Source organism: Dama dama, chromosome 7, assembly GCF_033118175.1.
Source record: "Dama dama isolate Ldn47 chromosome 7, ASM3311817v1, whole genome shotgun sequence".
Classification (NCBI taxonomy): domain Eukaryota; kingdom Metazoa; phylum Chordata; class Mammalia; order Artiodactyla; family Cervidae; genus Dama; species Dama dama.
Window position 1 is genome coordinate 41,064,209 of NC_083687.1, and position 144,179 is coordinate 41,208,387.

The 144,179-nt window shown below is 41.1% G+C and overlaps 1 protein-coding gene and 1 non-coding gene across 3 annotated transcripts; both read right to left on the bottom strand.

Annotated features, from left to right (window-relative positions):
- Positions 1-36,457: 36,457 nt before the first annotated feature.
- Positions 36,458-109,937, bottom strand: RNF144B (ring finger protein 144B). 2 transcript variants are annotated; one of them, XM_061147531.1, is made up of 8 exons: positions 109,361-109,937; positions 97,284-97,487; positions 69,919-70,023; positions 59,044-59,104; positions 47,496-47,700; positions 45,289-45,433; positions 41,148-41,237; positions 36,458-39,981 (listed from the first exon to the last, which is right to left on the bottom strand). In XM_061147531.1, the coding sequence occupies exons 2-8, from the start codon at positions 97,449-97,451 to the stop codon at positions 39,841-39,843; spliced, it is 915 nt and encodes a 304-aa protein (XP_061003514.1). In that variant the 5' UTR covers positions 97,452-97,487; positions 109,361-109,937; the 3' UTR covers positions 36,458-39,840. The 2 variants fall into 2 exon arrangements, with proteins under 2 accessions (XP_061003514.1, XP_061003515.1); XM_061147532.1 differs by lacking the exon at positions 109,361-109,937 and adding an exon at positions 93,266-93,353 and having other exon boundaries at positions 97,284-97,420.
- A 10,555-nt stretch (positions 109,938-120,492) lies between these two features.
- TRNAA-UGC (transfer RNA alanine (anticodon UGC)) lies at positions 120,493-120,564 on the bottom strand. Its single transcript has one exon. It is a non-coding gene; the product is annotated as a tRNA-Ala (tRNA).
- Positions 120,565-144,179: the final 23,615 nt, after the last annotated feature.

Below are 144,179 nucleotides of genomic sequence, written 5' to 3' on the forward strand. Positions count from 1 at the left end.
AAACTCCAATACTTTGGCCACCTGATGCGAAGATCTGACTCATTTGAAAAGACCCTGATGCTGGGAAAGATTGAAGGTGGGAGGAGTAGGGGAGGACAGAGGATGAGATAGTTGGATGGCATCACCAACTCAATGGACATGAGTTTGAGTAAAATCTGGGAGTTGGTGATGGACAGGGAGGCCTGGTGTGCTGCAGCCCATGGGGTTGCAAAGAGTCGGACAAGACTGAGCAACTGAATTGAACTGAACTGAACTGAACAACAAAATGAAAAAAAAACAGAAGTTTCATTAGTTCTCATATTTCTTTGAGTGGAAGACTGCCTCTTTTGTATGACCATTTTGAATCTTACTAGAAATCCAAAATAATTATTTTCAGCTTTTCTTTACAATAGAAACATCACCCAAGGGTTAAGAAGGCTTTGCACACCTGTATCTTACCCCAAGAAATGGTAGGATGCAGAGGAATGTTGTGAAAGGCCATTCATTTATTGTCCTGGGATGTTTGCCACCCTTCAGCTTAGGAGTCATTTTTGGCAGTAGGGCAAACACACTAACTTGTTCTCAAACATTCTTTCATGAAAGGTGAACTTCTCTAGGCTAGAGACAAGGGCGGCTTGGGCTAAATAAATGACTGTGGACTTGAGAAAGGTGCATGGATTGTAGAACCATTTAGGATGTTAAAAATAGGAGGACTTATTTCACGTTGCAATTCAGAAGTAATCCTGCAGCCCTTGGGAAGCACAGAGAATCTACCAAAATAGTAACAACTGGACCATGGCTGTAGCTTTTGTGAAAGTAATAGGGAGAAGAAGAGGAGAAAAAGAGAAGGGGGAAGGGGTGAGGAAGGAAAGAAAGAGCGTGCAGGGGTGAGGAGAACAGTAAAAGGGGGAAGAGGGCAGAGGAGGAGAGAAGGGAGAGGGAGGGAAGGAGGAGGGGCATCTTCAAACCAAAACAGCACTGCTAGACGTGCTTTCTCCCTGCATACAGAAACCAAAAAATGCTTTAAGATGACAAAATATCATTAAAAAAAAAAAGGAAAGAAAGAAAAATTGATGGCACCCACTAACTCAATATAACTCTTCTCCAGTGTTGGGAAGCTGGACTACTTGGGTAATCCAGAATATTACAGCAAAATTCCTTGGGTCCATTGCTGAAGGCAAGCCAAGTTAAGGACATCTATTGGCACGCCCACAACCAAGGAATTCTTTCTTTTCCTTCCAAGAAAAGAGATAAAGAGAACCAAGAAGTCAAAGGCAGACAGCAGAAGAAAGAAAAAAAGCTAGTTGACAGTTTGTAGGACAAATCCCAGAAGGTTTTCCTACCCATTTTCCAATTTAAGTGCCCTTGGTTAACAGAGTAAAACATGAACAGAAACGTCCACCAAGCAAAACATTCAGTAGAGCCCTAAGGAAGCTGGGACAGAAGTGGTACCCATCACTAAGCTTTCAGGTCTCACGAAGGCAACGGACATGATTGAGAAGTTTCAGTACATGCTATATTATCATGGGAATTTTACTAAGATTTTTTTAATAGTCAAAGCAAATGCTTTATAACATCTAAGGACCAGCGGGCTGAAATTGCCTTTGGCAATGTTTCCCAAATATTTAAAGTGTGAGAACTTCCTAAACATCAAAATACACTTTTGCACATCTCCCATGAGTAAGAGTTCTGGTCTGGATGTCCATTTATTTAAAAATATTTGACACACTTTAAGAGAATGTTGCCAAATGCATAGATGGTACTCCATAAATATTACCGAATGAATGAAAACTAACAGCACACATACACAATTTTTCATCTGCAGACAGTGCTTGTGGGGGTTGGCTCTTGATCTCCAGATGAGGCCATTTTCCTCGGAGTGGAAATTAAAGGCCACCTTTGCCCATTTGTCTGTGTGTTAGAGCAAAACCGAAGCTATTACTCAAGGAGGGTCTTGATCGTGCCTCGTCTCCACCCAATTACAAATGGAAACTGGGGAGCTTTCCATGTGGCATGTATCCTACTGGGCTCCTCAACTTACACAAACTGCCAAACGTACTCCCTGCTTAGCTGGTAAGTGCATTGGTCTGCACTTGCCCAGTGACATGACTTACCTGTGCTTCAGCAATTACTGAAAGGATAATGCTGAAATCACTGACACTGAATTTTATCCAAACCTACTTGAGAGATTTAATTTATAAAGGATTGTCAGGCCGTCTCTATTTTCCTATAGATATGAGATTTATGCTCAGATCGTTGATCTCATATGTAAAACCTGAAACAGTCAAACTTATAGAAGCATGGAGTAGAATGGTAGTTGCCAGGAGTTGGGAGCAGGGTGGGGGTGGGTTGGAAATGGGGAGATGTTGGTCAAAGTGCACAAAGTTTCAGTAATGTGAGATGAATAACATCCGAGATCCAACATATAGCATGGTGACTAAACTTCACAATATCCTGTATAGTTGAAATTTGCTAAAGTTAACAATACCATATTATATAGTTGAAATTTGCTAAGACAATAGATTTTATGTATTCTCACCACAAATACCCACCCCCCCCAAAAAAAAAGAGAAAGAGAAAAAGATGAAGAAAATGATAACTATGTGATGTGATGGATATAATAATTAGCTTGATTGTGAGGATCATTTCACAATGTATACATATATCAAAACATCAAGTTGTTCCCCTTAAATATATATAATTCCTATTTGTCGATTATACCTTGATAAAACTTTTTAAGAAAATCTATGCTCATATCAATGTATTTTGTCAAAATGCAATTTACCTAATCTGGACACAGTTGTCTGCTTCCTTCCCACCAAAGAACTGCTTTCACCATACCGCATTTTACATTTACCCCATTGACTCACAGTATGGAAAGAAAAAAGTTATACATTAACTTTGAGGACATTGTTCACTGCAGAAAATAGGGTTCTCTCTATCAGGGCCAAGGGAGCAGTTAATCTCAGTACCAGGAAAAGTTTTACCTCTAAGCAATGACTTTTTTTTCCTTAAAGATAGACTAGTAAAATTATTATGAGTGATGGTTTTTTCCTACTATGGCCAGAAAACACACAGCCAATTATGTGACTTATCTCCAGGAGTTTCGAAGAACTAATAGCACACATTTTGTGTACTTACCTGTCCCTAGTTTTTCCTGTATTTTTACTAATCTTCATTAGCCCAAATTTTCAAGGGTGTTAAGCACTAGAAGTGACATAACTGGTGACTAGCTGAGTCATAGCTGAGAACAAGTCTCTACGTAGAGAACATCCTAAGCGCTCACTTGGCCTTGTAGCCAGCTACTTCCATGAGATGCCTCCTGAAAGGGACCAGTTTAGCACAAGCAGCACTGACATCCCCACCTCCACATTCAACGCTGCTCCTCCTCCTGGTCCATAAAACAGGAAGACTGCAAGGAAGCTGGAGATCACCTTTAGAGAAAACTCAATACTTAGGTTTTTTAAAAAAAAAAAAAAAAAAAAACTACTTCCTCCTCTATTTAAAAAAAATAGAAAAAAGGAAGGGCATGGTTAACCCAGGCCCAAGGCAAGGGAAGAGCTTGCGGTACCAAGAAAAAGCCCTTAAGTAGAGGATTCTCAGAGAGCATGAGTGCCAGGAAGAACGTGAATGACAAGGAAGAGTCTAGATTTCTGCGAGAAGGATGGGGGTGGAATGATAAAGGAAGAGAGCTTGAACAGAATGTGAAATTTAAAAATGAACAAGAGTGAGTCACCTAAATGTGATTGTTTTACCAGCCAAAGAGCAGTGGTTCAAATATTTAAATGACTCTGTCTGGTAATAGGATTGGGGTGATTTTTTTTTCCTTTGTGTTTGCCTGAATCATCCAAATTTTTATAACACATTTGTGATACATTATAGTAAAAAAAAGAGTTCATTTTGAAAAAAGTAAACTCTTTAACATTAATATCTTCAGATGACATCACAAAATCATACAATCCCTTGAGTCAGCCAGAACTTCAGCAGCTACTAACAAGTTATTACACAAGTAATGAAGTGAACTTGCATTACCAGATAATAAGACATGTGTTAACACTACAATAACATAATGTGGTACACATGGAAGAATTGATAGTGGAACCAAATACTCTAGAAATGGAATCTAATACATACCTATCTAAAAAAGGACTTGGTATATGATAAAGATGGCATCACTAATCATGGGGTAAAAGAAAGTATTGTTTTATAAGTGGTGATAAAAATAGCAAGTTAACTATTTTAGGAGGAAATCAAATCAGTACCTCCCAATGTACAAAATACACATTTTGGATGGACTAAAATGCTAAGTGTAAAAACTATATTCAGGAGACCTATTAGAAACACATGTGAATTTATGATCTAAGATTTAGAACAGCTTTCTAGGCAAAATACTAAAGGAAGAAAATAAACCCGAGAGAGAGACCAATTTTCTTATGAACAATGGTTTACCTCTCCGGTTACTTAGATCTTAATTTTTGCTCCCTTTCTTTCACAGGGATCTATGGATGTTGGGGTTCTGGATGCTTTTCTTTCTCATATTTTAGTTATATTTTAAGGTTTATACAGTGACCATATAATCCTTTCATAATAAATATTTTAATATTTAAGGAAAAGGCTAATTAAAAAGATCTTAGAAGTACTCTAAACCCTGTTAAGTATCACATGTCTGATGAGAGCTGAATACAAAGAGGAAAGTTGTGCATGAACAATGACATGGCTCTACAGAAAGATTTCAGAAGAAACCATGCTAGTCTAGAGAAAAGGGAATGAAGGAGAGCTTAGAGAATAATTAATTTTTTGTGAAATGCTCTCAATTCAGCTTTGATATCATCTACCACAAATCTTTGCCTGCTTCTAATAAGCAGGGGGTAGGTGTTATTCCACGCACCAGAGAAAATCAAAGCAGCCTTTTGCAGCTTAGACCAAAAAAAAAGATCCAGGGTATAGGGGACGTTAGTCAAGCAGCTGCGGTCTTTATTATCCATGCACCGTTTTGAGGGGCCTTGAGGGATGGCAAGGACAGTGTGACCTTGACAGCAGCAACAGGCAGGTTCTAGAAGCAGGCAACAGCACACGGCTGCTCCACAGCTCTGGGCTGTACTGGAAACCTTTGTTAAGCTCTTGGAATAGTATCACCCTTTGGAGACATCGCTGCCTTTTTTTTTTTTTTTTTTTTAACGCTTTCACTAGCCCAGTGTTGCTCACAGACACAGCACCAACTCAAAGACTCTACATCAATTCGCCTCTGAAGAGAGTTCTGGCTCCAAGAGTTGCCACAGACCTCAGACATATCAAAGGAAAAAGAGACACCCTACAGGAAGGGAAACATGTGCCTCCCACCTCTGCATCCCCCCAACCCCGATATACCGAGTTTCAGATTCTGAACCACTCAAGATGGCTGGGATCGCCCTACCTCACTCCCACTCCACACCAATCTTATCCATCAGAATGTTCACAAAGTTCACCAGACCAAATGGCAGAGTATCTGCTTCATTAATGGCTGATAACTAATCTTTAAAAACACAAAAGAGGAGCACATCTCTAAGGGCAAATCTAGACTTCCGTCTTGCATCTTCTCTTTGAAATGCAAGTTCACCCTCTTACACCCTGTCAGGTTCTGGCGAAGAAGCTGGACCCGATGGTGAATTTACTGAAGCAGGTCCTGTTCACTGTGCTTACCTCGTGGGGAAAGCCAGTCAGTGCTGATCCCTTTTGCCCATCTTGCAGAATTATAAGACAGGCAGCAAAAGAGTGAAGTCAGATTCTCATTTTGGAGGCATAATAACTCTACTCATTGGGCTGTACATGATGCTAGACTTACACTCCCAAATCAGCTATTCATCTTCCTTTCAGAAAGCTGAGCAAAGGGTGGTCAGAGAAACAAGAAATGTTATTCCAGGACGGCCTAAAACTAAGATGGCCTTCGGAGGCCTGGCAGAATTGAGCATCCTGAGACTTCAAGATATTGGTTTACTGCAAAGCTCAAAGAATACATTTTCAGCCAATGTTAATAGTGAACATCAAGGTGAGGTAATGCTAGCAAAGGGAGAATTCTCAGATCTGCACAATTTCTGATAGGAGAGACGCTCAGGCTGGTGACAACCGTATTCTGTCCAAGGAGAGATCCTGCCAGGCAGCATGGAGACCTAGCACTCTTCTAAATAATTGCCTTCAATTCAGTTCAGTTGCTCAGTCGTGTCCGACTCTTTGCAACCCCATGAACCGCAGCACATCAGGCCTCCCTATCTATCACCAACTCCTGGAGTTTATTCAAACTCATGTGCATTTAGTCAGTGATGCCATCCAACCATCTCATCCTCTGTCATCCCCTTCTCCTCCTGCCTTCAATCTTTCCCAGCATCAGGGTCTTTTCAAATGAGTCAGCTCTTCGCATCAGGTGGCCAAAGTATTGGAGTTTCAGCTTCCACATGAGTCCTTCCAGTGAACACTCAGGGCTGATTTCCTTTAGGGTGGACTGGTTGGATCTCCCTGCAGTCCAAGGGACTCTCAAGAGTCTTCTCCAACACCACAGTTAAAAAACATCAATTCTGCAAAAGCTAATGAGTTACCACGTGATCTGGCTCTACCATCCAGCTCTCAGTGCATTCATTCACAACCCCATTGGCACCATCCTGCTTTACTGTCCAAGAGAGTAAATAAGTAGATGGGCAGTCACGTAACAATTGTGACATGACCAGGCCACATGTTTGCCCAAACAGGTTTCTAAGAAAAACTGAGCATAGCAAACCTATCCTCTTTTATATTATCCCCTTTTTTATTTATTTTTAAGTGGAGAATAACTGCTTTACAATGTGGCATTGGATTCTGCTCTACAACAGTGTGGATCAGCCACAAGTACACGTAAGCCTCCTGCCTTTTGGACCTCCCTCCCACCCCCATCCCCACCCCATCCCACCCCTCTAGGTTGTCACAGAGCACTGGATTGAGCTCCCTGTGTTACACAGCATTTTACAGATGAATTTAAGGCAGACGGTGGTGACATCACTAGCCAACATCACACCTAATGTGTTGTAGGGCCAAAATCTGAACCCAAGCGATCTAGCTCCAGAATTCATACCCAACCATGCAGTGCCATGTTGCAAAACTGCCTATGTATGTTCCTAAGGAAATATACCCTCCTCAGACCAAAACAAAGAGTGACCTTTGCTCTGGCTGAAAAAAAGATTAGCCTCCACTCAGATAGTTACCCAAAGCCACAGACTTAGAATTCATAACAGGCTGAGCCATCAACTTGTCCAATCCCCAGTTCAAAGCATTAATCCTTTCTAGAAACCTCCTGATAGATCTTATTTCTTCTAGCACTGTTGCAAATATCAAAACCAATAAAAGGCAGTATTATTAAATACTTACTTGGCACAAGAGTCTCCTGAAAGCTTTGTGTAAGGTATCACATTTAGTCCCCATCAGACAAGAAGCACAGAATCACCATTTTCAGATAAACAAATTTAAGTGTGAAAGGCTCTCAAGTCCTTAGCTTGGAAGGTCCCTTTCCTTCAGATAGCTGAGTCATTGTAGGAAACAGGAGGAAGAGAGAAAAAGGAGTTGGCTCAGTTGACTGGCTGTGAGAAATGACCAGAGGTTCTTGAACCTATACAGAGCCACAGTCCCTTTTCTTAAATCTTTGAGGCAGACATGCTTTAGAATTGAGAATTTTTTGGAGCTTAGAAAGCCAATATGGTGAATTACTAAGACCTCCAAAAGGATCTGGGGACTTACCCCATAATCTAATGTATTAGTATTTTATCAAATATTATCAAAGCAAAACACAAATGTTCACTCTAAGTGGGATAAACATAACGATAATAAATAATGTCATAAACAACTTCCAGACGGGTTTTTTTGCCAGTGAATTTTGACACCAAACTTACAGTAAAGTACTTACTTTTCAGAGTTTTGAGAATTAGAATTTTGGATAGGGACCGTGGACCTGATCAACCTTTCAGCTTCAACCCCAAGAGAAAATAAGTGGTACTCTCCCATCCCTTCCCACTCTCCCTTGATCTGTGTTTCGTTTACTTTCTAACCCTGAGGGAGACCACCTTTCATGTTCCTTTCAAACTTCTTCCAGCCACATAATAATGACAGTATTTTGGAAGGAGTTGGCCTGAACTGGTTTCTTTCCCTTACCTACATCCTTAGTTTTCCCCACCTCATCCACGCAGAACATACTTGGAAGTTCATAAACTTCAGGGTGGGTCACAGTCACCTGAGGGACTTATTAAAACAGAGTCCCACATGCAGAGGACTTATTCAGTAGGTCTGGGGTGAAGCTTGAGAACTGCATTTCCAACAAGTTCCCAAGTGCGTCATGTAGATGGTGCTGGTCCTAGACCACGCTTTAAGGACCCACTGCTTTACTCAATGCAGCTTTCTCATACCACACTGAAGTGAAAAAATAAAATCAAAAAACACTCAAACTCATCTTTTATTTTCATAAAGATTATCTCCTAAATGACCCCAATGTAAATTTGATGACTCACAGCTGCCTGCCTGTCTGACACAGAGAGACAGAAAGACAGCTGGATATTTGTGAATGGCTTGGTTGCCATGGGATTTGGGATGGGGTGTCATCCTGAAAAACCAGGCGAGGCTCTTTACTGGTCTAGGCATCAAAATAGCAATGCTAAAGGGGACTAGGAAGCCGGGTTAGATTTCGATTTTAAAGAAAAGTCCTTAAAAAAAAAAAGTCCTGAATTGAAATTCCTTCCCCAAACCACTGTACCATGTTGCTATGTGAAAAGAACAACTTTGCAAATGATCTTCAAAAGTCATTAAACATGAAAAATACTATTTTCCTGTGAGCATACATAACTGTCAGTCAACATGGAAACTAACAGACATAGATTTACTTCCTTTGAGAATCACGAAAGTTGTACATACTCTCACGAGCTGATTTCTTAATTCCTCTACTTATAGGCCACTTGCTAACTTCAAGACATCTCTTTTTCACACCCACACATTTTTTTCAACTCTATTCTTCAAGCATCTTTATTTTCTAGATCTTTCCCACTAAGACCAGAAAAATCTTTGTTCTTTTTACTCTGTTTTAATTCTGAGCGGAAAAAAATGGCCAGCTTTGAGAAGTAAAATCTAGTACAGATCTTCTATACAAACACAAGAAAACTACCCGTTAGGTAGACTTAGGTACAAGAATCAGTGCCACCAACATCCCAGTACAAAAGTATTTTTCTTCTTCATGTTTCTCTAACACCACACTTACTCAAACATCTTAACAATAACTAAAAATATATTTCTAATGAATCTATCATCTCCTTTATCATGCTGACTATTCTAGCTGTATTCATTTTACTTGCTTCAGTTACAAATTTTATTATTTAACCTATCTCATGGCTTTAATAGCTTTTGGAGGGTTGATCTGAAAGATTATTCATGATTTATACTTTTTAAATAAAGGGACATGCATTTTTGCCCCAAATATCTACAAGCTAATCCATTTTTTGTTCAAGGACTAAATGAATTTCTGTAATACTTTAAACATGGAACACATATCTAATAAGAGAGACCCTTAACGAACGTATCTCGGCCAGCTCATAAATTATCAAGTTGAACTGTGTGATTATTTACTTTGTAAAAAGATTCTTTGCTTTTCAAAAGAACTAACCAATTCCCTTTAAACAAGCACATTTTGACTCACATACATTTTCATGCACGTAGCAATTGCTAGAAACAAATGTAAAAAGAAAGTAAAAATGAAAGGTAAGTATCATCACTCTTTAGACCACTCTGCATCCTTCGATTGACTCCCACTTCCTGACAGAAAGGCTCAAAGCCGGTACCTTTCCATGTGAATGTTAGATTGAACATCAGCAGACACAGCTGCACACCCCACCACGGCTCAACAGTAAGTAGCCAGGTGAAATCGAGGGCTGCAGATGTTTAGTGATGCCTTATACATAGGGTCACCAAGAGCAAGAATCAAAATGTCTAAAGAGAAAAAAAAAAAAAAAATCTAAAGAACAAACTACAGTTGACTCAGAACATGCAAGAGAGTTAGAAGCACCAACGCTCTGCACAGCAGAAAACATGAGTATGAGTTGACCCTCTGCACACTCAGTTCCTCTGGTACCATGGTTCTGCATCTGCAGGTGCAACCAACCTGGATCCTATAGTACCGTAGTATTTACAGTCAAAAAAAGTGGACCTGCATGGTTCAAGCCAGTGTTCAAGGGTCAGATATATTTTTTCCAAGCATCTATTCTGAAGCTCACCCTTAAGAGGCAAGAGTTGTGTCTCAGAAAGCTCTGCCTCAGTGGAAACCATTCTATAATTAAGGCCCAAGCATGCTCTATCCCTCAAGTAGGGCCCCTGACTCTAATGCTAATTCTAGTTTTAGGGATGGGGCTTAAAAGTGAATTTCTTACATTCTCTCTGTTTTATGCCTTAAATGCTCTTTTCTTTTCATATACTTTAACTATCCTTTAAAATAAAAATTCAACAGCTGTTTCTAGAAAAGAATCAAGTTGATATTTGCCTCAAAGTTATAGGCCTCCCACACTTAGGATACCAGTGGGTGTGTGTTAGTTGTTCAGTCATGTCTGACTCTGCGACCCCATGGACTGTTGCCGGCCAGGCTCCTCTGTGCATGGAATTCTCCAGGCAAGAATACTATAGAGGGTAGCCATTTTCTTCTCCAGGGGAATCTTCCCAACTGAGGGATCAAACCCAAGTCTCCTGCATTGCAGGCAGATTCTTTATGGTCTGATCCACCAGGCAAGCCCACTCAGGCTACTTGCCTATGTACAAATAAGTGAAGGATCCCATAATTCACTAATTATCTGAGAATACCTCTAGCAATCAGGGTGCATATCTTACTCATCCAGACGCTACTGTGATGAAATCATATATTCACTGGTACCTACTATGTGGCCAGTGTTTGCTAGGCTGGTGGTATAGACATAACCAACTTGATCCTTACCCTCAAGGGATCCAGCGTCTATTAACAGGGTCTCTTTCTTGGGGTAAGTTATTGTTCTTTCTCTGTAGCCCTTTTGATATGCAACAATCCCTGGGTAAAATGAATACTGTAACATGTCATGAATTTGTTCATCAGCTCTTCCCTCCCAATCCCAAAGAAGTACCTCTGGAAGAAGGCAGGTTTTAAATAAAACAATTCTCTCAAACCTCTGGAAATAAACACAATGACCCGCAGAGCCCAGCTGAAGAGAAAGTCAACTCTGGCACCTCAAAGACTCACTTTGCTGCCACCAGTGTCCTTTCATGACCGAGTCACTCCTCTGCCTTTCCTCCAGGGAGACACTAGATGGCACCAGAAAACTGTACAAGCATCCTTGGCTTATGACGTCTCCTTCCTCATCAAAGCGTCTGGGCGTTTCATACACAGTGCCTCAAATTTGCCCTCCTAGCTATCACTTTCCTCAGAGAGGAGCTAAAGAAACAAAAATTCACTGATATTCTAAACAAACAAGCACCTGAACACTCCGATTTAGCTGCGAGGGGTCAGCCATGTGGCTTCAAGGCAGCTTCACGATTTTCCCAGCAACTCCCAAGAGTTTTCACTTCTTCAAATACTAATTAGGTCCAGAATCTCATCTAGCTCCCGGAGAGGAATGTGTGAGAACCAGCCGGCATAATGGATTTGAAAGGCTTTTGCAGACTGTGACGGGTTATCTGTTAATTGCCGCTTGCATGCATATCCCCCTGAGATCAGAGCTGGTCCTGAGGCAATGCAAGCAGTGGAGGGAGAAGGAGTTTCTCGGCAGAAGGCATGAGGAGCTCTGCCCAGGAATGCAGTGTTTCCATTGAGCTTGGCCAACATACTCAACAGCACACAGCAAGGGAACAGAAGTTTTATTCAGTTTCTAGACACCAGAGATTTGTTCTCCTTGCTCTCTGGTTAAAGCATCACCCCTGAACTCAATTGCAGTCTCAGGCAGAAGCCTCCGCAAACTCATTCCCTATCGTCTCGGCAAACTCCAAGTGAACCTGAGTCCTAAAACAAAATGGTGAAGTAAGTAAAGTCTCTAAAGTCTTCCTCCTCCTCCATACCCTGATTTAATTTCTCCTTCACGGATAATCCTATACCATCACTTTTACCCAGGTTGTCCTTGTCAGGTTGGAAAATGAACAGAAAAAAAGGAACAAATAGCTTAACGTGTTACCCATTCCAGACATATCTATATTTTATATGAGGACGATAACCAAAAACACAGAGTTTCATCTAAAGGAATAAATCTCTAATGGTTGAATGTGAGGCATTGTGGAGAGATTTTGTTACCATCTCTTCATACCAGAGAAGTCATCTCTCACAGCTTTTAACAGAAGACCCAGCCAGCTTTTTCTCCTTCTGCCCTCTACCCTCCAACTTTTTCTCTCTGGTCTATGCAACTGATTACACTCTCTGCTTTCCTTTCCTCTATACCCCTTAGCAATCACACTTTTAACTTTAGAGGAGCTTTCTTTCTGACACTAACCTCAATGTTGACATTCTGCCTCCTTCAGCAAACATGCTCAACAGAAATCAAGCTAATTACCATGTAAGTACTATAACTCTTTATACTAATTTATAATTAAAAAGCATTCCCATCTGACAGATAAAGGGAGAAAAATGAGATATAGTAAATGAGGTCACAGTGTTGCAGGAAAGGGGACCCGTTCCAGGGCTCAAAACTGGGCTCTCGTCTAAGACTCGGAAATGAACTGTCCGAGGAGACACATCTGCTGACAAAGCAAGAGATTTTATTGGGAAACGGCACCTGGTGGAGAGCAGTAGGTGAAGGGAACCCAGGAGAACAGCTCTGTCACATGGCTTGCAGTCTCGGGGTTTTATGGTGATGGGATTAGTTTCCAGGTTGTCTTTAGCCTCAGAGTCCTTCCTGATACACAGCTTGTTCAGTCAAGATGGCTGCCAGAGAGAAGGATTCTGGGAGGTGGTCAGACATGTGGCGTCTCCTTTTGACCTTTCCTGAACTCTTCCAGTTGGTGGAGGCTTATTAGTTCCTTGTTCCTTACCAGAAGCTCCTGTCCTAAAACAGCTCATGCAAATGGTTACTATGGTGGCTGGCCAAGGTGGGCGGATCCAGTCAGTGTGCTTCCCCTGACAACAGGACTAACTGGCAGCAGGATTCAGAACCAAATGCTGACCTCTGGCTCCCAGCAACCCAAGAATTGTTCTGAAAAGTATGGAAGAAGAACCTGAGGGCCAGAATGACACTGCCATGGAAATGCCCTAAGGCCCCACACCCTCACCTGCAGGCCCTCATTCTTCCCATGGGAACCAAAGGCAAATCATATCTACAGCCAGTCCTGGTGGCCTCACTATCACTGGGGGGTGGGGCCTCACCAAAGACAAAAGTGCTGGCTCCCAGTCCCCTTACACACTTCAGGACAAATCCCACCCTGAGCCCATCGGGGCCCAGAGTACCAGACTCAACCTGGGACCTTAGATACCTTGAAAGACCATGAGATGGGGGAAGAAAGAAGACTTCTAGAAAGCAACAGATTGGGGCAGTAAAACCAAGTTCTTGGTTCAAGAGTTCTTAGACCCCGCTGAGGGCAGTTCATGTAAAAGGCATCCCACGATGTCGTGAAAGACATCCTCCTTTCACCGCCACATACTCTTTGGGTTTTCACTGACACCCCCTACTATGATTTAACCATACGCCCGCCAACACCCTTTCCTCCCATGAGGCCATTCCCACTCGGGCTTCCTCTTTGGCCCACAACAGAGCTGCCATACTGGGTCCTGGGCCAGCCTGTCGGGACACCACACAGCGAAGCCTTTGTAAGAGCTGGCACTCCGTCTCCCGCGCTGGGGAGAGTCCAAGGCCTGGGAAGAGATCCTCTGCCCTAAAACAGGAATGAAGCACTGAACACCTTCCAGTCCTGAGTGTTTCCACACAGAGGAGGAGGTTTTCAACGGGAGTAAGAATCAGAGAGAGTTACTAAGAAGGGCCAGCCATTTCTGAGGGTGCAGTCCTGTCAGTGGCCCCTCTTAAAACTCTCTTCCACATCCACGGGAAATGCATTCATCTGAGTGCTGGGAAATGCCCTCCTCCTTCCTCTTGTCTCTAGGGCAACTCGCTCCCCAAATTCCCCTCCCCTACTGTATCACACACCTAAAGAAAACTTCCAAACAAGTCATCCAAAGGCAGAAAAAGAAAAAAAAAGACCTGAAGCTTATTCAATTAAGAACATATCCAGGGACTTCCCTGGTGGTCCAGCGGCTAAGAGGTCACACTCCCAATGTAGGAGATCCAAGCTTGATCACCACACGCTGCCACTAAAATTTCCTTATGTGGCAGCTAAGACCCAGCACAGCCAAATAAATAAATATTTTTTTTAAAGAACAGACCAGAGCCCTGTCAGCACAGAGCTGAGGCTGTGGTTGCTGTTACTCAGGGACAACTGTGCTTTAGTGATCTTTTTCCATGAGTCCTATCACTGCCCTGGCATAGCTTTGCTTCCAAAGGCCCAGATAGATGCCTTTGAAATGTATATGTGTATGTACATTTACATACATACCTGTGTATACAGGTGTACACATATTTACATACCTGTGTATACAGGTATACATACATTGATGTATACTTCTGCGTACACATGCGCAGATACTCACATAGAGCCCGCCCTTGCAATCCTCCTGGAGCTTGGCGCCAGGACACACAGATACCAGACTTCATGAATACACAAGTCCCTTACTTAAAGGTTCCTGCCTCACCAGTTTCCACCTCCTCAGTTTCCCTCTCCGCGGGTTCCGGGTTCCTCCTGCCACTGACTGGAAATTAACACGCAATCCTTCAAGTGTGTGACTTGAAAAGAAAATACAAAGGAAAAGAAAATAACAATGCCCTATACTTCCGTAAAACTTTCTACCTTTATCAAAAACTTTTGCATCTATTACTGTCTTGCTTCATTCCTAATTTGTGAGGTAGGCTGCCTGCCTGCGTGTTTAGTCATGTCGGTCTCTTTGTGGCACCATGGACTGAAGCCCACCAGGCTCCTCTGTCCATGGGATTCTCCAGGCAAGAATACTGGAGTGGGTTGTCATGCCCTCCTCCAGGGGATCTTCTCAACCCAGGGCTCAGAACCAGTGTATCCTGCACCTCATGCATTGCATCTTTACCTACTGCGCCACCCCCTGAGGTAGATTGGTGGTGGTTTAGTCACTCAGTCGTGTCTGACTCTTTGCGACCCCGTGAACTGTAGCCTGCCAGGCTCCTCTGTCCACAGCATTTTCCAGGAAGGAACACTGGAGTGGGGGTTGCCATTGCCTTCTCTACTGAGATAGATTGGGCAGATGTTATTAGGAACCCTATTTCACAGATAAGGAGATTAAATTTCAAATACAGTGTGCTGGTTTGAGTCATAACTAGGATCCAGGTTGAATGACATCCATGTCGCCTTGTACCAAACAGCTACCACTTAGTAACTGTGCAGTTAAATATGGTGCAGTTTGGGATACAAATGTTCCATTTTTTTTTAGTGTTCAATGCTTTTATAAATCCATTTTAAGAATTATTGTTGCTGATAATAACCCCTGCAGATCACTTTTTTATCTGTATAATTAAAATCAGAGTAGAAATGAGCAAATATTTCAATACTACCTATCTAAAAAGAACCATCCTATCTATGACTCTCAACCCTACCTGAATATTAGGAATCAACTGAGGATATTTTTAAAATAGCAAAGCCTGTGCTTTAGTGTATGACATAGCTCATGGGATGTCTTGAAGCCCACGTTGAATCAACACCACAAACCAGGTCAAATGAATCTCAAGGGTTGCAGGTTACTGAGCAGAGCTTTCCAGATAAACAGACCTCTGTTGTCTCCACATTCCTATGTCTAATTTCCAACACAGAGGTCCCTTCACAGACCAGGAGGCAGGTCTGGGTTCTCTCACTGAATCTGACCATTTGGCTTTTCTGTAGCATGCTGTTCAGTACTGCATTATCCACCCTGGTGGATTTTAAACATTTTTTGTTTTGTGTCTTAGATTTCTCTTCTCCCCAAAGATCAGTTATAAGCACCTAAAGTGCAGAGACTACATCTCATTTGGTTTCAGCCTCCACAAAGCCCTGCACAATACTTCATATATAATAAGGAATCAATACATATTGGATTTATTGGTCAAATAAAGAGCAACATTTTTTAATTAATTTATTTTAATTGGAGGATAATTACTCTACAGTATTGTGATGGTTTTTGCCATACATCAACATGAATTAGCCACGGGTACATATGTGTCCCCCCCATCCTGAACACCCCTCCCACTTCCCTCCCCACCCTGTCCCTCTGGGCTGTCCCAGAGCACTGGCTTTGGGGGCCCTGTCTCAGGTACTGGTTACCTGTTTTTCATATGGTAATATACATGTTTCAATGCTATTCTCTGACATAGTCCAAAAGTCTGTCTTTACATCTGTGTAAGAGCAACAATTTTTGTGGCCAGATGAAGAGCAATAATTTGTTACAGGCTTGGCCTGTGTCAAGAAAAGGCCTGTCATCCTTTACAGACAGGATAAAGCACTTTGCCCTTACTCAGCATCACACCTAATAGCAACGATTGCTCATATTTGTCTGGCACTGCACAGCATGCACAGTGCCTTCAGAAAGATTTATTTGTACAGGTTTCTTCCTCCCAAACTGGCAAACATGATCCTCAGATCAGAGCCTCTCCTGTCAGAGTGAATGGAATCATAAAATCCACCTCATTAAGTATCACCTCTCTCTCTCCAATCCTCTCAGGCAAAGTTTCCAAGATTAAAGTAAAAGTGTGCTGGGACTTCCCTGGTGGCCCAGTGACTGAGACTCTGTGCTCCCAATGCAGGGGACCCAGGTTCAATCCCTGGCCAGGGAATGGATTCCACATACCACAACTACGAGTTTGCATGCCACAACTTAAAAAAAGATCATGCGTGCTGCAGCTTCAAAGATCCCACATGCCACAGCTAAAACCCAACACAGCCAAATAAATAAATGTTTATAAAATAAAGAAAGAAAGTAAAAGTGTGATGTTTTAACAGTTCTATATACTCAGAGGTAGGAGACATCAAAGAGAATCTCTATGCGTGACCTGGACATGGAAAGTTATTTTAAAAAGCAAACATGATCAGCTCCCTCACATTCAAAACTCCCTCTTGATTGAAGGCTGAGATTGACGAGTCCTCCATTCCTAGGAAGGCTGGAGAAGCAGAAGCCTGGGGCGTAACCCTACAAGGAGTAGAAGGCTCTTGGAGACAGGTAAATAGTTTTACCTATTTCTGTTACGAACCAGACAACCTTCAGGGCAAGAGTAAATCATAAAAGGATAACATCGTATTTTTAGCTAGAGGGGGATATGCAAACCAGGTAAGAGGTTGTCAAAATTCCTAAGTCCAAAGTTTAGCATTTTAAAAAATTAAACTAATAGAAAAGATTATTTCAATAGAAAACAGAGCATCTCACAGTCAGAAAGTAAGAACTGCTTCATAAAACTTCTGAAATTTTATGTGTAAAACTGTACTGGGTCTTCTTGTCAAGTATATTTCTTACTGTAGTATTAGACCAAAAACAAAAAAGTTTGAAAGTTTGGTCCTAGCTGTAGGAAGTTTGCTGGTGGAGTAGTACTGTTTGCATGCTCTTTTTTCCTGGTATTAGTCCAATAAAAGAATAGTACTCTTTGTTTTCTGATTGAGCAGTACTTGCCCTGGGAGCAGCCTGGGCAGGGTGGTGTAAGCCCTGAATTCTGGCCCATGAATCATGGCTGCTTCACTGCCCAATAGATAGGCCTTAGGCAAGTTACTTAACTTCTCAGTCTTTCTTCATCACTCGACAGTGATGGATAGTGATTGTTAGTCACTCAGTCATGTCTGACTCTGTGATCCCATGGACTGTAGCCTGTCAGGCTCCTATGTCCATGGAATTCTCCAGGCAAGAATACTGGAGTGGGTTGCCATTCCCCTCTCCAGGGGAACTTTCCAAACCAGGGATCGAACCCGGGACTCCTACATTGTAGACAGATTCTTTACCATCTGAGCCACCAGGGAAGTTACTCATCATCCTATAGGGATACCTGCTGATATTTCACTCAAGAGACTGAAAAAGTAATGAATATTTTGCCTGCAAGGTACCTCCCCAAGTACCTACAAAGATATTCAGTACATGTGACTTCCTACGTGCCCTGTCCACACCTCCCACCCCACACCACCTCTCCTGTAGGGCATTGGGGATCACCTCTGCATTTTCCCACTTTTCCTAGGAGGGCCTCTGTCGACCCTGAAAAATGCCACCTAACACTCCAACTGAGTCATCTTCAGAAGCAGTCACTGACTCAAAGGGAGGCAAATGTATAAGAACATCCAATTCACTCAAGTGTTTGGAAACATGTGTTTCAGAGAATATATGAAACAAGACCTCCAGAAGGACTGCTATTTGTCTTGGCTTGCATGGAGTAGAGGCATAAGAGAAATGCTTTGTTAGATGAATAGCTTCAGTGCCTTCAGGGGCTCTGAAAAAAATCATTTTCATATTGTAAGCCATAAAAACAACTTCCGTATCTCCTCCATCTGACTTCACATTCCTCTTAATCAGGTGGTTTCCACAACGCCTAGGAAGGACTCTCAATAAATATTAACTCAGGAAAAACAGACCAGGAAAAACTACTCATCTCCTTTTCTGGCTTAGGCATTTAACTCCGAAAGGTCAGAGGCCTTTGTATTTCATCCATTCATTTGGAAACTCTCCCAGTGAGAATCCACCGATGATTAACCTGTCTCAGACTCTCAGTCAGGTGTTCACTTTCTCTAACTGTGAGAGATTAACTGTCCCAAAAGTCCAACACCCTGAGGGAAGCAAGTTCATCACAGGCGGCCTCCTACGGCGTCACCCATCCCGAGAGAGTTTTCCTATTTTCCAGCTACATGTCCTTTCAGAAACTTCCAGTTCCTCCTCAGCAAACAACACTGTCTCTTCTCATAGTCACAGGCTCCCCGATGGCTCAAGGGATAAAGAACCTGCCTTCTAATACAGGAGACACAGGAGACACGGGTTCGATCCCTGGGTCAGGAAGATCCCCTGGAGGAGGAAATGGCAACCCAACTCCAGTAGTATTCTTGCCTAAAAAAATTCCATGGACAGAGGAGCCTTCTTGTCCGCAGTGCACAGGGTCACAGAGAGTCAGACGCGACTGAGCGACTAAGCAAGCAAGCACAAAGTCACCATCTTTCCCTCGCTCTTCTCTCCCCATGTCAGTTCCTTCCTGAAACCTCCCAAGGTCTCTTGTCAGAATACTTCTAGACTAGTCTGTGCACGGTCTGCTATCTGGTTTATGTCTTCCCCAGATCCTTACTACATCGGGATGTGCATTACAATTACCTGAGAAGACGCCTGCCCTCCTTCATGGATAGTTATCACCCCTCCCAGGAGCTCCACTCACGTAACTCAAGCCCAGACTCATCACATACATTCAGTGTGTTGCAGGAAGGGGAACCCCTTCCAGGGCCCGCAACTGGGCTCTTGTCTAACACTCGGAAATGAATTATCCGAGGAGACATGTGCTGACAAAGCAAGAGGTTTTCTTGGGAAAGGGCTCAGGAAAGGGCTCCCGGCCAAAGATCAGTAGGGTAAGGGAACCCGGGAGAACTGCTCTTAGCTGGCCGTCTCGGGTTTTGTGGTGATGGGCTGTTTCCGGGTTGTCTTTAGCCAATCATTCTGACTCAGAGTCCTTCCTGGTGGCGCACGCCTTGTTCAGCCAAGATGGATGCCAGTGAGGAGGATTCTGGGAGGTGGTCAGACTTGTGGTGTCTCTTTTTGACCTTTCCCAAACTCTTCCTGTTGGTGGTGTTTATCAGTTTACTATGTTTATTAGTTCCGTGTCCCTTACCAGGACCTCCCGTCCTAAGACAACTCATGCAAATGTTTACTATGGTGCCTGGCCAGGGTGGGCGGTCTCAGTCGCTGTGCTTCCCCTGACAAATGCAGGCTGTTGAACTGGCTTGACGATATCTCTGTCACCACTTCAGTTGTTCATTGTGGCCTAAAACCAAGTCCCTGAGACTTCTTTCTTCTCCATAGTATCAGAAGAGAGTATTTGAAACAGGAGAGAAACACAAGGGCCAGAGAGGAAAGGAAGCTAGAAAGCAAAAAAAGCAGCTTCCTTCTGTGGCATTCATAGCTATATTCCTGGCTCTCTCTCTCTGCCCCAGCCCCACTCACACTACTTCTTCAACTGTGATTGAGAGACTGGTTTTACCTGAAAAGCAGCTCACTCAAACTGGAGTTTTCAAAGGCCTCCTGGGTCACTAATAAGAACGACACTGCATTTCAATTTAGAATCCTTTTTTTACCATAATCTCTAAGCATTGTCTAACTTAAGCCCCAGTCTTGATTAAATTAGGTATTCAGTTTGCCTCCCACCCACATTCCTAACATTCAGGTCTTTTGCAGGCAGGCTGAGCTAAGAGACCCTGAGGAAGGGGAGGGTATCCTATGGAACTGTGGCTGCCTGCACAGATTTCTCCCTGTTTCCACCCTGCCTCTGGTCACTCACAGGCTGGCCCTGCAGCTGCTGCTGTCATCAATGTAAGGCATGATGTTGCCGGGGAAGCAACGCTGGGAACCTTTTTGCAGGGTCTGGAACGTCGTTTCTGACAGATGTTCCCACGGTCAGAACAATGACAAGGCTCCTTTCAGCTCGCTTTTTTCCCTTGCACGTTTGGAGAGTCCTTTGTGGGGCCAGGCTGAGTCACAGATGCATACAGGGCTTAGGACCGCCCCCCTCCCAGCCCTCCCCACCAGGATGCCTAAGGCATTTGCATGTAGTGAATCCTCTTGCCCGGCTCTTTACAAAAGCCAAAGAAAGGCTTTTTTTTTTTTTTTCCTATTCAGAGCCAGGTGGCTTTGACGGTTAGAATTTGTTCCATTAGCAAGAGCAGCCCGAGGAGATTAGACGGACAGGCCAGTTTCCCTCCACAAAGATTCCACCATGCATGTTTGTAGAGGCTGAGTAGCCCAGCAAAAGTGGCTGAGCTGAATTCACTTTAGCCAGCACTCTGCACTTCTCAAAGGAGGTAGAAACAGAGGCTTTAAACTAGTTGCAGGTCTTCCCAGAGAGCCCACCCTGACTTGCACAGCTGTCTGGGGGTTGTCACCTCTGTTAGGGCTCGTCTCAACCAATATATCTGAAAAAATACACAAGACAGCCCAGCCCACCACATGCTGCTAAGTCGCTTCAGTCGTGTCCGACTCTGTGCGACCCCATAGATAGCAGCCCACCAGGCTCCTCCATCCCTGGGATTCTCCAGTCAAGAATACTGGAGTGGGTTGCCATTTCCTTCTCCACATACTTGTCCTCAAAAACAAAGGCACAAGGATATGTTTATTCATGTCTGTCGAAGTTTTTGGCCCCACCATGGGCCCAACTATTGAAATAGAAGCCCAGAAGTCATTCTGGTTGCTTCACTTTTCCTTATATCTAGTGTTATCTCTATCTAAATGGCTCTCTTCCTTTTCCTCTCTTCTCCATCCTGTTGCTGGTAAGCTATAAGGCAATCCACTCCAGTGTTCTTGCCTGGGAAATCCCATGGAGAGAGGAGCCTGGCAGACTACAGTCCATAGGGTCACAGAGAGTTGGACATGACTGAGCGAATGAGCTTATGTACAAAATATGCAGCTGATAGTATTAGGTTCGTTGCTTTCCTTCCTGCCTCTCTGTGAACCTCCTTCCACAAAAGTGTCAGAATAATTTTTCTAATGTTTAAGTCCAATTCCATCACTCCCTTGCTCAAAATTCTTCAGCAATACCCGTCCATCACGGAGATAGAAGCTGACTCAGGTGGCTTCAGGTTTTCATTCTTCCCTACCTGTTCATCCAAACTTATATCCCAACACCTCCCTAGACTCCAGTGATTCTAGATGGATTTGGACTCAGCATCCCTGACAGGCTCTTGCAGATCTCCAGAGATGCTCTTTTCTCTAGAATGCATCTACTTTCTGGTGTGTTCCCAGCTCTCAAGATCACCTAATATTCTACTAACTCATCTAATTCTATTCTGCTCCCCATGACCAGACTAGGACTCATGTCAGTTCATTCTTATCTGTGTTGTTTCCTTAATTGGTCAAGATTAGCAGAAGTGTGAAAAGTCTATTTTGCCCACGCCTCTGTCCCCAAACAAGAAAACCCTAAGGGATATCCCACGGGGTAGAATCTAAGAGTGAACATTATCAGGTGGCGGGTAGAACAGAGGCAAAGAAAAACTAGGTCCTTGGTAACTTGTGTGACTGAGTCAAGCCTGTTTGGAGCCTACTTCATATCGGGACTTTCGAAGTTCATCAGCCTATAAATTCCCCACAAATAAATCAGTATTGTTTAAGGCTGTTTGAATTGGGTCTTCCATCTTTTACAATGCAGAGAATCCTATCTGGTACAGCAGAAATGAATAGTATTCTCTTTGAAAGAAGCAGCTTTCCTTAGAATAAATGATAAAATAATATGAAACAAAGGGAGTTCAGTAAATGCAGCATTGAATAGAGTCAAGAAGCTTGAATTCTAAATTTAAAAATTGCAGAGAATTCCCTGACGGTCCAGTGGTTAAGACTCAGTGCTTTCACTGTCATGGGCCTGGTTTAACACTCCCTGCCAAAATAAACTTTAATCCCAATAGCTTAAAATGTGTGTGTTGGGGAGGGAGCCTAGGACCCCCTAATTTTCCATGCCTTATTCTTCTATCTATAAATTGAGTCCATTCCTACCAACTCCTTCCTTAATTAAAAGCACAATTGATAGTAATAAAGCCTCAGAAGATGTTTTAGTCTGTTCTGGCTGCTATAATAAAATACCATATATTGGGTGACTTATAAACAACAGAAATTTATTTCTCATCTTTCCTGAGGCTGGAGGTCCTCTATCAGGGTGCCAATAATACAATTCTGATGAAAGCGCTCTTCCAGGTTGCAGACTGCAGGCTTCTAGCTGTATCCTCACACGGTGGAAGGTCAAGCTAACTCTCTGAGGTCCCTTTTATAAGGGCATTAATATTTTCTTGAGTTCAAAAATCACTGCAGATGATGACTGCAGCCATGAAATTAAAAGACCCTTGCTTCTTGTAAGAAAAGCTATGACAAACCTAGACAGCATATTAAAAAGCAGAAACATCACTTTGCTGACACAGGTCTGTATAGCCAAAGCTATGCTTTTTCCAATAGTCATATATGGATGTGAGAGTTGGACCATAAAGAAGGCTGAGTGGTGAAGAATTGATGCTTTTGAACTGTGGTGTTGGAGAAGACTCTTGTGAGTCCCTTGGACAGCAAGGAGATCAAACCAGTCAGTCCTAAAGGAAATTAATCCTGAATATACATTGGAAAGACTGATGCTGAAGCTCCAGTACTTTGGCCACCTGAGGCAAAGAGCTGACTCATTAGAAAAGATCCTGTTGCTGAGAAAGATTGAAGGCAAAAGGAGAAGGGGCAACAGAGGATGAGATGGTTGGATGGTATCATTGACTCAATGGACATGAGTTTGAGAAAACTCCAGGAGATAATGAAAGACAGGGAAGCCTGGTGTGCTGCAGTCCATGGGGTCGCAAAGAGTCAGAAACAACTGAGCGACTGAACAACAACAATCCCATTCCTGAGGACGCCACCCTCATGACCTAATCACCTCCCAAATACCATCACAGTGGGCACTGTTTCGACTATATGAATTTCAACACATGAGTTCAGACCACCGTGAAAGAGTTCTTCTGTTCCTTCATATATGCATTTAGTCATCAAAAAAATTGTTATTGAGTACTTACTGTTTGCTTGGAAGTAGGTATTACACACATAGGAAAACCTGGAACGTCCTCTAGGCTAGGGTTTGGCAAACTACAACTCACAGGTCACATCCGGCCCCGCTTGCTGTTTTTGTAAATAAAGTTTTATTGGAACACAACTGCACCCATGTATTTACATAATGTCTATGGCTACTTTCACAATACAACAGCATACTTGAAAAGTTGCCATGGAGACCATATGGCCTGCAAAGCCTAAAATATTTACTATCTGGCACTTGACAGAAGTGTGCCAATCTCTGACTGAGGCTATTCACCACAGCCAAAAGTTCTGGTTACAATAAACCTCTCTTTTCTGAAGAGCCATAGTGAAGTATTCTCCACCAACTTCTGTGTAACACAGTCCTGAATATGAAATTATACTTCTTCCCAAAAAAATGGGGGGAAAAGAAAAAAAATGTTTTTAAACATACATTCAGTTGAATGCATTTGGAGTTTCCAGAATTAACTGGTACCGCAAATGAGATACAGACCCTGTGAATCATCATTAGGATCCTCCTTGAGAGATGGGCAAAAACCATCCCAGCTGGTGTCAATGAAAAACCAGCGCAGACAATGTGACTCATTAACACAGAAGAGAGGCTGGTTTTCTCCTCCTCCATCCTTTCCCCTGGGTGTAGTTTACTTCTCAGAACAATCATCTGATTTCAAGAAACTACAACCCAGGACTAGAAAAGAAAAGTAACCCCCAGTCCATTTCTAAGTGTGAATGCCTGCATGCTAAGTGGCTCAGTCATGTCCAACTCTCTTGCAACCCCACGGACCATAGCCTGCCAGGCTCCTCTGTCCATGGGATTCTCCAGCAAGAATACTGGAGTGGGTTGCCATGCCCTCCTCCAGGGGATCCTCCCGACCCAGGGATTGAACCCACATCTCTTATGTCTCCGGCATCGATAGGCAGGTTCTTTACCAGTACCACCACCTGGGAAACTCCTTAAGAATGAACACCAAAGCTGAAATCTAGAAACAAGGTCCCTAGTTTAATTCTTTTTATATTGGTCCATGATGACCCAAAGGTAAGCTTCTAGCCTAAATATCCCCATTTTCATTATGCATTAGAGGCTTTTCCTAAGTTCTTTTCATATGCTAGAGGGATTACCCCCTTAATCAGCTCACATTATCATATGCTGGAATAGAAATGGCACAGACTATTGACTCCAACAGTTACCTGTGTGAGTTTGTTTTGACATTTAAAATGTATGGAGTATAGAAGAATGAACTCCTCTTCTCTGAACCGTGATGGCCTCAGGAGTATGCAGAGACCAACTCCTATTTTCTAGAGTTGTTAGAGAATACTTGTGTGGTCACACATGAAAATATCTAAAGCGGCTGTAGGCACAGAGCTGTTTTCCAATGAAGGTGGCTTGCTTTCCCCTTCCTTTCAATTTTCTATACCCAAGAAAATAAAAAGCATACCCTAATCTAAACACAGAATCACATCCTCCTATATTGAGTCTTTCCTGTGCTAAAGGCAAAACCAAAGTTAAAAGCGAAGTGATAGAAGGAGATTTAATTGTGTTCTGGGAATTCCCCTCACCCCAACAACCCCACTATTACCTCCTCTCCCAAGCCCAAAATTAAAGATGAGAATAGGTTTCTATTTCTAAATGAATGGAATGCTGAGGCATCAATCAGTAGTAACCACTAATGGAAACTTGGCCACAAGTACCCACTCCAAGGCTGTCTGACACATTGGGACCTAATTGGCAGGCCGCTTTAGAGCAGCCAAAAAACATAGTGTCAACATCACAGATCAACGTAGAGACAAACTTGTTACTGGCCATGGGGCTTAGACTGCCAAAATTAGATAGGCAGGTCTGTGGGTTTTGTTTCGGGACAGGTAAATGCGCATTAACTTATTTAGAGAAAAACCTCTAGAAGACCCTGATTTAGCTTATTTGGACCCCAGACACGGAGGTACAAGAAAAAGCATTCAGAAGAGCCAGCCACTTGGGTGGTCAGAAGGAGAGACCAGCTTATGTTCAGTATGCCACCATGTATGCTGGAAATTAATTAATATTCTCTTCTGGGCTTCCATGTAATGAGTGACTTAGGCTTTTCAGCAAGAGTATGCCTCAGTGTCAAGCTCAGAAATGTCAACTACACCTAAAAATACTCTTAAATCCATCATTTGTAGGAGAAAACAAAATTTCTCCTTTTACTGAAAATCAGCAAAAAGAATTCCAGCATCAGGCTTCCCTGGTGACTCAGTGGTAGAGAATCTGCCTGCCAATGCAGGAGATGCAGGTTTGACTCCTAGGTAGAAAGATCCCCTCGAGAAGAAAATGGCAACCCACTTCAATATTCTTGCCTGGAAAATTCCATGGACAGAGAAAACCTGGCAGGCTACAGTCCATGGGGTCGCAAAGAGTCAGTCACAACTTAGCAACTAAAGAATTCCAGCATTATGCAGAAATACCTATCCACCAGAATGTAAACAATATTATTAAATGTTCCCATTTAACACTGTTAATCTTTTTAGTGTCACAACCTCTTAAAAATTATGTAAACCTCTTTCCAGGAAAAAATACATACACGACACAATTTTACATACAATTTCAGTACCGACAGACTTCGTGAGGACTTCTCAGGAGCCTCTTGAGTTATATACTTTCTAGATTAAAGATTAACCTATTAAATCTATTAAACAGAAAAATAAAACATTTACTAAATGATAGTTTACCACTATAGGTCTGTCATTACTTCTAATTTACGACAATCATAGCAAATTGCTTATTCCTACAAGAACCTCCAGCTCCCCAATCTAAGATTGCATGTTCAGTCATCTCTGACTCTTTGTGACCCATGGACTATAACTGGCCAGGCTCCTCTGTCCATGGAATTTCCCAGGCAAGAATACTGGCATGGGTGGCCATTTCCTCCTCCAGGGGATCTTCCCAACCCAGGGACTGAAGCCAGGTCTCCTGTGTTGCAGGCAGATTCTTTACCAAGCTATGTTATACAGAAGACCTAGTTAGTCTCTGATCATTATATGCAGCTATCCCTTTTTTTTTCCCCCTCTATAATACTGGGTATTGATTAACAAAAGCCATGCTGGCCAGAATTCTGTGTTCCTCCTCTCTCCTTCCAAGTGTCTGTGTTCAGCTGTAATTAGCAGGTATCGTGTCCAATGTACAGACAGCAAATTATTTCCATGGGCAAAGGGCAAAAAACTATTCTGAAAAGAATGGGTTAGTCATCCTTTGTAAAATAGAATCACTGAGGTAAGTGGTATTGCTACAAGCTTTAGTTCTTCGCATACAATAAATACTGAAGTATATAATGTAAGATTACATCAGTTTATCTTATTAGCAGACTGAGTGGCAGCTAAGAAAGGGGAAAGACACACCTCACTGCACTTTCAGAGGGAATTCCTTTCCAAGTAAATGAAAACAACATGGTCAATTAACTTCCTCAAAGGACTTTCAGAACTCAGTCCCATTTCCGGTCTTTGTCAAGCTGGTTGTGTATTTCAGTGATCGGAGCTTTCTCTAAAAAATGGAAAAGGGAATTGGGTTGAAAGCATTTCTTAAAACACTAATGAATTCATTAAGGTAAGAAACTCCTGTGCCCTCTACTTTCTCATGAATGACCTAAAGTTACAAAACCAAGTAGAAATATATCTCCCACACAATTGTTGTGCATTCAGCCTGGCTCTTTCATCATGCGCTGTGAGTAATTTTATTTATTCTCTGCTTTGTTCCAAAAAGGCCTTAAGGGTAAGTCCTATGAGTAAGCCTCACATTAACATAACCTTTTCTAAACTGACTCTAGGTAAAAACTGATACCATTTTGTACAGAGGCTTGAAGATTCAATACAGTAATCACATTCAAGGGAGAAAATGATAGTATAATACTTTTTAAAAGCATTTATTCTGTAGGTGATATAACCATCAAAATGCTACTGAATTATATATATATATATATATATATATATATATATATATAACAAAATGCTATTGAATTATATATTTAACATCTTTCTCATTTTCTTTTTATTTATTTATTTTTTATTCCTTTCTCTGCAGACACTTCTCTGGACCAGGTCATTAAATCAGTCACGTCTGACTCTTTTCGGACTAACCCACCAGGCTCCTCGGGTGAGTTGCTTTCTTCATCGTGCCATCCTTCTCAAACAGGCTAGGGGTACCCCAGGGGTACGCTGAGAGGTCCTGGAGGAAACAAGATAAAGGTTTTTTTTTTTAAGAAGAGACTTTCACTTAGATTTTTTTTTTTTCACTTAGATTTTTTAAGAAGAGACTTTCACTTAGATAATTTACGATGTCATCTTCAAAATGAAATCAAAATAATATGGAGCGGATTATTAGACTGTAGCCCACCAGGCTCCTCTGTCCATGGAATTCTCCAGGCAAGGGTGGGTAGCCATTCCCTTCTCCAGGGGATCTTCCCGACTCAGGGATCGAGCCCAAGTCTCCTGCATTGTAGGAAGATTCTTTACCAGCTGAGCCACCATGGAAGCCCATCCTCCTAACTGGTGATGCTATTTCTAGCTTTCTCTCTTATAATTCAACCAACACAGGACTGTCAGACGAACCTGCTAAAGTGTACCTTTGCACGTATCATCCCTCAAGCTCAGAACTGTTACTCAGCTCCCTGCTGAAATAAGAACCCACCAACTCCTGAGCCTGGAACCCAAAGTCCTTTTCTCTTCGTCATTTTCTGGTTCTCTGTTCCACAAGTGCATTATTTCCATTTAATCAGGCTAGTTATCACTCCCCAAGCCGCCTTGCTCCCATCATGTCCCCTCTCTGTAAATACCCTTGTCTCCTCCTTTGCAATCACAATCCTGACAACCTTTCACAGCCCGGATCCAGGACTGTCTGTATAAAGCCCTAACCAGAAAGTTTCAACAATGTCTGTCCTCCCCTACATGCTCCTCACACATATGTCCGCCTCTCACCTGGCATTTATCAGGCATGAGCTGATATAGTCATTCATCTTTTGATAGCCTGACGTGTTCTTTCTCCTAATCTGAGTCACTTTAAGCAACTGATGGTCGCACTGGTTTGTGCAAAGGATGCGTGTTTTGTAATGAGAATGATAGCCTAATAGCCTTGCTTTCTTCAAGGCCTGCCATCCTTCTCAAACAGGCTGAGGTGTACCCCAGGGGTACCCTGAGAGGTCCTGGAGGAAGCAAGGTAAAGGTTTTTTTTTTTAAGAAGAGACTTTCACTTAGGCTTTTTAAGAAGAGACTTTTGCTTAGATAATTTACGATGTCATCTTCAAAACAAAATCAAAATAATATGGAGCAGATTTCGATATGAATGGTAAAGATAAAATTAAAAAGTGACACAGGAGACGTCAAAAAGTTTCTAGTCCTCAGGGGTTCGCTTTGGACAATGATTTCTGGTCATTCTTTTCCTTCTGGGGTGAGTTCATGTTCTTGTATCAGTTGAGGATGTTTACATGGAAATATTGGAGAAACACTCTGTAGATTATGAATAAGTAATAAGGAAAGAATACAATCATTTCCCTTTCTTTCCCTATCATTTTTAAGATGCAATCAACACACATTTTTGTTTTCATTAAAATGGATAATAGAAACTAAGCCTAAAGTTTTTTTCAAATCTTTTTTTTTACTTGCTTGGTTATAATATATTTTGACATCAGATTTAAGTATTAGAAATGAGTTGTAGTGTGACCATTCTCAAAATTAAATCTCAAATACTAAAAGCCCTACATGGAAACATTTTGTGACAAATGGAAGTAATCATCTATAAGAACACCTTACTGTGTTTTCAAGTAATACTTGGAAAAATGAACACATTGTATTTAAAAACCAAAGTTTTAAAGCACCTTTGGACACTGATTTAACTTTTGCTGTTTATTTTTTTTAATATATTATTATTATTTTTTGACCACACCATGCAGTTTGCAGGATCTTAATTCCCCAACCAGGGACTGAACCCAGAACCACAGCCATGAAAGCACTAAATCCTAGCCACTGGACTGCCAGGAAACTCCCTAACTTTTGCTTTTTACTTTACTATTTTTGAAAACCAGAAGTGGTTTTGTGTTCTACTTTTGAAAACAAAATTTATTATTTAAGTCTGAATAAAAATTTCTTTGTTCCTAAGTAGGTGTGCCCATTCATCCACTTGTCTATCTACCAATCCTTCACTCACACACACACACACACACACAGAGATAACAGATACATAGATAGGTAGTTATACAGTCTATATATACTATCCTATATACCATCTATTAACATGTATACATATGTACCTTAAATTTAATTCAGTTTACAGAATGTGCCATGTGTATAGGAAACATAGAGAAAAATTAATCAATACCAAGCAACTGAATGTTGAAAAGAATTCTCAGACTGACTGACACACTCAGAATAATAGCCTATTGTGTGCTTAAAATGAGAATACTAAGGTTCTGATGGTTTTAATATAAATACTAGAGGAAACACATCCCTGAAAATTCTGCAAACAACTTTTGTTGCCATCAAGAACTGTAAACAAACCTATAAAGCTCAACCATTGTTCTTTGAATCTGCTTATTTTAAATAAAATTGTAATGTATTTCACATGCTTCTGGAATCATCTATAACTTTGTGCCTGGAGACTTCTTCCAGCAATTACCAGTTCCTTGCCTAATAAGGAGAATTTCCCTTTGGGACCATAAAGAATTTCCTTTTTGGACCTAAAGAAACCTGAGCACTGAAGAACTGATACTTTCAAAGTGTGGGTGCTGGAGAAGACTCTTGAGAGTCCCTGGGACAGCATGATCAAACCAGTCAATCCTAAGGGAAATCAGTCCTGAATATTCATTGGAAGAACTTAAGCTAAAGCTGAAGCTCCAATACTTTGGCCACATGATGCGACGAGTTGACTCATTGGAAAAGACTGATGCTGGGAAAGACTAAAGGAGAAGAGGGTGACAGAGGATGAGATGGTTGGAGGGCATCACCGATTCAATGGACAGGAGTTTGAGCAAACCCCGGAAGACAGTGAAGGACAAGGAAGCCTGGAGTGCTAAAGTCCATGGGGTCACAGAGTCGGACACGACTTAGCAGCTGAACAACAACAGTTCATGTGTGTGAGACTCACAGTGGGTGCTGGTGATCTTTTCCATCTTAACACAGAAGATTAGATTTGAATTGGACCTAGAAAGCAATGGCTTCCAGTTTTCTAGATAAGGAAACTGAGGCCAAGAAAAATTGTAAATTGTCTGAAGCTGGAAGAGACTGGTAGAGTTCTCATACCTCGTTCTAGTCTTCCATTTTCAGTTGGAAAAATGACCATTCTTGTTTTATTCCCAGAGAATTTTTTTCTTGACAGAGGAGGCATTATATTGAGTGACTCTATTGTACTGACCTAAAAATTGATCCTGCACCATACTCTTGTGACCCCTCATTTATAACTTAAGACTCTTTAATCTCTTCTATTTATCTGCAGATGGCATTTGAATAGCATATCAGAAAATCACATCTGAAATTTTTTTCTACTTAAAAACATCTAAAGCATCTGGTCAGTGTCTGTACTCCTGTATTGGTGTGGGAAAAGGGAAGAGATGGTGACCTAAACTTCAACAGCTGGTTAACTGAAATCCAGTCTTTATATGTCTGACTTGGGTGGAATCACCCTGCTGTACTTCAAGCCGACTCTTGAAGGGAGTTGTCCTTCCTGAATCCAACACAAGATCCAGTCCAATCATCAACCCTCTGAAGGTTTGTTTAGAAAGATGAGATCAGGTTTTCTTCTAAGCCCATGTAGAAAAATCTGCTTCATGTAAAGATCAAGCAGACCTTCCAAGGACGCCAGCCAGAAGCGAGGTTACAGTTAACACCTTGACCATGCCAGGCTTAACTGAAACTTCAGAGCAACACTTCCCCTTCAGGAAGCTAGATATTGCTCTTAACTTTCCCCTGAGTTTCTGGTTTCTTCCAGCTGATGCTATCATACCGGCAAACTGCTTGGCTTCATGGGACAGAGAAACAACAGCAAAGAGTTAAATTTCCTATTGAAAATGACAAATGCGTTCCTATTGACCACTTGAAAAATTAAAAGTATGGAAGTCAGAAAGATGCAGCTGAAGAAGATGTCAATGAGATCTGAATTATGGGAAGGACTCGATGTGGCTTGAAGACAGAGGGCACCACGTGGAAGATATAAGAAGGAACTGGATTCTGCCAACAACCGTGAGCTTGGAAGAGAACCCTGAGCCCCAGATGAAAACACTCCTGGGCCAACACCTTGTTCTTGAAGCCCAGTGAAAGCCAGAGCAGAGAACCAACTACATCATGCCAGATTTATGATATACAGAAACTGAGATTAGTGAATGTGTTGTTTTAAGTCACGATTTTGAAAATTAAGATAATGCTAAGAGGCCATGGGATGGCTCATGCAAAGTGTGGATTCAAATTCTAGTTTTGTTGCCAACCCACTTTATGAGCTTATGCCATGTCACCTAGCCCCTGAGTCTCTGCTCCCATCTATAAATCGGAGGAGGGGCATATTAATATTTACTTCCTAGAATAGCATGAAGAGTCAAGGGAAATGTGTTTGAAAGTACTTTACCCACCATGAGGCATGTTGTAAATGCAAGCTTTTACCATAAACCACCCCCCCCCCAGAAAAAGATTCATTGTACAGATGTGGATTCTGCATTTTTCTCTCTGCATCTCCCATTCTAAGAGCAGAAAATCAGCTAACTGCTTGTGAACTATTCGTGAAAAAGCAACATGAAGGAATTTTTTTTAATCTAAAAAGACAACATATTTCCTGAGGAAGTCGTTCCCCACTAACACACATTCACGAGCTTGAAATGTATTTTGGGGAACCCCCTCCCAGTTCTCTTTTCTCCTTTGGAACATGGTGGTGCTAGTGGTAAAGAACGTTGCCTGCCAATGCAGGAGACATAAGAGACGCAGTTTCGATCTCTGGGTTGGGACGATCCCCTGGAGGAAGGCATGGCAACCCACTCCAGTATTCTTGCCTGGAGAATTCCATGGACAGAGAAGCCTTGCGGGCTACAGTCTATGGGGTCGCAGAGTTAATGTGACTGAAGTGACTTAGCAGCAGCATCCCAGGTCTTTTCTCCTTTGGAAAGTGTCTGGGTGCAAACTCGTCACTCAAACTCAGAGCCACAGAACAGACTGTACACTGGCTCCCTCCCCTCCCCTTCCTAACAAAGAACACTTAGAAGCACTTTGACATTCGTGATCTCAACCTGTCCTCCGAAACCTGAGCTAAGACAGATGAAATGACACCATGTGGTAAGCGGTTGGCCCCACATCACACCACCGGTGAAGAGCAAAGCCACACTGGAACTGAAGCCACTTTTGACAAGGCAGGTGTCTGGCCCCCCAGCCCCACACTGCCAGGACTGGCGGAGGGCAGAGAGGTCAGACGATGTTGCCTGTGGATTCTATGCCCGGGGCGACCCAGATTGATCAGCACTCTCCCAAGTTTGTTCACGTGCCCTTGTGGTGCATAAGTCCTAGGACCAGGCTGGAATTTGGAACACACCACCTGGGGCAGGGTGTGGATTTCTGGACCTGTTTGCTTTTAGTTAAACAAACTGGCTTGACTTCAAAAAAATTCAGCCAGGGCTGATGAATAATCAAAAGTCTCAAAACTCACCTCGAGAAAATCTTCATGTTCATTTTATTTAAATATGTTCAAAAGCATAAATGTCAACCACCCATCCACTCCCCTCAAAAGAAAATATATCCCCTCACATCATGCCAGGTCATTAGAGAACCACAAGATAAAATGGCTGACATTAGACTTAATCTGCTTCTCATCAAAAGCCTCAATCCTAGTTTTAATACACATAAAAAAGGAAAATTGACAAAACTGAAAGACAAACTTTATGCAGAAAATGAAATTCAAGGCACTTCTTTACATAGCTCTGAAATTCATTAATTTCTTTAGAGCTCCTTTTCTTGCTTTTGAAACTGTCCATCAATTGATTTATTTAATGCTAGGCTACAAATCCACTTTAGAGTACAAGTTAATAATGTTAATAGGGAAAGATCTGGATCTGACTTAATCACTTTTGAGTCTTGATTGTAAACATTAAAAGGAACTGATGACAATGTACCTTGTATTTGTGGGGAAGAGGTAAACACTTTGGCTTTTGGAATAAGCACATGGGCCCAGCTATATAATTCTAGTTCCAATATTAGCAAGTCAGATACATGCCATTGCATTCTTTCTCTAAGGAATCACCATTCGCCTCCTGTCTCCTGCTCTTCTCCTCTCATTGAACCCCAAGGAGTGACGGGTTGATCTCAGGGGGTGGCTCTTTGCCCTAGATATGCTGTCAGGCACACCAGAACACAGACTCTAATAAATTCTCTTTAACAGTAAATTCCACTGATACAGATAATTGGAAGACGAGGACATGGTCTTGCGACTCACAGACTTCAGAGTAAATGCAAGCTCAGAATTACCAACTGAAGAAGGAACATTAAACAACTTGCAAGGAGTCTGCCATTCTTTTTTCTTTTTTGGTCACACTGCTTACAGGCTCTCGGTTCCCCAACCAGGGATCGAACCCAGACTGCAGCAATGAAAGCCCAGGATCCTAACCACTAGGCCAACAGGGAGCTCCTCTGACATTCTTTTTCTAACGGCCACTGATCAGTAGTATGACCCCTGGCAGGACATGTACACAAAACCATTGCTTTCTCTATGAAGTAGATCCAATATCTGCTCCATTTATTTCATAATACTGTTCTCAAAAGTTCTTTAGAAAGCATATGCAAAAATATATAAATAAAACATACTGTAATTGCTATTAAATTATTCAAAGAAATTAATTTTTTTCTCATAATGTAGAACTGGATGCTATCTTTAGGGTCTAAAAAACTAGATTATCTAACAAATGAAAATAATTGAATTACAGGAAAACCTTATTATAATTCTCCTCCTAACTCACTTGATTCATAATTTACATTGCAATGAATTTGCTGGTTAGGGGGTTAATTAAAATCACTGCTGTAAAAAAGGGTTCATTCAATAATTCTTTGGGAATGCAAATTCAAGTTCAGGAAATAATAAGGACATTTTAAAAAGGAAATAATGTTCACATTTTAGGAGACGATTAAGCAAATTAAGAAATCATAACCCAAAAGTGTTTTTAAGTGATCTTATTGATTTCCTCCAAGCTGAATGTTTAGAAAATGAAATTTGAATTATAAGTCAATTGTAAACCTCTGTACTCAGGTATTGTGTGTGTGTGTATGTGTGTGCTCAGTCACTCACACACAGTCCAATTCTTTGTGACCCGATGGACTATAGCCTACCAGACTCCTCTTTCCTACTCCAGGGGATCTTTCCAACACAGAAATTGAACCCATGTCTTTTGCCTCTCCTGCATTGGCAAATGGATCCTTTACCAGCTCAGATATTGTATGAGAAGCAAATAACATTCAATAAAAAGCATCAACACCAGTATAAGAATGTGAGCTTCCAGTTTTGCAGAGACACAAGTTCTAGTTGTTAACCAACTTCTGGCATTCAACTTCAGGCTAGCTAGTCCTGCCTTGAATACTAATCAAATGGAAACAACCTGAAGTTAACCCTCCACATGTAAATCCTTTCTTTAAAAAATTATAACAAGAAAACACATACTTCTAACAGACTTTTAGAAGGTTAGAAAAAGTGCACAGAGCCCAGCACAAATTTAACAGAACTAATAGCTCTGATGCCTGGCAGCATTTTTTATCAGGATCATCAAAGACCTAAATTATTTTGGTTATTTTTCTGGACAGTAATCAGTGCCTGTGCATTGGCAGTGTGGAATATCACACACACAACAAGAAAGTCTGCAACAGGGATCGCAGACATAGAAAACAGACTCGTGAACACAGTGAGGGAAGGAGTGAGATGAATTGAGAAAGTATGGAAACGTATACATCACCATATTTAAAACAGATAGCTAGTGGGAATTTGGTGTTGACACAGGAAGCCCCACCCAGTGTTCTGTGACCTAGAGGAGTAGGAGGGGGTAGGATGGAAGGGGGTTCTGGAAGGAGGGAGGGGACATATGTATACCTGTGGCTGATTTATGGTGATGTATGGCAGAGGCTTCCCTCATAGCTCAGCTGGTAAAGAATCTGCCTCCAATGCGGGAGACCCCAGTTTGATTCCTGGGTCAGGAAGATCTCCTGGAGAAGGGATAGGGTACCCACTCCAAGTATCCTTGGGCTTCCGAAGCCCAAGTACCAAGCCCAAGTATTCTTGGGCTTCCCTTGTGGCTCAGCTGGTAAAGAATCCACCCACAATGTGGGAGACCTGGGTTCAGTCCCTGGGTTGGGAAGATCCCCTAGAGAAAGGAATGGCTACCCACTCCAGTATTCTGGCCTGGAGAATTCCATGGACACAGTCCATGGGGTCGCAAAGAGTCGGACACAGCTGAGTGACTTTCACTATGGCAGAGGCCAACACAATACTGTAAAGCAATTTTCCTCCAGTAAAATAAAATAATAAAGTCTGCAATGAGTGAAGGCATCACACTTGCTCTTACTTCTTTTAAGAAAAAAGGTAGCAAGAGTTACTTCCACATATGGTATTACAGAAGTTACTTTTTTGAATTCCAAACTTGAGATTTAATAGTGACCCAGTTGGCTCCTTCACGATAAAACTGAACGTGTCTAGAGCTACACACCATAACAAAAAATAACACATTTGATTTCCTGCTCCACATTTATTGGGGCCAGAGAGGCCAGGTATTTTCCTTTCACATACTTGGAAAAATATAACACAACAACAATTTCTTAAATACAGAACAAAACTTTTTGGATCATGAATCAACAGAGATGTAATAGCCTATAGATATCCACTGTAACAGTTTTATAAAATGTCATTCATCTAAGGCATTCTGAAACTCTTTCAAACCACACATATACACACATTCTATATACATGAAGGTATCCATTTATGAACAGACAGTTTTTTAAAAGCACTGTGTAGGGAAGGCTAAAGTAATACACATTTAGATTCTGTATACTTTTTAAAAGACAATTTGGGGTTCTAAGAAACAGTGATTAACATTCAAACCAACATAGATTTTCAAACCTGAATAGGTAAGATTTCTGTGATGCCAGCTACAAGAAAATTTATACTGTAAGTTGTTTTGTTTTTTCAAAGGCCTCTTTCAAACTAGCGATTTCAAGTCAGGAGTAAACATCCATGGCATGAACAAATAGGATGCTTAAGGTTCTAAAATTTGCTTCCATATGGTTTTCTTCTTCACCTCCCTACCTCACCTGGATGCTGAGTTATTCCTTCCAGATGACAATGCAGTGAAGGATTTTTTGAATTTCTGTTTCAAATGGACTACACTACTCCAAACACAAAGAGATCTAAATATCATTAAATAGACCCATACTTCTTCCTAGAACAGACAGAGAATCACTAGGAAAGGACAGAGCTGACAAACAGGAAGGAGACAAGATTCAACCCTTTCTCTGGCCAGTTATACAAAATGAAAGCATCATTCTGTTATCAAAGTTGTCAGCTTTCCCCATTATAAACACAATCTCTAGACTGGCTTGCAGCTTGCCCTCTGATGCAACAGAGATATATTTGGGTTAACCAACCAACCCGTTCCTGTTGATTCTGACAGTCTCACACAAGCCAAACCGCTGAGCGATTTAAGGAAGAAGTCACCCATTTTCAGGCACTTTTCAACATTTAAAAACTTAAATCCAGTTATTTTAAATCTATTGGACAAAAACAATCCCCACTCCCCACAAAAAAGTAAGCTAATTCTTTCATAGTATTTCTGTGAGAAGACATATTCCTTCAATTTGCCAAGGAAACAGCATTAATGCTTTCTTCCACCTTTTCTTCAAATTCCAGAGCTCTGCTTCTGATAGTGTAGCACTTCAGGATATGTGAAATCAGCCCCTGTTTAAAGATTCTTCATGGATCCAAGCTTGGAGAGTGTGTTAATGTGGGGGAGTACATTGCCATGACTGACATTCTTGATACAAAAATTCAGTTTCAGTTGAGTCCCTGTGATCCCCTGAGCAGTTGTAAATGCCCTGTACTATAATGAGGCAGTGTAAGACAAAGAAAAGTATTCAAATCTATGTCCATTTATATTTATACTAGTACGAAACACAGTGATAGAAGAAGATACTGGTTTTTTTTTTTTCTGAAGTATTTATAGTTTCAAAGGAAAATAAAGACACTATTGAGAAACCTCTAATGAATGATTAAAAATAGTTTGGGGTAGGTTGCCATTCAAAAGTTTTCCCAGAGTTCTCATCTATGTTCTATACAAACTGTAAATAAAAATGTACACAACCAACAGATGTGTTATACATACTCGGATATCAATATGTACTTGTGAATTAAAGTTCCTTAATATACACATCCCCACTTAGAATACAACCCCTTACATAGGCAAAGCATCATTCTGTAATAACAGGTCAGGGATAGCAGCAATATAATAGTCTAGTTATCCAGTGACCTCAGAAAATATCCCAGGTCCCGATGTGGTACTCCGAGCTTCAGAAAGAGCCGTCCACTAATATTTAATATGGTTCTCATGAAGTACCAGGCTACTTTGCTAATGGCAATTATAGTAAAAGGTACTGTCTTTTCAAAACTCGTTTATTCAAAATCTGACTGATGGTACAACAGGAAAAATAAGCCACCATGAGGTGATACAAAGTGTTAAAGATACAGAAAGCAAGGACATTTTGTTTCTCAGATATTTTTTGTTGTTGTATCAGTGCCCTGTTCATACAAAAGGTACTCAGATCGAACAGAGGCTGAAAGAGCAAAACTTTGCTGGGAATAGGCCTGCGCTGAACTGTGTTCGAAAATACACCAACAATTTGAATATCAATCTGTGTTTTACAAAATGACATGGCACATCGTACTGAGTACTGCTTTAAGAGTTATGAGTCGAAACCTTTGGGTAACTTAATGCACTTGTAACCAAAATTTACATATATAATATGCAAAAAAAATTAAGTTGATTTATAATAAACCATATTAGTCCCAGAAGACAGAATGGGTTTCAAGTAAACACGTATTTTGTGTGTACTATTGGAGATATCCATTCATGCCCAATGGATTCAAACTTTAGTTAAGTGGCAAGTTACATAGATTCTGGATATATCTATGACTTTAATATTCTCTTGGTGTGTACTTGTAGGTCCAATTCTAAATCTGTTGGGCACATGAACAGAGAGCTCAAGAAAGGTCTCTGATACCTATGATGACAATTTTGAATCTCTGCCACTTTACCCAAACTTCATATTAAACAATCCTGCAGACCACCGCTACTGGCTGGAGGCAAAGTTGATCACTCAGGGGAGAGATGCTAAATTAGACCAGACGGTTTCACCTGCTGCAACCCTTTTCCTGGGAAAGGCCAACTCCCTTGGCATAGTAGTCTCTCTGGCTTGAAGCTGAGATCACAGAGGAGAAACCTATTGTGTTTCTGCCAACTTACTGGCGAAATCAGTACGCCCAGTAACTGGCAGAACTACCATATCAACTCCCAAGATAAGCGGCCCTCTTATAATTCTTATAAAAATAACAATTCTTACAAGAATTTCCCCTTAAACAGTCTTATTCTTCCCCTCCTACAGGAGGTTTTCCTCCTGCTTCTTGTGATGGTCAAATCAACCCAGGACAGACTCTGGCTTCTCAGTGAAGAGTGTGTGTTGTCATGGTTGGCAGCGCATTTATTATACCGAGTGTTCGTGCAGGCTCCATGGATTTGGCTGGAAGTTGAACAGTCCACTGGGGAAGCCTTTGAGTGATAACATGATGATGTGTTAGTTTCTCCTCATCAACCCAGAGCTTCTCAACACACTCCACAGACACAGTCTGGACTGTTGAACCCAGGTTCTCTTTACACAGGAACACACGCATGAGCGCTTGGCCTTTACAGATGCCAAAGGTGGGCAGGTGAGTTCAAAGTCTGGACACAGAGGCACTTCCAAAGTTTGGCAGGGAGGAGGAGGTGAGTTCATTAAGTGGGGCTTTATCACTGCAGTCTTGTATAACCCAGACACCTGCGGCACATGGACACAAACTGAGATCTTTAGGTTGTGGATGGGTCGTGCTTTTTCTTCTTGCCCCGGCAGGACTTGCAGACACAACAGATGATGCACGGGGAAGCCAGAAGCAGCAAGGGCGAAGTCACCAAGGCGATGATGCCCAACCCCACGAGAATCCCGACCACCTGGAAATGTAGAAGAAACGCCTATTTCAGCACTTCAGTCTTTCTATGTGTATACTCCACCATCAGCTGTGGACTATTCTTGCTCCCTGCCAAAATTTCATAAATTGAAACTCTAATCCCTAAGAGGAGGACAATGTGTGGAAATGGGAACCTTGGTAAGTAATTAGGACATCAGGGTGGAGTCCTCATGATGGGATTAGCGCCCTTATAAGAAGACACACAAGAGAGCTGGTTTGTCCTCTACTCTCTGCCATGTGAGGACACAGTGAGAAGACTGCCATCTATAAGCCACAAAGAGTGTCCTCATCAGAACCCAACAACACTGGCACCTGAATCTCAGACTTTCAGTTGTCAGAACCACGAGAAATAAATTTGTGGTTTGAGTCTTCCATTCTATGGTCATTTGTTACAGCGGTTTGAACTAAGACACCATCTCAGGCATGTGAAGCAGTTACAATTATGAGACCTTCCATCCAGTGCCCAGCAATGGTCTGAACTGGATATAAACCGCGGAGACACCAAGGACAAACCAAATGCTAACTCAGGCTCTGGCACAAGCTCAGTGGGATCACGAACTGTTGGTGTTGGCTGCCTCTCTACGTGTTTCCTCAACAGTCTCAGAGGAAATGTTAACATCCTCAGAGGGATGTTAATAATGGTTACTAGGCTATGAACACCAACTCCCTCAAAAGGAACATGAAAAACTCTTAAAAATAAATCAGGACTCCCTTTGAACCTACGACGTAAACACACAACAGTATGTACAGAGGCTTCCAAGCCCCACACAGCTCATGGGATTTTTAAGACCTCTGCCTTTCATCGCAAACATGTCTCAAAGGGCTCTAGGGAATTCTTTCTACCAGTTTTTAAAAGAGGAACAAGCGTTCACCTTTGCCTTTATTCCGCTGGGGTTTTTTCCATAAGGTATTAAAAAAATACCTGAATGAACATTTTGGCCAACCTGATTCTTATCTGCTCTGTCACCCTGGCTCTCTACTTCTCCTCTGGGAGATTGGGCTCATGGATTAACTTCACGCCCAGAAGTTCCCCAGAACCTCTCAGGCTGGAATGAGTAAGAAGGGAATAGAGGGGGGAAACTGAGTAGGTAGGCTTTTCAACCCATTCAAAGTCTGGCTTCTCTTATGCTCCTTTTAAGGTCAGGGTACCTGTGTTCGGTTCCACATCACTGAGGCTCTTGAGTGGCCAAGCTTATTTCTACATGGCCCTTTGTCATAGTGTCTGAGGAAAATGTCATTCTGAAAAAAACAAACAGAAAGGTTTTGGTAAACACACAATTTTTGAATTGAGAGATGGGTACTAACCCTATCAAATCACCTCAGTGGATAAAATTAATGATGGTCTCTAAGAACTCCCGAGTGACAATTCTTAGATGATACTCAGTAGTTTTATAAATCATTGCGTGAAAACAGATTATAGTCTCTGAGACTCTTTATTGATTCTAAAGAAGATTAATGACCTGACTGATTATCTTTGAAAGGTAACTCTAGTAGAAGTGCAGTATGGAATGAAAGGACCTTGAATGAGACAGCGAAAAGGCTCTGTCGTAAACCAGCTTAGATAACATGCCAATGGCTGAGACAGACGAGAGGTAAATAGTCATGCAGAATTACGCAGGTGACTAACAGGATGGGGAAACAGGGAGAAGAAACCCCAGATGAGGGGGAAGCACTGGATAGGAGGCAGTGACTTTGTTGAAGTGATAACATGGGAAGATGACGGCCACAGTTTGGACGTGTTGAACTTGAGACATGCAAGCAGTGATGTTCAAAGGGCAGCTGATTACACAAATCTGGATTCTAGGAAGAAGACATGGGAAGCAGTGTCCTTGGGCCGAAGAATCCACAGAAGTTGATGAGATTACCCAGGGAAAGGCTATTGAACACACATATTTAAGAGCAAGTCAAGGGGAATTCCTGTCTCCCTGACGACTTCAGCAAGAATACTGATCTTCTCCTGCCCTCAGCACTTCTGTTTCTCAGGCATTCAGACTTGAACTGGAATATGCTATATTGTTCTCTTGCTCTCTGAGCCTTGAAGGACACCACTGGTTTTCCTGGGTCAACCAGCTCACAGACAGCAGTTCATGGGACTTCTCAGCCTCCATTACCATGTAAACACATAACTTATGCTAAATCCCAAGAATCAATCTATCTATCTACCCACCTATCTATCCTATTGGTTCTATCTTTCCGGATAACGTTGACTAATAAAGTGACTATTCTACATGAATTTGGGAGAAAACAAAAGAGTAGACCAAGGAAGAACCTGGAAAGGAAATTGAGCAGTGGCCAGAGACGAAGAAAGGAAATCAGAGGAGATGGTCTCACTGGAACAGAGGTGATCAAGATGTCAAAGGCAGTGGAGAATCCAGGTGAGGTGAGGACTAAAGTATCCATTGGATTTTACCCAAAAGGAATCTCTCAAAGCCTTGAGAGAACACAGTCAGGGTGGTGACCAGGAGGCTATCTGAGTCACTGCAATGACTGGAGTGTCAACAGCTAGAGGTGATTATGCTCTTTTGAGGCTTAGCTTCTAAAGGAAGGAGAGAAACACAATGGCAGCAAGGGAAAGATGCAGGCTTGAGAAAAGTGTTACTTGTTTTTAAATGAGACACAACTGAAGCCGTGGGTAGGTTAGAGAGCAGGGAATGGAAGCTGAAGTCATAGGAGAGAGAAGATAGAACCGAAGGGGATAAGTCTGTGAGGATCCCAAAGCAGAGGATGAAGACTATCTCATCCTCTGAAACAGTGGAGATGAGAATCAAGGCAGGAACAAACCCAACTCCCCACAGCAAAATTCAAAATCACTCTTTCTGGTGTTGGTCTCAGGCTTGGCTTGTGGACAATCCCCCTTCCCCTAGAGCGACGCTCTAAAACTTCCCTATAAACAAAGACCAACACCATCATCTGACATGGAACACTTGTCTACAGAAAAACATCGTGACCCACAAGCCAATGGTCCCTGGCTAAAAGCCAAGAAAATGAGACCTCAAAACACAGTGACCAGAAAAAGATGCTGTGTATCTAGCAATCTTACGCCTGTACCATTTCACCTGGACAAGTGACAGAACACTGTGTTCTTTGCAACACCATTACCAAAACACATTTCAGCCAAAGGATGGAGCGATCTGGCACACATATTTATTCCCCTAGGCTCTTGCCTCCTAAAGAGAACCTCATGGGCTCAACCTCCTCATGGATGTGAATCCTATTAATATGCTGGTTAAACCTGAAGGGAAAAAAAGGGATTTGTTTCATTTGTAAAGCATGAGGGGTACACAATCATGAGTCATACCCTCATCCAGAGTATCACTCGTTTGGAATTAGGAGAGGTCTCAAATATCAAACATCATTGTAACTCAAACTTAATTGTAATTCAAGGGGTTATAATAAGCCACATTTTTAAATAGAATGAAAACCTGTCTGTCAACCCGAGTCATGAAGATTCCAGAGTCTAAAAGGTCAAATTTCTCCTCCCCAATGCATATGCCTTCCTGAAACCCTGACATCAAGCTGATTAAGATTCTTACTCACAGATGTCAGCCTAAATAACTTATCTTATTTTCAGTTAACAACCAGGCATGTGGTGGCCAAGATGCAGGCCATGTTAACCGCACTCACTGAGTATGTATAATACTAAAGACTGACACAAATCGAATTGAAGCAAACAAAGCAATTAAAGGGCTTCCCTTGAGGCTCAGCTGGTAAAGAAGCCGCCTGCGATGAGAGAGACCTGGGTTCGATCCCTGGGTTGGGAAGATCCCCTGGAGAAGGGAAAGGCTACCCACTCCAGTATTCTGGCCTGGAGAATTCCATGGACTGTATAGTCCATGGGGTCACAGAAAGTCAGACACAACTGAGCGACTTTCACTTTCAAAACAAAAAATTTCTAAAATAGCCACCCATCCAACTATGACTGAGGGCTTACACTGATATGAACATATTTTAAAGGTCCAAGTTGCCAAAATAGGGAATAACTGTAAACAAACTGCCAAAATAGGAAATATCTAAAGGGAATATGTCACTGCAAACTGTAAAACAGTAGAATTGAAAACAAGAGAATTCTCACCAATTCTTCATATTACCTTTTAACTCTGAAGTTACCATTAGCCTCAGCACTGGACTGAATGGAACTGCACCTGAACTTGAGAAGACAAACCTCATGAACAGTGGGGGAAAAGAATAATTAGACCAGATCCCTTATGTGGGAAGGGAACCCTGAGAGAGTGGTAACAATCTTGTTGTCACGCTAATGAATGAGATAGTAATTAAGAGACACCACTGATCTGAATGACTTTTCTCCTTAATTCCAAGAAGAAAAAAAGCAATCTAATTGTGATAGGCAGAATAAGTGCTCCCCAAAAGATGTGCTGTGCTGTGCTGTCCCGAGTTGCTCAGTTCAGGTTCTTTGCGACCCCGTGGACTATAGCCCACCAGGCTCTTCTGGCCATGGAGTTTTCCAGGCAAGAACACTGGAGTGGGTTGCCATTTTCTACTCAGGGGATCTCCCCTAAAGATGCCAATGGCCTATTCCCCAAAACGTGTGAATGTGTTACCTTACATGGCGAAGGGATTTTGCCAGTGTGATTAAAGACCTTGAGACGGGGGCGGAGGTGGGGGGAGGAGGCGGGGAGGTTAGCCCTTGTTATCCAGAAGGGCACAATCTAATTACATGGGTCCTTAAAGGCAGAGATGTTTTCCCAGCTGTTGTCAGAGGGAATGACTCTGGAAGCTAAGACCTTGGAAGAAGGCTCAGAAAGATGTGATGCTGTTGCCTCTAAAGATGGAAAAAGGGACCATAGCCAAGGAATGTAGGCAGCCTCTAGCAACTAAAACAGGCAAAGAAATAGATCCTCTTCACGAGTCACCAGGTCCCAAGGACAACTTGATTTTAATCCAGGGAGACCCATGTCAGACGACCAATGGACAGAACTAAAGAGAACACATCTGTGTTGCTTTAGGCCACAAGTCTGTGGTAACTGGTTACAAGAGCAAAAGCAAACTACCACACTAAGAGTCCTTTATACAACAGAATGGGACCATGCTCCCAAAGCTGGAAGTGTCCCTCAAACAAAAGGTAGGACGACACACTTAAAGTAATCAGAGAGAGGTATGTGAAGTACCAGGCTCAGGATGTCTCATTAAGGAAAAATAAATTTCTTTGGCAGGAAAAAAAAAATACAAAACAGGTCCACTATTTTAAAAGGGAAGTCCATCAGATACGGGCTGTCGCACAGAGGCAGGATAGAGGAGGACGCGCGGGGAGACTCTTCTGGGCTGCACTTACGTCCAGGTTCTGAAGGCAGTACCAGCAAAACGTGTGTTTGCAGTTCTTACACATCATCTGAGCACAGCCTTCGTTGCGCTCAATATAAACCCGGCACACGGGGCACTGCTTAATGGGGGCTTCTGCCTCCGTCCCAAAGAGCGTCCTAGAAAAGAAATGAATGAGAAATTATAGGGTAAGGATCAAGAATGCTGAGTGATTTTTTTTTTTTTTAATTTAAGGACCACAAGATGTACACCACCAACCAGAGCTATGGGTAAAGTGGGCTGAATATAATTAAACAGCTGAATGATGCTCTTCTAGACTCAACGCTGTGGTCACCCACTGAATTCTCAGGGCTCCTGATAGGTAGGGAGTGAACTCCTTGCTGTTTGTACTTAACTTCTTGTCCTAGGAACAGGGTGGGGGTAAAAACAGGCGCAATGCAGATTATTCCTTGTTCAGATAACTCAAAACAAAGAAGCTTAATTTATTTATCTTTAGGTTTTGAGTGAATTACATAATTGTATTTTCCATAGCTGATTGAATCCATTGTTTTGCCAAATTAGTCTTTCATTCTCTGAGCACACGCTGTCTGACTAAAAAGTACAAGAAGTCTGCCACGCAATGGAAAAACCAGCTCAGGATCCAAAAGGGGCAGAGACCATCTATACAATGATCTGTGCAAATAAATAGATGGGGATGGGAGGGAGTCAATCATCAATACTTTCAAATAAATGTCCAATATCATTGAAAAGACCTGATTCGGATAGATGAACAGGCCAGCAAAGCTTACAGGCTCAAGGGACAGAGAAAATAAGTAGAACTGGTGAAGGGAGGCCTGGGTGAGCCAGGCCTGGATTGCATTTTAGCTACTATTCATCAAAACCACCACTCAGCACGTGAAGGTATCAGGTTCACAAAGTGTGGTCAAACCTATGATTGGATTCCGTGCTCACAATAACCCTATAAAGCAGTGGGACAGCCACCGTTTTCATTCCTCCCATTTTCTTTTTTTTAATAGAGCGATAGACTTCAATCCCTGGGTTGGGAAGATGCCCTGGAGAAGGGAACGGCTACCCACTCCAGTATTCTGGCCTGGAGAATTCCATGGAGTGTAGAGTCCATGGGGTCTCAAAGAGTCAGACACGACTGAGTGACTTTCACTTTTTCACTTTCAGGCTCATAGAGGCTGAGTGACTTGCATAAAGTCACAAGGATACCAGTGGCAATGTCAGAGCTCTGTCTCTCCTCTGGGATCATCACATTGTCCTGTGATTCCCGGAGACCTTGCTGGGTGGCAGTGAAGATGCAGCAGGTACTGGTGAAGTGAGCACATGCCTGCCACGTGTGCTAGCTCTTTTTCTCCTCTTGATGTGTTTGGCCTGAGACTCAAGCAGAGCATCACACCAAGTAGCATTTCTGTTCCTGGAGAATGGCCCTCCATACTTGAAGGATGCTGAGTGATTAAGCCAACCGGACAACACTGTTATTTCTGTTCTTGCTGATGCAAAACAGCCGCAGCCTCCAGCAAAGCAAGGGATCAAACACAAAGTTCTCTCACTCTGGGCCCTGCCGCTGCCATAAATACCCTCTGTCCTGCAAGGTACAGAGTGAATTGCTTGTCATCATAGCAAATTCTCAACCTCATTATTGTTTTTTTTCAGAGCATAAAATATCGAAAGATAAGCTCTTTTCCTCTGGTAAGCATGAATTTTAGCAGCATACTACCCTGAAGGGCTGTTGTATCAATTGCTGTTTCTTTTAATATGACTGGCACACCCCACGAGCTGGCGATTGAGTCAACTAAGAAAATCATTTCTGCACCGCTTCACAAGCAAGAATGAGGTGTATCAATTGTAGGCACTCATGGTACCTAGGCAAACGGCTGTGGACAAAAGCTGTGACTTCCTACATACAGAGAACAGGGGACCGCAGCCTCCTACCTAAAGAGAAATCAAAACTCATAGAGACTAACTCTAGCTGTACCCGGAAGGCTGTTCGGGGGTAATTAACTAAAATGCCTTTAGATCTGCTGATTTGGTGATTCTTAGTGAATAACATACCCATTCTGAGACACTTCTCAGGAAAGCCTTGCAGGTAAAGAACTCACCTAGATGTTTCATCACAATATGACTCTCTCTCCAAGATTTCTAAGATTTCTAGAAATTCTCCAGATTTCTAAGAACACAGGTGAATGATCCCAAAGATTAAGTTTCCTTGCTTACCCATGCTCTGTTGGCAGGATGCTGGGCTGACTGTCCCTGCAGGAGACTTCTGCATGCCAAGCATCCTTGCAGCACGAGCAGAACTTCAGGTGGCAGGAAGGGCACTCCACCAGCACGGGCTGTCCTGGGTCACTTGTTGCGACGGGGCACACTGTCTGACAGTCTGCAACGGGACACCACGTTCTGCAGGGGTCCAGGTGGACTTCTAAAGAGCAAAGAAAGAAAACACGATGGTCTATCTGTCTTCCATTCAAGCCTGAGCTTTCCTTTCTGCCTTCCGTTTATTCTTTTTTATAGGTCAACATTCATTGATGCTCAGCACAAACAAGGGCAATGATTTCTACCAGTGGTCTTCACAGTGGATCCAGTACCATTCTATATCACAGGTCATTTAAAAGTGTGATGATAAAGGAGGGAAAGGAAAAGGAAACTAAGACATATTAAAGTTTGGAGGAGGAAATGGCAACCCACTCCAGTATTCTTGCCTGAAAAAATCCCATGGACAGAGAAACCTGGCAGGCTACAGTCCATGGGGTCGCCAAGAGTCAGACATGACTGAGTGACTAAGCACCATATTTAAAGTTTAGAGTGGACCCAGACCTGCGCAGTGGATCCAGGTCACCCAGCCCTGCCCTACTTCTCAAAGTAGGCGCTCATGGAATAGGTCATCACTGCCCTTATGAGCAAGAGAAGGAGCCTTCTCGCTAATCAAAACGCAGAACTTTTTTGGAATATTTCTAACAATTCAGCACTCTAAACAGGCAAATATCTCAAGTCTCTTCTTCAATTATTTTGGGTACTATCTTGGAGAAAAATGACATGAAGAACCAACCAAAGCAAAAGAAAAAAAGTTCATAAAAGATTTTGTCCTTTCAGGCACTGAGAGATAGGTAGTGAGGCTTCTTCTGTTGTTCAGAGAGAAATTAAAGAAGAACCAAATAGTGTAGGGATGAAACAGTGTCTAGTGTGGCTCAGCCAAGAAGTCAGATTAGCTGTCAATTTGAATATTCTGTTGCCCTAGCAGTGTGCTACTGAGGGACAGTTTGTAAAAGACCCACACATTCTAGAAACAGAAGGTAGGGACCTTCACAGGCCATAAAATGATCATCACACACTACACTGGCTAGACCCGTGTGGCATGCTAAAAAGAAAGTAAGGTTTGTGGGTGGACAACTGTCTTCCTGTGTGAGTGTTTACAAATCTTGTTCCACCTCCCATATTCTAGTCAATAACAGAGTCCATATTCTTGTCATATAACATAAACTTTTGGTGGAAAATATCATGTGGAAAATAATGTAAGAAGCAGAGGAGCCCATTTTTCTCTGAACTAATGGATTTTGCAAATTTTGAACTGGTGAGATTCTAGGTTCAAATCACTTAAGGCTTGTGATTCTTGGAATGTCCATGTGGAACGCAAACAAATCCAAAGAGTGGTGCAAAAATGAAATGCAGGTATTAAGTAGGAGCTTAACGTTAAAGGTAATAATCTTACAAATTCCGTATGGAGGGAAAAAGACTGAAATCCTCTAGGAAACACTGTCTCCAATAATATTTCCTCCAGAAAATGCAACAATTGGAACTATGCTTATTACAGGTTTTCATTCAAAAAGAACATCCTTAAACATATCTTCTTATCCAATAATTCTGGAGGGCAGGAGTTAAGAGAATGATGGGTCAGGTGAAATCAGAAAAAAGAACCCTAAGATTAACACATCCTCAGACTCTAAGAGGGATGAACCCCTCTAGGATCCCTAAAATTTTGGGACAGGCTGATTAGAAAATCAAGGGGACAGTGATACACATACTGGTCCAAGATCTTGACCTTTGATTTCCACACCATTTATATTTTTTTTTCCCCAAACTCTTTACTGCTTCACAAACACAAAGCCCAAAGAAATGAAGTCTGATATGTAACTTAGCACTAAGGATTCCCACAATAAATATCTATTTATCATTCTCAAATCACAGGTCTTTCAAAAGTTTGATGACAAAGGAGGGAAAGGAAAGGAAAATTAAGACATATTATAAAGCTTACTGGGCTTCCTTGGTGGCTCAGACAGTAGAGAATCTGCCTGCATTGCAGGATACCGAGGTTAGATCCCTGGGTTGGGAAGATCCCCTGGAGGAGAAAACGGCTACCCACTCCAGCATTCTTGCCTGGAGAATTCCATGGACAGAGAAGCCTGGTGAGCTACAGTCCATGGGTTACAAAGAGTCGAACACAGCTGAACGACTGATGCTTTCACTTTCATAAAGTTTAGAGCATCCCTATTGATCACCTTAAAAGGTTCAACGGGGCAATTTGTCTTCCAAACCCTAATCAATTAAAATTATTTGGCAGATGTTCTGACTTGTTTCTACCAACTTATTATGTCAGGTATCTGGGTGACATGACAGAAGCAGAAACAATAAATAGAGAAGCAATTAAAGATTTTCACGAACTCCTATTAACAAAAGGGCCTCAGTATACAGTGCAGCTACGACACAGCCCAGCACAAAAAAGCAAGAGAAGGGACTTCCCTGGTGGTCCAGTGGTTAAGACTCCGCCTTCCAACGCAAGGGGTGCGGGTTCGATCCCTAATGGGGGAGCTAAGTTCCCACATGCCTTGCGGCCAAAAAAACCCACACTTAAATTAAACAGAAACAGTATTGTAACAAATTCAATAAAAAGACTTTTAAAATGTCCACATCAAAAAAAAAAAAATCTCTAAAGAAAGAAGTAAGGGAAGAGTCGGAGCCACAGAAAACAGCGATCACTATGATGGTACATAACTGACAATGTTAGGGCTCTATATTGTTCAGCCCCGCACTGACAGAAAAGACACAACTCTCCAGAGAGAGACACTTGTCTAGGGCATCTTTGAGTCTCCTGGAGAAGAGCATCCCACGATGGGACGGGGATCTGCACACACCAGTCTGGCCAGGTTACACTGAGAAGGTACCGGAGCGCAGCATGGTGCCCGTCCTTCAGATGGTCCTTCAGCCGGGCTCCCACAAGAGCAGCAAAACGATAGATAAAAGTCAGTAGAAGCTAAAAGAGTTGCTTTGCTTTTTTAAAAAAATTATTATAATTCCAATACGAGCTTCATTTTGCTTCATATACCTTGTGGTTCCAGTAGGCCCGAGAAGCCAAGCTGGTAGAAAAGAGAAAAACGCTGAAGAAGCATCAGACATCGGCAGCCCTGGCAGCTAACAGGACTTCCCAGAACCCAAGCCAAAAAGGGACAGATTAATGGACGGCAGGTGGTGGCCAAAGCCTTGTCACGTGAGCAGACGCCGTCTTCTCCTCCCTCTCTCCTCCACACCAATTATCTGAGGGGAGTCTGAAGCGGAGAAAAGCCCCCAGGGCTAATGCAGGACTTTCTAAAACACTTTTTATTAGTGCTACTATGAATTCAGTTCTACCTCCTGGCTTTTGGCTCAGGAAACACAGTTATTATGTAGATAAACAAAATGCACATTATCCAAAACATTTAAGGTTCAGCTTCTTCCTCCTCCCAATTTCTATTCCAAAGATAGAAAAAAAAAAAAAAAAAGGAACTGATGCCTATTCAACTAAATTCTTCTGTATCAGCAGTAATGAAAGCTTTCTGTAACCTTGAGATGAGCCAAAGCTCAGAAATCTAGAAAAAGAGAATAGTGCCTCCAACACGTTAATATGAACATGATTTAAAAGTAGCAGACTCACAGCAGAGATAGATGAAGTCATAGACAAACTGGAATTTACTTATGAAAATTAGAATTGATTACTGAAGTAAAGCCTCAGGACTATTTGATCTTCAGATTCTGCTTGTTCATGTAAATTACGCAAGGCAGGAAATGCTATTTAAAACTATTTTGTACTTGTGTACTCTGACAATTATTAGGACATAAAAACATTCCAAGAAAATAAAACTGCCATGAAACCTAAAGACCACGTCTGAGCCCAGTAATTGTTTTTAGTTTTCAGAAACTAAATTTCAGACCCTTGGATTTCCCACCTAGAACTAGATATGTGAAGCTTGCTTTTTATTTGGTTATATATCCTCTTAGCTGACACGAGTGGTTTTTCTGCCATCTTCTACTACTGTGAGGCTGTGCCAAAAAAGACATGGTATGAAATTTTATTATTGTGGGAAACACTATGCACTCAAGCTAATTTAATTATCAGCTGAGATAAATCAAACTGTTTTAACTTTTATGACCCACTGCATTTTTAATTATGCCAAAATTAATTTGCTTTCTGCTATCTCAAAGAACAAAGGTCTGCAGATAGTTAAAATGCAATTAAACTAAACTGATTGGAATTAACATCTGCCACAGTAAATATACCCAAACAGAGGTGGCCAACAGCAGAAGAGTTGCTCTCAAGATAGCTGATGAGAACAAGAGAATTTCAAACTTGGAAACTACTTTTGAGGTTATCTAGTCTAAAGCTATTAAGTTGAGACCAACAGAAATTAGAAGTTTGCATAACACATGGTTAGTGAGTATATTATAGGATCAGGCCTTTTTTACTCCAAGAACGTAATTATTTATGTACAAACAAACTCATGCTGCTAAATAGATTTTAATCCCTCCATGACTTTTATCTTTGAAGCAACAACTTCAAATGTTCCATCTCAGCAAGTCATGATCTCCTTGGAGGTGAATTCATGCTTTCAGTAAGAATATACTGTGTGAAGGAAACTGCTATGATAGATGGGGTAAGGAATTTGCCTTGATTATCAAGCTTCTATACAATGCTATAGAAACTAGGACAAATAAGGGTGGAAACACACTGAAAAAGATTTGAATTAAGATGAAAACACAGTGATATAATCGTGTATTCAATCCAAGGTATGATCTGGATTCTGGAAGATGCTTTCTTAGTTTAGTTCAGAAAAAACTGGGGACAAGATTTGGGGGTGGCAGTAACAGTAAAGGAGAATAACAATAAATGAAGAATAACAGTAAAGACAGCAATAATACATTGAAAGCACACTATGACATACACAGTGTTAACTCATGTATTCCCTGCAGCAGCCCCGGGACAATCATTCCATTACTATCCTCATCTTATAGATGTGGAAATGGACGGACAGATAGGACAAGGCAAATACTAACGAACACTGTGCCTCTTATTCCGGTCCCTTTAGTAATTTCACCCAACCTACTCATAAATATCATTTCTTAAAGACACTTCAGCTTTTCAGAGCAGAGCTGAAAACATCTAGAGACTGTTTTAGGTTTAAAACGGATCAACAAAAAAGAACGGGAGGGTGAAGCTGAAGAGAAAGGGTTACCATGTGAAAGCATAAGATGGCTTGGGAAGGAAACCCAAGACTTAGTCACACATTTACCATGAAACACCAGGAAATCAGACTTAGAAAGAAAACACACAGAGAGATGATAAGAATGAGCTTGTGATCAGAAACTATGAAAAGGAAGGTGACTAATGAGAGATGGGAGGTGTTAAAAAATAAAACTGACCTGATGATTAAGTCATTCAGCATCACCCAGTCTTCAACCAAAAATGCTAAAAGAAACCAAATAGCTATGCAGGGCACTCTGGTGAGAAGAGACTTTAATAATTAGAAAAGATGGAGTAGAAACATTTTACCAAGGACAAACACAAGAGTGAGATGAAATTCGAAGAGCCATCTCATAAAGGTTAAGGCTCAAAAATGAAAGGAGGCTTGAGGGGAAAGCTGAGAACAAAAGAACTTTCAAAGAAAGATGGAACCAGAGCTTGAAAGCACATCTAGAGTTGTACCTGGCACATGACAGATGCTCAGTACATAAATAAGCACACATTGAATACATGAGTAAATGCAGTAGGATTAACAGATGATAACAGGAAAATAAATTCCTATTGTATTCACTTTTTTAAGACGGAGAACAACAATGGCACTTAAACCATTTGTACAAGTTCGTAACCACTCTTTGTTGTTGTTCAGTGGCTAAGTTAAGTCATGTCCGACTCTTTGGGACCCCATGAACTGTGTATCCTGCCAGGATCCTCTGTCCATGGGATTTCCCAGGCAAGAATGCTGCAGTGGGTTGCCAATTACTTCTCCAGGGGATCTTCCCGACCCAGGGATGGAACCCATGTTTCCTGTATTGGCAGGCAAATTCTTCACCACTGAGCCAACAGGGAAACCCCCTGTTTCCAGTCTATGATAATGCAAATATCAAGAACAGACACATTCATCTACCAAGGAATTGAAGTGAAGTGAAGTGAAGTCGCTCAGTTGTGTCCGACTCTTTGCGACCCCATGGACTGTAGCCTACCAGGACCCTCAGTTCATGGGATTTTCCAGGCAAGAATACTGCAGTGGGCTGCCATTTCCTTCTCCAACCAAGGAATTGAAGCAACTAGCAATTACAGTAAGTAAAAAGGGTGACAAAAATTAAAAGAAAAAAAATGCTTAAGGCCTAGAGATGGATAATCTTAACCCAGCTTTCAAAAAAAAAAAAAAAACTAACTTGAAAAAGTAAGTTATGGAAACAAGAGACAAACAAAATTCTAGTTTAATCAGACATGTGCTTTGAGAACCAGTAGAAAGTAAAGCAATAATCACTAACACATGCCAAGCTTAGTATTGCCTTTCCTTTGTTAATATTGGAAGACAGACACAGAAAAGAAAACCCACAAACACAGAAGTAGCCAATGGAAAAATCACAGATGGATGGAAAGTGGATCCACAGAATAATTCATCAATGCCAAGTGACGTTTCTCTGCTTTGTGGAAAGAGTGATGACGAGGGACTGTTCCTATTCAAAAGATTTTCCCCTCAAAGATGCACATAAAAACAAAGACACAAAAGAGAAGCTAGTCAGATGTGTAACATAAGGTAAAAGAAAATTAAAACACTGGATGACAAGTTAAAACTAAAAAAAGAACTTGGTCAGTTAGTTCAGTTGCTCAGTCATGTCCAACTTTTTGAGATCCCGTGGAATGCAGCACGTCAGGCTTCCCTGTTCATCACCAACTCCCAGAACTTGCTCAAACTCATGTCCATCGAGTCAGTGATGCCATCCAACCATCTCATCCTCTGGTGTCCCCCTCTCCTGCCTTCAATCTTCCCCAGCATCAGGGTCTTTTCCAATGAGTCAGTTTTTCACATTGGCAGTCAATAAGAATTGGACAAAACAGAAGATAATTCTTCTTACTAAGATACAGAGATGCCACTAATCTGATTCTACTTTTTTTCAGAGTACAAACAGTCTCTCCAATTCTGTCTCAGAATCCAGCCAATGAATTTTACTTTCCATTAGTTAATTTAACCTATTCATAATATTAGAATTTAATACATTTCAAGATCCCCTCTTAAATAGTTCCACATAAAATATTTTCTTGACATAGACCTCAAAGTCACCTAGCTGAGAAGTGTTGAGTTTGAGGTGAATATGAAGCTTATTCATATTCATATGGTAAAAAAGAGGTATACCATTCAGATAAAGATTATCCCAGTCAAGTAAAGGACATTATATGTTAGTAGCATGTATTAACAAACTTATTCTTATGTGGAATGTTTTCTCTAAAAATAATTATTTATAATGGATACTAAGGAAGAATTACATGATTACAAATTGCCTTCCAAAATCACCTAAGATCAAAATGCTCCCAGGTCTCAGTCTCCTTTTTTATCAAATGAGGGAGCTGAAACAATGGCACCAGATTTAACATACTTCCAAATTTAAAATACTTCCATACTTTAAAATAGTGAAATGAAAGTTGCTCAGTTGTATCTGACTCTTTGCAACCCCATGGACTGTCCAGGCCAGAATACTGGAGTGGGTAGCCTTATCCTTCTCCAGAGGATCTTCCCAACCCAGGGAATGAACCCAGGTCTCCCACATTGCAGGTAGATTCTTTACCAGCTGAGCCACAAGGGAAACCCTTAAAATAGTATAAATGTCTAATTAAATTACCGAGTTTTACAGTTTGGCAGTTCCTGACTTGACCTATGACTTGGCAATTCCACTGCTAGCTATATACCCACAAGAATGGAAAGAAGAGTCTTGAACAAGTATTTGGGCTCCAGTGTTCACACAGCATGATTCACAATAGCCAAAAAGGAGAAACAACCAAGTGTCCATCAACAGATGAAGAGATACACAAAAAAGTGTATGTATACACAATGGAATATTATTCAGCCATAGAAAGATATGAAGTCCTAATACATGCTACAACGTGGATGGAGATAAGCCAGACACAAAAGAAAATATCGTGTGATTCCACTTACATAAAATATCTAGACAGGGCAAATTCACAGAAAAGAAAGTAGATTAGACATTATCAGGGGCTGGGAGAAGTGGGGAAGGAAGTTACTGTTCAGTTGTTACAGCATTTCTGCCTGGGATGATCAAAGTCTTGCAAGTAGATAGTGGTGATGGCTGTACAACATTGTAAATATTCTTAAGGACACTGAATTACACACCTAAAATGGGTGAGATGGTAAATTTAATGATGGTTTTAACTCCAGTAAAAAGTATAGGGACTTCTTTAGTAGTCCAGTGGTTCAGGTTCCATGCTTCCAATGCAGGGGGCATGGGTTTGATCCCCGCTCCAGGAATTAAGAGCCCACATGCCACACAGCCAAAAAATAAAATTTTTTAAAAATTATCCAACTCAAAAAATTTTATAGATGAGGAAGCTGAGACACACCTGTATGGTCCTAGACAAGTATCAATTTCTCCAACTTTCTTAATTCACTTAATGCTCATCTCAAACCCATGGCATAGGGACTATTAATATCCCCATTTTATAGATGAAAAAAACTGAGGTACAGAAATTAGGTTACACAGTATAGTAAGGGGTAGAGCCAGCATTCCCACTATTTTTAGGATGCACTAAAAATTTATATTCATCCATGAGAACCAACTTACAGAAAGCTTTAATGCCTGGTACTATTAGAATTTGTCTAATGAATCACAAAAAAGACATTTTATCTAATAAAATGTTTGTAAACAATGAGGAATAAGGCCTGCAACTGACAGATGGGGCAGTGGGTGGGGGTGGGGGATGATGGTCATGGAGGAGGAGAGGGGCATGGGGAACAAGGAAACCCTACAGACAGGCTGAGACCTGGTTACTGAATGGGACTGGTGAGATTGACAGGTCTCACCATTCAAGAAGTCTGAAAATCCAACCTACCTCCTTAGACTTTCTCTAGGTAAGAGCCTTCCAATCATGGCACTGGTTACCAGCCACATCCATCCACAGGATGAATACCTTTATTCCAGCAGTAATGTATTTATATAGTGGAGGATATTAGGATAAAGTGAGAGAATGTTAGGGCAGATGTTTGACACCATTCATCAGCATGTGATGCTACAATGCATCACAGCTACATCAGCTACAATGCTACAATGTAGCATCACTGCTACAATGCTACATTAGCATGTGATGACACCCTTCATCAGCATGTGATGCTCAACCTAACCAGCCCATGTGGATGGATTAGGGAAGGCCAATATATAAACTACACCATCATTAATTCCTCTGGTTAGCTCAGAATCCTCACAGGAGAGTACAGACAATGTATCAGCCCTATGTCTTCATCCATTAAACCTAAAGTTTGTCTGATTCTGCTGGTTCTGACAGCATGTTCCACAACATCCTATTTGCGTCTTCCTATAAGTTGTTTTGAGACTGCAAAGTTTTTATATCAATTAGATTAGCAAATATCCTATAAAACTGTCCCTTGTTATTGCCTCTGGGGAATAGGGGACAACATTTCACTTTAGTATGTAAGTTTTTATGATGGACTAGTCTTACTTGAACTCAAAATACTCCCCACTCTGCTGCCTCATAAATTATGTTCTTTACTGGCTCAGTGGTAAAGAATCAACCTGTCAATGCAGAAGACGCAGGTTCGATCCCTGGGTTAGGAAGATCCCCTGGAGGAGAAAATGGGGCAACCCACTCCAGTATTCTTGCCTGGGAAATCCCATGGACAGAGGAGCCTGGTGGGCTACAGTTCATAGGGTCACAGAGAGTCAGACACGACAGAGCATAAGCACATGGAAGAGGGCAAAAGTGCAATTCAAAGCAATGTGGTCCAAGAATTTTTTAATAAATTCCACCTTAATATACCAGTCTTATACATTTAGTTAAATGATCTATCCATGAAAGATGAATCTGCTTTTGGCTTGCTGAAAAAAAATAAGCCTATGAGACTGAACCAAACATTGGTCAAAGGCAGTGAATGCCATCCTGTGATTCTCCTGCAAATACTCCCCCTTTATGCTCCACATGGTTCTCTTTCTGTTTTCATATAACAATTATCTGTCAGGGTAATTGCAAAAATTAAACGAGATAAATTGTGTTTACCAAATTTACTGGCACATTAAAAAAAAAAAGTTCACTTCTTTCCTTACTCTCTTACCTCTGGACTTTATTAATTCAGATTCAAAAGCTAGCAATCAGGAAAACTGGATGTTCACGTTAGAGTTTATGCTATATACTTGATGAGATTTTTACAAGTCCTGTGAGTCCCAGGGCAAACAATCTTCTCCTACTTCTCAGATATGGAAAAACATACCAAAAAAAAAAAAAAAACAGAGAGAGAGAGAGAGATTCCTACAGATAAAAAAGGAATACAAATAGAAAAGCTAGATAAATTACCCTAAGTCTACGATCAGAAAGAAAATTAGTCCAATACATTGTAAATAGCAGGGCTCCTCAGGTGGCGCTAGAACCTGCCTGCCAATGCAGGGGACAGTAGGAGACATGGGTTCAATCCCTGGGTGGGGAAGATCCCCTGGAGGAGGGCATGGCAACCCACTCCAGTATCCTTGCCTGGAGAATCGCCATAGACCGAGTAGCCTGGCAGCTACGGTCTATAGGGTCACAAAGAGTCCGACACAACTGAAGCCACTTAGCACGCAATTGCAAATAGCATTAGAATGATATACTCAGTCACCGGCTATGATTACAAGTACAATCAGAAGGACAGTGAATATCACAATGAGCAGTGAAAATGTTTGGGTGGATTAATGTTTCTGAAGTGATCTTCGAAAGCAGGGAAAGTGGTGGTAATACTCATTTTGAGGATCACTTTCTATTTGTCATAGGCTTCCCTTGTGGCTCAGTTGGTAAAGAATTCGCCTGCAATGCAGGAGACCTGGGTTCAGTCCCTGAGTTGGGAAGATCCTCTGGAGAAGGAAAAGGCTACCCGCTCCAGTATTGTGGCCTAGAGAATTCCATGGACTGTAAAGACCATGGGGGTGCAAAGAGTTGGACACGACTGAGTGACTGAAGTGACTTCATTCACTTCTATTTGTCATACTGTTATCATGAAACTATTTAACTTTTGCAGAACTTCTATCACATAAGCCCAATTAAAAATACACAACAACCAACATAAGGCAAGTTCCATTTCCTGCTAGTCTGCATTTTTTTCTGGCTGTGGTTGAGAAAGTCAAAATTTATGTTGCAATTACAGTTTGCCTTTTTCTGAGTACCCTTGTGGCTTTGCTGACAGCTCACAGCTGCCTTAATCTTACACACAGGTTAGTGTAAAGAGGACACATGTAAACCACATCCACCATCAGGATGAAAAGAGGAGCAAGTACATACCTCGTTCAAATTTTAACCGCTGATAAAGCTGAAACTGATCCACAGGTACCAAACAGGCAATCTGAAACCAGAGATATTCAAAAGATGAGATTTCACTTCTTTCCTTACTTTCATCACAGAGCCCCAAGTTACCAGTCTTTTTATGATTCCTTTTTCTTATCTGGTTTACAATATCTTCTCTATACCAGCTGTAGGCAAGTTTCTTTTTCCTTATACTTTTCATGCACTTAACAGAAGCAGCAGTTCCCAAATCATCCCCAATCCTCAGCCAGGGTTAGGGTTCCCTGCTCAAGGCATCAGTGACAGAACTCAGTGACCATCTTCCATTCTTTTATCAGAATCGAGACTAGTGGGAATTGGCAACCCACTCCAGTATTCTTGCCTGAGAATTCCCAGGGACCAAGGAGCCTGGTGGGCTACAGTCCATGGAGTGACAAAAGAGTCGGACACAACTTAGGGACTAAACAACAACAAACAAGACCAAACATTTGGACTTTGCAAATTATCTATGCACATACAGAAACAATGCTCCTTTTCTCTCTTCACTTAAGACATTTTAAAAAGATTTTCATCTTAACCTACTAAGCACCATTCCTTAAATAAAGCCTGATGATTTGAGTGCAGGAAGTAGCTGGGGTTTCTATCAAAAAAGAAAAAAAGATTACAGTTCTAGCTTTAAAACTTTGAAAAACTAAGATCAGGCAGATACTACCTCAGGAATAACATAACTTCATTCATCAGCTAGGGAATAGTACTTTCTAAGCAATAGAAACACCATTTCTTTTGACGAACATCACTTCACAGGCCTCCGATGATCATTCATTGTCATCCATGCCCTGGCAGAGAAGACATGCCTAAAGATATTTCTTGTGGCTAAGTGCCCATTTCCATTTCAGATGGCACTAATAAACAACAGTGATTCATATCTAACTAAATGACATTTCAGATTAATCATTTTAAATTGCATTTCAAAGGCAGATGCAGGAAAAGCAAACTGCTCTTAAACTAGCATTCTAAAAATAATAATTCCACTGACGTCAACATATAAATATATTGACATTGCTTAAAAGACTTACAACTGAGAAAAATCAAAGGACTTTAGGTTTTCAGACATTCATCAAGTTGATAAAGCACATAGCCTTAGCCTTGGAAATTGCAACTGTAAAACATGACATACTTTTGCTATAAAATCTATCTAGATAAAAGCTCTTGCAACTAATGGCAGTTTGCTTCGAGAAAACCTGAGTTTAAAAAATAAGGTATCTAACATGGTATTTAACAACCATAATACATTTTAAAAGGTAATGAAAATCTAATTCTCCTCCTCACAAAAAAAAATCAATCTGTTTGTTCTGTAAAGGAATCAAGCTAAGTTAGCTAAAATGTATGAAGAACAACAAAATAGGCAAGTTCAGCCTTCTATGTACCAACTAAAATCGGGTAAAACATAAACTTAATTATAACATTTTTCTCCATTGGGGAGGGGGAAGACATTGCATTTTCAATCTGGCACCTTAAATAAAAGCTCATTAGCTTGATTATGGTTAATTTTATGTGATATTGGTTTTACCCTAATTTTTTAAAAATACAGTTAGGCTTTTATCATACTGAAAGTCAGTATTGCTTCATCTGTTATAATACTATCTGGACCTCTTTCCTGAAAGACGAAGGAGTCTCAAATAAAATGCAGTTATGGAAACAGAAGGTACAGGCTTGTGAAGAGAGATATTAACAAATCAGTAAAATTCTTGACTTAGTCACTAATTCACTGCAGGTGGAGGACAAATAATCTAATCGTACATTAATGTGGGGGCCAAGGGTACTTGGGGGATGACGTCATCTGGACCCAGGAGACCTTAGTGATATTTTAGAAACCTATTTTTAACAACCCCCCCCCCACCCAGAACCCACTTAAGGTCTCTGATTGTATATGACAGTCTTGTACTCCGCCTGTGAAAGTGAAAGTCGCTCAATCGTGTCCAACTCTTTGCGACCCCATGGATTATACAGTTCTTGGAATTCTCCAGGCCAGAATGCTGGAGTGGGTAGGGTTCCCTTCTCCAGGAGATCTTCCCAGCCCAGGGATCAAACTCAGGTCCCCCACATTGCAGGCTATTCTTTACCAACCGGGTCACCAGGGAAGCCCCGCCACCACCTAAAACAGATTCTGAACTGATGAAGACCTTCAAACCCCTGAAAGTAAACCCCTAAAAATTCTGATCAATAACAAGCAATTTATACAACAGCTAAGTCCAACAGAGTTGATGGGAGACAAAGCAAACAAGAGATGAGATAATGTTTCAGACAGAGATGAAATTCTAATGAGAAAAATGACAGAAATTAATGCAGTAAAAAAGTCAACAATGGTAGCGATGGAAATTTAATTTTATATTAGAAAGATAAATTTCATCTGAGCACACATTACTGCTAAGAGGGAAGTCAGAGGTGTCTAGCTTTTTTTGTCTCTGCCTCTACTTTTTATCTATTTTATTATTTTCTAGATCAAAAGTTTGTATGGAATTAGGCCTTAACACAGTAAATCAATTTTTCTGTTGAAATCTGTGATCACAAAGAGTTAGTTCCATCACTTCTCACGCTGTTTGATCCTTTTGGAATCAAGTTAACACAGAACACACCGCTCTCTTCTCCAGCGCCTCCCTCCTGGATTTATATCTGCTCCATATACTCATTGAGAGTCTATTATGGGTAAAGTGTTGGCTGGGAGCTTAGGATACAAAAGGAGATACAGAAGCTGCCTTCAAGGAACTTAAATTACTCAGGAGGTAATATGTACACATAGGTTTTAAAAAAGATCTATTCTTTGATCTTATGTCTGTAAGATTTCACAGATGAGAGTTAATTTTCTGAAATGTGTTTATATACTTTGACATTTTCTGTTTTTCTTTTTTAAGTTAATTTTTATCAGAGTATATTTGCTTTACAATGTTGTGTTAGCTTCTGCTGTCCAGCAAAGTGAATCAGCTATACATTTACACATATCCCTTTTGGGATCTCCTTCCCATTTAGATCACCATGGAGAAGTGAGGAGAGTTCACTGTGCTATACAGTCAGTTTCCATTAGTTATCTATTTTATGCATAATATCAACAGAGTATTTATGTCAGTCTCCCAATTCATCTCACCTCCTCTTCCCCCACGGTACCCACACGTTTGTTCTCTACATCTGTCTCTATTTCCGCCTTGCAAACAAGACCATCTATATCACTTTTCTAGACTCCACATATATGCATTAATATACAGTATTTGCTTTTCTCTTTTTGACTTACTTAACTTTGTATGTATAAACTTTAGTTTAAAAAAAACAAAAGATGATTCAGAGTATTAAATTCCCGGTTCCATTGAGATCTGAAGCTAAGTCACCACTGGTCAAGGTCTTTTACAATTATAAAATTGAAATAAATGTTTAGGATGATTACTGAAGGTTCAATCAGGCTACAGGTTAAAGAACTACTGCTTAAAAAAAGAAAGAAATCACAGGGACACTAAAATTGATTGCAAAACGGAAATCCTAGAGAATAATGGAACAGATTATAATGAGGTGTGTTGTGTATTCAATTATCCTCTTCCTGTGAACAAAGCAATTCCAAATCATTCAAAGACATAACAGGACATTTCTTTTTAACCTTTTTATTTTGAAATAACTTTAGACTTACAAAAAGTTGCAAAAACTTGTATAGTCATGTACATGTAAATGTCATTGTAAATAGTCATGTACATGTAAATGTCATTTCCCTCAATTTCTCCTAACAGGAGCACCTTAGTTACATAACCACAGATAATTATTAAAATAATGAAATTTACACTGATATAAAATAATCTGAGGGCCATATTCAAACTTCACAAATTGTCCCAGTAATGTCTTCTTTTTTTCAGTCCAAGATCCAATTCAGGACACCACCTAGCACTTAGTTGCCATGTCTTCTTAACCTTCTCCAATCTATGGCGGTTTCTTGATATCTTTTTGACTTTCATGACCTTGACATGTTTGAAGGGTTCAGGCCACTTACTTTGTACAATATTCTCCAGCATGGGTTTGTCTGATTCTCTCTCATGATTACGCTGAGGTTGTGCATTTTTAGCAAGAATATCACAGAAGTGATGTTGGGCCATCAGGAGATACATGAGGACAACCTGTCTCGTTACTGTCAATATTAACTTTTTAATTTTGGTGAAGGTGGCTCAGACTGCAAAGAAACCGCCTGTAATGCAGGAGACCCAGGTTCAATCCCTGGGTTGGGATACCCTGGAGTAGGAAATGGTAACCCACTCCAGGATTCTTGCCTGAAGAATTCCAGGGACAGAGGAGCCTGGTGGGCTACAGTCCACAGAGTCACAGAGAGTTGACCATGACTTAGCGTGGCACAGCAAGGTGGTATCTGTCAGATTTCTATACCTTTTGTAACCAGCAAGTATTTTGCAGGGAGATATTTTGAGTCTACAAATATCCCATTTCTCATCATAGGTTTTCCTACTGATTTCTGTATTTATCAATAATTCTTGCCTAGGGACTTCCCTTGTGGTCCAGTGGTTAGGACTTGGCCCTTCCAATGTGGGGAGGTGCAGCTTCAATCCCTGGTTGGGAAGCTAAGATTCCACATGCCTCACAGCCAAAAACCCAGAACATAAAACAGAAGCAATATTTTAACAAATTCTGTAAGACTTAAAAAAAAAATTATTATTGCCTATAATACTTATTATTGTGGCATTTAATAATGATTTTTTATTTCTATCATTCATTCTGCATTTGTAAATTAGAATTCTATTATAAGGAAAGGTTGTGCCTTATCCCTCATGTATTTGTTTATTCATTTATTTATTTAGATCAGTATGAACTAATGGTACTTATTTTATTGAGTGAGTTCTAACCCATTACTAACCAGACTCATATCCATGCAACAGAAACAAAAATTTCTAAGTATCTTCTCAAATATTGAGAGTACATTCCCCTCAAACTGACTACTAAAAATTCCTGCACTTGATTGAAAGTGATTTTTAGTTATTTCTCCTTTGGAATTTGTACTAATCTACCTGTTAAACAAAAATTTTATCCCTCCTCCTATCCAAGAATGAAAGATGACGTTTTCTCCTCATCACTACAGAAATTCCTTCCGAAAAGAAAAAAAATTCTTAATTCAAAGAAAAGGCAAATTCAGTTTCATTGTAATAGAACAAAAACAATAATATCAGAATATTAACAACAAAAACCTACTAATTACCTGTAGCCACCGAATCACTGTCTTTGTTGTTGTTGTTAAAAATAAACCTGGGGATACTTATTAAGTTCCTACTCTGCTGAAAGTCTTCACTTTTCCAATCCCCTCTACCTAGAGCAAAGCATAAGCAGGGAATTCAGAATATATGTATATGTGGAGTGCTTTTGGATAGATCGAATATCCACAAATGGAAGAAATAAAAGACACATCCTTGGGTGTCATTATTAACTATGACTATCCCATAATATTTGAGCAAGCATCACTACCTACATTGACACAAACCCTACAAAGACCAAAGAAAAAGAGAGGGCAGACAGGCCTGCTAGCCAGAGAAGTGTTTATGCTAAGAGTGCAATGTCTTCTCATTACATTGACAAATACAGTATATACTGTCTTTTAGTTGGAAAAGTGAAATGGTTAAAACACAAAAGCTGGGGACCAGCTTTCATGTATGTACTACCATCAAGGTCTGGAAAGGTAAGACAGAAGGGGGTGGGGGAAAGGCCAGACCTTTCTTAGATTTGACCCTTTAAAGCACACTTCTGCTACTGTTGCTTTTAAAAATTAAAGGAATTGATCATGACAACATGTTAAGGTTTTGGCAATTTCTGAAGAACTGCACTCAGATGGTAAAGAATCTGCCCACATGTGGGAGACCTGGGTTCGATCCTGGGGTTGGGAAGCTTCCCTGGAGAAAGGAATGGCAAACCTCTCCAGTATTCTGGGCTGGAGAATTCCACGGACAGAGGAGTCTGGTGAGCTACAATCCATGGGGTCGCAAAGAGTTAGACACGACTGAGCAACTAACACACATATACACATGACTTGCAAAAAAATACAAGAGAAATAGTACTGGCCTTGTGATAAGTGCCCTATCTCACTAACACAGAAACTAAGAATGTTTCCTATCACAGCCCAGAAAATAAGAAACAGTACATTTGCCCATTCATCTGACTGTAGTAAACTAAGCTTATTGTTGTTGTTGTTTAGCCACTAACTCCTTTGCGACCCCGTGGACTGTAGCCCACCAGGCTCCTCTGTCCATGGGGTTTTCCAGGCAAGAATACTGGAATGGGTTGCCATTTCTTTCTCCAGGGGATCTTCCGACCCAGGGATCAAATCTGCATCTCCTGCATTGACAGGCAGGTTTTTTACACTGAGCCACCAGGGAAACCAAGCTCAAACCAGCTTTCAAATCATAGCTGGGAAAACAAGAGGGCATCATTGTCTTAGAGCCAGAAGGCAGGGCTCATTGGGGAACTGAAAGGTGGAGGAGACCTGGAATTCCAGGACCAGGAATCTCTCAGAAAGAGGCTGCTTTTGGTCTTCTTTTTTCACCTGTTCTACAGAGGCCTCGGGCTTCCCTGGCGGCTCAGTGGTAAAGAATCTGCCTGCAATGTGGGAGACCTGGGTTCGATCCCTGAGTTAGGAAGATCCCCTGGAGAAGGGAACAGCTACCCACTCCTGGAGTGGCCTGGAGAATTCCATGGACTGTATAGTCCATGGGGGTCACAAAGAGTCAGACACGACTGACCGACTTTCATTTCACTTACCAAAACCACCCTAAATAAGCATGTGATATGAGTAAAAACTAAGGGGCTTCCCTGGTGGCTCAGAAGGTAAAGAATCCACCTGTAAAGCAGAAGACCTGAGTTCGATCCCTGGGTCAAGAAGATACTACGGAAAAAGCAATGGCAACCCACTACACTAGTCTTGCCTGGAGAATTCCATGAACAGAGGAGTCTGGTGGACTATAGTCCACGGGGTCACGAAGAGTCAGACATGACTGAGCGACGAACACTTTCACTTTCATGAGTAAAAACTGTGTTTATTTTGCAAATGCAGCTTTAAATTTCTTGGCACTCCCAACCCCCCCATCCTAGTCTTTCCATGGCGTACCACCCTAAATCCCTTCCTATATCGATTCTGAAGCCCCTGTTCTTGAGAAGAACAACTGCACCCATTCGCCCTCTGGTACACGCTGTAGCACCAGCAGTAAAGGCGGGTTGTTTCAGTGTCCTAGGACTTGGAAGGAGGATGGGTGAGTGAGAAGCTGTTCTCAGCCATCCATCACCAGCTGGCAACAGGAGAAAGTCCCACTTCTCAGGTCCTGTAATGGTAGGCATTTATGTGCTTGCTGCTCAAATCTGACATGGTCCAGACACATGGTTCATGCTCTCCCTGTAAGTGATGGTTATGTTCCTTCCCTAACACAGTAAGGAAACTGCTTCTTTAGTGAGTCACCGCCTTTTGAACAGGGCTACTAACTTCAAGCAAAGGCTGTGCCTGAAGTAATGCTATCGGAACCAACCATCTGTGTCCTGCCTTTCACAATTCCATGTTGGACAAGATTCCTGGGTCAAACACTGCTGAGCAACAGCTGGAAGGACCAGATGACGCAAGAGAGGAAAGTTTTCCTTTTCCCTGGCTCCCAGCGGGTGCACCTCTAGGACACAAGTTCTCCAGTCACTACTTCCCACCAGCTTCCATGACATTGAAGGGGAGCTGCCTCTTCCACTGTTTCTTACATAAGCAAACAGGTTTTGGATTGGGCACTGAATCCTTTGCTGATGAAGCTACTCCTGATAAACTGAAGTGAAGGGAAAGAGCCACGGCTGAACCAATTTGGAAGCATTAAAGCTTGCAGGAGACAAATACATGAAGCAGAGTCAACTCTGTGGGCTAGACCTACATAGGAAAGCGTTCAGAGGAAAGAGCTTAAATTCCTGGTGTCCTTTGAAGAGGAAAAATTTTATACTTCCATGCATTTTATAAGAATGAGAAGTGAAGGACCATGTATTATAATACAAACAGGAACATCACTAAGGGAACCTCATCCTTAACCAGAATTATTCTAAACAAGCAAAGTATATTTATGTGTTACCTATAAAAATAAATGTTTATTTTAAAAAAAATGATAGGAAAAGTAGTCACAGAAACAGAATCCAGAGAAGCACAATCTGGATGTACCATTGTGATAGACTCAATAATATCTAGATTAAGAACTATGTATTATAATAACTGTATATGAGAAAAGTGTGATGGCAAGCAAGTCAGACAGGCAGACGGTATAGCCCAAGTTCATATGTATGAGGTATTTGCTTTGAAAAGAGTCACCCCATATAAACTGATGAAGCCACCAACAGCTCCATTATAATCTACTCATTTCTCAATCCAAAAATGAGAGACAATCACCACCACAGCATTTGTTTTTTATTCTGGGGAAAAAAAATAGTGGCAAGTTGCTTAAGAAGAGTTGATTACTGCAATTCACGCCCATCTTCAGGCAGGCTCTTAGCAAGACCGATGAGTACAGAAATGGTCCTTTAATGCCCCAGAGTGTCTCCTACTCATCTAATGGGAAACACACTTTGGAGAATATAAGAAATACCATAGTTTAGTTTGGAGTATGTTTTTGTGCTGTTTTTCAGATATCCTTTTGTCATTTTTAAGAGCCATTGTGGGTTTATTTGCTTTTAATGCAGCCTAAAAGTAAAACTGTTTTTAAAGTAAAACTGGGTAAATGGAATCAGCACTAGGGAAGTGTGAATGAGAATGTGAACAGCGGGAAAAGTCAAGATTAAGGAGAAAAGAACTATGGGTGAAGATGACCAGAGAATGTCTGTACTAAGAAAATCAGAAAAGTGAGACTCTGCTCTAGAGATCTTTGGGACAAACCATGGCCTGTCACTCATCTATACACGTTAGCCCTAACATTTGATATCCAAAGGCTCAGTGGCTAATGGTTACCATCCACTTAAAGTCTAGAACACCACTATGTAATGACCTTTCTGCGAAGAGGGAAATGTACTATTCTGTGCTGTCCAACCTGGTAGCCACTAGCCACATGTGGCGACCGAGTACTTAAAATGTGATCAGTGCAATCAAAGGAATGAATTTCTAATTTTAATTAGTTGCAAACAGCCACATGTAGGCTTATCTAGAAAAGAGATTGTAATTAATTTCAAAGGCTTGTTTAGAAAGGTCACTTCATTTATGTTTTAATAGCTTTTGCACACAAGAATTAAATAAGATTCCATGGCAGACACAACTTCTGCTGCCTGCTCCATCTCACACTTTTTACTCTTATAATTAATTATCTGGCTCATTATCAGTTGAATGTCTCTCTTCAAAGTTAGAAGCTCCAGGAGAACAGTACTGGGACTATCTTATTCACCTCTCTATCTTGACCGGGCAAGAGCCTGGCACTTTGTACACTCAATAAACATCTGTTGACTGATCAGACCTCACAGAAGCAAGTCAAAAAGGAAGCATGTTCCCTGGAAGGGTCATGTCTAGAAAGACGCTCCTGCAAGCCTGGGTCTCATTTTTAAAAACCATTTCCAAGTTGCACAGATCAATAATATTCATGGTAGATAACCAAATCTTTCCCCCTACCTATTTTTCACACAAGAGTTAACATTTCTCACCACAGGATTCATCCATTCAATACTACCTCTTTGTTTTAAAAATTCCATTTATTTCATGACTTTCCTAAAATGAACAACTTCTAAACCAATATGTATTCCTTTTATTCTTCCTCTCAAATCACTTCGCACTCACTTGTATCACTTACTTGGTATTTCATAAGGTACACACAGGGCACCCAGATGCAGACTGGTTAAAAAGGGTCTAAACCATCTTTCTGACTGCTTTACTTACAAAAGATATATATATATATATATATACATATATATATATATATATGTAAAAGCACATCTGTATATATGTAGAGCATGTGTATATGTACATGGATGGATACACACACTTTCATACAGACACAGGCACAGAGACACGTATATATATACTCACACATATATACCTACACACATATATGCATTCTATTGGACTTTCAATTATCAAGACCTTTACTCTGCACTCTATTTATCCACTGAGTTCTACTTTTAAAGCCATGCAATCTGTCAGAAAGAACTGGATTGGAATTCTAACTCTTTTGCCTTTTAGATATGCACTCTTGAGCAAGTTATTTAGATACTCTGAGCTTCAGTTTTATAAATCTATTGAATGTATTAGATAGTATACTGGCTAAGAAAGCAACTACATGAAGGTATACAAGATTTGAAATGAGCAGAACCTGAAAGCTAAAAGCTGATTTAAAGGCAAGCTATTAAATGGGGATTAAAAAAACAAAGAGACATGTCACAGTGAGAAGAACTCACTCAAAAAATCACATTTCTATACCTGATAAACACTGAATGAAAGGCCTTTCTCTGCTCTTTAGAAATGGTTCAACGCAGGCTACCTCTGCAGAATCATAGTAATTATGTTATCTATAACTAAGGCTAATCAGTCATCTGTTTATCTTTGAAGTATTAAAAATCCCCAGGCCCCTGACTACTCAGCCTCCAAAGCTCTCCTTTGGCAAATTGGATTTCTAGCACCTTGGCCTATTCTAGAACTTATTCAACACTCAGGGGGCATTTATAAATAGAACCAAAGTAAATAACAGCTTTAACAGCCTCTATAAAGAATCCAAGGTATGTAGCAATAAAGCACTCCTTTAAAAAGTTAACCCCTGTATTCTGTTTCTAGACTCCCTGGTAGAGATGTACATAAAGAGCCAAGATCCTAGGAAATCATGTCAACAGGAAAACGGGGAAGATCAGGGCACCCATCCATACCTCAGCTTCCTGCAAGATCCCATGGTTTAGGCACACCATGTCCGGGCAAGTGATGGGAGACCCACATCCTTCTCGGATTGCCAGCTGCATGTACTGTTTCAGACACTAGAAGTTAAGAAGGAAAAAGACAATTACCCACCACATAACAGAAGCCCCAAGGTTACATAACTGCCACTGCCTCTTCTTCCTTAATTGGCAGTCCTGGGGCGAAACCAAAGTTATCGTGAGTGTGAATACTAAGTGCCATCACTCTGGAAAGAATGCAGAGACAGGTAATTAATTATGTATGACTTCATCCTAAGAATATTGGGTTTATCCAAGGTAACAAGTCAAATTCCTCTATGCTCATACATTTTATCCATCATAGATTGGGAAAAGGAGAAACATTCTTTTTGCACTAATGGCAAAAGCCTTCTCTGTACTTCAAAAAGAAAAAAAAAAACTCATGTGACTTCCCAGCTCCAATTTTACCCTGTGGTCCTCTCTCTCAAATCTGCCCAGAAGCAGAATTCATGTCAAGCTCACCAAATAGAATCAAAATAAGATTAAGGTACTGGCTTATCTACAAATACTCTCAATAGCAAATACACCTGGAAAAGGAAATGTCAAAGACAATTTGAGACCTTCAAATTGAGACCCTCAAATGAGACCCTCCAGGAACTGTGGGCCTTGGCAGATGCTAAAATGGGGGGGTGGGGGTGGGGAGGTGGTTTTGAGTAGAATCTGAGAAAAAAAAATATATAGGAAATAAGAAACCCAGAGAGAAGTAGTACAACATGAAGGACAAACTGGTGTCACTGGTAAAAGCTTAACTAGTAAATAGATCCTAACGACATAATTGTGAAGTCTTTTCCTTTCATTGACCATCTTTATGCATTTTCCCCATCTGAAACTAGAACTATCACAACTTTATTACTTCAGAAAAATAATCATGTATTTACCTGACTGAAATTACTGCTACAATGTACTAATGAATTAATGACTAAGGCAAACCATTTAAACCAAATTTTTTCCTCTCTAAATATTTAAAAATTCCCTTCTTCAAGGAGTCAATCATTTTTATCACAGAGAAAACTAGAAAATAGCCTCATTATCCAAAATAGAAAAACTCATCAGTAAATTATGCTAAATTCAAGCAACTGAATGCTGAGGAATCAGGAAAAGTACTTTCAAACGACGTTTAAAGACAATGGGGAAATGCGTGTGATTTCATATGAACTGGGGAATAAAAGATGATTTAGTATGAATCGGAAAATAGACAATATCTGAGAGCAGAGTCCTCTTAAGTCACTTTTCCCCTACAATTGACCACATATAGATATAATATTTTAATTTTCATTTTTTTGCTCAAGAGAAGAGTGCACATTCACTTGGTCTTGGGGTTACTGTGCCAAATATGGGCTCCAGTATGAGGAAGAATAAGTCAAGAAAGCAGCAGCAAGGAAACATGAGGAAGAATTTCAATGTACAGGCAAAACTCAAGAGGGAGTATACACGTAGCTCAAGAAAAATAATGTCACACTAAGGGACACATGAGTAAATGATGCAAAGCCTTGTCCACCCAGCTCTGCTCCTGAGGACCGACCTCTCGACCTTCCATCTGCCACTAGATCCCAGCTGCCACCTGAAATTGAACTAGAAGGTGAAAATGTATGGTTTCTAGGCTCAAGGGGAAGACATCTGAGAAAAACAAAGTGAATGGTACAATGAGCCTCAAATCCTAATACCTGGGCTCCAGCCTCCGAGCCACTCTATCAGCTGACATTGGGAACATTACCTAACATTGACAATGGGAACATTACCATGACCCAGACTGGCCTCCCTTCAATTTAAAAAAATTTTTAATTGGAAGATAATTGCTTTACAATAGTGTGTTGATTTCTGCCACACATCAGCATGAATCAGCCATAGGTATGTACGTGTCCCCTCCATCATGAACCTCCCTCCCACCTCCCACCTCATCTCACCCCTCAAGGTTGTCACAGAGCACCCATTCAAGCTCTCTGCGACATACAGCAACTTCCCACTGCTATTTCAGATATGTTACATGTTACATATTTTACATATGGTAATGTATATGTTTTCATGCTACTCTCTCAATTTCTGACACTCCCTTCATTTTTAAAATGGGGATAACAGTATCTATTATGGCTACTTCCCAGGGTTTAAAACACTCATACTCACAAACCCAGAATCTTGTACGTGGAAGCCCTTTGGAAATGTGCAAGCTGCAGAATACTTAGTCATATTTTTACCGAGTTTCACGTGGTCTTGGCTTCCCTGGTAGCTCAGCTGGTAAAGAATCTGCCTGCAATGAAGGAGACCCCGGTTCAATTCCTGCATTGGGAAGATCCACTGGAGATGAGACAGGCTATCTACTCCAGTACTCTTGGGCTTCTCTGGTCGCTCAGCTGGTAAAGAATTCGCTTGCAATATGGGAGACCTGGGTTCGATCCCTGGGTTGGGGAGATCCCCTGGAGAAGGGAACGGCTACCCACTCCAGTATTCTGGCCTGGAGAACTCCATGGACTATACAGTCCATGGAGTCACAAAGAGCCGGACACGACTGAGCAACTTTCACTCACTCACTCACCTAGTCTTAAACTTCCAGAAACTTCGTGGAGAAATGTTAATCTTTTAGTCTTGTGAGATTATTCTTTCTCTGCTCCCTTCAGGAAACCAGTTAAGCCACTTGTGGCAGAGAAATTCCATAAACAGAGCAGACATTTACAATAGAACACATACCTCTATTCAATTCTCTCTGTAGAACTATTTGCATCTATAGAAAAGACTTAAATAGGAACTAAAGAGACTACGTGTATCTTTAAAGGCAAAAAAAAAAAATTCATTTCAACTTTCATTGTAAATTTGTAAAGCCAAAATCTAAGCTATCCCAGCAGTTTATAATGGATGCTCTATTTGCTAAGGTAATGCTCTTAGGAAGGCTGCAACCACAATACACAAATTAATGAATTTTGAGGCTTCCCACGAAGTCTCTCCTGACCATTATATTATCTGACCCATGCTTCGAGGACAGAAGTTAGAGCTGTGTACACTGACTAAAGTCTGTGAGTATATGATCTCTTTAAAAAAATTATGAGAAATACTGGTTCAAGATAGAAATTTGTAAGTGCAAGTTGCAAAGGGATGCTACAGCACGGGCACCTGACTCCATCACTGAGGTGTTTCTATTGAAGGCAAAGAGGGAGACAACCAGCTCTACTGGATTTACAAGTACCTTAGGCTCATTATACGTTTTACATCAGCTTTCACTAAAATTTAATCTCAAACCCTCCCTGTCTTCTTTACTACCTCTGGCTAAAGCACAAAAGAACCAATAGCAATCACATGAACCCCTGTGCACATTGCATAAACCAAACCTACATAAAATGGTTAATAATTCTGGGAGAAATGGCATCGAGCTCGTAAATAAAAACAGAGAAACATGGAAAAAAGAAAACATTATTATTTAGTCACATTTTTAAAAATCACATGCCATTAAACAATGGCATTAAACAGAAGTCTAAATAGGCAATTTTCATAAGAGCTAATATATTCTAAGAGAAAATGTTTCAAAAATTGAACTTTTCAAAAACCTTGATGATACAAGAAAGAAACGATTTCTCCTTTTAAAGCATCAACGTTTCACTTAGTTTGACAGAACACAGAAGCATCTTCAGATCGTTAAGATCATGTGTAACAATAAGGATTGTTCCTCAAAATCATTCCATAGCACTCAAGGACTCAGATGAGATTTAATCAAGGATTTAACCATCAAACATCTGTTGAGCCAGATGACCTGTCTGTTTCAACCCTGAAAGTCTACAAATTATGTAAAGTAGTTCAGTTCAGTCGCTCAGTCGTGTCTGACTCTTTGCAACCCCATGAATCGCAGCACACCAGGCCTCCCTGTCAATCACCAACTGCCAGAGTCTACCCAAACCCATGTCCATCGAGTCGGTGATGCCATCCAACCATCTCATCCTCTATCATCCCCTTCTCCTCCTGCCCTCAATCTTTCCCAGCATCACCGTCTTTTCAGATGAGTCAGCTCTTCACATCAGGTAGCCAAAGTATTGGAGTTTCAGCTTCAACATCAGTCCTTCCAATGAACACCCAGGACTGATCTCCTTTAGGATGGACTGGTTGGATCTCCTTGCAGTCCAAGGGACTCCCAAGAGTCTTCTCCAACACCACAGTTCAAAAGCATCAATTCTTCGGTGCTCAGCTTTCTTTATAGTCCAACTCTCACATCCATACATGACCACTGGAAAAACCACAGCCTTGACTAGATGGACCTTTGTTGGCAAAGTAATGTCTCTGCTTTTTAATATGCTGTCTAGGCTGGTCATAACTTTCCTTCCAAGGAGTTAAGTGCCTTTTAATTTCATGGCTGCAATCACCATCTGCAGCAATCTTGGAGCCCAGAAAAATAAAGTCAGCCACTGTTTCCCCATATATCTGCCATGAAATGTAAAGTAGAGTCTTTCCATAAAGGGGTTTCTTCTAGGTCCCTTTCAAGGATGCTATTTTCCAACTTATCAAAGGGCATTCTTCATGAGGTATTCTCATCTATCAGGTAGACATGGAAAAAGAGCTACAACATTCAGGCAAAGCTATGTATCTACCACCAGAATTACAGCATACATGTGTGTGCATACATGTATAATATACACATACACACATACACTGTACAGTTGTTCTCTGTCACTAGGTTATATCTTTCTTAAAGATTTTTCTTCTAAGAAAAAAAAGCACTACCATGAATTCGGTAGATGGAACTGAATTCAAATTTTTAAGATGGAAGTACCAGCTCTAAAGTCTCCTCTACATTTTGGGCAAGTCGTTTAACCTCTCTCACTACAGCACTCACAATTATAAAATGGGACAGTACCACCTGCCTACCCTACTCTCAGGGAAATGGAGAGTCCTCCACGAGAAAAAAATACATGAAAACCGAGAGAGGCAGCAAATGTCAAGAAGAGAATGGAATAGAAGTCTCTGAACTCTAGGCAGGCACGCAGAAATGAAAGTGCCAGAAGGGATGCGACCCCCAGACTTCCCTGGTGGTCCAGCGGTTAAGAATCTGCCTGCCAATGCCGGGGACATGGGTTCGATCCCTGGTGTGGGAAGATCTCACATGCTGTAGGACAACTAAGCCTGTGGGCCACAGCTACCCAGCCTGTGTTCTAGAGTCCATGCTGTGCCAAAAGAGAAGCCTCCGCAGTGAGAAGCTCAAGCACTGCAATTGGAGAGTAGCCCCTGCTAGCTGCAACTAGTGAAGGCCCTCATGGATCAACGAAGTCCCAGCACAGTCAAAAATAAATAAATAAATAAACTGAATTTTTTTAAAAAGAGAGATGTGACTCCAAGAGGATGGGAGGGGGAGGTAAGAGGATAATAGGTTTGGTTGCAAGAAAAGAGGTAAGACGTGCCATTAACTGAAAGTTTAAACTGACCGCCAGGACCCTGGACACCTCTAGATGCAGAGGCGGGGGTTCTGAAAGCAAAGGAGAGCTGGCAGCCACACGGCTTGAAGCTGAGCTGATGACTACTGACCTAGGGTTTCCCATCCCTTGCTCTGCGATGGCTAGGAAAGGAGGTGATAAGGGGAAAGTCTTTAAGGCCAAAATCTAGACTGGCCTTGAGTAAGTATCTGTTTTGCTTTTTATCATTGCTGGCACAAGGCTGTACACTAAAATGGATATTGAATAAAATGGAGACTAACACTTCTCAGCCTCAGGACACAATTTCATCACAATGTCTCAAATGTGTTCTAAATAACAGCTCTTACTGAAGCCAGGATTCTGTTTACTTCGGTTCAGACTACACAAGATCCAAGAATAAAGCCTTCTTTGTTAGATGCTGTTGACTTAAATTATTAGTAAACTCAAGATGGTATCTCTCCCAATTCAAAAGTCTTTTAACACACCCAGGACATCCTGGCTTGGACACATATAATGGTCCAAAAACATTCAAATAAATCAACAATCCATAGCTAAGCAAGTAAGTCGTTTCCTGGTATAGTGTGATCCTAAAATTTTTTTCTTATAAAAACCCTTTCAGAAACCTTGGCTTTTCACAGATATTATATTCCTAGTGACAGGGATCCCCTTCATACCTCTTTGTCAACCATGACATCAGAGGACTGATAGGAAAATTCACTATCAGGTGACTATAAAGAAGCCCCAAATCAAGCAATAAGCCATAACTAATGTTAAAAAAAGACCTTAGTTTTTACATTTCTCATCCTTAAGCTTCTCTGATATGAGAAAGCCTTGTCTTGGACCCCAACCTGATACAACGCCCAGCCTGTCTGCTCTCACAGACCTTGGTGCCTAGCTAACACAATACGTTTCAAACCGGGTGCAAAGGTGCATTCCTGGGAGCTTAGTTTTCCATGGCAAGAGTTTTTTCCCCCCGTCTTATGTTTATTTAATGATATGAATAAAAGAGAACACCCATTTCTACTCAATCTCAATGCTCACACTAGTGTTTGTGCTACAGTTCTGTTTTTCCAAGTAGGCATACTTTCATTGTCAGAGGCAGATAAAATAAAAGTATGGAGGAGGTGTCTGGGCCAAGTGTCAGCTCTACAAATCAAGATTCCAGCCCAGAAAGGTGGCAAGATCACGGAATTGCTACTCGTTAACCGGAACACACCAAACTCAGAGCCTGAATGTTAAAAGTGATTTAGTGGAAACTAAACACCATCGTTCACATTAATGTTAAGTTAATGTTAACTTAAATTTCATTGGTCTATAAAGTGAAGACAATCAAAGACAGGGAAACCTGATGTGCTGCAGTCCATGGGGTCACAGTGAGTCAGATATGACTTAGTGACTGAACAAAAACAATTTTAATTCATATTCAGCTTATGCACTTACTCTGATGTTCTTGTTTAAGAGATACAAGTCTAAATGTGCTTAAACTGATATGTTTGTATCAGTTTAAGGGAGGCTAAAGTAAAAATGATTTAAAAATATCTCAGTATTGGGGTTCAAATTATTTTCCCCTCCAAAGGAATCCATATAAATTCATCAGAAGGTAGAGAACAGTAGGGCTGGTGGTATGGCATTTTTTCTTGAGGACATATCAGAACAACAGGCCCTCCAAAGAGGATTTTATAAACTCTACGACTGCCTCCTCTCCCTCAATTTTCTGAAAGACTTGGATTTTCCTCCCTACTTGCCAATAATCCCATCAACACCTTAGGTAATACCAGATGCTAACAACTGAAGCATGTTGAACATGGAAACCTGTATCACCCTACATTGCAGGAGACCGTGAACTTGCATATCTCACCAGTCACCCAGGGGTTCCATCAAGGTCTGGATCATTTCTTATGTCTCTTCATATCCTCTGGAAATACCCATCAAAAGCATCTGGCACATGGTAGACAGTTAGACCTCTGAGGAGCTGGAAGCAAGAATCTATCACCCAGCAGCTTTGCAGCAGAAGTTAGCTCCCATCACTGAAATGAAAGCCCATCCTCAGCAGATGAATGGATAAGGAAGCTATGGTACATATATACCATGGAATATTACTCAGCCATTAAAAAGAATTCATTTGAATCAGTTCTAATGAGATGGATGAAACTGGAGCCCATTATATAGAGTGAAGTAAGCCAGAAAGATAAAGAACATTACAGCATACTAACACATATATATGGAATTTAGAAAGATGGTAACGATAACCCTATATGCAAAACAGAAAAAGAGACACAGAAATACAGAACAGACTTTTGAACTCTGTGGGAGAAGGTGAGGGTGGGATGTTTCGAAAGAACAGCATGTATATTATCTATGGTGAAACAGATCACCAGCCCAGGCGGGATGCATGAGGCAAGTGCTCCGGCCTGGTGCACTGGGAAGACCCAGAGGAATCGGGTGGAGAGGGAGGTGGGAGGGGGCATCGGGATGGGAATATGTGTAAATCTATGGCTGATTCATATCAATGTATGACAAAACCCACTGAAAAAAAAAAAAATAAAGGAAATAAAAAATAAATAAATAAATAAAAAATAAAACACCACCACCAAAGATTTACCACAATTTAAAATAATAAAATGTAATCTCTTACAATTTAAAAAAAGAAAAAAGAAAGCCCATCCACCTGCAGTCTTTATGGGTTTTCTCCTTTGACACATATGAGCCACTTCCACCTTCCAGGGCCAACTCCACTATTTTCTAGTTTCCATTCCCTGCTGCCTTTCAGGAAATTTACCCTCTTGATCATCTATTTTCTTTCTTGCATCTTGAATTGTTCCCTATCTGAGTTCTCCTTCAGCAGTTAAACATGTCTAAAAACATCTTAATTAAAAAATAATAATAATAATGAAACAGTAAAGAAAATAGGGTTCCCTTACTCCTCTTGCTGGCTTTATATTGCCATGTTCATTCTTCTCATTCCTTACATGCATATACATGTATATAAATATGTACATGGGCTTCCCTGGTAGTTCAGTGGTGAAAAACCCTCCTGCCAAAGCAAGAGACGTGGGCTCGATCCCTGGGTCGGGAAGGTCCCCTGGAGAAGAAAATGGCAACCCACTTCAGTATGCTTGCCTGGAGAATTCCATGGACAGAGGAGTCCGGCAGGCTACAGTCCACGGGGTCACAAAGAGTCAGATACAACTTAGCGACTAAAACAACAACAACAATATGTTTGTGTGTGTATTATACATATATTGTTGTTATTTTTAGCTGCCCAGTCGTGTCCGACTCTTTGCAACCCCATGGACTGCAGCAGGCCAGGCCTCCCTGTCCCTCACCATCTTCCAGAGTTTGCCCAAGTTCATGTATTATACATATGTATATATGTTTTATATGTACATATGTTTTATTGAGCTATAACTCACATGCCATATAATTTGCCCATTTAATGGCTTTTAGTCAGTTGGACTTTTAATATAATCACAAAGTTGTACAACTAACATAGCAATTTTAGAATATTTCATAATCCTAAAAGAAACCCCAAGCCAATTAGTAGTCACTCTCCATACCACCCCAAAACCTCCCATCCTGGATTTAATAAACTGCCAGTCTACCTTCTCTCTCTGTGGATTTGCCTGTTCTGGATATTTCACATAAGAGGAATCACACAATATGTGGTCCTTTGTGACTGGCTTCTTTCAATAGTAGATTATTTCTTTTAAGTATACACTTAGGAGTAGATGTGGTATGATACTGAATAACTCTATGCTTGTCTCTTGAAGAACTGCTAGATTATTTTCCAAAGCAGTTGCATCACTTTACATTCCTACCAGCAGTAGGAGGGTCCAATTTTCTTCAAATCCTCACCAGAATTTGTTATTGTCTTTTTTTATCCTAGCTATTCTAACCTGTGTAAAGAGGTATCTCACTGTGGTTTTTATTTGCATTTCTCTGATGGCAACTGATTTTGAGGACTTCTTCATGTGCTTACTGGTAATTTGGACATCTTCTCTGGAGAAATGTCTATTCAGATCCTTTGCCCATTTTTGTGTTTTTATTGAGTTTTAAGAGTTCTTTATTCTACATATGCCCCTTATCAGATATGACTTGCAAATGCTTTCTTGCATTCTGAAGGTTATCTTTTCACTTGCTGGGTGGTGTCCACTGAAGTATAAAGGTATTTAATTTTGATAGTCTAATTTTTTTTTCTTTTGTTCATCCTTTGCCTAAGCCAAAGTCATTAAATTTTTCTATTTTCTATATTTTCTTCTAAAAGCTTTTTGGTTTTAGCTCTTAAATTAGGTCTATAATCCATTTTGAGTTACTGTTTTCAACTGTGAAGAAGCAGTCCATCTTCACTCTTTTGCAAATGGATATCCAGTTATCTAAGCACCATTTGTTGAAAAACTATTCTGTCCCCTTTGAATTGCCTTGGCACCCCTGATTAAAAGCAACTGACAAAATGTGAATTTACTTCTGGACTTCCAGTTCTATTCTATTGATCTGTCTGTCCTTTTGATGGTATCACACAGTTTTGATTACTATAGCACGACAATAAGTTTGAAAGCAGGAAGTGAGTTCTCCCAACTTTATGCTTCTTTTTCAAAATTATTTTGACCATTCTAGGTCCATCAAATTTCCATATGCATTTTAAGATCAGCGTGTCAATTTCTGCCAAGAAGACAGTTGAGATTTCGATAGGAACTGTGCTGACTCTGTAGATCCATTTGGGGAATACTGTCATTTTTAATAATAGTAAAGGGGAATACTGTCATTTTTAATAATAGTAAGTCTTCTAATCCACGAACATGGGGTATCTATTTAGTCTTTTTTAATTTCTTTCAACAACATTTTGTAGTTTCAGAGTATAAGCTTTGTACTTTTTTTGTTAAATTTATTTCCAAGGATTAATATGTTATTCCTTTTGATTTTAAGTAGAAATGTTGTCTTAATGCCATGATCATATTATTCTTTGCCAGTGTATAGAAATGCAGTGGATTTTTGTATTTTACATTCTGAAACCTTGCTGAACTAGCATCAGTATATTTAAACTCTCAAAATGATTCCAATGTGCAACCAAATCAGAACAACTAGGTTCAATACCATCTATGCCCTCAAGTCTAATGAAGGAAAACATGTCTATCATTATCGCCTTTACATCATTTGGAAAATTCAGAGGCATGATCTCTATAGGAAGGAAGGACTCCTTTCTAATCAACATCTTCATAAAGAATACAAGGGGCTTCCCAGGTTGTGCCAGTGTTAAAGAACCTGACTGCCAATGCAGGGGACATAAAAGACCCAGGCTCGATCCCTGGATTGGGAAGATCCCCTGAAGAAGAGCTTGCAACCCATTCCAGCACTCCTGCCTGGAGAATCCTATGGACAGAGGAGCCTGGCAGGCTATTCAGACTCGGGTCACAAAGACTCATACAAAACTAAAGCAACTTAGCACACAAGCATGCATCAACTAGTCCCAGAAGAAACAGTAAGGGAAGTTTAAAGGGGAAATTGTATATGCAAATTTTAAGTACCTATGAAAATTTAAAGTATCTTGAAATATTTTACCCTAAAATAATGCTGTTCCTTTTTCTGGAAAAGGGTACTAAGTAAGATGCACCCTGTATGTCTGAGAACAGTCATTCAATATGGGAGATTAAATCTGGGCCCCAGTCAAAAGTACCTCCAGTTCCCACCAGGCAAGAGTGATCAAACGCTTCTATCTTTATCTCAAGTGATCATGAAACATCTAAATTAAGAAACTTAGTGACAGTAATAGCTCTGAAGAGAAATCCACTGGAAATGCCGCAGTCCTGTCCAGTCCTCACGATGAAGCCAATTAAATCTGCTAAACTGGAAGAGCGTTTCAAGTCAGAGCAGGGAGCAGGCACCGGGAGCGTAAAGACCTGCTTCCAACAGGAGTGACTCAATAACTCTTCCGTTGACCTTTCTGAAGTCTTCCCTTTCGCCTCACCTGTGCTGCCTTATTGAACAGAGGGAGGCCCCAATTCTCATACTAGTTCTAAAGAGATCTATCTGTGCCAGGTGCTACCTTAAGACCCAGTCCACTCAGAAAAGCAACCAACGGTTCCAGGAGGAAAAAACAAAAACAAGAAAGCCTGCCAAGTTTGCATCCTTCCATTTCCTCCAAAGAACCATCAGACCTCAGAACCGCCAGCCCTCAGCTGGCCCCAAGGCCCCGGGCAACAGGGCCAGGTCAGGCAGTGAGAATATAAGCACATCCCAGATGAAACATGGGTGGATTCCACTGAACTCATTTATCACTTTCTTCCTCCTCGGCCTGTGCCCCTGTAGAGTCCCAGTTTGAACTCTCAAGCAGCTCTGACTCTCTCAGAATGCACACGAGGTCTCAGCAACACAGAAAGGAAAAAAAAAAAAAATCCCCAATTATTAAAGGGTCAAGAAGCTCCTTTAGCCACGATGTAAGGCTGTGCAAATTATCTGCATACAATACAACCATTCAACCAACCTAAGTAAATAACTGGAGAATGCAGGGCTTACATTCTACTAGAGAATTCAGTGTATTAGAACCACACCATACAAAGTGTAAGAGGATCAATGGACATACAGATATGTGACAAAGCAAGGAGCGTAAAAAGCTAACGTTAGAATCTGAGAGGTGGTGGGAATATAGATACTCACTGTTAAAATTCTTTCATCTTTGTTGTATGTTTGAAAAATTTCATAACAAACATGTACGATTTTTTAAACTAAAAAGAAAAGTGCCATTCAACTAAATCTCAGCTTTTAATGTTCCTTAAAGCAGGAATTATGTGTGTTATATTTTATATAAGACTCCAATATCTGTATTAGTATTTAAATCAGTGTTTGAGGAGTCTATAGCAAAATTAAGTCTTATTAATTAAGATTAATGGGGATAACATCAATGCACAATTATCTAAATTTTGAAATTTTTAAAAAGAATATTTACACTGGATAAATGAGAAAATGAAGCTAATTTATTGTCAACTCTGTTTTTTTTCTACAGGATATAATCTATAAGGCCAGTGTGCATAACTCACATCAATGACCCAGAAGCTGAACAACAGTGATGCTGTTAGCTTCCTCAAGAGGATACTCTTTCTCTACACGAAGTGATGGTTAGGAATTAGGTATCCTCGCTCTCGAACTATGATGCTGGAGAAGACTCTTAAGAGTTCCTTGGGCAGCAAGGTGATCTAACCAGTCAGTCCTAAAGGAAATCAGTCCTGAATATTCATTGGAAGGACTGATGCTGAAGCTGAAGCTCCAATACTTTGGCCACCTGATACAAAGAGCTGACTCACTGGAAAAGATCCAGATTCTGGGAAAGATGGAAGGCAGGAAGAGAAGGGGACGACAGAGGATGAGATGGTTGGATGGCATCACCAACTCAATGGACATGAGTTTGAGCGAGCTCTGAGAGATGGTGAAGGACAGAGAAGCCTGGCGTGCTGCAGTTCATGGGGTCACAAAGAGTTGGACATGACTGACAGACTGAAAAACAGCAAAAACAATCCTCGGTTTAGTAACAGACCTCCTTAGTTGCCTTAGGCAAACTTCCTCCTTGGCTAGAAGGAGAATTTATCAGATTTAAGAAACTTGAACTCTGTAAAAGTTGGACAAAGACCCACAGTGGCTAGACTGAAGATAGCAATCTTGTTTTATTCAAAATTAACTTGAAATGATCTTAGTCAATTATCCATAGCAAAATCAGAATGTCTAGCTACATATAAATTAGATGGTAACAAAATTGCAACTATTCTCACCTCATAATTTTCCCTTAAGACTTTATTCTGCAAACATGTGAATCTCTTTGATATTTCCTAAACAGCAAGTGTCTAGAACCAGGAGGGTCTCATGTGCTGCCTTTTTTTTTTAATTGCTACAATTTGAACCAGTCTTCCTTTTTCTTCTCTTAGGCTTACATAGGCCTACATAGCTACATAGGTTAAATTCTAACCTAGTTACTATCCTTGAACTGCCTCTTTCCAAATGCTCTAAATTAGCACCATATTCTAGCAAATTAGACTATCAAAGCAAAGATCACAAGTCAAAGCCACATAACCAGTTATTTCAGAAATGTCTGTCAGTGGTCACAAAAGAGCCAGAGGGAGCATATTATTTCATAGCACGAGACAGGGAGCGATTCACATGTGCTTCCCCAGGGTGCTCTGCAAAATACCCTGGACCAGGGCATCAGAACCTGCTGGAGAAGGAACTGAAACAGCTCGCTGGGCCCCACCCTCAGAGTTTCTGATTCAGTAAGTCTAGGGTGGGGGCTCAAGAATTTATCATTCTAACAGGTTCACAGCTGCTGCTGATGCTGCTAGTCTGAGGACCAGCGGCCTAGAACTGAAATATTCATTACACGAGAGGCAGGAGAAGATGACGATGGGAATGAGAGTATTTGTCAAGCTCCTGTGATAGCTGTGGAGTGCGTCTAAAAATTATCTTATTTAATCTTCACAGCAATTCTGAGATGGTATTATTCCCACTTCACACAAAGCAGTTCGGTAACTTACCCTCCCACGTTCCCATGACTGGTAAATACAGGAATTGAGATTTAAGCCAAAGCCTGATGGAGACACCATCCTTGCTTGCATCCCCCCAATCTCACCATGATTTCCATGTTATTAGAATGAAAGCATGAGAAAATACTAGAACCTTTAACAAACTGGAAGTACTCCTATATTGTTTCCTCTGGAGATTATCAATCCCATAAACCATAAAGGTTTTTTAAAGACTAGACACCATTCCATATTAAAAATGATCTGTATTTCACATAGTACCCAGGAAAGCAAATATTACAGCTATAAAATTTTTTCCCAGTTGCAGGAACGATCTCTTTGCTTTAGTCCCTCATTCATTAATTACCCTCAGCACCCAGGAATCACTTGGAAACAACTAGAAGACTAACATTCTCTAGGGAACACTAGTAACTCCACAAGCAAGATGCAGGAGGAAGGTGAAAGAACATCCATTTTTGAACTAAGTAGTCTGGGCTTGAACTCAGTTTCAGCATCTGAATATATACTAAGCACACCTGAAGCTTCCAGGTCTTTGTAAACCAAAGCTATTAAACTCTAAGCCCTTAGTTTCCTCAAATAACTTGCCTGGGGTTACAGAGTTGAAAGTTTATAGCATCCCTCAATCCCTTCAACCTGGGGCTATGGCCACCAGTGAATTCAGATTAGGCATGTCCACTCTGGTCTCTGGAACCCCTTGGGTTTTTTTAAGTCATTTGCTACTTACATCTTCTTTAAAATAACCTTTTATGTACATTAAAAAAAAAAAAAAAAAAAACTGCTGTTAGTTTTGCATTATAAAGACATTGTCCAGTTTTACAAACCTTTAGGATCATAAAAACCTAATATGGGCCTCATCCATTATTCATGCTAACAAAATTTAAAGAGTACATACAATGTGCTAGGCAGTATGTTATATATTTTCACAGATTGTTTCTTGTCTCATCCAAGCTACCCTATGATTCGGGAACGAAGAGTATGGATCTTGGGCAAGCAACTTAATTCTGCACTGGTTTCTTGATCTGTAAACTGCAGGGAAAGAGGAAATGGGGGGAAATAGTTCTCTTGCAATACACATATTTCCAGGTGGCATAGTGGTAAAGAATCCGCCTGCCATTGCAGGAGACACAAGAGATGTAGGTATGATCCCTGGGTGGGGAAGATCCCCTGGAGGAGAGCATGGCAACCCACTTCAGTATTCTTGCCTGGAAAATTCCAGGACAGAGGAGCCTGGCGAGCCCATGGGGTCACAAAGAGTCAGATACGACGGAGCACACATGCACGCATGCACACACACACACACACAACCTAGTAGGTACTCACATGCTCCTGCTTGTCCTTCCTAGATTTCTTTTTTAAAGGGAAATAGAGGGCCAAAAAGATTGAATGAAAATCCTACATTCATGTGGCTAACAACACACATGCTTTCCAGAAGAGGTGAACCAAAAGGACCTCCTTACTGGGGATGGGAAATGATTCGAAACCATTGAGGCTTTCAGTTAACATAGAGCTATCTATTTCCATAAAACAGGGCACTGACTGTGTCCAGCCTGATTCCAAGAGGTCCAATGTGCATCTTAAATCCACATCGTAACCAATCTTTTATTAACTTAAATGTTCAGAAAATGGTGTTTTAGAGGTCACAACTGTTTCAGCTGTCACTTGTCTAAACTGTTTTGTTTCTTTTCCTACTTAGTAACGTCTTGTCACTGAACATACAGTGTGTGTGTGTGTGTGTGTGTGTGTATGTGTGTGTGATATCACATCTTTCATCACCTTAGGACCATTACTGTGTTACATTTTCTTTCATTCATGTCTCCTATGTGTATACTTTTCCAGACAAGGCCCATTGTTCTAACCTGATAATACCATGAATACTAACGTGTAAAATCAGTTAAAACTGTCATGGCATTGGACAAACCATACATTTTTTTAGAGACAGATTTATGAAATGAGCTTATTTTGCTGCAATTAACTTCCTCCTTTAAAAAAGGAAGCCTAGAGTAAACTATGAAACATGTTTTTTTCACATCAGATTAGAGAAGATGATAATTTCGAAAAAATACCCAGAATGTCAAAGAAAGGGTTTTTTTTCTACACCATTGGTGGGAATGTAAACAGGCCTAACACTCTGGAAAGGCAATGTGGCAGCACATGATGATTTAAAATGCACATTCCTTTTGATTCGGCAATTCCACTTCTAGAAATTCATCTTAGCTATAATTTCACATTTATGTAAGTACAAAAATGTTCCTTTCTTAAGAGCAAAAACTAGCCCATCATTAGTAGGGGCCTAGTTAGATAAAATTTTGATATAATCATATCACAGAACATAACGCAATACTTAAAAATGAAGGGAGATTTTTATACTCTTACACTGAAACATGTCCACAAAACACTAGGTTAAATTTATTTTTTAAAAAAGAGTTACAGATCCCTTCTCTATTAAGTGATGTCTATTGATATATATCCATCCATGTATTTCTATAAGGACTTCCCTGTAGCTCCAACTGTAAAGAATCTGTCAGCAATGCAGGAGACCCAGGTTTGATCCCTAGGTCGGGAAGATCCTCTAGAGAAGGGAATGGCAATCCACTCCAGTATTTCTGCCTGGAGAATCCCATAGACAGAGAAGCCTGGAGGGCTACAGTTCAGGGGTCGCAAAGAGTTGGACAAGACTAAGTGACTAACACTTATGTATTTCTGTATATTAACACAGAGAAGGAGTCTAAAAGAGGGTACAGGTGAACTGTTCATATCATCAATACTTCGAAAGATTTTCTGTTTTAAAGTCAGTACATGTTAACACTTAAGATTAGAAATTAGTCTTTAATTTTAAAAGGAGAAAATAAAAATGGAATAGGAGAGAAGACAATAAAAGTTACTGAGATGTCACCGTAGTTTTAGTAATTAAATTCTCTATCCCCATCAGCATATAGGAAGCTGATCACCACAATTTCTGCATTGGGCTGAGGTCTCAATCTAAGACTGAAAGCCATTCTGAATTGACAAGTGAAGAGAAGAGAGAATTCAGCCAAACAGCTTTTTTTTCTCACTCTTCTGCTGGGGGCCTTCATTTGCCTGTTGGCTTCCTATTCCTATGCAGATAAACGAGGAACAAAAATCTTCTGCGTGTCAGAACAAAAATCTTCCACGTGTCATCCTGCAATTACTGCAAATGCTGAGGAAGTACTTGAAGTTAATTGGAATACCACCTGGAGCTGGCATAGTTGCCCCTCCTCGTCCTAGAATTTTTAGATATGGGCAGTTAGGTGAATGATTTGCTCGGGATGGCTGAGTCGGGCTCAAAACATGAACATACAAATCCCTCCCCCCAAAAAAACTGTTACACTAATAAACAGGCAACAATGGTACATATACTTCATGAGCTTTAAAATGGAGATATTTTTAATGACCGATTTGGGTCATTATAAAGATGAAAAGTGAAAGTACTTGGAATGACACCTCGCCCTAAGTTGGATAAATGCTTGCTGCTGCTATTATGACAATAACAATGATGATTAATGATACTTAGTTGCTTTCCTGCATTTCAGCCCTCGGTGAATTTCAAGTCGAGGTGGGACAAATGACAACATACCATCTTTTCATAACCTTCTCTGTGAAAAAGAAATTAAATCTCGTTCCATATTCTAGAACTACCCTCTACCCTGATACCACATGGTTTTCTAAGAGAAAGCAGAAAAGCCTGAAGTACTTGTTCAACCAATGATCAAAGTCAAGAATGTTGTGCAAATGAAGCTTGCTCCAAAAGAACTGTGTCAACCAAAGCAGGGGAGGGGGGAACAAATTGATTAATATTCCCACATTGGGCAGAGCACTGTGCGTGAATTTTTAATGAGTAACCTTTTTCTTGTCCTCTAACAGAAAGATAACCTTCATTCAAATAATACAGGGCCAGTGAGTAGGAAAAAAATTAGATTTCAACCAATTTTATTCTAAAGAACAGAACTCATACTAATAGGTAGAATTTATAAAGAGCCAGTCGTGCATGCTCAATTGTGTCCAACTCTCTGTGACCCCATGGACTGTAGCCCACCAGGCTCCTTTGTCCATGGGATTTCCCAGGCAAGAATATTAGAGTGGGTTGCCACTTCCTTCTCCAATAATTTATTTAGAAACAGGCTTCAACTCAATGCAGAAGAAAAACAGAGTTTAGAATTAGAATTTCTAATCACTGACTAGCCGGTGTTATTGCTTGTCTCAATCCTGATGTTTTCAAGCAAAATCTAGATGATTATAGCAAAGGCAGTAGAACTTCACATGCCCGCTGGAGTCCAGGTACTGTACTCTGTGCTTTATCTAGATTATTTACTGCAATCTCTAACCTTAAAGGTTATAGATTTATTATTTTCCCTATAGTATATAAAAGAAAATGAAGACTCAGACTACCCAAAGACATAAATGGCTAGCACCTGCTGGTCCAATCCACTACCATTTCTGGCCTGGACTATCACGAATGTGTTAGTCACTCAGTCGTGTCCAACTTAGAGACCCTGTGGACTGTAGCCCACCAGGCCCCTCTGTCCGTGGGATTCTCCAGGCAAAATTACTGGAGTGGATTGCCATTTCCTTCTCCAGGGGATCTTCCCGACCCCAGGTCTCCTGCATTGTAGGCAGATTCTTTACCTTCTGAGCCGCCAGGGAAGCCTTCTAAGAGTTTCCATGCTTCTACCCTGCCCCTGTGGGCTGCCCAGGTGGCGCAGTGGTAAAGAATCCGCCTGCCAATGCAGGAGATGCAAGAGACTTGGGTTCCATCCCTGGGTCAGGAAAATCCCCTGAAGAAGGAAATGGCAACCCACTTCATCTTCTGTGCAGCTGGCCGGGTAAGTGTGACAGTTAATTTTATGTGTAACTTGACTCAGCCACAGGATAGCCGGGTATTTGGTTAAACATTATTTCTAGGTGTGTCTGTGAGGGTGTTTCCAGATGAGATTAGCATCTGAATTGGTAGACTCAGTAGTTTCCCACGTTCTCCAGGTCTTTGCCTACATACAGTCATCCCTCTGCCTCCATGGGGTGGGTTAGTTTCAGGACCCCCGGCAGATAACAAAATCCGCAGATGCTTGAGTCCCTTATATAATACGGCATAGTACTGTTGACCCGCTGTACCCCTGCGTTTTGCATCTGCAGAATACAGAACACTGACTATAACACAGTCAGTGAGACTTTCCTGACTACCTAAGGTAAAATAGAAACACCCTCTCCTTTCACTTTCCCTATCCCCCTCCCCTTGCTCTGTCTTTGGAGCCCATATCATCATCTGACTTCTGTACTTACTTGTTTTTGTCTGTGCCTTTCTCTGACATGTGACTTCTCTAAAAAACCAGACCCTAATCTGATTACTCACTACGGAATCTTCACCATCAGAATGATGCATGGCACAATAAACCTGTGTTGAATAAAGCCCAGACAACCAGATTCGACATCTAGTCTCCTGAATGTCAAGCCATTTTCTGGCATTCAGGAAAAGAACTTCTTCCATCAGAAGGGTGGGGGACTGGGTCTAAGGTGCCTTCCAATTCCGGGACTGTGATGCCAAGACACCATCATTAGGGACTTACAAATAAGGTTCTCTTTGCTGCTCTTTCCTCCGACTACATTTTACCACTCTCCTTGAATAAGGACATGGTAACCATTAGGCAATGGATGAGATCATAGGTCCAGAAAGCCACCTCCCCCTTGCGTCATCTCTAATCCATTTCTCAGGCTGCTACACTTTTGCTCTTAACTCTCAGATGCTATCTGACCTGCAGTTGCTCAGTTGTCAGCAGAAAAGCAGAGTACCAAAATTTGTGCTTTTAAACCAGCAGCTTACCTGACAGACACAAAAGTCATCATAGTTCTATCATTAAAACTCTAAACAAGCATAAGCAGCAAGTATATTGAAGTCATTTGCAAACAAAAACAAATTCACCGACTCACTGTCGATCATCCAAGATAATAAAATTAAGGGCGAGCATAAAACCAATGTTGCCAAGTCCATATAGTTTAGTACCAGAAACCAACAGAGCCAGAGCCAGAGAGGGTGCTGACCCAGCAGAATTTACTTCTGCCTACTTAATACTAGAAGAAGACAAAGGAATCCAGAGAGCTGGAGGTTTTTAAAGCATCAGGAAAGGCTGGCAGGTTGTATGACCAGAAGAGTCATACTAAGTCACTTCAGTCATGTCCGACTCTGTGCAACCCTATGGACTGTAGCCTGCCAGGCTCCTCTGTCCATGGGGATTCTCCAGGCAAGAATACTGGAGTGGGTTGCTGTGCCCGCCTCCGAGGATCTTCCTGACCCAGGGATCGAAACTGTATCTTTTATATCTCCGGCCATGGGATGTCTCTTAAATCTCCTGCTTGTCCATGGGATTCTCCAGGCAAGAATACTGGAGTGGGTTGCCATGCCCTCCTCCGGGGGATCTTCCCAACCCAGGGATCAAACTCACATCTCTTACCTTCTGCATTGGCAGGTGGGTTCTTTATCACTAGCACCACCTGGGAAGGCCAGAAGAGGGGAAGGAAAATTGTTCTAAAACACTGCTGGAGTAAGATGCCTCGTTATTTCCTGCAGTTCCATAGAATTCGCAATAAAAGATGTTTAAAATGATACTAAATGTATCAAGACAATAAATAATGCCACTATGATATTCTTATTAGGGGTTAGCAGCTCTTAACGGTATTCATAGTTTGAGACACTCTTCCATGTGAATCTTTTGCATCCATCAGAAATGCATTCTTCTTTTCACTTTCCAAGTTCTACTGGGTTTTTGTTTCTCGTCTAAGTTCTACTTGCAGGTCTTCAGTTGAAATATCCAGCCAGGAGCCACTCTTTGGACAAACCCAAAAGAGACACTTCTCTTTCTCAATCCTAACTTCTCGTATGTGGGTGTTACAGAATAGCAGTGAGTTGAAATCACCTATATACCCACCTCTTTATAAAAGGCTATTGAGGAAGCGAGTCAAGTCTTTACAGGATCCCTTCCTCTAAAACATTTCTGAAAAACAGAACAGCTCAACATCCTGACAGAACTTAGGAAACAGAGGATTAATAACGTTACTTTACCAGGGGCTTGGGACTGTGCTAACTGCTCTACAGGGATTCTCTTTTTTTTTTTTAAGATTTTTTTTTCACATGGATCATTTTAAAAGTCCTTATTAAATTTGTTACAATATTGCTTTTGCTTTATGTTTTGGTTTTTTTGGCCATGAGGCATGTTGGATCTTAGCTCCACAACCAGGGATCGAACCCACACTTCCTGCATCAAAAGGTGAAGTCTTAACCACTGGACCACCAGGGAAGTCCCCGGGGATTCTCCTTGGATGCTCCCTATAACACTCTGAGATAGGTACTACCATCCACTACCCTCCCTTCCATGCTACAGGTGAAAAGCTAAGTTTTATAGAAGGCAAAGAATTTGCCTAAAGTCATACACCAGTAAACAGCAAAGCCCAAACATGAGCCTGGGTCTTCCTAGCTCTGTATCTGCACTTTAACCACCATGCATGGGACACTGGAAGGGAGGGATGGAGGTGGGAGCAGAAAAATGACCTTCCCTTCTCTTTATGCAGATATCGGTTTGAATCCAGGAAAGAACCACTATTAGTTTTTTGCTTCATTTGAAGGTGCTAAGTAGCTTCAGTCATGTCTGACTCTTTGCAATCCTATGGAGTATAACCCACCAGACTCTTCTATCCATGGGGATTCTCCATGCAGGAATACTGGAGTGGGTTGCCATGCCCTCCTCCAGAGGATCTTCCCAACCCAGGGATTGAACCCATGTCTCTTGCAGCTCCTGCATTGGCAGGCAGGTTCTTTACCACTAGCACCACTGGGAAGCCCTGCACACAGTACACAGTCAGTGTGGGTGCACATGTGTGTACGTATGTACTCAGAAACACACACACACATGCATACAAACACACAGCAAATCTTCCAAACTGTCAGTGTCTCCCAGGCCATATGTGGGCTTTGCTTAAAGGTCACCCAGCAGGCCCCAAGGAAAAGAAGGGCTTGGTCTAAAAAGCTTTATATTTCCTCTCGCTTTTTTCAACACTGGAAAATCCATTTGGCTCTGAGAAATGAATAGTAAAAGGAGCTCTAACTACTTAGGGCCAACAAAATGTAATGGAAAAAAGGCAAGAATATGGCTGGACTTTATTTTCTTTTTGCTCAGCACATCCTGTCTTTAATCTGAATGGTAAATAGGCCATGCCAACATACCAACTCTTTTCAGGTGAAATAATCTAGGTTATAAAAACAAGCAACAACTGTGTTTTCATTATTCTTTAATTCATGGCTGACAGAAATAACTTCCAAAATAAATCAGAGAGGCAAATATTGCTCACAAGGGAGCAACCCACAAATTTTCCCTCCTTTGATAACCAATTTTGGTGAAATTTTTTTTTTCTTTTCACTTGAATTATAATTGTGTGGTATTATCTGAAAGAGTGTGTTGCAAAAGCTAGGGAAGGGGCATTTAAATCTTTTTATTTGCATTATTTAAATCCACGAGGGGAGGGGAGAGAGAGACTTTTTCCATATTATTAGTTAGTGGACTAACATCCCTGAGATATTTGTCCTTTAAGTTCAACAAGCTATCCTTGTTGATGCTTGGTATAAACCAACACAATACTATAAAGCAATTATCCTTCAATTAAAAATAAATAAATTAAAAAAAAAAACTTTAAGAAAAAAAAAAAAGAACAAGTAATCTTGCAACACCTCTCTCTGTAACCCCACAGCATCAACCTCTTTGGCTGCATGATACACCTAATGATTCATGACCTCAGTCATGCCAGTGAGAGCCCCACCCATTTTTGTCCTGGATATTTAGCTTCACTTCCTTTATACAATATTTTCTTCTCTATGCTAAATCTGAGCAAAAAGTCTAACAGAAACTATCTTCCCAAACAGAACACGGTAAAGCTTCCTTTTAACAAGAAACTAGATACATCAAAGGATTATTTGAAGCAACATCTGTCACATTCCTTTCTCTGGATGTCATTAAATCAAGAACTACCTCCAAAAAAAAAAAAAAAGAACAACCTCCATGGAATAAGTTAAAGCAATATTCTTCCATGCACTGGCTGTGGGGAAATTAATAGGTATTCCACTTAAAAAAAAGGGGGGGGGGTAGCACTGGCAGAACAGAAATACTTCATCAGAAGTTCAACTGCGTCCCCTTGCTTTCTTTCTAAGCACAGGTTTCACAGAGTCTCTAAAATGCAAACATGCATCGCAAGCCTCCGAGAGAGGAATAGAAAATACATCCGCATCCAAGCTAATCTGACTCTGAAACACTTTATGCAAGGATCCTCTCTTTCACAGAGCTGGAGGTTCGCAGAACACATGTGGGTTGGGGAGCAGCTACTCACACCAGATCTGAGCTGGCTAACAGCCAGTGGGCAAGTCGACACTTCATCTCTGTCCATTCTGCTCTCCCCAAGCATACGGATCACACTGCTTCTTAGGGGAAACAAGACAAGGATAGAATGGAGCAAAGGTCACTGAAATGGTGAAAATACAGCACCGTACCTAGAAGGAGAACCATTACATGAAAACATTCCTCTCAAGAGAGGGGCAAGAGGGAGCTCTCTTAGCAAGACCATATTAAATACATCGTATGCACAAGAAGGCTTTCCCAGCCAATAACTGGGAAAATGTCATCCAATCATACCTAAAATTGGGAATTAGGAGTATATGGTTTATTTTAAGATGTCACAGGCTTCTTTTCAGCCTTGAAAACACAAAACACATTTAATATCTTTAATCTGAATGCAAATCAAAATCCGGCAGGATCAGACACATTTTAAACTAGTATTTTTAACTGGTTTTTAACATCAGTAACCCTTAGACACATTTTTTAACCGGTTTTCAAAAAGAAGAAATAGAGCTCTATCAAAAAAAAAAGTTAGACTAGTATCTCAGGTGAAGTATTTCAGGTATGAATTGCAAATTTATAGACACTAGTGTAATCAGACACGTGGTACTGGTTGTGCTCACTCAGTCATGCCTGACCCCTTTGCGACCCCATGAACTGCAACCCACCAGGCTCCTCTGTCCGTGGGATCTCCCAGGCAAGAATACTGGAGTGGGTTGCCATTTCCTTCTCCACAGGATCTTCCTGACCCAGGGATCAAAGCCACATCTCCTATATTACAGGCAGATTCTTTACCCCTGATCCACCAGAGAAGCCCAATAGAGCTGACTATTTTGATAGATCACATTGGGAAGCCAGGGGAGGTTCATATTTATGGCTATGTAGAGTTCCCAAGTCACAAGCCATCTGACCTTCTGCTTTTGCATACACCCCAACAATGGGGACGTATGGATCTAGATGACAGAATAATCTAATTGTATTAACCCCCTACTCCCAAACTGCTGAAGGAGAAATAAGCACTAGTTGTGCGGTCTTCAACTGGGATCTTAGATCTACGGAAACAATAATACACTGGTGTCAGTTCCTTGTGAATATGAAACACGGCCTTTGTGTGTGTGTGTGTGCACTCTTTGTCCAACACTGATGCACAAATTTGATGTCTGCTCTATGAGATCTCTGAAAAAGTGAATCCCATATCCTGCTTTTAAACAGTAACTTTCAGACAAAAATTTCCATTCTGGCTTTAACCAAACGTTGCTTCTGACTCATTTGTTTCAAGGATTAGCAAGGGTCTGAAACCAACGTGAGAAAGTCAAAGAAAATAATTTTGAAGCACAAGACTCTGAAACAAAGCAAGACCAAAGGAAACTGAAGCTGCCCCGTGATGACAAGGCCATTTCCTCACTTCCTGTAAAGCAACTCACACTGACAAGATGAGGAAGAACCAGGACAAACACCCTTTTAAACTAAGGATGGATTAAGAGTCGACTAGGAAAAGTTGGGCATCTACTTAAACTAAGCTGGGCATCTCGGCGTGGTAGAGGGAGGGCCTGATGCCTAAATTACAATAATCATCATTTGTTTTTGCTTTGGGAGGCCTTGAATGGTCTGATGGTTAATATTTATTATACAATGAACATAATAATCACCGAACAACAAGTTTTACAAGTGAAATTTGCTCAGTTGTGTCCAACTCTTTGTGACCCCATGGACAATACAGTCCCTGGAATTCTCTAGGCCAGAATACTGGAGTGAGTAGCCTTTCCCTTCTCCAGGGGATCTCCCCAACCCAGGGATCAAACCCAGGTCTCCCACATTGCAAGCGGATTCTTTACCAGCTGAGCCACAAGGGAAGCCCAATCACCAGACAAATGCGGGTTTGATACCCCTGACTTGTGAGGGAAATTTTTTTCAAATTTGTGCATCAATGTTAAGTAAAGAATACACATATACACTTACTGAAGCCTCCTCCTGTCTACCCAATTATCACTGAAAACCCTGGCCCCATACCCCTAACCTCCTGCTCTTTTTTTCTAAGCCCCTATTTCCCACCACTCTATAGGTAACTTACCTATTTATTATACTTACTATTTATCATGTAACTCCTTTGATAGAATATAAGATCCTAAGAGCAAAGAATTCTGCTGGGTTTTGTTTTAAGTGCTACATCCCAGTGCCTAGAACAATTCCCAGGACAAAGATGCTGCTTACTAGACACCTAGATACCTGTTGAATGAAGGGATAAATGATACTATTCTTTGCCATCTTTGGATGCTACAGTTCAAAACAAAAGGAAAGGATTTTACCCACTTTCCCTTTTTACCTAAGAATTATTCCAAGCTTTCTCTCTACTCTAATTTTCAATCCAAAAGAATTTAAGAAAACTTATATAAACTAGCTGGAAAATGTGTCACGTTAGTTGAATAAACTTAGAAAAAAAGAGATGGGGTAAAATTTATTTCACCTTAACTATCTTTTTAAGCATGCTTAGAGAAATGCCTTTTTATAAATGATTCTAGAACTTGCTAAATAATTCCTTTCTTCTCACTCCCCTTGATTTGAGCACTGACCACTATAACTAAACTAGTCAATTTCCCTCACAAGTCAAGGCTATTAAATCCACATTTGTCTGGTGATTATTACATTTACTGTATAATAAATATTAGCCATTGGACCATACAAGGCCCTTCCCAAAGCAAAGATAAATGGTGATTATTGTAATTTAGGCATCAGGCCCTCACCCCACCATGCTGAGATGCCCAGCACTCTTCCAAGTTGACTCTTAATCCATCCTTAGTTTAAAAGGGTAGCTGATTCAGCTATAGCAATAATAAAATGTGATATCATGTTTTCCAGGGAGGGGAAAGGGTTGCTGATTCAAACACACAGGAGAGAGGTGAGTAGGTAAAGAGAAGAAAGATCATTCAGTTCTGGGTCTATGAAGACAGGCCCAGAGAAGCTATATCTTACTACGTTTTCAATTTTTTATGAAAAATTTATCGTGATTTGAAATTTCCCAACAGGCGATACGAACAAAAATGTGTTGAAGCCAGGCGTGGCCCAAGGGCATCAGCTTACAGTCTTTTGTTTAAAGCCTCAGGTCAGACAGCACTGCCGTCAGAAGCCCCTTCCCGCTCCTAAAGCAGGTGAGGGTCTCCTGTGGCGTGCGGCGTCAAGCTACCCCGGATTCCACCAAACCCCTGTCCAGTTCCTTCAACATGTCCATCTTTTCTGTGGGGAGCTCTCACTAGCACACAGTAAGAGCTCCAAAAGTGCTTGAAGAAATGAAAATCTGAACACGATCACCTGGTTCATACTTCTAGAAGTCCCATGGAACCCATCAGTCCTATCTTTATTCTTTAACCATTGGGTCCACAGGGTCACAAAGAGTCAGACACGACTGAAAATACTTTGCACATCCTTTAACCAACCAACCTTCAGGGCTGCATGCTATCAAGGGCACCAGCACGGATACCAAAGTGTCAAACTAAAAGAGACAAGCCCACCCCTGAAGATCTATAGGGTGATATCTATTATGAGGAATAAGCAGCATTCAAAATACTGTGAAAACGGAAAAAAAATTAAAAAGCAGATTTGACAAAGTAAAACATTTGCATACCGTGTGCTTTGTAGGAGATGAAAGAAAATTCAGCAAATTGCTACCTGATTTCTCCATCATTCAAAACACCTGATGAGCTTTTTAGATGGTAAATTAAGCCAAGTTAAAAATGTCTCTATTTTGTTCCTTCGCCAGAGTGTTAAGAACAGAAAGGCACAGCTTATGCAACCAATAATTAAATTTCATACACATGTTACACTTTGCCTAAACCCCAGCAACTATCAGACTTAGCATTCAAAACAGTATTTGGAATCCTATCCAAACATGGAATTGCTCTTCCATGCAGGATCATAGGGTAGTCTGGCTTCTCCTGAGCCACAGAAATATCTCCTACACGTTTACAATTTTTCCCTTCATACTTTTTCATATGATGAAAGCATCAAGGAAAACTTACAGCTGTGCAAAAGATGCATCGGCATTCCTGGAGCATGGTCATCTTGTCCAGAGACTGTTCACACAGGCAGAGTTTGCAAGTGACGAGGGGCGCCAGAGCCAGGTCTCCAGGCGCGGGATTCTCGGCGGCCGTCATGGTCAGACAGTGGAGCCTTCCCACTGAGCCCATCAGCTGGTCCTCAGCCTCCTTCAGTCTCCTCAATCCCTACGGAAAGGCCCAAAGCAGAAAACATCCATTGATACAGCTATTGTTTAACCAGCACATCTGGGCGCAGCAAATCCTCCCCCTCAGAGATCTAAGTGTACAGCGAGTGCATTTCTGAGAACCATGGGCTAAAGAGCTAGCCACCTTGGCAAGCTATCCCTGGAGTTCTGAAATGTAAGGTGACCTCACTGTCCTGACTCACATCAAGTGACCTATGGAAATTAAAATACTATGAACAGACACACCATTTCGGAATGGCATTGCTATGATCAGTTCAACAGACTCAAAAAACACTTAGGTCATTCAAAAAGTTAAATACATAATTGTCATATGATTCAGCAATTTCACTTCTGGGTAAACACCCAAAAAAATTGAAAGCAGGGACTCAGATACTTGCACACCCATATTCACAGTAGCATTATTCACAACAGTCAAAAGGTAGAAAGAAACAATCCAAATGTCCATCAATGAATGAATGAATGAACCAAATGTGTTATAAACATACAATGGGATACTATTTAGCCTTAAGAAGGAAAGATAATCCGACACATGCTACAACATGGATGAACCTTTGAGACATTATGCTAAGGGAATAGGTCAGACACAAAAGGGCAAATATTGTATGATTTCATTTATATGAGGTACCTTAGAGCAGTCAACTTCACAGAGACAGAAAGTAGAAAGGTGATTATTACCAAGAGCTGGAGGAAGGGCAAATGGAGAGTCATGACTTAGTGAGTGCAGAGTTCCTGGAATGATGAAAAAGTTCTGGAAATAGACAGTATGATGGTTGTACAACCTTTTGAATGTTGTGTTTATAATGTCACTGAATTATACGTTAAATGGTTGGAATGGTAAATTTTGTTTTGCATATTCTAGCCCAACAAAAATTTTTTTCAACATGCTATCAGTGTTGTGTTCCTCCACACGCATTGCTTTACTTAATCTCTTACAACCACAATGATCATTTCCTTCACTTTACAGATGAATTGAGGTCCTGAGAAGCTGTGCAATCTGCCGAAGGTCTCAGAGTTTATACACAACACAGCAAAACTCAAACCTCTATCTTCTGAGGCCAAGTCCAGTGCTGTCCCATTACACCAGAACTGCCTCACAGATGGATATTATGTGGAGAGATGGAGCAAGGAGAGACGGCTATAAGAAGGGGAAAGAGGGAGGGGAAAAAAAGATGGGAGGAGACCTGAATTTCATGACTACAGCTATCATAAGATCACTGAAATTGTACAAGAATAAAATCTGTCTCTACATGTAGCATGACTATAGGAAAGGATATTTCTACACCAAAAAAACAAAAATTATAATGGAAGCCCTTCCATTAGATTTTTATTCATAATATCTTTAAGAGGTTAAGATCATTGTGAAAATAATTCTCCTACATATTCATAGTTTATATCACATCAAGAAATTTCATTTCTGATTAAATAAAAGCAAAATCTTTAAGTTCTTACTATTTTAAAAGAGTATGAGTGCTTAGTCAATCAGTCACATCTGACTCTTTGTGACGCAGTGGACTGTAGCTCTCCAGGCTCCTCTGTCCATGGGGATTCTCCAGGCAAGAATACTGGGTGGGTTGCGAAACCCTCCTCCTTAATCAAGTATGGGCAATTCTGATAAATTTGGCCACAAAAATAATTATATCCTCTCCTTCCAGAAGATCCAGACTCTCTTTCTCCCAATTTTCAGGCAAAAGAAATTATTTTACATATTCAGCACTTGTTACACAGCCTCACAGTGGCTTAAGTTTCATTATATTAGTATGAAAGTACTAAAATAAGGGAGTGAAAAACAGATTGAATTAGATAGAAAATCTATGAGATCTAATTGCACTAACCTTCTTAGTGTCATATCAAAAAGAGTCAGCAGATTCTAACTCTAGTAACCTGAAGTGTTTAAGGTTTATCACCTACTCCTTGAGAAGTAATAGAAGATCTGATTAAAAATAAATTAAAAAGGAAGCTACTGAATGATTGGCTTCCAATACGATACGTATTTCTTAGGAAAAGACCAATATGGCTCAAGACACCATGCTCTTATTCAATTAACTATTGGTGATCTATTATTCAAGAGCAAATTAAATTCAAAACAACCTGCACATCAAATTCAGGATTTTGGAGTTAAAAACAACAAAACCTCTTTAGGGTCAATTACAGGTAAAGGTGAATGATTTTACTTCTCTCCTGTCCCCAGGTTATGTTTACACAGCTACTACATGTTTTCTTCTCAAGACTTCCTCGTTGATAACACACATCATCTTCCCAACAACGTATTTTCATCTGTCTTTTCCCAACACTGCTCATACAACACATTCTGAATTAGTTTTCCCCTCAAAAAGAGAAATCCCAAGTCACACGGCAAGAAGAAATGTAGCCAGCAAATGCTTCCTGAGTACGGAAGATGGGAAATGACACAGACCAGAAACATCCCACACCACAAATGTCAATTATACCAACAACCCGTTTGGAGAAAGCTGTTGAGAATAGATAAATCCTGTTTGTTACAAACCCAACAAGAAAGCTAGGTGTTCTTCAAGAAAGTCTTTCATTTCTCACAGCCTCAAACTATACTATTTTTTAGAAGGAGACACGGAACAGGCCGATGTACTTGAAAAACGAAGACATAATGGGATACCTCTTAGAGGTTATGTCTTCAAAACAGTCTTCTTTTAAAGGCAGGGTGAGAAGTTGTATGAAATCAAGGCCATCTGAAATTTAATCTTGTCTCTTGCCATATATATAAGGTTTTACTCCACAGTTTGTGAGTAACATGCCTATGGGTTATGAAATCGAAGTTGTAAAAATAGAAAAATACTTAACACCTCCAAAAGTTTCCTCCTGTCCCCTTTATTTATTATTGTTGTGTTTGTGTGTGCTCTCTGTGTCTGTGATTAAGAGGAGTTAACATACTATCTCTCCTTGGCAAATTTTTCAATATGCACCTCAATTGTTAACTATAGGCATCATACAGTTCCATAGGTGTATATTTAGTTACTTAGTTCTCCACTATATACATTAAATATGTAGTTTTTGGTCTGTCAATCATACCTCAATAAAGTGACTTAAAATTTAATATATATAAATTTAAAATATGTGTATTATATGTATATATATAAAGTTTTTTATAACATAAAAAGTTCTTACAAAGCAGAGACTTATTTTGTTATGAAAAAAAAAAATTCCAAGCATTCCAACCAAGGCAGAACTTGTGACCGAGACAGAGGAAAGAAGGCACATATTTCATCTCTTTGAGATGTGAACAATCCAAAACAATTCATCAAAAAGAAGTGATTTATTTTTCTGTGTACAATAACCTCAGTTCCCCAAAGTGATGGCTTTCCAACAGTTATAAAGCAATGGAATTTTATAAAAACAAAATCTTAAGTACTGGGCCACTGGATAAAAGAGAATTTGTAGACGAGTGCTCCTTGAAGCAATACCAGGAAGACCCCAGCCAGGCGCCCTTGACCTTTTCCCCAGCAGTCTTCCTGGCACCATCACTGAAGCTGAAGGCTTCACCAGGCATGGTTCAAAAACCTGCCTTTTGATTTTCACTCTGGGCAAAACTAGTAATGAATGTTTGAGAAATGAATGACTCATAGTTGCACTCCATAGGAAAAGAATATCTAACAAGAAATCTTTTCACCATTGAGTTATTAGCAATCGAGCTCTTCAAGCAATAATCAGGAGAATCCCAAAGTCCTCTAAATGTATCTCCCCTACACTTGAGATGTCTGTGAATAACTCCACGATGTTCTAGTGTTTCTTCATCTATGTCTTAATAAGATCCACTGGTCTCCACTTAGAGAAAAAACTTATGGTTGCCAGGGGGAAGGACGGAGGAAGGGATAGTCAGGGAGTTTGGGATGGTCATGTACACACTGCTGCATTTAAAATGGATAACCAACAAGGACCTCCGGGATAGCACAGGGAACTCTGCTCAACGTTATGTGGCAGCCTGGATGGGAGGGGATTTGGGGGGAGAAAGGATACATGTATATGCATGGCTGAGTCACTTGGCTATTCACCTAAAACTATCACAACATTGGTTGTTAATCGGCTGTACCCCAATACAAAATAAAAAGTCAACAACAAAAAGTGATAAACCGGTCTCCATAACATGAAACCACCCCTGGCAGAACTCACTCCCAGAAGCCTGGCGTGCTGCAGTCCATGGGGTCGCAGAGAGTCAGACACGCCTTGGCAACCGAACAACAGCAATAACAAATGGCCTGAGGCACAGAGGGGACGGCCAGGGGGTGACTGACCCTCTCAGGGAACATCCTCGTAGGTACCCTGACACACACACTCCCTCCAGGCTTCCAGGGGTCTTCCTTCCAGACAGCCCATAACTCACTGTCTTGCTCAACCTGTTTTGCCTCATACTTCACATTTTACCCAAAATAAGAAAGTGACTTGCACATCCCACCCTCCAGCTTGATTTAAGACGGTAACAATTATAATTACTTTTACAGTTATTGCATACAAGTGTGACTGAGCTTCTTCTTGGATGCTAAGAACCCAATGAGAAAAGAATTTGGGTAGAGAACCTAAGAGTCAAGACGGAAAAAAGAGAAAAACCTGACAAGCTGACTTCACGTTCAAATGTTCTGAAGTTGGGAGCAAGGTTGCGGTTGGACCGGGGAGGCCAGGCTTCACCCAGATTGTAGACGTCTCACCTGCTTAACTGTAAGGAGCCACACAACACAACAGACTGGGCAAGGAAGGAAAGTGTTAGTCGCCAGTCACGTCCGACTCTTGGTGAACCCACGGACTGGGAATTGCCCAGGCTCTCTCCAGGCAAGAATACTGGAGCAGGTTGTCATTTCCTCCTCCAAGGGATCTTCCTGACCCAGGGATCAAACCCGGGTCCTGCACTGAGGGGAGATTCCTTACCGTCTGAGCCACCAGGGAAGCAAGGAAGGAAAGCCACTCTAAAACATCTGGATTTTGCACTAAATAGCCAGGAAAGGGGAATCAGCAGTGCTAGCTACTCTCTGAGTGTCTCCTGCACTACAAAGCATTCATTATATAAGAAGTAACTACCTTTTGATAGGAAAGAACAGGAAAGTCACTTTTTCCCTCCTGTGTTTTCATTAGAATTGCCAAAGAAAGGAATACTTCAGAAACTGGGCTGGAAAACTCAGGATGTATAAGGAATTTTCATATTCTGCTGGCCGCCTGAAAAAGCAATCTGCTCCAAAAAATGCAGTGGGTGAGAGAGCCAACTTTCAAAGTATTTTTAACTAATGTAGTTTATGTCTGTTTCACTACCCCAAATCATAGCTGTTATTCCTCTGTGCAAAAAGATAACGTGATTGGAGAGGATACTGTTTTACTAGGAGACTCATCTGGTTATTTAGGAATTTTTCCACCATCTGCAAAGACTGTAAGACTCAGATAAACTGGTAAAGCACAAGATTAAAGGGACAAAGAGAAAAAGAAAGCTAACACAACCAAAGGGCTGGATATTACTGGTGTAATAGAAACGTTAACTTATGTAAAAATCCAGTTGATCTATAGTGAAGGGTCTTAATTCCAGGCCATTCTAAGAAAGTCTAAGACTAAACAAGAGACAAGACACATGAGAGCTGTCAAAATGTTGGCGTGCCAATGCAAGATCCTGAGTCGCCCCTGAAAAGCATTCATAAAAGATACGAATGCTTTACAGTGAGAGGGAGCTGACAAAAGGAAGCATTTTCAGGAAGGGGAGGTGGTGGGGAAGGTGGGGCTGAAGTGCTACCTGTATCATGGAGAGAGATTCTGAGGAAGCCAATACTTCAGCACAGCAGGAAGGAACAATCATCCAAAGGCCCCATTTCTCTCTTGTTAGGAAAGCCCTCTCGATATCAACTAAGACTGACATGTCAGGCAACCAGCTCAACACGATCTGAAAATTAGAATTGTGTTGACCTTGGCATTTCTATCCAATGCAATGATTAATTTCACTGCTGGCTCATGTTCTCAACAAAAGCTATTAGTGACTCAAATGGTACTGACTGAATCTAATAAAGTGCTGACTATCATCGGCCATTGGCCATTTGCTGAAGTTTTACCCTAAATACAGCCTGGAATGGAAGGCAGATCAGCAGGCTGGTAGAGTAGCAAGGGCTATAGATACTGGTGGTAAGTGGGGCAAGGATTTATGTGGATCTCCATACTAACCAGTCTTGTGATTCTCCTCCCTTCTTGCATCTTTGACCCACTCTCTGGCCATTCAGGGACTAGATGAATCCATGCACAACCAGTAATATCAGAAAAACAGTTCTAATACATGCCTTTGAGAGGGCAAGAATAAATGGGAAGACAGTCAGCCTCACTAGTAATCACAAAAATGTAATTACTCAAGTATATTTTATATCTGCTTTCTAAAAGGATAATGCTCAAGACCATTAAGTAGATACATCACATATAAGACACTTTAACAGGGCTTCCCACGTGGCTCAGTAGTAAAGAATCCGCCTGCCAATGCAGGAGACGTGGATTCAATCCCTGAGTCAGGAAGATCCCCTGGAGAAGAAAATGGCAACCCATTCTAGTATTCTTGCCAGGAAAATCCCATGGACAGAGGAGCCTCGCAGGCTACAGTGCATGGGGTTACAAAGAGCTAGACACAGCTCCGTGACTGAGCACCACACACATTACACATAAGATACTTTAATCATTAGTTGAAAACAACAGCAAAGATTAGAGACTATTGTGTAATATGCTATCCCTAGGTATCTGTGGGGATTGGTTCCAGGACCCCTGGAATCTGAGAATTTTGGTATCTGCCAGGGGATACCAAATTTCTTTATATGAAAAGGCCTGGTACCATTGGTCCTCCACACCCATGTCTCCACATCTGTAGGTTCTGCCAACCACAATGCAGGACCCACCAGTATGAAGGACTGACTGTGTAAACAAACCCAAGAAATGCTTAATTCTTAGAGACCATAGGTAACCTACTCAGGCTTTGTGAGATGGTGGCATTGTTGCAAAACAGTTTATCACTGTGATAGGAAAGGGAACTTCTGTTCTCTTCACCTACCGTTTCACAGCATCCTTCAGGGGAAACCAAGAAATGAAAAAATATTCAGCTTAAAAATCTTCAGTTTTAACATCTTCATCTCAACAGGTTCCAGGACGGTAATAAGATGATAACTCTAACTTGGAGACCTGGTTTTTTTTCCTAAAAATGGAACTGATATACAAATATATCTCTATTAATTTTTTTGTATGGATGAAAAGGACAGATACATCCTTAGGAAGGAAAACCCTAAATATTATCAAAAACTGTTTTCTATGTAGTCTCTTTGCTATCTGAAATTATGTAAGGAATGAAGTACATTACCTTAATAAGATCTATTTTCCTAACTGTATTGAGATATCATTGAGAAAAAATTGTGTAACTTTAAGGTATAAAACCCAATGATTTGCTATAGATATGTTTCGCAAAGTGAGTACCACAATAAGGTTAGTTAACACCTCCATCACCTCGGTTACCAGTAATCAGATCTAATTTTTACGTTTTTGCTACATGCATGATATATAGGAGAACTATATGGAAAGAGATATGAGGTCATGACCAACAAAATACATGATATTGTGATACGCTCACTCTAAACAGGACATCTGGGAGGTCAAGTTTTAACATTTGCAAAATGCTTCTCCTTCTGAAAAGTACATTTATTTTTTTCTTGCTTGCTTTCTCTGTTCTCATCACCACTATAAGGTAAGGCCCAAGAGGTGGAAATCCATTCCCAGATTTCCTAACAAAACTTTCAAAAACGGTAGGAGTGAAAATGAGAATAACAGCTCAATGATATTTTTGACATTGTAATTTTACATTCATCATCATAGGCCCCTCCCCAACCCCACCACTGTGCCCTGCCCACCTCTTTTTTAATCAGTGGTTCCCTGGCCTCCCAAAATTATTCACACAGCCCTGCTGAATAATTTTCTTCCCCCTGCTTGGTATAACAACAAAGCTCAGAAGCAGGAAGGAATGCCACTTACAGGCAGGTCAGACAATGATGTAATTACCAGATCAAGGAGAAATGTTATTTCAGAAAGCCCCATGGAGCAAGAGACAGGCTGATTTCCTGGGTCATGACATTACCAGCAAACTACAGTTACTAAAGAATGAATATCTAAACCAAAATGTTTTCTTCAAATGCATAAAAGGTTGTATAAATATTACTCTCTCCTGTGAAAATTAAAAGTTTTATAGAGACATTTTATAGGCACAAATTTAAAACCAGTTTGGGGAAAGAACTCCTCCATCTTAGGTGCAGGGGTATGTATTCTTGTCTGTCTCTGCTAAATCAATTTCTCAAGGAATAAAATGCAGGAAAATACAAAATGCAGGAAATAAGGTCAATCCACAAAGAATCAAATTCCACACAAGGAATGTGGGTGTCAAGGTGATTAAACATAGTCCGCACTTATTAACAGTAAACTAGTTGAGAAGGTTGTCATCAGAGAGTTTCATATAATCATACACAGGGTTTATAGCTTCAGCCACAAGTCCAAGAAAAAAAGAAATGAGATGGTCTTGTTCTACCTTCCCAAGAAAAACAAAGAACCAGTTGACTGGAGGGCTGAGACTCAAACTCATGATTGCAGAGGAATGAGAAACCAATGAGACACAGCTTTCAAAGCATGTTCTTTGATACCACAAGCCATACAGTCAGAAATATCCCCAACTATGAACAAGAGAAGTGTATTTTACTTTAGATCGTTGTGCTTTCAATCTCGGGGAGGGATTCAGTCACAGATGAGAATTTTCTCACTCCATGCTGCAGTATTGACCACTTTCACTCTCTTTTACAGCTTCCCATTTTTTAATAACTACTGCAGCACAATGCATTAGATTTAGAAGTACTCATAGACTAAGTAAATAATAAATGCCAATGATAATAGAAACAAAACATTAGTACAAGGCCTCGCACATAGGCCTAAAGGTGACAAAACGAATTAAAAATTAAAATAATTAAATAAATTAACTTAGGTGCGCCTATGCCTCTTCAAATTACTTAACCCTCAGGTGACATCAGGGAAACATCAAAAAGAAAAGACATGATTGAGATGACAAACTTCAAAGTATTTTTCACTCTCAGGTAAAACAACATGAATTAAAAATTACCATTCTGGTCCAAAGTCACTCCCAAGCCTACGCAAATTCCTTCAGGACAGAGGCTACATCATATGCATCTTTGTGTCCTCAGCTTCCAATCCCTCAATACCACAGAAGATAACTTCTCTAATGTACATGGAGGAGAGAATATATTCAGGGCCTGATTCTCATCTGTAGTCACTTCCAGCAATTCAAAAACTTAAAAATACTGATAATCTGTTGTATCAAAGGTGCTTCAGTAAGTCAAGACAGGCATGCCTGAAAAAGAGTCTCAGTATTCAGGAGCAGTGGCTACCGATACCAACTCCCCAAGCTCAGCTTGGCCAAGTTCCCATCTCCAAAGCAATCAGTTGCACAAAGTAGGTTTAGGCCCCAAACTCTCTGGACTTCGCTCCTCCAGCAACATCTGGGTTCCGCAGGACCCCTGACCTCTACCTCAAGCTAGAGATTCCAAACATTAAGAACTTCACTCAACAGGAAAGTAGAATCATAAGTCAATCCAGGAGAAACACAGAAGCCAAGACTAGTAGAAACAGTCCAGAGGAATCATTCTGGTGTCCTTAAAAATGTTCCTGAAACTGTGTTACTCGCTCAGTCGGGTCCGACTCTTTGCGACCCCATAGACTGTAGCCCACCAGGCTTCTCTGTCCATGGAATTCTCCAGGCAAGTATACTGGAATGAGTTGCCATGCCCTTCTCCACGGGATCTTCCTGACCCAGGGATCGAACATAGGTCTCCTGCACTGCAGGTAGATTCTTTACCATCTGAGCCACTCTGAAACAACTTTTCAAAAAGGAAAACTTAAATATAAATATAAATTTATCAGATTAAAAGTATTTGGATTATGGAGAGAAAAGACAGCTTCCAGAAACCTCGATGGCCTTACTATACAGCTAAAATAAACTTTTCTTCTTCCTGATAGAGCATACTTTCCTCTCTGCTGCAGGGTTTGGCTCTGAAAACCTGGATCATAATCTGGGAGACCCAAAAACTAATTATTATGTTTAAAAAAAGACATCTCTTAAGCTGACCTAGTTTGGAAGCCTGGATGCCTTTAAATTGCCAATGAACTGAAACCATTCATGAGAATGGGGCTTTTGAGTGCTGAGAATGTTCTTTGGGGCTCAGCACAAAGATATTTGGCATAGATGACTGTAAATATTTGTAAAACTCTGGGTAAATGGACAGTGTTTGACCACACTCAAACCTCACGTCCAGCACAGTACTGTAGAAGCAAGTTATCTGGGGTGATTGGTTTGGGGGGGGGTGGGGCTGGTTGAGGGACTTTTTTTTTTTTTTTTTCCTGTTTGTTTTAAATTTTAAAAAGCCAAGCAATTCAATTCTGCTACAGGACATCTTTTTACATTTTCCATATCTTGAATTTGTTTACTCATCAAGACAGTTCCAATTAGTCAGAGGCTCCTTTTGGAACAATTTGTTTTCTTTCCCACTTTTCTAACTTCATGCCCATCACAAAGAATAAAATCCCAGTCACAGGGAGTTTTATGAAAATGTGGCCTTGGAGTTCCTAATACAATTCTCTCCACGTGGCCTTGTGGATGGCTATGGATATTCCTCCTTCTCTCTCCTCCTCAAGATATCTTCAGAAATACCTAAGGGACTGCTACCCATGAAAAGGACTCTGGCTGAAAACAGAGGACAGAGGAAGGAGAAGGAGGGACCAAGAGAGGAATTAGATGTAAAAGGGACTGGGGGCCAAAAGGCTCATCTCAGTGAAAGCTGCAGCAGTCTGATCCTTTAGCCAGCAACTCACTGAAGACTGGCTTGGGTTCCTTTTGCCTCTTTATCCGCGCCCTAAAAACTGAGTCATGGCAAGGTTCATTTATTTTGCTTCGGGGCCTATACACCCCCAATTGGCTGCTTCAGAAATGTTAGATACAGTGTTCTTTAATTCATACCTGGCAACATTCAAATAAACCTCCAGAAATGCCAAATCAGAAGAAACTCCTAGCCTTACTGCCAGCCTCAGCTAATATTTTGATATGATACATGCAACAGAAAGAAAGAAAAAAGTGAGACTGTTGTGCAAGCATGAAGAGAGAACATATTGCCAGAAAGGGGAAATCATTTCTGAGAAATCTAAATGTGAGAAGTACATTCAAGAGTAGACTTACAACAGAATCTCTGAAACTCCTTGTACGAAAAACAAAAGATACCCTGGAAGGGGTCAGCTAAAGATATCTTTTCTCCACTGATAGAGGGATCAGTTTCATTTTAACTTCAACTTGAGAACAGCAGTGGAAGATCAAAGTTTCACCCTGTTTTATCAGCAATTACACAACAAAATAATCAGCAGAATGTATGACCAAGATTCCACAGATAACATCTTATCCATATGTAGGTATGTCAACCTACTGCCATGCATTCCCAAACAGCAGAAGGTAAGTATCTGAGATTCTGCCAACTCTGGTCTCCAGCTGAAGACACTGGGAGGTCTGCTCTAATCTTGAATTTTACAATACATTCTGCAGAGACTAGTTTTACAATCAGTTAAGCTCGTTCCTTTTTGCCTGTAAACGGAGAGCTATTTTTGTAAAGTTCACAGGTGTTTCAGGCATTCAGAATGAATCCGATTCTGCATGGTTTCAGCACGAGAGGCAGAAAATAAAGCTAAACAACCCAGACAGCAGAGTGAGTCTCCCGTCCCTTTTTCTTTTCTTAGTCCAACCCCACGCTGTCTTGCAACGCCTGCAGCACTTAAAAGGCTGCCTCAACCTACCTGGCCGGAGAGCTCCGTTCCTCCCGGCCGCCGTCGGGCTTCTCAGCAGCCTCCCTCGCGCGCACCGCCAGCCGGGACCGCTCGCACCCCGGGGAAGAACGGCTGTTCCATGCCCTCCGTCTTCCTCCCTGCTCTGCGGCTGACAGCTCTGCGCTCTGCAGGACTGCAACAGGGCTCGGGCTCCCAGACCGATCGGGCCGGAGAGGGAGGAGGCGTCCCTCGAACCGCCTCCTGCCTCGGGGCGCAGCTGCGCTGCCCGGGGAACCTCGCAGAGCTCGGGGCGCAGCACCGCCGCCAGCAGCAGCAGCGACGGGAGCCGTGAGTTTATTTATACAGGAAGCTCAGGCGCGCACTTCCTACTTCCCATCTGGGTCGCACTTCAGCTGCAGGTGATGGTCTTAACCCTGTCCGAACCCGGCGGCCCGCGCGCCCCAGCAGTCCGGCCCTCCTGCGCTCGCTCCGCTTAGCAAGACCTCTCTCCTGTCCTCCTGGGACGCCCGCTGCAGACAGCCGGGGCAGGGAGGCCCGCATCATCAGCCGCTGGCGTCCTTCCTTCCTCCCGGACCGGGACACTTCTTCACCTAACTGGCTTTCAGAACTCGCTGCTTCTCCTCTGCACGCGTCCTCCCAGGACACCTGTCTTTCCCCTCCCTCCCAGCCCTCCCAGTCTCTTGTTTCCACTTCTAACGACCCAGACCTGCCTTCCCACCCTGCAGGAACACTTGCTTCTGTAGAGCCAGTCCCCATGCACGTCTCATCTAAAAGCATCGTGTACCTGATTTGTCCTTTAGCATCTAATGATAAAATTAGAACGCAGGCAAATCAAATCAGGACAGTCTTCATGGACCTCCTGTAACACAGGCACACTTTTAGGGAAAAAAAAAGATTTTGCCGGAAGTGCTTTGCTAACAAATTACGTAGGCCCTGCTTAGTAACCTAACAGGTAGTATTCCAGCTTAAGACAATGTAACCCAGAAGCTGCGGGGGTGGGGGTGGGGGAGGCCTTATGAGGTCTTCTTCACTCCAAAACCTCAGACACCTAGTTTGTGCGACGTCTCTAACAGGTTGCCTGCCGACTCACTCCCCATACCCCCCAAGGGTCACCATCGACTCTGTCGAACGTCGCAGTTTACAAACGTCCCTGCCCAGACAGGGGAACCTGTGTGCGCTCACTCGGCACCCTCACTGGACGTTTGCAACCACAGTCAGGAATGTGCTTCCTCAAAGGAAGGGACTCGCAGCCCTTGGTGGAAGGAATACTGAGCGTGCCAGTGAAGGATCGGCAGTCGGCACGGTGCCAAAGGACACAAGCAAACGGCCTCTGGGCTCTCCATGTTGAAGAAAACCTTGAGGTCAAAGCCAAGTGCGGAAGAACACAGTGTATCTCTGTGTATGATGGCCGGCAGACAGGAGGGCCAGTTTTGTTTTCGTTTGAGTGACTGAAAACAACGGAACATTATTCTCCTACAGTTCTTGAGCCCAGAAGTCCAAAATCAGGGTGTCAGCAGGGTTGGTTGCTTCTGGTGGCTGTGAGGGAAAATCTCTGTCTCTCTCCTAGCCTCTGATAGTTGCTGGCAGTCCTTGGTCTCCTGAGGCTTGTGGCTGCATCAGTTCACCGATGCCTCCATCATCACATGGAGCCATCACATGGTTTTTTCCCTTGTGGCTCTCTTACTTTTTTTCTTATAAAGACGCTAGTCATGGGATCCAGGGCCTGTCATAATCCAGTATGACCTCATCTTCATTTAATTACAAACTAAGACCCTATTTTTCAAACAAAGTCACATTCTTAGGTAATGATAAGAATCTTAGGGGATACTATTCAATCCAGCACAGTACAGTATGTAATAGAAAACTTTAGATTTAAAGGATAATTCATTTGAAAAAGCTAGTTTCACAAAAGCAGATTTTTTTTTTTTATAAAAACAGGTTTTCAAGGTTGATAAACATCTCCTTTTCATGGGCTTCCACTTAAAACCATTATCAGAGTTCTAAATGTCAGGTTATGACCAGTAGTTTTTGAAATGATTTTCAAGTACTATTACGTAGGGGTGTGTGTGTGCGCGCTCAGTTGTGAGGAAGACCAATCTTCTAGTGGGGGAGGAAGGGAAGGAGACAAGGGAGATAAGATGGTAAGAGAATATACAGAAGGGTCTCAAAAAAATACAATTGAAAGATATTTGAGCTTGAAAAGTCCTTCTAGCTAGTTTAGTCCAGGCATTTAGCTTTAAAGATGAGGAAACTAATGTCCAGGGAGATTGAAGTGGTCGACTTCAACCAGATATGGGCAGAGCTGGAATGAGACCTAAATCTGTGTTTAGATGAAAAAGTTATTTGTTAATGAAAACTGCCCCACAGGTGTATAACTTCAAATTTAGCATTTACCAGTGTAAATGCTTTAGCAGACCCCAGATAGCCAAAGCAATTTTGTAAAAGAACTACACTGGAGGAAATCACATCTCCTGATTTCAAACTATATTACAAAGTTATAGTAATCAAAACTCTTTCAGATCTGCCTATCATAGGTTCTGGAATAATCAGTCTCAAGGTATTTTCCTGGTGTAGTGAACATTATTGATGGACAAGAATCAGGAAAGATAAACAAAGCACCTTTTAAGAGGTTACTTTATTCATTAAGGCCAGTACAAAACTTTGGTGCCTTAAACCAAAGTTCAATACAGAGTCCACTTTTTCAGTTACCATGCAATTAAGCTATAATCTCTTGTCAACAGGATAAGGGAAGAAGCTGCTGCTAATATGAATGAAAACATGGGTTAAGCAATAATCATGCTATCTGCCCCTGCAAGTGGCAGATGGGAAGAAAAAATATATTGTGTAATTAAATAATATCAGCATTGATTATTTTCAAGTTTATAAAATCTGCATTCAACTTTCAATAGGACTAAATGAACATGTGGAACACTATAGTATTATGTAAACAACTCTTCAGATCTGGAATAAAATATCTAAGAACAAATGTAACCAAGGAGGTGAAAGGTCTATATACTAAAACCACAAGACACTGATAAAAGAAATTGAAGAAGACAAAAATAGGTAGAAAGACATTCCATGCTCATGGACTGGAAGAATTTTTATTGTTAGAATGTCCATCCTACCCAAAGCAGTCTACAAATTCAGTGCAATCCTATCAAAATTTCAATGGCATTTTTTCACAGAAATAGGACAAACAATCCCAAAATTTGTATGGGACCACAAAAGACCCCAGATAGCCAAAGCAAGTTTGTGAAAGAACAAAGCTGGAGAAATCACATCTCCTGATTCCAAACTATATGACAAAGTTACAGTAATCAAAACTCTTTCAGAACTGCCTCATGAATCCACAGTGTGCCCTGGCTTCTCAAGCATGTATTGATCTCCTCCCAGACAAGCTGCTAGATGCTAGGAAGATAGACATAAGTTGGACATGGGCCCTGTCCTCAAAGCGCTTTCAATCCAAGGAAGGAGTCAGACAAGCAAATCAATTATCAGGGTACCACAGTGGGTATGTACGTGATGTGAGAGACTTAAACATAATGTGCTTTGGGAGCACAGAGAAGAAATGAACTAAAGGAAAGGGGTTGGTGAAAAGAATCAAGGGAGATTTCCTTGAGAACAGGACTTAAAGCTGACACTTCAAGTAGCCAAGTGGAGAAGGTGGGAAAAGATGAACCAGTCAGAGGCATGAGCCAGTGTAAATGCTTAAGAGTTGTCAGATGTCAGAAGATGCTTTTCGTAATTCAGACAGAGCAGATGAGGGCAGAATTAAAGAGTGAGAGCTTGAACTAACATAGTGGCAAATGGCATGGAGAAGAAAGAACAAATGGAGGGAGATCTCAGAAACAGAACTGAATGGGACCTGATACCTGATTGGATGTAGGGGATGAGGGAGAAAGAAGAGCCCAGGCTGCTGGTACCATGAACTGAGAGTAAGAATAAAAGATGAGCAGCCATAAAGGATGGCTTTCCTTAAGCCATCATTAAGAAAATGATTTAAAACCTGTAGAATCTGAGGTGTCTCTAGGACATATGGAAGACTTGTCCAGTAAGCCATGAACAGAGATCCGGAGTGGAGAGTCTTTTAGGAATTACCATCATTTAGGTGGTGACCACAGATGAGATTAACAAGAGCTGAGATCACCCACAAAAGGCAGCATGCTGCAGAGCGACAAAGGGACCTTCCACACACACACAACCTATCACCCACTCATTATTACATAACCTTAAACAAGCTATTTAACATATTCAAAACTCTGTCGTGTCCAACTCTTTGTGACCCCATGGACTATCCAGTCCATGGAATTCTCCAGGCCACAGTGCTGGAGTGGATAGCCTTTCTCTTCTCCAGGGGATCTTCCCAACCCAGGTCTCCTGCATTGCAGGCAGATTCTTTACCAGCTGAGCCACAAGGGAAGCCCAAGAATACTGGAGTAGGTAGCCTATCCCTTCTCCAGCAGATCTTCCCGACCCAGGAATCGAACCGGGGTCTCCTGCATTGCAGGTGGATTCTTTACCAACTGAGCTATCAGGGAAGCCCTCAAACAAGTTATTTAACATATTCAAAACTCAGTTTGTTCATGCATAAGAGAGGAATGATGATCCTCGGCTCACAGGTTGTGGCGAGGCTCAGTAAGAGGCTTGTCAAGTAGCCAGCACAGGGTCTGATGGCATTAATGAGTCTTGAAGGTGGGGTAGTGAATGTCTCCTCCTGGAACTGTGTGGTACCCTAACCCTAACCTGCTCCTCTGTACAGCATGGCCCTGCCCTAATACACAACAGGAACCCACTCAGTGTTGTTAAGTGTTATTAATCTTAGAAGGAAGGAGAAAGAAGAGGAAAAAAAGAAAAAATTCCAGAAAGAGAACCCCCAGAAACACCACTATTTATAAGGTAGGTAAAAGAAGAGTCCTCATATAAACCAAAGAAGGAACTGCTTCTTTTAGACTACAAAAGTAGATGTAACATGTGATATCTCAGACTGAGAAGTAAAATCCAGTCACTGCAGTCTACAAAAATACTTTTTATCTTTCTGAGCAATGATAAACATAACACTATAAATTGTTCACCAGAGTTTGCAGTCATGCCGACCTTCACCACAATAGAGAATTTCCTAATCTGAATTACAGACTTTCCTATGTTGTTGTTGTTCGGTTGCTAGGTCATGTCTGACTCTTTGTGACCCCAGGCGAACAAAATCTTGACATTAAGGGTAAGTAATCCAAACTGTAGGAATTGTATTAACTTGTAACATACCTAAAGTCATGTAAAAGCAAGACCAAAATAAATCTAAAGCATACTTAGCCAAAAAAACAAATATAGAAATATATATATTAGATTACTAGATACGTATAAGATACTTGTATAATATAAAACATATTATATAATATGTAATATGTAACATTATATATATATATACACACACACATAAAACACACACTCTAGTCCTACATAATAAGGAAATCAACAAATGGATTTTCTTTTTAGAAAATTCATTAAAGAAAAATTAGATTCATTCTGATGCTACTAAAATTATTCTTCTCACCTACTTTACTGTTAGTAACACCCACCTTAGTCTTAACATCCTGATTACATGGTGCATTAAAGCTTTTTTTTTTATTTATTTTTTATTGAAGGATAATTGCTTTACAGAATTTTGTTGTTTTCTGTCAAACCTCAACATGAATCAGCCATGGGTATACATATAATCCCCTCCCCTTTGAACCTCCCTCCCATCTCCCTCCCCATCCCACCCCTCTAGATTGATAAAGAGCCCCGTTTGAGTTTCCTGAACCATACAGAAAATTCCCGTTGGCTACCGATTTTACATATAGTAATATAAGTTTTCACATTACTTTTTCCATACATCTCACCCTCTCCTCTCTTCTCCCCATGTCCTTAAGTCTATCCTCTATGTCTGTTTCTCCACTGTGGCCCTGTAAATAAATTCTTCAGTACCATTTTTCTAGATTCTGTATATATGTATTAGAATACAATATTTATCTTTCTCTTTCTGACTCACTTCACTCTGTATAATAGGTTCTAGGTTCATCCACCTCATCAGAACTGACTCAAAGGTGTTCCTTTTTATGGCTGAGTAATATTCCATTGTGTATATGTATCACAACTTCTTTATTCATTCATCTGTCAATGGACATTTAGGTTGCTTCCATGTTCTAGCTATTATAAATAGTGCTGCAATGAACAATGGGATACATGTCTTTTTCAATTTTGGTTTCCTCAGGGTATATGCCTAGATTAAAAAAATATGAAAAGAAAACTATGCCAGAAATTCATTCAGGGTGACATGGTGGTCAAACTATTGATACATAGAAAGTCAAAATATGACCCAGAAATGATTACCCAGTTGTGTCTGCCTTGATAACAAAAGTTTTTGAAAAGTTGGAGACATGTCATTTTGGTTCTATTTCATACATACAAAAGCATCTCAAAATCAGCTGGGCCACAATAAGAAAAACCTGACTAGAATGACCATCATCAAAAAGTATACAAACAGTAAATGCTGGAGAGGGTGTGGAAAAAAGGGAACCCTCCTACACTGTTAGTAGGAATGTAAACTGGTACAACCACTATGGAGAACAGTATGGAAGTACCTTAAAAACTAAAAACAGAACTACCATATCATCCAGCAATCCCACTCCTAGGCATATATCCAGAGATAATCACAATTCAAAAAGATATATATATACCCCTCACTGCAACACTGTTTACAATAGCAAAGACACAGAAGCAGCCTAAATGTTCATGGACAGATGAATGGATAAAGAGGATGTGGTACATGTATACAGTGGAATATTACTCAATCATAAAAAAGAATGAAATCAAGCCATTTGCAGCCAACATGGATGGACCTAGAGATTATCATACTAAAGTAAGTCAGACAGACAAAGACAAATATCATATGAAATCATTTATATGTGGTGGAATCTAAAAATGTCATACAAGTGAATTTTGTATGATATAAATCTCCTATGTACAAAGGAGAAATAGACTCACAGATTTAGAGAACAAACTTACGGTTACTGGGACAAAGGAGCAGGGGAAAGGATATTAGGGACTTTGGGACAGATATGTACACACTGCTATATTTAAAATGGATAACCAACAAGAACCTACTGTATAGCACAGGGAACTCTGCTCAAAGTTATATGGCAGCCTGGATGGGAGGGGAATCTGGGGGAGAATGGATACGTATATATATGACTGAGTTGCTTTGCTACGCACCTGAAACTATCACAACATTATTAATCGGCTATACTCCAATATAAAATTTAAATTTTATAAGTAATAATAAATTGAAAAAAATAAACAAATTTACTACCTAATTTTTCATTAAACTTTGCATTCCCTTAGCTCATTTTCTGCCAAAGGGGATTATCCCACAATAAATGTTAAAGTTTTCAACAATAAAATAAATAGCTATAGATTTGCACCCTACAAAAGTGACCAAACTACTGAATCAGGAGCAGTCAGGCTTTCTACACTTGCCACCCACCTCACCAGTGGTCAGCCTGGCAGCTTCATGATTTTCATAGGCCACAGTGGGGGTCTTGGCACAGGTGGTCTACTAAGGAGGTAACAGGGTGAGCAGCACCAAGTTATCCTCCCACTCCCTGAAGACTGGACTGAGTTAGTTCTTCTCAGCCACCAACGCTGGAATGTATTTCATTTTCTCAGTGAGTGCTTTGAACACTGTTCTCCAGAGGGAAGCATAAGTTAACTTGGATTTGGAGAGAATTGGTGGGGAAGACAGGGTTACATGTGCCATCTTTCACATTTAAACATGTGTTAAAGTACAAAAAGACAGGGTTACATGTGCCATCTTTCACATTTAAACATGTGTTAAAGTACAAACACTCTTTTCAACATATACATCTCACATGCTACTCGAGGAGACCATAGTAAATCCTGAAGTTATATGGTGGAAGACTTCTACCTCGTTTTATTTCGTTGTCGTTCAGTCGCTAAGTCATGTCCAACTCTTTGAAACCCCATGGACTGAAAAACATCAGACTTTTCTATCCTCTTTCTCCTGGAGTTTGTTCAAATTCATGTCCATTGAGTCAGTGATGCTATCTAACCATCTCATCCTCTCATCTTATTTGAGTGCATTTAAAAATAATATTTCCTTAAAGTCCAGAACCAATGCCAAATGGGAAACAAAACCAGCACAAACTGGAAATTCTATAGTGATTATTATCTGTTTAAAACTTCTACATGAGTCAACATTGATCTTTTATGTTTTACTTATAAAAATGTCCATTTCTTCAATATTTTCAATTTGTTTCTATAGAGTTTTGTGTGTAATCTTCATGTATAATTCTTACAATTTCTCCAACTTCCCTGCTTTATGTGATCGTATCTGTTTCCTCATTCCTAACTGTGTATATTTTTTCCAGTTTTTTAAATCTTATTTAGCCTGTTTCTCTAATTTTTTCTTTATTCCATTAATTCCAACTTTTAAAACTCTATCAGTTCTTTAATAAGTTTTCCTTTGAGTGAAGTTTTGGGTATATGCTATGCCCTAAAAATTTGGATATGGGCAATTTTTCTTGCTTTCTCTTCATTCTTTTATCAAAGGTCTATTTGGGAGAGTTTCTTAGTTTCCCAGTAGTTTGGGGGGCATCATATTTTTATTATTAATTTCTAATTTAATTGGCTAATGATTAAGGAATGTGGTCTTAAAAAAAACTCTACTTTTGATATTTCTTATAGTTTTACTTTGTTTTGGGCCCATTTAGTAATTCTATTTCTAGTCATTGGGGTTTGGAAAATTGCACGTCTCCAAAGAAATGCTCCCTGAAAGATGACTTACTTGGTGATGTGACTAGGTAACCTGCCCTGCTCACCGAAAATCTAACCCCCAGAAGTAACAATGGCTTGTGTTGCAAAAGAATTCTCACTTGCAAATCTGGAACTGTTACATCTCTAAGTAAAAAACAAGGCAATTAATTATTTTTAACAGGCAGATGGATTGTACCAGCTTGGAATTTAATAAAAAAAAAAAAACCCAAAGACATACAATACTTCTGAATAGTGCCCAGCAACCACCTCATTCAAGTTTTTATTTTCCAACCTGGCATCTCAATTTCTCCTCTGCATTAGTAAACATTCATAAGCATCAGGCAAACCCTCTGTCCTTCAAATCCAAGAGAAACACATTTGTCTTGCACGTCAAGAGTGCCTCGGCGTGATTCACTGAAACCTGGACATGAAAGGGGTTAGAAGTATTTCAAATGCAAGCATCTGCTAAAATATTTAGTCCCACCAATGCTTTGAAGACTCTGTACTCAAATCAAATCTTGGCAATCTAAGACACAAACAATGAGCACATTTAAGAGAGGAAATCTTGTTTAAAAACACCAAGGAAATTCCAAACTTTTACAAAAGAACCAGCTGATATTTCAGCAAAGATACACTTGCAGGCAGGCTGTTGTATTAAAAATTTCTCCTGAAAGTTCATAAAGGTAAAGTGAAAACTCCCTCAGGCCTGGTGTGTTTAAGGAATAGATTATATATATTATTGAGCATTTACTGTGTACCAGGCAAGGTACTTGGTACTAAGCATTTTGCATACATTATCTCTTTGAACCTTCACAAAAGTCATCACTATAGAAAATAATCTTATTGCAGAAAATAATCTTATGCACCTGCATTTTTAAATGATTGGTAATGAATATACAGGAAAGACTCATTAAAACATAAATTCAGCTATAAAATTCTCTCATGATATAGTCCATTTAGAGTTATTAAAGACTCCAATATTTTTACCTCTAAGTTGAGAAGGGTCCCTTAAAACTTCTAAGATATCAGTGTGTGATTTCAACAAACTTTTGTCTTAAACATGGACCAATATGCCCATCCATTTACCTTCAAATAATTGTTGCGCAAAAATTAATTAAATAATAAGTCATCTAATCAAATGACCTCATGAGATCTAATCCCAGCTGGTATTAACCGATTGACCCAGTGGATCACAGAGGTAATTCTGGTTAATAACCTAAACAATTTAAATTGGCACAAAGTTCAAAGCAACATGCAACCTACCTACCCTTTTAGATTCATCTTCTGCCCATTTCACTTTGCATCTAAATTCCAGCCATGCTACGCTATTTTCAGGCACACAGAATTTCCCAAGCCCAGGCAATTCTTCCCCACCTCTTTCACCTGATGAAGAACTCCTCATTTACCAAAACATCACCCACGGTGTACCTTTTCTGGGACCCCCCTCCCTCTATCTACCTTCTTCCCCATCGGGATAGATGGCCTCCTCTGGTCTTCCTCCGTTAGTACAAGGATCTTACCCTATTATAACACTCATTCTTTTATTCAGTAAATATTTATTAGTCTCCTACTATTGACCAGGTTCTTTATTAAGTGCTGGGACTACAAAGGTAAATAAGCCTTCAGGTGGTGTAAGAAAAGACAGACACCTATGCAGGCGAGAGCAGGGGCAGGCAGATCCGGGAAGGCAGCTTGCGAGCCCCGCCCTGTAGCAGAGGAGGAACCGAGTGGGTAGAAGTGCGAGAATCCAACCGGGCGGAGGCTGGGGAAAAGAAACCGTGTGAGCACATGCAGAAAGATGGACAACAGATATGCTTTGTTGATGGCAGAAAATTGCTCCAGCAGAGGCATTTGATTAATAAACCAAAAATGACTCGCTTACAAAATTTGTTCAAGCTATTATAAAAGCAAAAGATAATCACAGAAAGTCAACCCTAATTTTACACCTAATTGCTGTTAATATCCAGGGCTTTCTTAAACTCAAAAAGGCTTATTAGTGATACGTTAAAACTTTCAAATTTTATCTAAAAACAAAAGTATTTAATTACAGTACAGTTGCTTTACGATGTGTGAGTTTCAATTGTACAGCAAAGTGAATCAGTTATATTCGTGCGTGCTAAGTCACTTCAGTCGTGTCTGACTCTTTGCGACCCCATGAACTGTAGCCTACCAGGCTCCTCTGTCCATGGGCTTCTCCAGGCAAGAATACTGGAGTGGGTAGCCATTCTCTTCTCCAGGGGATCTTTCCAACCCAGGGGTCAAACCCAGGTCTCCTGCACTGCAGGCTGATTTTTTACTCTCTGAGGCACCAGAGAAGCCAAAACGGAACCATGTGGAGATGCCAAGGATCGAACCTGGGACCTCATACATGCAAAGCATGCGCTCTAGCACTGAGCTACATCCCCTGGTATATATACATATATCCACCCTTTTTTATATTTCCTTCTCATCGAGGTCATCACAGATCACAGATCATTGAGTAGAGTTCCCTGTGCTATAAAGTTCTCATTAGTTATCTGTTCTACACATAGTAGTGTTTATATGTCAATAAAAGGGTATATATAACTGCTCTGATAGGCATTAATGAATAAAGAAACTGTTCCATCATGTGAGACGTTAATGTAGCAAACAGAGAATGGGGTAAGCAGGGGAGACTCATTCACCTTTCCTTGTCAGGATGAGAATGAAACAAGACAAATGGTATAAACATGGGTGCAAGGCTCCTAGACCATTCTATTGGGATTAGGGGGCCCTTGTCAAGAATCTGTTTCCTTTCCATGACCTAATGCACACACACACTCCTTGGTTTGGAGAATCATCAATCCAAAAAACTGTATGATCTTTGACCATCAGAGGCAAAACTTTTCAGAGTGACCAGTGTAATGACACATGGTTACTTAAGTTCTAAAAAAAAAAAAACTCCCAACCTTTTTAACCTGCAGTTTTTATACATACTACTATAGGATCTTAGACAAAATAGCACCTGCTGTACTTACCTCTAGCTACCAAAATGGAAATGAGGAAGCAGAAATCAGATATCATCATCCTCAAAAGAACACGGTAGACTTGGGTGGCCGCCTGCCTGTTCATGCTGACTGTTTCAGTTTACTAGTTCAGGTGGCTCCAAATGTTCCTTTGACATCAGCTTATGCCTGATTATTATCAGAAAACATAGTAGCAATAAACACCCCAAAGAAGCAGAGATGTTGTGAGCCACATCATGCCCTGAATCGTGCTATCCTTGACTTCACACTGCATTCAAGAAAGACCAAATGGTCAACTATACTCCAATAAAAAAATTTTTTTAATTATCATGTTGTCCACCCGCAACCAATATAATGTGATATGTCAATTATATCTCAGAATGAATGAATGAATGAACAGAAACTCAAACAGAAGATGAAATGACAATGGCGTGTACATTACTTCCTCTTTTCTGCAAGGACTGAATAAAAGGCATTGAGCACAATATCCTAGGTTTAGAACAAATACATCTTTAAACAAATGAATCCTTGATATAAAATATTATAAACTATTTCATTATAGAGGAAGATAGTTCTAACCTCTAAGAACTAATCAAAACCTAGGTTACTATAGCAATGTGACTTCATCTGAGTGCCTTCACAAATATCCTCTCATTGAATACACACAACCACCTTTCAGCTGAAATGGTATCATTCCCCTTTTACAGATGAGAAAACTGAGCAATGAAAAATGAGTGGACTCTCCTGGGGTCCAAGAGGCAGTTACTGTCACAACATGGACTAGAACCTAATAACTTCGTCAAGTGATCTTCGCTGGAGCACCCTTGCTTCCCAAAATAAACTTGTATGTGAAATCAAGCTCCCCTTGTTCTCAAATTGGAATCTTTTTTGGAAAGAGGACAAAAATGGAAGGTTGACATAAAATGTTTAATTCTATTTTTAAATCTTTACCTCGGGCAAAAATCCAGGTGTTATGCCAAAACAAATTAGACAATACTTCTAGCTTAGCAAAAGCTCCATCTCGACCAAGAAGAAAACTAGAAAACGTACACTGCAAAGAAAGTTCAGAAACTGAGTGCATTACTTCTCAGCAGTAGCATTCTGCAAGAAGGAAGGGGCAAGTTTCCTGGAAGAGTGAACCGTCAAAGAGGATGACTCAAAAGACTATTTTAGTACAGGATCCTGTTTCACCCTTGTTGTCCATCTGTTTTGCTGAGAATGTAAAGCTGTCTGGGTCCAGGCCAAAAAAGAGAATGAAATCATCTGTTAAAGGCATGTATGCAGGGACGCCAAGAAGACACAGGGGTGACCCAACACGGTTGTGCCATTAGAGGCCAGCGCGTGCCTTCCGCTACCTGGCTGGACTTCTATGCAATCACATTGCTTCATTCCAGGGAGGAGGGGTTCAGGAATTCAGCTAACCAATGGAGAATACTGTAAAATTCATTATTAACTTACTGCTGGCTAATTGAAGGCAAAGGACAACTCAACTGCATATGACAAAAAATAGTTAATATTTTACACCCAGGCACTGACCAATGACAACACCTATTTATCAAATGTTGCAGTTATCCTTCTCCTTCTACTCCTCCACCACCACCACCCCCCCACTTTCCATTCTTTTTTATGAGAGTCAAAAAGGACACCAAACTCACTAATTTCCACCCTCCCCTTCCTTTTGTGTCATCTAGTACCCCTGGCATCCTTCAATACCTAGAGCCCACACCTAATGTTCACCTGTACACCTCCTTGGTTTCTCCCTTCCCTCTTTAGAGTGAGAAAAAAAAAAAGGGAGGTCCACAGAGAATCAAACTAGAGAAATGCAGGGGCATTGGTATTCAGGAAGCTAGTGATTTCAGAGCTTTAGACACAGAAGAGGCCAGACTCTCACTTGAAGGGCAAGGAAACCATTTCAGCTGTGTTGTAGACCCAACGATCATTTATAGTTTGGCTAGAGGCCTAAACTAGCAAGTGCAATATTGTTTCCATAGTAAAGTGAGTTCCAAATTCTAAACCACTGATCTGCAAAGAAACTTCTGGAACACTTAACATTCATAAGTTTAGGCCACCTACCCAAAAAAAAAAAAAAGTAACAATAAATGTTTCCCCCTGAGTTGTTCTTTACAGCTACAGAAGAATATATAGAACATATACAGGTGCAAAACTGGGTGCTGAGGTTTGACCTCCTTCCTTAGAAGCTGCTCCAAATGAGAACAGAGTCGGTGACCATTGGTGCCCTAAGAGTCCCAGGTGAATTTATTCTTCTCACTGTGCTCAGCGAGAGAAATGGAACTCACTTCTTGATAAGCAGTGACTACAGGGGAAAGGACACTCAGCATTATCATAGAGACAGTAAAGACAATAGGTTGGAAGATAGTTTTATTCACTTTACACTGGCAAAGAGTCAGTGGAATTGTTGCCGTTGCAGCTTAAAGCAGAAGTTGAGTTCCAAGGAGGCATGTAGTTTCTTCTTAGCAGAAACTGTAAACATACTCCAACATAAGAGTGAGTGTGTGTGTGTTGTGTGTGTGTGTGTGTGTGTGTGTGTGCGCGCGCATCTGTCTGTGTAGAGCCAATTGAGCTATAAAGAACAAGATTGAGGGGACAATGATGATGTACCTCAAAACAGGATGATCACTGATATGACAATACACTAGCCGAGCCTACTCTACTCCTAATTTCTCTTCGAAGAGCTATGATCACGGGTCGAAGCTGAAGGGGAACTCTTAGACTTCTCCCTGTAGCAATTAGAGTACCCAGAATCAGTTGTAGTCAAACGATGTGAGTGAGAAAAGACCAGAGTCAGATATTCCTACCAGCAAAGGAGACGAAGTGTCTCCAAACCCCATGGCAGCCATGTTAAGATGACGTAATTCTGCCTCCTTCAGCTAAAAGCTGATTGGTCCCAGAATGGATGGATGTCTGAAGCAGAGCCAATCAGATTTTCTCTATCAAGAATGTGGCATGTGGATTTAGGGACAGACATCTCTCTGCTTGGCTGAAACTGTATGGTAGCCATATCCCATCATGTATATGAACAACAGAACAAACTAGAGAGGAAACAATAAAGCAGGTGTGCAAGAGAGGAGGTAAGAAAAGAGCCAGAGAAAGAAAATGATGATTTTCCAGTTCTTAGATCCAGTTTCTTCCAGAAGCCGGCTGCATTCCTATCTTTTTGAGTTCCTTAAGACACGCCTTGTCCTTATTTAAAAAAAAAAAAAAAAAGTCCCTTTTTGTTAAGGCTAGCCCAAATTTATTTCAGTTATTTGAAATCAGAAACACCTTGGTTAAACCACCTTACCATAAAGTAAACCATCACACCATGAAAAAAACAGACTTTTGAATCTGTCCATGCTGAATTCAAATCTTAGCTCCACTGAATATTAGGTGTCTCATCTAAAGGAAGTTTCCTAGCCTCTCTGAGGCTTGGTCTCAGATAACTGTCAGGCACAGTTTTTGCGGAAATCAGAAAAACATACATAGAGCCTGTGGACGGCACAGACTAGATGATAACTTCTAGTAGAATGCATTGGAGCAGCAGTCACGATGGCAGTAGCGGTATGGCCATGGATATGGAGATAGGAGGGTTATATAAAAAAATCAGAATTACAGACACAGAAAGATACTTTTCTTAAATTCTTTACTTGACCCAATAACTCAATCCAACCCAAGTTTCTTTTCTATTTTTGGCCCACCAAGCAGCATGCGGATCTTAGTTCCCCAACCAGGGACCAGACCTGAGCCCTCTGTCCTGTCCTAAACACTGGACCACCAGGAATTCCTGTCAACCCAAGTTTCTTTACTGAGTTACTCTAGTATATGCGAAGTATGGTTTGTGTGCTCAGCTGCTTGGTCGTATCCAACTCTGTGACCCCATGGACTGTAGCCCACCAGGCTCCTCTGTCCATGGGAATTTCCAGGCAAGAATACTGGAGTGGGTTGCCATTTCCTTCTCCAGGGGATCTTCCTAACCCAGGGATTAAACCCACATCTCTTGCATCTTCTGCATTGGCAGGTGGATTCTTTACCACCGCACCATCTAGGAAGCCCAAAAAGTAGAGCCTTCCTGATCGCTCAGCAGGTAAAGAATCCATCTGCAATGCAGGAGATATGGGTTTGATCCCTGGGTCGGGAAGATCTCCTGGAGGAGGGCATGGCAACCCACTCCAGTATTCTTGCCTGGAAATTCCCATGGACAGAGGAGCCTGGTGGGCTATGGTCCATGGAGTCACAAAAAGTCAGACATGACTGAAGTTACTGAGCACATAAGAAGAGAATCTAAGTATGGTTTAATTTTAAAATTCTTTTTAATCTACCACAGATTCCTTCATGGTGAAGGGAAAGCATGGTGTATTTGAAGGACTTACAGAATTCAATAGGGCTGGATTATAAAGAAGGTGAAAAAGATTGCTCTGAGATTAGGTTGAAGAGGTAGACCAGACAATGGAAAAGAAATCTGTAAGTTTAATAAGAGTTAAGCTAAAAGACCATGGGAAGCTTTTTTAAAGCAGCTTGACATTAGCAGAAATTTATTTTTTTTAGTATCACCCTGGCTGCAGCATAGAAATAGACTGAACAGAAGCAAAATTTAATGCAGGTGCTTCTCGGTAAGAATATGTTTCAGTAGCCCAGGTGAGAAATGATGCTGGTGGTAGTAGCAAGGAGCCTGGAGAAAAGTAAGCATTTCTTACATTATGTAAGACTCAGAATCAGCAGGACTAGAGGATTTAGGAGAATGTTAGACATGTGGGATGTCAAGAAATCACTGCTGGGACTTCCAGAGGTTACTACTCCAAGCTTCCAGTACAGGGGGCACAGGTCCGATCCCTGGTGAGAGAACAAAGATCCAACACGCCTCACGGTGCTCTGGCCAAAAAGAAAGTGAATAAATCTGACAAACACCAACTCAGTCAGGTGATCAAAGCGAACATCAACAGTGGTTTCAAGTCATATTGACAGTGTGTACCCTTGACACAATGACACTTTATTTCTGTGGTCATCCTCCTGAAAACCCACAACCCCAGCCTCATCGCTAAGAAGAGCATCAGAGAAATCCTAAATCCCAGTTGAGGGATTAAGTGTGTATGATCAGATATGTTTAGCCTCTATCTGACAATACTCCTCAAAAGCAAGGAACATCTGAGAAACACAGCCAAGAGGAGCCCAAGAGACGATGACAAGTAAATTGTATGTGGTTTCGTCCATGAGATCTTGGAGCAGAAAAAGAGGGCATAGGGTAGAAACTAAGGAAGTCAGCATAAAGGGTGAACTTTGGTTCATTTTAAAATGATGATGATAATCTACTGACACATGTGCCCTACAGGAAAGACTCCCTTCTTCACTACAGCAAAGATTCTCAGAAACCGCTGCAGTCCAAGTGGATGGGAGAAATATGCTCACGAGTGGGAAAGGACGCAAGCTCATTGCCGTATACACGCCATACAGTTATCTGAGGCAATGGGTAGAAGGTGTCGGTGCTGAAATTCAAAGGCAGCACGTAACACCAAGGGAGGTCTTCACCTGAAGAAGGCCAACTGGCCACCCATTCAGTGACATTCCCTTGGTGAATTCATCTCTGCCCGGGGTCAGCCCTCAGCCTGATGGGCTCAGCAAACTACTCGCTGGTATCTTGAGGTTAATCCAATCCACGGATAATGACTCATACTAACTAAATATCCGTGAGAATGATACAGAGGAAGAGTGCTACACTGTCAGGCAAACCCAACACACAGGGCTGGGCGGGGTGCGGCATGAGAGTCTGCATTTCTAACAATCTTCCAGGTGATGCCCGTGCTGCTGGTCCATGGACCACACTTTGAATAGCAAGGGTCTGGGCAAGCTACAAGAGAAACCAGTGTCAAGTTTACTGATGAGCTGAGTATCAAGCAGATCACGAGAGGGGTTGACCACTTAACTGCTAATGCCAGCAGGCTTTGGTTTCCTGATGCAGCCATCTCCAGAGCAGAGAGAGAAACCCACTACACCTAGCTCTCAGTGGCTGCGGCGTCCTTTCCTCTGGATGAGGCTCACGTGGCATTGCCAACGTGCAGAGATTCTTCCTACCTACGCTTCCACGCTTAATCTCCTCCCACCTCCACTGGGAGGAACAGATTCTTTATGTGCAAATAAAACACCTTCAATTAGTTTATGACCTGGTTTTGCAGACTGAGGACTCATTCACTCCAAGGGAACCTGGTAAATCTCTGCACTGACGTAGTGCATATAAATTTCCTAGATGCGCTGTGTAAAGAAATTGCTGTTTCCCTTAACTCTTTTTCTTTTTTTTTTTTTTTTTTTTTTGGCTGCACTCTTCATTGCAGTGTGTGGGCTCTCAAGTTGCAGCTTGCCAGCGTGCAGGCTTAGTTGCCCTGAGGCATGTGAGATCTTAGTTCCCCAATCAGGGATCGAACTCCCATCCCTTGCATTAGAAGGCGGACTCTTAACAAACTGACTGCTGGAGAAGTCCCTCCCTGCATCTTAATGGAGAAGATGAAACACTGCCCTTACACTGTTGCCACAGTAGAAAAGATTCTCACTTCTAAGCTATTTATGGAGCCCTGGTTGAATGTGACACATGTCAGCACAGGGAATGTAGCGCTGAGCAAAAAGCGCAGAAGACGCCAGTCCTGAGGGCATGGTTGCCCTCGGAGAGCAGTGTCAGGCTTCCTGTCTTCAGAACAGCTCCACAGAACTTCTAATCTTGTGAGCTTCTACTTTCTCCTTGTTGTCAGCTCCAGCTTTCTCAGACCTTGGGTTTAACAGCCACCCACGCTGAACTGCAACCTGCTCAGCTGGGTTGAATGCATCCTACAGCACTTTCCCCCAGTTTTATCATCTGCCCATTTATGTTCATGTGGCCCTGCAAACACCCAAGAATAACTCCATAAAGTTCTTCCAGGTCAAATCAAAGCATATTAAAAAGTAGACAACTCTCTGGAAACCCAGTACCAATCAGGAGAGAGCAAATAATGAATTTATGAACAGGACATGAGGAAGCATGTTTCTCTAACAGATTGGTTTAGCAGAAGAGGAAATAGTGATTCCATTTCAGTCATTCAGCTGTTTCCACTCATGCCTACTAAGGGAAAAGACCATGTGGTGGATAATTCTCAAAGTCTAGAATGCAGAAGAATCATCTGGAACATCTGTTCCCAGGGTCTCACTCTCTCTAACCCACTCTCAGCCCATCCCCTGCTACCAGAACATCAGATACAGTAGGCTGGAGGTTAGAAATTTATATTTTAAGTACCACTCCCCCCCGCTCCCTAGTTGATTCCAAGAAATACTGACTTGAGTCTGAATTTTCACTCTCTATTTTAGTGGTTTTCAACTCTGGCTCATATTTGATTTCTGTAATCAGCTTTAAAAAAAAAAAAAAGTTCTCAATGCCTGTACACGGTCCACCAAGACCCCAAAACAATCAAATCGAACACCCAGTGCATGAGACCCAGGCATCAGTGTTCTTTCAAGGCTCCCAGGGAACTGAATGTTTGGTGTTTCCAGGTGGTACTATTTGTCTGGGTTGTTAGAGATCAGATTCCAAGGCCCTCCCTGAAGATTCTGATTCACTAGGTCTGTCTGGGGCACAGCCCTGGAGTCTACCAGTCACACAGGTGCCCCAGGGGATTCCTACAATGGGATTTGAGAAATGTGCCCATCTTGCCGAAGTGAATCACAAACTCCTGTTCTCAGCAAGGCTGCTCCAATGGGACTTTTTTTTTTTCCATTTATTTTTATTAGTTGGAGGCTAATTACTTTACAATATTGTAGTGGTTTTTGCCATACATTGACATGAATCAGCCGTGGATTTACATGTGTTCCCCATCTCGATTCCCCCTCCCGCCTCCTTCCCCATTCTATCCCTCTGGGTCTTCCCAGTGCACCAGCCCTGAGCACTTGTCTCATGCATCCAACCTGGGCTGGTGATCTGTTTCACCCTTGATAGTATACTTGTTTCAATGCTATTCTCTCAGAACATCCCACCCTCGCCTTCTCCCACAGAGTCCAAAAGTCTGTTCTGTACATCTGTGTCTCTTTTTCTGTTTTGCATATAGGGTTATCGTTACCATCTTTTTAAATTCCATATAAATGCGTTAGTATACTGTATTGGTGTTTATCTTTCTGGCTTACTTCACTCTGTATAATGGGCTCCAGTTTCATCCATCTCATTAGAACTGATTCAAATGAATTCTTTTTAATGGCTGAGTAATATTGCATGGTGTATGTGTACCACAGCTTCCTTATCCATTCGTCTGCTGATGGGCATCTATCCAATGGGACTTTTGACTTCAGTTTTGGAACCCCTATTCCGTACAGTCAACTCCAGTCTAACCTTGGTTTTCCCAAAGAGAGAGAGGGAACTCACCTTACTTGATGTTACATAGCAACGAAAATCACTGCTTTATGTGGCTGTGACTGCTGAAGACTCACTTCTGTTGTTGACAGAACAAATTATCTCTGCTACTCACTTAGCACTGTGTGCAAGGTCTTATCCGCACCTCGTATATTAACTAACTTAACCTTCACAACTACGTTACCAATAGGGACCCTTCTTAGTGCCACCTCTACCAATAAGGAAACTGAGGCAGAGAGGCTGAACAAGTTGCCTGTTACCCACGGTCACAGGTAGAGAATGACTCTGAACCCAAGTCTGGGGGGACCAACATCACCCTGTAACGGGGCTCACCAAACAAAAGCTGAAGAGCCTGCCTGCATAACCGCTTGCTGCCAGAAAGTGAACACAGAAAGGCTCAAGGAAGCTGATGTTTATGTGTCCCAAGTACTGGGCCAGAAGTTTATGTATAATATTTCATCTAACCCAAGAGTCAGATAAAGTCCCTATTGTCACGGACACACTCTCCTCCCTTAATCAGTGATGGGAAGAGTTAACAGTTGTAGATCATTATGCAAAATAATAATAATAATAAAACAAAGCAGTCAAAGAAACCTTCCAAGCAGACTCGGCAGGCGGGATACTGAAGAATTAGCCAGTTGTGGGTTTAGCGTGTTGGGGCAAGAGGAGTCTGCATGGTGAAGCACTGGGGTTGGCTGTGGACAGATTCTCCAACGAGATGGAGCCGTGGAGATCTCTGACTCTGACAGAGGACAGGGCTTCCTGAGATCTCGGGAACGGGCAGGGTTTCATGCAGACATACCGCTTCTCACAGTGAATCTTAACAAGTCAGGATAAATGGCGGAGGTCCACCCACTTCGTAAAGATCCCCCCTGCCAATGCAGGACATGCAACAGATGGGGGTTCAACCCCTGGTTCGGGAAGATCCCCTGAAGAAGGAAATGGTAACCTGCTCCAGTGTTCTTGGCTGGGAAATCCCATGGACAGAGGAGCCTGGTGGGCTATAGTCCGTGGGGTCACACAGAGTCAGACATGACTGAGCGCCCACGCACACACCCACTTTGGGGGGATGACATGACACAAGCTGCCTTGAAAGACAAACTGATGTCTCCACTTCCTGCAGGGCAACACAAGAGGAATGCCTTTTGTCCTGCTTCCAGTTTCTCCCTGAGTAAGTGGGAGGGAGAAAGGAGCTGCAAACCCAATGCCCTGAACCCCAAGGCATCGCAGCCTTCAGCAAGAGGCCAAGAGACTGCCTGTGTCTTTGTGGAAACAGCGATGAGTGACTGCTAAAAGCCACCTTTTCCCTATCTCTGTTTGGGGACACCCCACCCTGCCAATCCCAAGTAACACACCTGCCTAAGAAGAGCCACATGGAAATCTGTGCGAGCCCAGGGTCCCGGAGGTCAGTGCTATTTGCTAGGAGCACAAAAGGAGGCCCTAGCAGAGCTGGCGCTCTCCACTGAGCAGGTGACCACTAAAGGTTGAAAAGCAAGCAGGGACTAGATACACAGATGAGTCCCAGACAGTTTGGAAAGGGAAGGTCTAGACTAGCTGGCTAAAGAAAAGAAAAATTTCTGATGTCAGGATAATCACTCAAGAGTAACAGCTGTCATGAATCAGGGAACTCAAGCCAGGCTCTGTGACAGCCTCGAGGGGTGGGATGGGGTGGGTGGTGGGCGGGAGGCTTAAGAAGGAGGGGAGATATGTATACCTATGGCTCATCCATGCTGAAGTATGGCAGAAACCAACACAATATTGTAATTATCCTTAAAAATAAATGCATCTCAAAAAAAAGAGTAACAGCTCTCTAGCCCTCTCTCACCACAACTAAGGAAAGCCCACGCACAGCAACAAAGACCAGGACAGCCAAAAATTTGTTAATTGATTATTTTTTTAAAAATAACACCTCTGATCCTAGACTATGGTTTTTTCATGTGGGCTATGGGCCACTCTGCTCCCAAAGGCATTAGCTGGAACTGAAACATAGGCAGTTTGCAGGTGAAACTCATCCCTACCTGAAGCAGAGGTGGAAACGCTAAGATTTCCGTGAGAGTTGGTGTCCCATCCAAGACCAAGAGCAGGTAAGTTAGGTGCCTGAGAGGGACAGAATCTGAGGAGTGAGGCAAACAGATAAGGAAACGAAGTATAATAAAGTCTAAAAGAAGAGCCAGTCATCAAAAAGAAACAGAAGCAATTATTTTTCACTGAAGGCAATCAATATTAAGTAAATATTTCAAATCATTCTATATTCCTTTCTTTATTGAGCTCCTACCACAATTTATTAGCAAATTTGCAAAACAAGCATTACCCCACAAAGGGAAGAGGGAAGGAGGGCAAAAGAAAAAAAAAAAAAAAAAGCTGATTTAAGAGTTTATTATTTTCAAACATTCCTCTATGTGTTTTATTCCTCCTGGGCATGTAGGACTGAGTAGACCATATAAATCAGGCAAACTAGAATTCATGCTTGAAGCTTTTTTCACTTCTGCCATCTGAGCAATAATAGCTGACAGCATTTAGAATTGAACATTGTTTCAAGGCAGACAGCACTCCCATGTCCACCTTTAACACATTCTGCTTCAAATCCATACCTATTGTCTTTCCTTTGTACATTATGAAGTCATCATTTCCTTTATGTGCTACATTGTTAATGATTTCTCCATTGGCAAACAATACAATACCTCTTGCAGCTCATTGAACCTTCAAAGCAAACAGGCTCACTGAATATTTAGTACGCCCTAGGCATGATAAATAAAAAACAAACCTATTTGTAAGAAGTATTTGACGTACATTCATAAACAGCAAACCTGATGAATTCTCAAAAAAAAAAAAAAAATGTTTTGGAAACACCTACTGGCTTAAGGAAATCAACCTTTCCCCAAACTGGACAAATCCCCTTGACAAATGGGGATTTGTCACAAATGACAAATGACCCTGTATTTTACAGATCCCTCTGTCTGTTGCCCGCTTAGTTGTAACCATTACAAGGCAGGGCCTTCGTCTAGTTTTTTCACTCACTGGGTCTAATACACTGCACAGAACATAATACAGGCTCAGTAAACACTGGTTGGAAGAACAGAAGTCGCTCAATGTAAAAAAACCAAAACATTATGCATTTGTGAAATATCCTCGGTAAAAACTATTTTTAAAAATTAAAGAAATGGATTTGATTAGGCTCTCAGCCAACACCTACAGGTCTTTCTACACTGATGTTTGTCTGGCATTTAACACAGTATTTGATGGAAAAGAAGACCCGTAAGAGAGCCATCTCAGTGACCCTCATCTGGGAAACTCTGGACCATCGTATTAGAATTCTGATTGAGTATCACTGTGCCTTCACCTACTGGCCAGGCTTCCTAGGAAACTTCTTGACCTTTCTAAGACTCGTATTTACCTCATCTGCATAATAGGATTGCTTTAAAAGCTTCCAATAAGACTATCTGATGACAGCTAACATTTATCGAGTATTTGCTTTTTGCTAGAAACTGTGCTTCGGAGAAGGCAATGGCACCCCATTCCAGGACTCTTGCCTGAAAACTCCCATGGACGGAGAAGCCTGGTGGGCTGCAGTCCATGGGGTCAGACACGACTGAGCGACTTCACTTTCACTTTTCACTTTCATGCACTGGAGAAGGAAATGGCAACCCACTCCAGTGTTCTTGCCTGGAGAATCCCAGGGACGGGGGAGCCTGGTGGGCTGCCGTCTATGGGGTTGCACAGAGTCGGACACGACTGAAGTGACTTAGCAGCAGCAGCAGAAACTGTGCTTAATTCTTTATAGGTATATAATATTTTCTATATTTGTTATGCAAACACAGAATCTCATTTAATTCTCACAACAACACTATGACTGTTCTCTCCATTCTACAGAGGAGGGAATGGAGGCGGCTAGACACTTAGCTATGGGCCCAAGTCTCACTTGTCAGTGAGGACCAATACCGGGGCTAAAATTTATGTAGTCTGGATCCAGAGCTGGTGCCCCCAACCTCGGCTATGCTTGCAGCTATGGGCCTAGATTGTCTCCAGGCCCAGAAAAACGTGACATTCCTGCCTCCCAGGAGAAGAACTGGGTATCTGTGATACAGAAGGGGTCATTTTAGCTTACACACCCTTATGTATCTCTGGGACTTTATGCTTTAGGAATATACACCCTATTCAGAAAAATAATATACTCCCAAAAGGTTTTGTGAAAGCTGAAATTGCTATAAGAATTGAGAAACTCAGCAATGATGCCACCCTTTATGTAGAGAGGTGAGGGGTGGGTGTCATTTTCATTGTTGTTTAGTCGCTAAGCCACATCCAACTCTTCATGACCCCATGGACTGTAGCCCACCAGGCTCTTCTGTCCGTGGCGTTTTCCAGGAAAGAATACTGGAGTGGGCTGCCATTTCCTTCTCCACGAGATCTTCCCAACCGAGGGATCAAACCCACATCTCCTGCATTGGCAGGCGGATTCTTTACCATTGAGCCACCAGGGAAGCGTGTCATTTTCATTATTTAACACTAAAAGCATGATAAAATCTTATAATCACACAAAGGGCCATTCATGTACCTGTTTACTAGATGGCGAAGTTCCTAAAATAATCATTGTGTTGTTTTTTTTTTCTCCACTTGCAAGGTTTGGTTGACTGTGCAGGAAGGCGTTCACCTCAGAGCTTCTGCACTTGCTGCTTCCCCACCAGGAGCCTTTGTCTCCCATTTATCCAGGCTCCACCCTCACCTGCCTCCTTCCAGTCCACACTTAAATATCATCTTCTCAATCATTCTCTTCTAAAAACTACATTTCCTTTATTTTTCTCCATAGCACATACCCCCACGTAATGACACTCGATGTTTTTACTTATTTGTTTTACTGTCTGTCTCCCCAGTCCAGGCTCCTAGAATGACAGCTTCATGGAATTTCTGACTCTGCAAGTCACTGCTGCTTCCTTAGCCCATGGAAAAGAGGACCCTCATTGAACGAACAAATGGACTCTGACCTATGGAATCCTCCTTAGGTGAACATTCTGAAACTCTTAAATTGAAAACTGCATCTATTTTACAGGGCCAGCTTCAAGAAAGGATGAGGAGTGTCCAACATAGACTATTTTGAGAGAGAGAAAATTCTTTAGTCCAAAGTGTCACAGCAAGTAAAAGTCTGCCTTTGCAAATTCATTCTTCAGGGGTCTTCTGAAAACCTTTCAAATGTGTGTTACATCAAGCTTGCTCATTTGAACTGAGCTGGTGAAGTGGAAAAACCATGGTGATTGAATTCAGACTACAGATTTCCATGCCAGCGTGGCCAGCAAGATATTTAACCTCCCTAAATTTCCTAATTTACACACACACAAAAATTGGTAATTATAATTGGTTGGTTAACTTTATAAACATCTAATAAGACTTACATTGGTTGAAGAGGACCAAATGAGTTTACAAGCAAAGCACTCAGTAAAATGCAGAGTATATTCTAACAAAATGTAAGCTCTAAGAAGGAGTAACGTAACAGATATTTCTCTCAAAGTTCTCACCAAAATAGCTAGTAAAAATTAAGTGAAATTTAAAGAATGGAAGAGAAAATCAAAATTTATTGGAAAGTATAAACTTAAAAGCATCACTTAAATGTCAATGTATGGCAAAAACCACTACAATATTGGAAAGTAATTAGCCTCCAACTAATAAAAATAAATGGGAAAAAAAAAAGCATCACTTAAATTAATACCATGTTCCTTAAACTCTGCATTTTTGAGCTTTATAAAGCAAATCTGTAACAAAATCTACAGAAAAAAGTGTGGTATGGCAGCCAGTTAAGAATTTCCAGAGGCGGGGCGGGGAGATTTTTAACATCACATGTTCCATCGGAGAAAAGCACAGCCAACCTGACAAGTCACCCAGAAAATTCAATGGAAACAAGCATCTATTTAACATCAAAGAAGCAGCAGTGACTAGCTGGTTGATAAGAGAGGGGGGAAAAAAACAGTGCAAAGTCTAAATTCTCTTGCTGCCTCTTTTTGTCATTTATAAAAGTTACAATGACTTCTTTCCTTGGAATATTAAAAGTATACAATCTTCTGGAGGCCAGTCAACTTTTATTGAAAGGGTTGGGAATGTCTGACAGATGTTCAACAGTCGTTCAATCCTTATAATTTGCATTACAAATCAGAGCCTGTGAGAACCAAAGAGGTCTGAGCAGCCAGTCCAACTCTCTCACTTTATAGAGAAAGAAACTGACACATCGGCAAATTAAAAGGCTTTCCCAGCTCTCGTAGTCATGCATTAAAAATAGACACCAGGGTGTAAGTGTTTCATGTAATGTGGAAATTACTTTTTTCAGGGGAAAAAAAAAAAAATTTCCCTCCCTAGCCCAAAGGATTTAAACACACTGGATGAATGGGTTAAATAAACAGCCCGATCACCTTCTCAGGATCTTTTATCAGAGCCTTCTAAAGCTCCTTACTAGTTCAATAGGGGTTTTTCATATAAGGGAGAGTTACAGCCTTTTTCTCCCTTTCAAGTTGAAAATCCTGAGGCTGATCATTTTAGCACAGATTCAAGTTGCTATTGTCTGCCTCTCTTGAGGTAGTCCTAAAACTCTGTATAAGTAAATATAAGATATTCACCTGAGACATATTTTCTTACCTTTATTTCAACTATATGTAAAACCACCCTCAACTTTAAGAGGCAAACGTTGACCTTTTTTTGGAGAGAAGTTTTTGCCTCTACCTGAATGCATCATTCTTTTAACCTTCAAATTATTCAGTCATCAGCATCACGTATGCTGGAAGAGACGCCAATAAACTCAAAGGGAGATGATTTAAGAATAGTAAAACAACCTACACAAAGCAAATAATAAAGCTAACATCCAGACTCATAATTTCCAAGTGTTTGGGTACCATTTGCTATTAAAAGAGTTTACCTAGTAATGCCAAGGGAAACCAGAGCTTTATATCAGCTACCCAGGCAGAAGCTCAGACATAGGAGAAGGCTTCAGAGAAGCCTTAAGATGGCCCTAAATATCACAGTTACACCTGCTAATTAATACAGCTTACTATGTGCTAAGTATTCTACCATCTGTTATCCCACTTAATTCAAACAACAACCCTTCCAATTGGAAACATCATCCTCATTTTAGACATGAGAAAACTAAGACTCAGAGAGGTCAGTCATTTGCCCCAGATCACTAAACCTTCTTAGCACAGTGGGCAATGCGTCAGTCTCATAATCTGAAGATCCTAAGTTCAAGTCTCATAGAGGGCAGGTTTTGGGGCTTCCCAGGGGGCACTAGTGGTAAAGAACCTGCCTGTCAATGCAGGAGATATAAGATTATGATGCAGGTTCGGTCCCTGGGTCGGGAAGATCCCCTGAAGGAGGGAATGGCAACCTGTTCCAGTATTCTTGCCTAGAGAATCCCATGGACAAAGGGGCCTGGCAGGCTATGCTCCGTAGGGTCGCAAAGAGTCAGACACAACTGAAGTAAGTCAGCACACATGCACCAAGCTAAGAGGTCAAGGAACCAAGATTTACACCCTGATCTGTCTAATGCTGAGGCCAGAACTCCTTCTCCATGTGACTTTTCCCCTGCGAGCCTTAAATCCGGACCAGCGTTTGCTCTCCTTAAACATCTTCAAGAAATGTCCAGTTCATCTGAGAGAATGACACAGTCTGTAGCTAACATATTCACTCAGATGAGCATCCCGGATTAACCGTTACCATCATCTAAGAGAAAGTAGAGGGCTTCCCTGGTGGTCCAGCGGTTAACAATCTGCCTGCCAACGCAGGGGACACAGGTTCAATCCCTGGTCCAAGAAGATCCCACGTGCCCCAAGGCAACTAAGTTCCAGGCGCTCTAGAGGCCCCAGAGCTGAACCTACTGAGCCCACGGGCCGCAAATATGAAGCCTGCACACCCCAGCGCCTGTACTCCACAACAAGAGAGACCACCACAATGAGAAGCCCATGCATCGCAACTAGAGAGTTCCCCTCTCGCCACAACTAGAGAAAGCCTGAATGTAGCAGCGAAGAACCAGCACAGCCAAAAATAATTTTTTTACAAAACAAAATGAAGTTGACTCTGCAGGGGGAGACCAAAGCATAGGGAGCATTCACCTGTGTCCAACAAAGCAGAAAAAATAAAAGGACAGGGTGGGGGGCTCACTGACCTCTGATAGCATGGCAGTGATATCCAGGCAGCGAGCCACCCCGACCCCACCATATACATTTTTCATATTTTGAACTAACAGATTAAGTTACAAAAAAGTTCTGTCCCAGCCACTCTGTTAAAAGAGCTCTTTTGGAATACACATTTGGGAAAACTCACAAGTGAACATATAGAAGCCTGTGGACAGGAAGAAACTCAAGAACTTGACAATGCTGTTCCACAGCATGAGTTAAAGAACATTCAGGAATTCCTGGTTGATTAGTATTGAGGCTGCAGAGTCCATTCACTCAGCCAATATAATCAAGCACATGTTACATGCCTCTTCCCAGACACTATTTCCATCTACTGTGTCCTACGGCTACACCAGGGAAACCAGAAATGTCTTCATCTTTGGTCTGAGAAGTTCATGGACTGTCTTTGGCAGGGAGCCTTTTGCTGTTTTTGTTCTAGCTGGTAAAGAAGTTGGCCTATGACTGCAAAGTTGTAAGAAATAAGAGTTTTTACGTCCAAGGAGGACCTGTGAGGATGGAACAAAATCATTACAGGGCCGAAAGAAGCTATGCCTCCCTTAATCAGAGCAAGGAGTAGAGTGAGTTGGAAGAGCATCTATCTTCTCTGCTCAGGACACAGAATATTTCTTTAGGGGTGCTTTTTACTTTCTCTTTTAATAGAATAAAAAGATAGATGGGGTTTAAGCATGCTGAAAAGAAAGTGAACAACTTGTATGTTCCAAAGAATATGTTTTAATTATCTCTTTTCCAAAGATTCTGATTACATACAGGTTTTTCAGGGACGTGTCATGATATTAAAAGTGAGCAAGATATATCTGTTTGTTTTACTAAATATGGAGTACAAGGAAAGTTATCAGAGAAGGTAAAAAAAAAAAAGTAATGTGAAAATTATCGCAGAAATTGTCATGCCTAGCAAATCTGACCTGAAATAAATCTAACATCACCCTTCTCTATACAACCAAGTTATCTTTTTAGTCATAATTATAAAAGAAAACAGTGGCCAGAAAAGGGGCTTTGGCAGGGACTTTTATTTTATTGGACTCAATACATACATATAACTATGTCAATAAAAAATAAAGAATAAAAAAAAAGAAATTTTCATTCAAAAAAGGAGGAAAAGTAATGAATCAAATGCCCTTTCATTACTTTAATGTATTTTTTAGAATAAAAAGGGAAAAACAGATCTACATACTGGTCCATATATATATATGATTAATGGAGGTGAATTATCTATATACATGATGAATAATATTACCATAATTGAATAAGAAATTTTAATAAAAATGAAATATCTAAAAAAGTTACAGTTTGGGGAAACTACTAAATCATTGATGTGATATTTATTCTTTTTTTTCCTTCTTTAATTTTAAAAGAACTTTTAAAATAAATGTTAATTTTAAAGATGTTACTCAAATTCAAGAAAACATGTCATGTGTAAGCTAAAATATACACATGGTGATAGAGCGGAACTGCAAAGACAGACAGTGTTTTATCAGGCAGGAGGCAGGGAGATGCCCTCCGATATATAGCATCAGTACCAGTGACTGTCTCGTCAAATTACCTTATCCATGAGTACCTTTAACCCAGGAAACAACTGCTTAAGGCAAAGCCCTCCTTTCAGCGCTGACCAAATCACAAAGCAAATGGAGAAGTTACATGGGGAAGTGAGAAGCTATTTTGCAGGACTGGAGCGACAGTGGAGGTTTTGTGGCCAGGGGGATCCCTACTTCCAAAGTCCCAACTCTCTAAGTAGCAAACGGAAGAGAAACTTCTGCAGCTGAAATGACTCAAGAAGGAACTTGAGATAATTTAACATCTCTGTATGCTTCGTTCCACTCAAGGTTTTTCTGATGAACACAGTATGAAAACACAACAGACCTAAATGGACTCAATGGACTGGACCCAAAGAAAATGTCTTTCTATGCTCAGAGGGCATCCAAATACTATCAAAACTGTTAAATGCTTGTATGAATTAAAAATGAGAAGGAAATGGGGGAGGGGAGAAAGTCCATAGAAAAACAAAGACACACTGAGATGCTAAGGTCAAAGATGGAGAATTTGACTTTGCCAGTTCTTCCTGAGTTAATCAAGATTCACCCCCGGCTTCCCAGTCCTGGTGCTTGCTATTACTTATAGTACATGGTGGTCCACTTAATTTCTCCCCATCAACAGAAACAATCCCTAAACAGCTAAATCTAGGATCTTTGAATGTGGCACAATTTTCTTGCTTTTTAAGGAAATTATCTCAAATTGTGGTTGGAGGGAAAAACTGGCTAAGCATTCTCTTAAAAGTTCAGAACAGTCTAAATTATGGGTTTGGACACACAAGAAGAAGAAAGTTTTATTTTGTTTTAATCTGATTTTAAACTGAATTAGTCGAGGCTGCTACAAAAATGAACTATGTAATTACAGTAATCTACTCAGTTAATACATCTACAATAAAGGACTATACATTCAGAACAAAGGGCAGAGACCCAAAAGCTTTTTTTCTGCTTTCTCCACTAAAGTCTTTTTTTTTTTTTTTACTTTTGTAACAGGAAACACAAATACTACATTGCATATTTAGTATACAAAAAATACCTGATACTAAATAAACTTAAAATTCTATTTCTTACAAAATATACATTTTATCACTTCTTGTAAAACAAATGGATTCTTTTTGCGGGTGATGGGCAATTGCTTTCAAAGTTTTACTAAATGCACTTATTTATTTTCAATGTAGGTCTCACACAGGTAAATCAATCACACCAATAATACATGTAACAGGAGGAAATTAATGCTGCCATAATAATCGCTTTTTAATGTTCTTAATTTTTACAATTAACTTTTAAACAATAATGTCTATTAAACATTTTTAAAAGCCACACTTCATGGAATTATTATTCTCACTTGAATTTTAGGACTGAAAAGAATCTCAAAGTTTACTGAAAAACAGGGAAGGGATACAAAAATCAAATTTACACTCAAAAAATGAGCCTTTTTATTACGTCATACCAGCAGAAATGGGGCACAAGTGGCAAGTTTTGGAAAAAAGAAAGTCGCGATGCTTGTGAGTTTGAACTTGAACTTGGAAAGTCTCTCTGATGCTCAGCCTCACATCAAATTAACAGGAGCATCCCAGTTTTAAAATACAAAGAGAACACATACTCTTAAAGTGACCTTTTTTTTTTTTCATGTTTTTCACTGAACTTGAAACATAAAAAGCTATGTCAAACACAAAAAGTACACAGTGAATATAACTTTAGGGAACAAATAACTAACTTGTTTAACAAGGAACCAGTTTTCAGAGTTGGTGAAAGAAAGCCGGATTAAGTGATGCATATTAATCACTTCAAGGAAGGTGATTAAAGTGAAAAGATTCCATTGGTCCATTAAATATTAAAATGCAGCATAATGAACACAGCTGCTTTAAAGCCTTGACAATAAATATTAACTTACTCCTCATACAAATTACGTGTAAGACGAGGGTTTTATAACACTGGCAGCAAAGTTTCTGTTCCAACAATAAGCAGGCAATATTCTTCCTACGGGCTTACAAGAAAAGAGCCTGAGAAGGGAATTTTCAAGTGCGTGTAAAATGTGGTCAGGAACTGGAAGTTGGGACATGGAAAAATTGAAAGGCGTGCAGGTCATTCACTTACCAGTAAGCGATATAAAAATAATCAACTCATTCAATGAAAACATAATATGGAATTAGGTCAGCAACACAGACCCAGAAACCTCCTTCCTGTCCCCACCCCACGCAAACTACAGCCAAGGCTGACTGCCTTTTCCAGCGTGAAAAAGCCAAGAGAGCAGAGCAATGAGGTGGAAAGAGACCCCCTGCTTCAACAGGGGCCGTGAGTATGGAAACCTACATGGAAGGTTCTTCAGAGTCACGGCCAGGGAAGCTCAGAGCTCCAAGTGAACGTGCGGGGACAGCCGAACAGAACAGAAACCGTGTCTACAAAGAGCTTCTGTTTCGCACTGCTTGACCCAGAGGCAGCCTTGGAAACTTCTTCCACGTCTCGATCCCCAGAGAATCTGCAAAGGAGGAAGGAAGGAGGTTGCAAGATCCAGCTCTCCTAGGGCTTCTGTGGTGGCTCCGTGGTTAAGAACCTGCCTGCCAACGCAGGAGACATGGGTTCGATCCCTGGTCCGGGAGGCTCCCACAGGCCGCAGAGCAACTCAGCCCGTGGGATCTAGAACCCGGGAGCCGCAACTACTGAGCATACTTGCCACAACTCCCAAAGCCCGAACGCTCTAGAGCCCGTGCTCTGCAACAAGAGAAGCCACCGCAACGAGAAGCCCGCACAACACCAGAGTATCCCCTCCTCATTGCAGCTAGACAAAAGCTCACGCAGCAACGAAGACTCAACACAACCAGAAATAAATACAAATTATTTTTTAAAAAATCCAGTTCTCCCCACACCATTGCAAGACTCCAGGTGGGTTAGCCACCTGAGATGCTGTAAACGACAGTGAGCAAGGGGGGGGTGTCCTGACTGGTGCTGGTGAAGACCACCGAGAGCAGGGCTGCCTCCTCCCGCCGCCTCCTCGTAACCCCAGCTCCCTCTTCTCTCCTTCCTTCTCCCCACACGCCTGGAGCCTTGTGGGCGTCTGAATAAGGCTGCCGTACCTGTACTACAGAATTCACCCCCCCACCGACTCCAACTCCATAATTCCTGTCTGCTTAATTCTGTTGAGGGTGCTGAAGAACCAGAGCATAACACGAATTCACATTCAAATGTGAACAAGTAACAGGAGTTCTCCCTACCCCAACACTCACCCCCAACTCTTTCACTGTGAAATCAAGTTACTCTCTTAGTCCCTGTGTTTTGTAGACAAGGAGTTGGGGGACAGGTGGGGTGAACAGTGATGAATCACACCCCTCCCAGGCCGCTGGAAATGGCAAGGAAACAGCCAAGCCTAAAGGTAAGTTGCTGTTCTCGTTTTATCTGAGTCAGTTCATCACCATTAATTCCTTGCTCAATGCCAACCTGGGACAGTTTTTATTCCCAGTCTGTCGACACTTCTGTCCCACAAAAGTAGAGGAATGGGGTAAAAGAGGATGAATTTACATTTTATAATTTTCTCGACAGTTTTTTCATCACTTGTACCATAGTGGCCAAAACACCAGCCAGCCATCTGGCACATGCTAATCCAAACAAAGTTCTGCACCTCACTTCAATTCTCGAGAAGGATATAATTTTCTTTTTAACTGACTCATTGGAAAAGACCCTGATGCTGGGAAAGACTGAAGGCAGGAGGAGAAGGGGATGACAGAGGATGAGATGGTTGGATGGCATCACCGACTCGATGGACATGAGTCTGAGCAAGCTCCGGGAGTTGGTGATGGACAGGGAAGCCTGGCATGCTGCAGTCCATGGGGACACAAAGAGTCAGACACGACTGAGCGACTGAACTGAACTGAACTGAGGATCCAAAACTAAGCAGAAGTGGGTACAGCTGAGGGACATGGAGAGAGTTCATGGCCATATTCAATCTCTGATCCACTTATTCCTGTCTACCCCCTAAAACTTCCCAAATTACAAATCCCCTTTTTTGCATCTGCTAATTTGAATGGAATCTCAGTCACCTGCAACTATGAGAGACTTGACTGATAAGCTCAAAAATTATCTTGTTAAAAAGGACAGTGGAAATATTGATATACACTGGATTCATCTCTTCCCCCCAGTGTTATTTTTAAGGACAAGCAGTAAAATAAATTTTTGGATAAATGACTGAGGAAATGTTTGTACTCCTTAAGCACACAAAGGTTCTCTAAGGAACAGCAAAAATGAGTTTAGAAAACACTATCTTGAACTGAAGCCAACGTGTCCATCAAGACTTTAGGGTGCGTTGAAAGAGGTGAGAGCTCCATTTCTTGAAGGCACTCCTGCGTTCCCCAAGGTGTGTCCGCCCCTGGACCACAGGGCATACAGGAGCAGGGTCCATGTTCCCTCCACTCACACCTTGGAAAGCCTGCTGTCCATCTGGAACCCGTGTCTTCCCTTGAAAGACACTGGGCATCAGCATATTAGTGAGGTCATCTCCTCATAACCTGAACCCCTGGGGCTCCCATGGCTCTCTTAGCATTTATGATTTTATTTCTATAAAAGCATTTATGCTTTATTTCTATGTTTGTTTCACCAACTGGTCCTTAAGAAGCCTGAAGGAACAGAGGCCTGGATAAAGAAGATGTGGTACATATATACAGTGGAGTATTACTCAGCCATTAAAAAGAATGAAATAATGCCATTTGGAGCACCGTGGATGGACCTGGAGAGTGTGATACTGAATGAAGTAAGTCAGAAAAGGAGAAATAGCATAAGACATCCTTTATATGTGGAATCTAAAAAGAAATGATACAAAGGAACTTACTTACAAAACAGAAAGATACTCATAGATTTACAAAATAAACTTATGGATGCTGCGGGGAAGAAATAATTAGGGAATTCGGGAAGGTCGAATACACACCGCTGTATTCAAAATGGATAACCAACAAGGACCTCCTGTATGCCACAGGGAACTCTACTGAATGTTACATGCCAGCCTGG

Excerpts from the sequence above, each read along its gene's own strand:
- RNF144B (XM_061147531.1), bottom strand. The coding sequence starts at position 97,451 with ATGGGCTCAGTGGGAAGGCTCCACTGTCTGACCATGACGGCCGCCGAG. Across the intron at positions 70,024-97,283 it reads GATGCATCTTTTGCACAGCT|TGTCTGAAACAGTACATGCA; the intron begins GTAAGTTTTCCT and ends CTTAACTTCTAG. Across the intron at positions 45,434-47,495 it reads ATCCTGCCAACAGAGCATGG|GACGCTCTTTGGGACGGAGG; the intron begins GTAAGCAAGGAA and ends TTTCTTTTCTAG.